Source organism: Aedes aegypti, chromosome 2, assembly GCF_002204515.2.
Source record: "Aedes aegypti strain LVP_AGWG chromosome 2, AaegL5.0 Primary Assembly, whole genome shotgun sequence".
NCBI lineage: Eukaryota > Metazoa > Arthropoda > Insecta > Diptera > Culicidae > Aedes > Aedes aegypti.
Genome location: NC_035108.1, coordinates 374,893,067 through 375,037,245, shown reverse-complemented (window position 1 = coordinate 375,037,245; position 144,179 = coordinate 374,893,067). Strand labels below are relative to the sequence as shown.

The 144,179-nt window shown below is 36.9% G+C and overlaps 1 protein-coding gene across 11 annotated transcripts; it reads right to left on the bottom strand.

The window, feature by feature from the left end:
- Window positions 1-78,207: 78,207 nt before the first annotated feature.
- LOC5572440 (probable nuclear hormone receptor HR38) lies at window positions 78,208-140,885 on the bottom strand. 11 transcript variants are annotated; one of them, XM_021846753.1, is made up of 8 exons: window positions 140,680-140,885; window positions 118,249-118,523; window positions 91,732-91,794; window positions 91,531-91,669; window positions 90,177-91,470; window positions 79,036-79,793; window positions 78,860-78,975; window positions 78,208-78,791 (listed from the first exon to the last, which is right to left on the bottom strand). In XM_021846753.1, exons 2-8 carry the CDS (start codon window positions 118,325-118,327, stop codon window positions 78,661-78,663), a joined length of 2,580 nt encoding a protein of 859 aa, XP_021702445.1. In that variant the 5' UTR covers window positions 118,328-118,523; window positions 140,680-140,885; the 3' UTR covers window positions 78,208-78,660. The 11 variants fall into 11 exon arrangements, with proteins under 11 accessions (XP_021702445.1, XP_021702446.1, XP_021702437.1 ...); XM_021846754.1 differs by lacking the exon at window positions 140,680-140,885 and adding an exon at window positions 140,577-140,643; XM_021846745.1 differs by lacking the exon at window positions 140,680-140,885 and adding an exon at window positions 118,868-119,421.
- Between the last annotated feature and the right edge of the window lie 3,294 nt (window positions 140,886-144,179).

The following is a 144,179-nucleotide window of genomic DNA, read 5'->3' as shown; positions in this document are numbered from 1 at the left end:
AATACAAATCCTATAGTAATCTCTGAATAATTTACTTCTGAACTATTGCGAGGATTTTAGAAAAACTTCCTTACTGCAAAGAAAGTTTTTTTCTCGTCGAATTGCTAAGATAATTAAAGAAATTGAATCCCACGATAAAATTATTCAGGATTTTCTGGAGGCATTTCTTGAAAAACATTGAACTGAACCTTTGAAAAAATTTGTGTTGAAAGTATCAGAATAATTGCTATATATTTTGGTGTGAAATCTCAAATTAAACTTTGAAGAATCCGTTACGATTTTATTTGTAGTTGGAAAACTACAAGAGTTGGAGTGATTTCTAGCTCGATTGAATTTTATTGAGGAACTCCTAGAAGAGCTAATAGAGGTCTTAGAAAAATCCCTTGAATAATTGTACAGTAATTCCCAATTTAAACCATATATTAAATCACGAAGAAACTCAAAAGAAAATGGATGGAGATACGAATGTAAAAATCGGCAAATGAACCTTGAGCAATACTGTTAGGCATTCCTGAAAAACCTTTTACAAATTTCTTCAAAATCTTTTGAATAAACTTTTAAAGATTTTCTTGGAAGAACTTATATATTTGAATGTTTGAAAGTTCTGTTAGAGTAACTACTGGAAAAGCGGTAAAAAGTGGTGGTAAAACCACTGAAGGAATACTGCAGTAGTCACTACTCATTTTTATAGTTTGCACTAACGTAAGAACTACACGACATTCACGAGACGCGACGGAGACAAGACATAACACTTATCGTTCTTACAAATCGTCAAAAAGTTTTAAAAATTACCTTTTCGTCGACCGGTTTCGGGCACGATATAGCCCATCTTCGGGACAATGTCCGACTCGAAGATGGGCTATATCGTGCCCGAAACCGGTCGACGAAAAGGTAATTTTTAAAACTTTTTGACGATTTGTAAGAACGATAAGTGTTATGTCTTGTCTCCGTCGCGTCTCGTGACTGCAGTAGTATTTAAGAAAATTATCAGCGCAATCCCTGTGCCAGCTTCTGATTAAGTATTTCGAATCAGAATGCAATGCAAGGAGAAGGGAAATAGAGACTTAAGAGACCATTTTGGTTGAAAAAAAAAAAAAAACTGAAGACGTTCTATCGAATTCGATATTATTTAGAGTCTTGCATTAAATGAAAACCTAGTTTCTAAAAATAGACATGCCTCGTAAAGATTTACCCCAAAAATTTTTTTTCGCGGTTTCTACAATAAACTCCACCGAAATATTTGAATAAGTTTCTGGGCGATGAAGAATCTTTAATTTCTTCTGAAAACTTTTGCGATCAGCCGGGTCACTTCAGTGTAAATAAAAAAAATACACAAATTCACAGTTGGACCAAAAAACAGATTTTTAAGAAAATCTACTTTCAACAGCAATTTTTCAGACGGTCTAATGGCTACCACTTTTGCTTCATAAGCAGAAGGTCATATTCACTTCCACTCTTAATATTATCTATCACAGTTCATAGCATTTGCTAGAACACGAGACGGACAAAAAACCGTTCCCTACGCATGCATTCTTCCATCATTATAGCACGCCTTTCCTTACGCCTGATACATAGGCAGTTTGCTAACCAATAACCGCCCCTCTCACACCCTTCCCGCACGAAGTGGCGTAGACGCAGTGGTATATACAGACTACTGTGGGAGCCAGTTTAATGCATCATCAATTCCTCCCTCTTCCTCTCATTGGTCTGCATTATGATGTGGCAGGCGCCATTATCGCCTACAAATTGATGTTCACCAGCACTTATACACTGAGGGTGTCTGTTAGTCCCAAGCAGTCATCTGGTTGGTTCCTTGTGTAAAAGCAGCTGATCTGGCGATACTGGAGTAGCAACCACGGGCGGCCAATCAAGCTTAAGCTCAAGCTAAACTTTTTTCAGAAATTTTTCATTCTATGCAAATGGTATGGGAGTCAGAGAGAACAATCCAGTTTTCTAAGAATTATATTATATTTTTCTGTTTAAAATGTCGTTGGAAATCTTGGAAAAAGTAGAATTTTTAATATACTCAACTCAAAAACGACCAAAATGTCACTTACACCCCTTTGCGTTTGAGCATCTCAAATATAGTCACTTTATAATTCCGGCCCACGATTTTGAACACGAAAATTGTCTGCGCTTCACTGTGCACAAAATAATTGCCAACGTTTGTCCTACCCATGATTTTGGACGTAGACGCGTCTCTGGTTCCAATAAATTGTTCACATGAAGTGGAGTATCTACATGCTAGATAAAAACATATTTTTCAAAAAGCATATTGAGGACATACAAATCAAATATAACTATTTAGCTAGAATGTATGTATCCATTTATTAGCAGTTAATCTTTGACTTGAGCGAACTTCATTTACGATCCCTCATACATTCCAACTTCCTACTCAGAATCCGTTCCTGGTCAACAAAATCGAAAAATTTGATCCTATGGGAATCGTCGTCATTCGGTCGGACGAAATTCGATAAAAATTCGTCTGCGAATTTCGCACCGATTCATGCAAAAAATACACCAAATAAAACAAACGATGTTCATATACATGCCTTGCTCACTGCAAACACGCATCGATAGATACGCCACTGCCAGCGTGATGGGAAAAGGGGCCATGAGGTTCGGTTGCATGGAATTCTCGTCGCATCGTCGCCACTGGGACCGCTTTGGATCAGACCCCATCGGAAAAGCAAAATCGCACCACTTACCCTGACTGTACACTGCCGAGCAGAAGTTTGGAGTCACCCCCTAATAACATACAAAAGTGTTTTGTCCATGTCTGAAATTACACGTTTGACTGAAACTCTCTATGGCTCAATTCGAATGAGGTAATCTAACTTCGAATGTACAAAATCCGTTCAGATACATTCTTAACCAGGTTTCCTAAATTGGCCAGTCAAGTTGATCTTATGAGAGCTGCCAAATTAGGAACACCATGGCCAATTAAGGTCTATTGATGACACACTTATAATCGATTCGGACGAATCATTGATTGTAGTTCTTACATGTGAATGTGCTCTACTAAACTTGATATGCTTCATGCTTATTTGCCATGTAAAGAGGTGTACAATCAAATTGGCTACATCTGGTGCAATGGAAAAAAAATCGCTTCTGCATTACCATACTGAGAGGTGATTCTAAACTTTTGCACAATGATTTGAATGACTGTTCTAAGGATTTTGATTGGTTTTCAGATTTGTACAAGTGCTCTTCAAAGATTATGTTCTTACGGTTCGATTGCCATACTGGTTTCAGATTTTGGTCGAAAAATGAGGAAACTAATAATGTTTTCAATGTGTAATTTTTCAGAATAAATGTTCTTCAAGAAAACTTTAAGCAAGCTTAGATAAAATGTAAACAAAGTAAGTTTAACTTATTACCTTTCGAATGAGTCACAGAGAATTTCGATTAGTATATTTACAGAGATATGAGCAGAATACTTTGTATGTTTCGGGGCCTTCTTTAACCAAGTGGTTAGAGTCCGCGGCTACAAAGCAAAGCCATGCTGAAGGTGTCTGTGTTCGATTCTCGGTCGGTCCAGGATCATTTCGAAATGAAAATTTTCTTGACTTCCCTGGGCATAGAATATCATCGTTCCTGCCACACGATATACGAATGCGAAAATGGCAACTTTGTCAAAGAAAGCTCTCAGCTAATAAGCGTGGAAGTGCTCATAAGAACACTAAGCTGAGAAGCAGGCTCTGTCCCAGTGAGGACGCAATGCCAAGAGATGTTTTCGGGGGTGATCCAAAACTTTTTGCACGGGAGTGTATGTATGTGCAATATACATACCCCATAGTCGCTGTACAGTTCCACCTACCGGCGCGCCGGTGGGTTGATGGTGTTAAATTTTCATTCATGGCTCGTGTTCCGCCTGAGCTCGACGCTGCTGATGACGACTACGATGCAATGCAACCGATTCGGTCGAGCGGGCAACATCAACCAAACGAGTAACGAGTGAACGAGTGTGGAAATATTACCATAGGTCAGTTGTACGACGACAACGATATGAAGACGGGGGCACGGTGAGACCCGGTGATGGATGGATGGATGGATGGCTGGATTGGGGTGAATGATGGTGAACATAGCACGTAATTTCACCCAACTTTTCACCGCCACCCGCTTGCATTGGCAAGTTCCGGCATTATATGCTGTTCTTATTGTATCTATAACAAAGAAATTCGACTAAGATTAGTGGCGTGGCATGCGGAAGTGTCTGCTACATTTATGTGTTCCATTCAAGTTTATTGGACAAATGGTTACAAATTCTGTATTTGCTGTTCGGATACAGTTGAATGTTACCGTAATCCGGGGTAACATTGATCAGCGGGGTAACATTGATCGGGATGACTCATCTTGTTAAACGTTCAAATAAACATCTATTGATGAAACATTTTCGAACCATGAATGGTGCCTCTCTTTCGTATATTCATAAGCTAATGATAATTAAGGTTTTGCCAAAATTACGTTTAGTTCATGCGCAAATTTGTCAACTTTTTGAAACAATGATTTCTATCATTTTCACTGACACTACCGAAAATTCATGTCTCACATGAGTTCTGCAGACGATGTGATCAAGGAAAATGCGGGTGTTACTAAAAATGGCATCGCCGAAAACGATTCCGTTGTCAAATCTTTCATAAGTTTATTCAAATAGGCAACATTAACTAATTACTATTACGAATGTAGAATTTCCTGAGGAAATTGCCTACTTTTAGGCGTATTCCGCGGTTCAAGGTGTTTTTAATTTTGAAATAACTCAAAAAGTAAATGACTTGTAAGAGTTTGGTCTTCATTTTCGGCTTCAGGGGCCATGATTTTAGTAAGTAACGACATTTCCAATATTAGCGAACGTTGTTTACTTGGGTGATCAATGTTACCCCATATCAGCTGAATCAAAAAATCACTTAAAACATTTATTTAAACATGTTTAAATCTTTCGAAAAACAAAATAAAGTACATAGTTATGAGCGGTGGGTGCCAGTACTTGTTTTAAAAATATGAAACTTGTAACATTTGTATTGTGAAATGAAAAATTTAAGAAAAACTAAAAAAAAATGATCAATGTTACCCCGGATTACGGTACTTAAAATTCTGGACACTCTATAGAGAATAAGCCCGATGCGCAGTGTTGCATCGGACAAAACCTCAGAGTTGTTCAAATTTTTTAGTAATAATAACCCAGATTGAAATTTTATGTCCAATCCAAAAAATGGTGTTATTACATAACACTTTGATGTAATGAAATAGTAGTTTACTCAACAAGGTTGTACGCAACTCGGTGCAGAACTCGATTTTTACAGCACTCGTCGTAGTTATCCTACTCGGCAAGCCTCGTTGGATAACCGTACGACTCGTGCTGTAAAAATGTTCATTCCGCACCGAGTTGCGTACAACATTTTTTGCAATTTCATGAAAGGTTACTTAAAAAATAAATTTTAGACTATTTTTCATTAATCTGCACATGACCGTCCGTAGCCATGTTTGAAAAATTTTGATCATAGTAGGTTGTACACCCGAATCTGTTTTTGCACGGATTTTTTTTTACACGGCCGTGCAAAAAAAGTTTCCATACAAAATTTTTCACCAAAACCTTATTTTTGCATGAAACGTCGAGAATTGGTGTTACTTTTTTTGCACGGTTTTTGAAATTTTGAACTGAAAACTTTTTTTGCACGGTACGCATCTCCCGTGCAAAAACAGAATCGGGTGTATTAAGCAATTGTCACAATTTTTCAAACACTCAACAACAAACAATTTTTCAAATCATCAAACCATATTCGAAACAATGAGCGATTCCGATTCTGGTGTTTCGATTGTTATTGAGTCGGAATCGGAAGTGGCCCTGGCTGGTCTCCTACCGCAGAACTCTAATATGAAGTTACTGAAGCTACTACCGGCAGCACCAGATTACACAGAACACTGCTCTCGTCAATCGTTTGCACCTCTACTGCCAGATTCTGGGGTAGATATTTCTGTTCTGAAGAGGCATGGAGGATGCCCAGTACCTCGACTGCAATATCGTCTGTTCCAAGTTCAGTGCAAAAAACGGTGTTTACTGAAAGCGTTGCGTAATGAACCATTACGTAACTGAAATACATTGCGTAATGAGTCATTACCAAACGATTTTTAGGTAGGTAATAGACTCATATGACAATGCGTGGAAGAAGGCCATTCCATGACGGGTTGGCATGATGAAAAACAGCCTATTACGATGAACATTACAAAATCACTTTTTTGCAATTTCTAATCGTAATAGGCTGTTTTTCATCACGCCAATCTGTCATGAAACGGCCTACTTTCCTGCACTGAAGTATGCAGTGCGGGAATATTCATTATGCAACTGTTTTGAGTTGCGTAATGAATCATTACACAACAAATTTTCATAAATGGTTAAATGATGGTGAATGCATTCCGATATAATTTCTGATATCCACAAGTGGTCTTCAACGAAATAGCAAAAAATGTTGTACGTAACTCGTTGCAGAACTCGATTTTTACAGCCCTCGTCGTAATTATCCTTGTCGTAATTTACGACTTGTGCTGTAAAAATCATCATTCTGCAACTTGTTCCGTTAACTACTATTACAGAAACCTAAACTATTAAAATCAAAAAACAAACATATTCAACTTCATTCTGTAATTAAAGTTGAATTTCAAATGATTTTTTTTTCAAACAAGATACAGTTTTGAATAAGGAACTACCGTTCTGATTCATTTTACCGACACTGAAGTATATCATTCTTCTTGCTTATTTAAAAGCATGTTGAATAATTCACGCTTCCTCAGTTCTGCATTAATTTCGGAAAATTTATGAACAGCTGATGATAATTATAATTATGAAACTAAAACCATTGATTGAACACAGCAGGCCATCAGGGAGCCACCTAAGACTAAAATTTTATGCATACTATGGAAAATGTTTATTTAAATGAGCCTTCAAAGTGGAAGCTTTTAACCGGCAAATATTGAAACATTTCCCATTCACAGTATATAGTGTCCGGAATACAAAACTGGCCGTAATTTGGATCGGTACAGTAGCTAAATTATAAAGAAACATGGAAATGAAATTTAACCTCTAGGCAGTGCCGGATTTGGGCTTCAAGGGGCTTTGCTCGTACCTCATAAAGGGGCCCCTAACTACAAAATGATCTAATAATTATTTTCTTTATGCTTATGAACAACGAAAGCTGTTTTGCTCCTTCATTTTTCAAACGTAAATTTGTAGGTCTTGATACTGAATAATTTTATTTTGGATCAAAGGTATTGCAGGCAGTGTTGATAGACTCACACTCAAAATCTCAATCAATACGCTCTCCCGTGAGAGCAAACTCATTAGAGATCTGCTTCACAAATCTCACGCTTGAGATTTTGATGCAAAATCAACTCAATCAACTCAACCCGTAAAAAATGGTTCAGTCGCAAAACCCGGCAAAAACTCGTGAAACACGAATGTTGTTGTTTACGTTAGAAAGGATTAACAAAACTTTAGCAGACTAACAAGAAATTATTGCCGTGTGTGAGTAAACTGTGCAAATACGAGACAATGAGTTAAAAAGGTGAGCCAACTCATCCATGATATTTTGACTGCTGAGTTGCATGATTGACAACTCACGCATGAAAAATCTCAAGCATGAGTTGTGAGAAATTGAGTTTTTCACAACACTGATTGCAGGTTTTGGAGTGTACAACTATTATTCGGAATATTTTTTCAAAACTCCAATCACCTTTCTACCTACCTGTTTTCGTAGCCTTGTATTTCACGTGTACTTTGATTAAACCATTTTAGAAAATTTCACAGATTTGCTTCTGATGAATCCCGAGAAGCAAAATGACTGCTGGTCGTTATAAACACAGCTACCAAATCGAGTTAAAAATGTACTTTTTCTTATAAAAGCAATTTACACTATTGAGTAAAGTTTCTGTTTTCTGGATTACAACCAAAAATGCTACTGTATTGAAAATTCAGCGGAATATGGCCCAAATTATGTCTCTTAAAGCTTTTAGTAAATATCTCAATATTCCAATCAAAGTTCAAATTTCTACCATCTGAAAAAATGCTCAAAAAGTGTGTTATAAAAGAAACTTACTGAAACTTTAGGATTCCTGTTAAGTTTCAGATAAAGATGAAATGAAAAAGCATGCAATTCAAATACAATATTGTACCTTAATTTCGACAGCACAAATCTGCCAAGGAGGCTACAGGAGGAACTGCAGTGCAATTTCTATTTTAGCTTTGTGAACTATTAGAAAGCTTAAAATAAGAAAACCGGGGTTGGTGGTCTAATGGCTACCAATTCTGCTTTATAGGCAGAGATCATGAGTTCAATCTCAGGCCTGTTTCTTTCCTCGTACTTTGTAGTTGTAGTTTTCACTTGCTTTTTCCTACCACTCTTAATATATCACAGTTCATAGCATTTGCAAGAACCCTAGACGAACGGAAATAAACCGTTTCCCTAGGCTTTCATTCTTTCATCATTACAGCACGCCTTTCCTTACGCCTGATACATAGGCAGTCTGCTAACCAAACCAGCAAGCCTCTTTGCCATAGAAATTGCCCCACCCCTTCACCCTTTCCGCATGAGCTGGCGTAGATGCAGTGGTATATACGGTCTACCTTGGGAGCCAGTTGAATGCATCATCAACTCCTTCCCCTTCCCTTCATTAGTCTGCATTCTGACGTAGCATGCACCATTGCTGCCTTCAAATAGAAGCAAGGCGGTGTAACTCTAGGGTAACTGGGGGTAAAACGGGCCGTCTAAGGAAGGCAACGTTTTTAGCTATGAAGTACATTATTATAAGCTCTTTTTTGATTATTATCTCATAGACAAACATGTTTCTATCAAAAAGTAGAAACAGCCATCCATTTTCTTTTTTTATACTGGTGTTAATAAACCATTTAAAAAAAAATGCTTGCATTTTTATTTTTTGCGGGATAAAACGTGCCACCTAAGCTCATACGCATGCGCAATCATGCTTGCATATACGTTGCAAACATAAGGGCGTTTGATCAGCTGTTATTGTGAAAAATGTGCATTTGTAAGATTCAAATTGGCACGTAACTACAGCGTGACATGACGTTTGCTGGAATTTGAATTCAAACGACTGTTTGGTGTTATGAAATAGGCCGTATTGCCCCACGAGCCGATTAAAGTTTAATTTCTTCAGTACGCTTTTTAAAGATAAATTCACCATTTTATTCGCATGGAATACAAACTATGGGAGTGCACAAGGCGATTCTCGTTGAAAGTTTCAACAGTTTTGATGTTCATCGACCTGAAAAATGACGTAGAAAATAATACAAAATTACAAAAAAAAAAACAGCAAAAAACGTTTTTTTTTAGTTTTTCACGATTTTTGCCAGGAAAACACTTAAACATATATAGAGAGAAGCATTTAAATACATTTTCTATTATTTCGGGTGAAAAACAGCGTTCCAAAGCATGTCGTTTGTTCAAAACGAGGGTGGCGCGTTTTACCTCAATTGTGCATTTTACACCCATTTCACCTACACTGAGGGTGTCTGTTAATCCCAAGCATTCAGCTGGTTGGTTCCTTGTGTAAGTTTAGCTGATCTGGCGATACTGGAGTAGCAACCCCGGGCGGCCAATCTAGCTCAAGCTCATGCTATTAGATAGCTTAAAGTAAGAAGATCTAGTTCGTAAGTTCATTATTACTCCAGTTTAATGCCTTTGAAATCGTGAGTAGGTGTTCAAGTCAGTCATTGTAACAGTCATCTTTGCATTCCGAGATGTTTCATCTTAAAAACATGTTGAACAATTCTGGATAAGAAAACCAAGATTATTTAAAACATTTAGTACACTGGGTCATATATTTCACTGTCAGCCTAACAACATTTGTTTGACACTAGAAACAATCTGAGTATACCCATCAAATATTTGACTGTTAACAGATCCAAACAAAATATTTGCACTATTTGCTTCGAAAGGATGCAAAGCTTTATGTATTTGCAACAGAATCGTGGAAATACCGTCTAACAAAGCACATTGAATTGATTTTAATTTATTTCGTAATATATTTTGATATAAACTCCTTGATTTTATAAACACACTGATGGTTAACAATTAAGAAACTCGAAAAAAAAGTGTTCGATCTTCAATGACTCAAGAATAGATTTTTAACATGGCTAATGAATTTTTGCAATCTATTTGAAAAAAGTCCAGGAAATGTTAATTTCACAGGAATAGAAATAGTCTTCTTTGGAGAAGTCAACAATAACCATTTCGAATACAAGAAAAAATATGCACTGGAAAAATATCTAATTTTTTTATTATAAAAATTTAAAATAGAACTTAAATTTTAAATAACACAAAAACCCCATTTATTATTTTTTTTTGATAGGAAACATATATATTTTGATAGGAAACATATATTTCGGGACATGTTTCAAGATGGACAAATGATGAATAAAAAAGATTTTCTATGAACAACTTTCAATCGATTTTGAAATTTAGTTTTGCTGACGAAATAAACACGTTTCGATGATGAAGAGTTCTGTTTGATCTTTCGACCTTGACACTTGCTTTTCCCGGGGCAAGCGACGAGGGCAGGATCAAACATGTCGCGCGTCGGTCTCGTAAGTGAAAAAGTGGCGTGATCGGTGAGTTCGGTTGAAGAAAGTGAAAAAGTGCCGCGATCGGTTAGTTCTGTTTGATCTTTCGACCTTGACACTTGCTTTCCCGGGGCGAGCGACGAGGGCAGGATCAAACATGTCGCGCGTTGGTCTAGTAAGTGAAAAAGTGGCGTGATCGGTGAGTTCGGTTGGAGTAACTGAAAAAGTGCCGCGATCGGTTAGTTCTGTTTGATCCTTCGACCTTGACGCTTGCTCCTGGGCAGTGCGTCAAGAAAGCCCGAACAGTTTTTTTTATTCTTTTTGGGTCGCGCGCTTATTTTTTTTTTCCTGAGTGCTTTTTTATAGCCGAGCAAACGAGTGAAGCCGAAAGTGGATTGTGGCTGCTCAGTCAAGGATAACGGATCAATTGGTGAGCTCGTTTCATGCTACTATTTCTAATCTATAAAATATGTATGACTGCACATTCAATCGTTACAATGGTGGGATGTAAATATGATTTTTCAACAAACTATGGATGGTTCGTCACTGTGAGTGTCGACACAAACTCTGATTCATGATTTATTTATGTTTAACATTTTTTTTCAGAACACCTCTTATATACCTTTATTTTTGTAATTAAAAAAACTTTGAATGGTTCGACACTACAAGTGTAGACTTGCGAAAGGTTCACTTTATTCAACAAACTTTAGATGGTTCGCCACTGTAAGTGTCGGCATAAGAATAAGAGTGTTCTATGATGTCCCAACCAATCGAGTTTTTTGTTTCTTTTCAAATGAGTAAAATATAATAACACATGCTTTCGTCCTGACAGCTGTAGGAATGTTACATTTAGGTATTTGTTCAACAAACTTTGAATGGTTCGTCACCTCAAGTGTCGGCATAATTTTCCTCTACATAGAAATTGTTCATATCAAATGAAAATATTATATTTACGTATAAGCATGTATATATCTCACAAATCATTGTTTATCATGGTCTAATCGCTTATCAAAGTGAATCCTATGACCCAACGATCCTCCCCATTAACAAACATCCCTCCCAGTAACCTTTGTGGAGATGCAGAGGCAAACACGGTCTCCAAAAAGCAAAGGTTACACACTAACATTCCTTCCCCCAATCCCACCTGACTACAAGGACGTGGCCGGCGCCGTTATTGACCCTGTATAAATAGAGGCACTGAATTATGCACACTGAAGAAGATTATGGCCAATCCCAGCCGAACTTCTAGTTGATTCTTTGTGCATTTTCACTGACTTCGGTCAATCACGGAATAGCAACCATTGATATGTGTAGTCAGTCTAAGCTAAGCTAAGCTAAGAAATAAACACGTTTCGATGATGAAATAAGAATTTAGAAATTATTCTAAATCAGAATAATTATCAAAATAAACTCTCTTGCCCGAAACATTTGTTTCCTATCAAGATTCTATAGTGAACATTTTGAAAATGAGGTTTTTGTGTAATTTAAAATGTAAGCTCTATTTTTGATTTTTTTAAATATTTTTTCAGTGTACTTATATTTTTCTTAAAGTTCAAACGGTTCACTATATCTTATACATAGAACATTTTTCTTCACAATCAACTTTTTCGGAACTAGAATTAGGCCATTTTTAAAGTTATTCATGAGTCAAAATGAACGATTTATTTATGGAAAACACTTATACCATACTGGTCACGGTCTGACACGAATGCCATATGTTTGGTAAAGTGTCATTAATAAATAAAAATAATAATAATACTGGTCACGTGTGTAAAGTTTAATTCAAATCGAAGACTATCGAGCACGATTTTCATTTTTTTTTGACTCATTTTGTATGCTGTTTGAGGTACTGAAATGTGTTCATTACGTTTGTGTTCCCTTGATCAGGAGGCCCGGGGCAAATGTCCTTTTTGCACCACACAAATCCGGGCCTGACCAAAACAAAAAATTGAGACTGCGTTTTGAAATGAAGCCTATCAAGCCTGTGTTGATAGACTCACACTTAAAATATCAATCAATACGCTTTCCCGTGAGAGCAAACTCATTAGAGATTAGGCATAGAGGCAAAAACTCGTGAAACCCTAATGTTGTAGTTTACGTTAGAAAGGATTAACAAAATTTTACCAGACTAACAAGAAATTATTGCCGTGTGTGAGTAAACTGGAAATACGAGACAATGAGTAAAAAAGTGAGCCAACTCATCAATGATATTTCGATTGCTGAGTTGCATGATTGACAACTCACGCATGAAAAATCTCAAGCGTGAGTTGTGAGAAATTGAGTTTTTCACAACACTGTATCAAGCTGATATTGATTATAACTTTGCTGAAATACCGTTTTTTAGTTTCTTTTGTGATCCTTAGTTGATGCATTTCAAGCAGTCAAATTTTGCATGTCTTCTCCACATCCAAGATGCTGCCAAAAACGAAAAAAAATCGATTAATCTAAAAAAAAATTAATAAACGACACAAAGTCGAAAAACGAAAATGAGAACTGTGGTTTACATGTTTGTGCATCAGAAATGTCGGTTTTAACTCTTCAAAATGTTAGTGATAGTAGCGAAAAGGTCTATAGGTTGGGTATAGTTTCGATGGTTGGTCAGAAAAACCGAAATTTATGTGGCTACGAAGAGTACATTTTTTTGCGTAAGAGGTGGCAATTTGTATAAAGCAGATTGAATAAAGTAAAATAATTACAATACATCGATGATTTTTTAATAATCAAACATACATACAGTCGAAGCTTGTTATAACGCAATCGCAAGGGACCGTCGTAATAGAGAAATGTCACCATAGAGAAAAGTTATAACATCAAAATAATATTCAAGGGACTGAAAAATGTCGCTATAGAGAGCTTTTGTCGCTATAAAAGTTGTCGTTATAACGAGCTTCGACTTCACATTACAAACACACATGGACCACACTTCCAAAAGTTCGTGGAAGCTAAGGAGACGACATTGTAGTGCGGAGTGGTCACTCTGGACGTAAAGAATGCCTTCAACAGTGCCAGTTGGGCTGCGATCGCCGAATCGCTACACAGATTGGAGTATCTTGGTAAGTTTTTGAGGAGCTACTTTAAAATCGTACACTGATGTACAAAACAGACACTGGGAAAAGGTGCACAACAATCTATTTCTATTCTTGGCCCGACTCCCTGGAACGCTATGTATGACGAGGTGCTCAAGCTGAGCTTTTTCCCCGGGGTGTGATCGTCGGCTTCGCGGATGACGTCACTAGGGGAAGTAGAGATGCTTGCTACTGAGACAGTAAACGCCGTGGAAGAATGAATGCGAGGGAGGAAGCTTGTGTTAGCCCATCACAAAACCGAAGTAGTGGTGATAAGCAACCGAAAGGCAGTGCAGCACGCGAGAATTTCTGTTGGACAGTGTAACATCGACTCGAAGCGGGAAGTCACAGACACCTGGGAGTGATGATCGATGATCGGCTGAGCTTCAACAGTCATGTCGATCATGCATGTGAGATGGCCGTGAAGGTGATATCAGCTCTATCGCGGATCATGCCCAACAATTCAGCGATCAGCAGCAGCGATTACTGGCAAGCGTGTCTACATCGATACTTAGAAACGCTGGCCCCGTGTGGCTAACAGCACTGCAGACGAAGAGAAACCGCTCCCGGCTGATGGCCATGCGTGTGTTGAGTGCGTATCGTACGATATCATCGGAGACAGTCTATGTGATTTCAGGATTGATCCATATAAGCCTTCAACTCGAAGAGGACAGCGAGTGCTACAGGGACCGAGAGGCACGCGATGAGATGAAACCATAAGGAAATGGCATCAGCAGTGGGATAGCGATTAGAACGGTAGATGGACCCACCGACTCATTCCGTGCCTGTCGATGTGGGTGAACAGAAAACACGGAGAAGTGTATTTCTACTTGACGTAGTTATTGTCTGGTCATGGCTACTTCAAGAATTACCTGAATAGGTTTGGACACGCAAGGTCGCCGTTATGCACCGGGTGCGGTAATGTTGAGGAAACCCCTGAGTACGTGGTCTTCGAATGTCCGCGCAAGCATGAGCGAGCCAAGATGATATCCGTCGTCAGCAATGACGTTAATGTGCACAATATTGCGCAACAAATGTGTTCTGACGAAGAAAATTGGGACGTGGTAAACAGGACAATCGTCCAGCTGATGTTTCTGTAACAACGAAGATGGCGCGAGGAGAAACGGCACTTAATGCAGCGTACAGCACATGGCTTTGAGTCGTTGGGGCAGCCAACATAAAACTGGAGTACAAAAAGTGGGAAGCCCATCTTGGAAGACTCCAGTTGCCCAACCTATTCATGAACCATTGTCCCTTTGATTTTCGTAATCATTTATATATATTATTATTATATATATGGTAGTACTATAATTTATGCACAAATGTGTATATCTTATGAAAATAGAAAAATAGTACTACCAATTAGTCACATGCAATACATGTTTGCCTGTCATTCAAGAGATGTAAAATATCGAGGTAGTCCAATCTACAGACCAGTTCCCTAAATTTAAAGTTCTATAGATGACAAACAGTCGTCTCTCAACTGAACACAACGTTATAACTCCCGAATGAGCTACAGAGATTCATGATGAAGAAGAATATTATAATAGCCATAAGAAGAAGATTAAAAGCTTTCCACAGTGGAGAATTATTTCTTTAACCAAGATCTGACCAATTAGCGTGACAATGTGATCCACATAGGATAATCGAATGCGTAATCGTGTCTACTGGATAGTCAATCTTCTCCTGAACCAAATATTGAGGGAATCCTTGAAAAATGTGCTCTTAATCCAAGGAAATGTTCTCGGAAGGTTTCTTGAAATGAATACGAAAATACCTGGAAAATCTTTGCTGGAATATTTGAAATCTGCCAAGCTTCACTGAATGATTTAATTGAGGAAAAGCTGGAGAAATTTTTGGAGATATTTTACAGTACTTCCAAGAAATATCTTGGAATCTTGGAGAATCTTTGCAAGAATGTTTGAAGAAATTGTTGATAAAAAAAGACGAGAATAATCATAAAATGGAATACATAGAGGGAAAACCCCTATTGTGGTTCTCTGAAAAAAAAAACTTTTAGAGAAATTCTTGGATAAAACCATGGACAACCCTTGAAATCATTAGTCAGGATAAAACCTATGGAGCCCTGGGATTTAACGAATATCTCAGAGGAAAAGTTACGGAATTGTAATTTTTGGAACAATTTCATAGAACGCTTGGGGAAATCTCTGGAAGAATTTCTTTAGTAATCCCTTACTAAGTGTGTTGACATATCATTTTCCAATGAGCGATTATTGGTTAGATTTTTGAATAATTCTGTGGATAGGATTCCTTCAAAACATCCTTCCTGCAGGAATACTTGATGGAATACCTATATGAGAGCTACCTACGCTACGAGGTACAGAATAATAATAGAAGTGAGTTTTCATGACTACTTCATTGATCCCTTCAACCGCATGTACACTGATTTTGCATTCCATATATATATTAGACAGTTTCACAAAAATAAAAATTTCTGGGATTCAACCAGTCACCCCCTAGTCCTAGTTGCAATACTAAAATAAACTACCAGACAAATTTTCATCCAATTTGGAGAAGATTAGGAGGTGCCTCAAGTCGATTTTGTGTTTTTTGGCTATTTTTTACATTCAAAAAATTCTAATGAGAATTTGGAAACACGAAAATCACAATAAATACCACTAGTTGAACGTATTATTAGTACTTTACAACTTTTGAGAACACTGTGTGCCGATTAGAGATGGTTTTGACCTCATAAAATTGATTTCTGTGCATTAAAGTACCTGTAAACATTCATTTCTCTACAGTTTTTGTTCTACAAGATTCTTAACCTCATGCCTAATCATAAAAGTTCAACCGTAGTATCATTCCTTTGTCATTTCTGAACATTATTGTAGTACATCATTTTTGTAACCGAGTTACAGATAAATTGTAAAAAATCGTCGGAAATACGACATTCCTCATTCCGTTGCATTTAGAGCTGCTGCTAAATGGCGCAATTGCTGACATGCTACAAAATTGAACATAGTAGCTTTGTTTTTTCAATGATAGATGATGATTGCAGAAAACAGCTATCAAATGTCATCAACGCAGTCGTGTTTCAAACAACATTCGCATTTGATGCCAAGCAATCACATATGTGGTATAGCCCCGAGGTCAAGCTTCTCGACTACCGATCTTGAGGATCGGAGTTCAATTATGATTCTTTTTTCGAGTGAAACCAATGTTTATTATATGCAGCATAGAAAAAGGACTAAAGGTGCAAATCACTTTCTCTTCATTCACTTAGGAGTGGGAGATTTTTGTGAGTCCTATTGATTAAGACTCAGACACAAGATGCACTTTTGAACAATGAATCGTGATGAAATTTTATGGCCTCAAGTCATTTGTTCCATTAGAAAAAAAACACTCTAAATGAACTCGCGTAATCAAACTCTGATCCTCAAGATCAGTAGTCGAGAAGCTTGACCTCGGGGCTATATCACATATGTGATTGCTTGGCATCAAATGCGAATGTTGTTTGAAACACGACTGCGTTGATGACATTTGATAGCTGTTTTCTGCAATCATCATCTATCATTGAAAAAGCAAAGCTACTATGTTCAATTTTGTAGCAGTCAGCAATTGCGCCATTTAGCAGCAGCTCTAAATGCAGGGGAATGAGGAATGTCGTATTTCCGACGATTTTTTACAATTTATCTGTAACTCGGTTACAAAAATGATGTACTACAATAATGTTCAGAAATGACAAAGGAATGATACTACGGTTGAACTTTTATGATTAGGCATGAGGTTAAGAATCTTGTAGAACAAAAACTGTAGAGAAATGTATGTTTTACAGGTACTTTAATGCACAGAAATCAATTTTATGAGGTCAAAACCATCTCTAATCGGCACACAGTGTTCTCAAAAGTTGTAAAGTACTAATAATACGTTCAACTAGTGGTATTTATTTTGATTTTCCTTTTTCCAAATTCTCATTAGAATTTTTTGAATGTAAAAAATAGCCAAAAAACACAAAATCGACTTGAGGCACCTCCTAATCTTCTCCAAATTGGATGAAAATTTGTCTGGTAGTTTATTTTAGTATTGCAACTAGGACTAGGGGGTGACTGGTTGAATCCCAGAAATTTTTATTTTTGTGAAACTGTCTAATATATATCTATTTCAATATCGAGATATGATCAGTTAAATAAGTTTTTCGAAACAGTTGAATTTGTACGTACCTACTAATTAACGTCATGTATCCATCCAACGAGCCAAGCATCTGAAAAGAGCATAAAAAAGAGAACTTCGTTAATCATTCAACTCAAACTTGCAAATCACCAGGTATATGGTCCGACGAGCTGCAGAACCCATCTTCATAAAATTTGCATTCGATGACGAAAGTGCAACCACCGAAAGGCCACACTAAGCCCACTGCTCCCCTCCCCCCTTGGGCTCATTCTCGCTTTCGTAGTTTATCGTGTGCTCCAATATCTGCATCACCATCACCATTATCGTTCCACGATAGGTTTTCAGGCCTAGCCTTCCACAGATACCCACCGAATAGACGGCGGATGACGACTAGGGTGGTTTAAAATGCAAAAAGTTTCAAAATCTACCTTGCATACCTTCTGTTTCGGTGTTCTGTGCAATTTATAGCAATTTTGGATTGCTATTCAAGGACTGCGACGAACTAAACTTCGAAAATTCAAACGATGATTACTCTTGAACCAATTCATGTATACACTTCAAGTTTAATTCGTTTAACAAGCAATAATCTCAAAAAAACATGTCAAATGTGTAAATATAGCTTCCTAAGCTTTGCATATTTTTGCCAACAGAACAAAACGAGCGTTTAAATATGTATTTCGCCAAATGAAACCAATTTCTCGTTTCAATGAGAAAAAATGGCCATAAGTGTAATTTTGTAATTTAATTTTTTTTATATCAACCAGAGCTGGAAATGGTAATAGTAGTAGGCTTGAGTTTTTGCGAAAGTCACGTGATTCTTCTAATACAGTAGTTCAAAATTGTAAATCTCATCAAGTAGCCTATGTTGGGTACATGAATTTTCTAAATCAGTAGTATCATTGAAGGGTATAAATGCGAGAAATGCAGCGGGAAATAGAACATTTTTCTACAGTTGTTTTGGGTTGCCCTTAGCAACGGGAGTTTTGCTATTTTCAAGACATATTGCCTACAGCAGTGATACGCGTGAGTTTCACTGGCTCCGCTGACTGTGATTTGCTACGCTTGCCTACTGTAGTGTGAATTTCAGAACTTTTCCCAGCTCTGATATCAACCAATAATCTGGTATAGATGATTATATGATTAAATCGATCATGCAATGGGTTTGATGCGATCATAGGTATTAATAACCCATACTTCTAGCCTCATTCAGCTGATTAAAATATAGGTTATTTGTTGATTCGCCAATCAAGAACAAGCTCAAAGACATCCCAGTTTAATTGCTGACAATAAGACTCAAAACAAGTATTAAACTTTTTGTGCATATTTCATCTCATGACAAACGACTACTGTTTGAAATTTGTTCTTCTACACCAAAGGTTAAGAAAATCTTTGAAAGAAGATGTTTAAGTAAATTAATGATTTAGATTCAATAAACCCTAAACTATTTTAAAAGACAAATGTAAGATACTAGATTTCATGATTGATGGTATGGTTGATTGATTGCTTGAAATTTTAATATTTGTTTTTATTTTTCTCTTTGGACTAGCATGGGCTTTTGTCCTCCAAGTTGTCCACGTGGTATATGGACAGCCCCTAATTTCATTTGGGGTGTTTGCATAAGTTTACTAGACTATAATCCCACGAGGAGCTAAATAATTGCATACAAAATGATGGGTATATCTTCAATCATCCGTCAGGTTTTATTTCTCTTTTCAACAACGTTTTCTAATGGTTTGAAGGATGAGTTTTCACTTTGAGAAAGATTTTTTTTTGTAATTCCAACCACCCTAATGACAACGTCTGTGTGTACATATTCAAATGAACGCGAAAGGTACCCGGGCGTCTAATATATACTTTTCAGATAAATAGCCGCTCAGTTGCAGCCTGCAGCGATAATGAATCGCGGATTTCGCTATAGCGCTGTGTGCAGGTAGGTAACTGCACTAGCCTCTGCAGTGGAGGAGATGCTTGCATATGTGCAGTTTTCTTTGATCTTTTCAACGGTGACGACCAACCGACGGCGACGTGTGCACTATTATCATGGGTTGTCGGCTTTTGCTAGAGGTAGGTTACTAGTTGCCGGCAAAACAATCGACGTTCGGTATGGACGAGTGCTGCAGAGCTTGATCTCTCTCTATGGTTGCACCCTGCCACTAAATATTGTCGGCACGATATAACACTTCTACACTTCATTAGACTGTCAATCAGATTGTACTAGTTTTAGGTTGGTAAAGGTTTTGAAAAAATGAGAGTGAGATATTTGTATTTTTTTCTGGCGTTACGTTCCTACTGGGACAGAGCCTGCTTCTCAGCTTGTGTTTTATGAGCAATTTCACAGTTATTAACTGAGAGATAAAAGATCAAGAATTAATTACTTAAAATAACTTCCAGAATACCATTTGTATATCGTACTAAACTTTTTAAAGGTCTAATCAATAGAAGCAAACAACAAATATTGCTATCGTTCAGAAGTGTCATGATATTTATAAAATTATTTGTAGATCTTCTATATTTCCTGTCAATCAAGTCATTATTACGTTTTGGTTTTTGGTTGTCCATCATTTTGAATATGGACGTCATCTTTTGAATTTCGTTAGTTAAATCATTTGTGAACCATAAGTACACCACTCTTTTTGAATATTTAGAAATCATTGAGAAGCTGTAAAAAAAAGAATAGGAACAGCTCTAAAACTAGTCAAACAGTTTCAAGACTTTTTAGCACTTTCCCAAACGCCATTTGCCCGAATGCCATAGCTTTGACTAACTCTAATCCGAACTTCATAACTCCGAACAAGGTAGGGTGCAGAGCTACTTGGGCACTTGTAAGGATCACTTTGGCATGGGGGGTTTTTTTATCAGCCAAATTTTCTGAAACTTTGCAATAAGAAGCGCTTTAGTATGGCGCACATAGTGGCAAAATATGAGCTCAGTAGCTTCCGAAAAACCTCACTGCCGAAGTGAATCAAAAGTGTCAAAAATAGGATCCGGCTCCCTATTTCAGATTCGTTCTCATTTGATTTGGTAGCACGATCAAAGCAATCGAAGAAAAACATCGCATCTGTATCGGTATATGATCGGCAATGTTTTGCAAGTTGTAACAACCATGGAAAACAAGAGCCCCAAAGAGAGAGAGAGAGAGCAATGCAACAACCTTTTTCTCTCGCTTATAAACCATTGGGAGTGTTTTATTTTTTTCTGTTTCTGTTTTATTTTTTTTTTCTTATTTTTCTGCTAAACAATCCCCGAACATCAGATAGCAATGCTGTTTCCCAGGTTTGGAGCTTGTTAAGATGGGTTTTATCATGCACTGTTATTTCTCCGATCTAATCAGTTATAGCATGCTTTCATGATGTGTTGCTGATTACGACCGTTACAGAGAGCAAGATTTGAGAGAAACTCTCAATTCTCTCAGGATTCTGTCTCTGCTTCGGACGAATCAGTATCCAACGGTACTAGCTCGATGCAATACGGTATTTTTTCCTTTATTTTTGTATAAGCTGTAGTGTTTGAACCTACTCCCTCTCGCCTCTCATAGCGTTACATAATTTGTGGAGTGCGCCAATGTTTTTGTTCACTGATTGTCTGCTAGAGTCAACGCAGTGGTGGAAAAGTTCGCATCACAAAGCAGCTCACGAGTGAATACCAACACATAACAAACATGACAGACTCTCGAACAGGCTAGATGTGAGTAAGTTCACATCCATCTTCTCTGGATAACATGCCAAAAGAAGTAGTAACAAGCTCGGGAACGTTTACTCGTGAGTAACCGAGCAAGATGTGATTTATTATGGTTTCAACAGACACATTAAATGTATAACCATCAAATCGACAGTAATCTATCATTTGGTCGGCGTTAAGTCAGAGTGGACCAAGTGACATTTTTGATATTTTGAGTAAAATGGGTTTGAAGTCTAACGCTCTGTAATTTTCGAACTCGTTTAAATTTAGGTTCAATATTTCTACACGCCTATATGTTACTTTCAAACAATATAATGTGAAGTGATAATCATGAAAAATCATAATCCAAACCTCTAATAGAACGATTTTTTGGTGGACTATGTGTACTTGGTCCACTCTGACTGAACTAAAGACCACCGATCAGTGAGTTGGTTCACTCTGACTGAACAATTTCTAGGAAAATAACAATAATTTAATGCTTGCATGGTCAAATTGGGTGCATATCTCTAAGATAAACAGATTATCGAGATCCTTTGACACGAGTATGGTGAATTCCTTAATAATGCATATAGTAAATACCAAAATCAGTAACATCACGATAGCTTGAAAATGAAGGTTTCCCAGGGTCAGGGCATTGAAAACCAGAAATTTTCAAATATGTGTTCAGTCAGAGTGGACCAAGTGAATATATTGAGTACCGACCAAAATATGCTGGCCCAATAAGCGGGTCCTAGGACATGCCATACAAACACTATAGGACTACCGTAAACTTCTATCGGACTCTGAAATTGACTCAAAAATGCAGTAATCTATCATTTTATTGCTTTTCTACACTTGGTCCGCTCTGTCTGCATAGAATTTGTTGCAATTTCTGACCACCCATCCGAATATGGTAAATGGTCAAAAATAAAATTCAAATGCATCGAATTAAGCAATACTTATAAATTTCTATTGATGGATAAGTAGAAGAATGATTCGATGTCGAAAAATCAGATAAATCTGATGAAATATTTTTCATTTCCTCGCATTCCTAAGCGCGCTGATCATTTTCGCTGTTATGGTAATAAGCACTTGTTCCATTCTGACTGCACACTTTATCGATTTTTGTTGATCATCAAGTAAATTTATTACATATCTCTCGCAGTTTACAGCATTCTTAAAATCTGATCAAAGTGTAACAAAGGTAAGTTAATTTCGCATCTAATGAGAGAATAATCCAATTTTTCCAAGTTTTGTACTTGGTCCCCTCTGACTTAACGCCGACCATTTTGTAGTCAAAAACCCTAGAAAACTACTTGTTTTTAATTATGAATCGTGGTTTACGGCTAACCAGCCGAGTGGAGTTTAACAACTACCGAAAGCTAAACATTACAAATATTTTGCAATTGGATTAAATGGACAAATTGATGTGAAGTTTTGCGAAAAAGTTACACGTCTTCCCAGTGAGAATCGAACTCACGACTCCCTGATCTCTAATTAGGGCGCGTTACCCCTACGCCATGAGAAGACTCATGAACGCAGAAGTTAACCTGAATTCGATTGCAGCTCAATAATCACCTGGTCCTTTTTCGCAAAGTGCACCTCTTTCGGAAGAATTAGATGCCCATCCAAACACAACGTTTTCTATATATATATATATATATATATATATATATATATATATATATATATATATATATATATATATATATATATATATATATATATATATATATATATATATATATATATATATATATATATATATATATATATATATATATATATATATATATATATATATATATCCAATGCCTAGCCCGAGAGCGCATTTTTTTTTAGGTATGGGATAGCACACTACACTAGCACAATTGACTCTGAACAGCTTCGAACACGATCATGAATCACTTTAGGCTTCAATTACTCGGGAGCACGACAGTTGCGAGTAAAGCAGAGCTCTGACACTCTAGAACATTTGGTTTTGTTGTTGTTCCAGTTCAGCAGACATGTTCGCCACTTTCCATCAATGGAGTCTAAAATTTTTCGTATTTAGTCTCTTAGTGGCGTATCCGCAGTAATAGATTTTAGTTGAATATTTTACACAAAAAATATAAGAATTTCTTACTAAAACACGTAGAAATGTTTTAGTAAGAAATTCTTATCTTTTTTTTTGTACTGCGTTTGATGGTAAGGACTTTTTGACCGGGATTTGTTTTTGAAGAGTAACTAGAGGTATTCCTAGATTTTTTTTGTTCCATTAATTCTCAATAGAATTTGTTCACAATTAATCCAATGCATCTTCGATGAATTTGTCGAAATCCTGGACAATATTCTACAAGATTTTCTGGAGGTATGCTTTGGAAACCTTAAGCATAACCTCTGGAGAAAACATGAAGAGATACACGAAGGAATTGTTGACATGCTTTCTGTAATATTTGCAGATAGTAGAAACAAGTAGAAAAAGTTGATGATAAAATCAGCGTAGCTTCTGGAGCAACTCTGGTAGAATTGTTAGGAAAATATGTTAATAAATTGCTACTGCAAAAACACTGGAATAAATATTTGTGAATTCTCCTGGAGGAAATCCTTTGGAAATTTATGAGAGATTTTCTGGAGTAACAACTGGAGCCATCAATATAAGAACTTTTCAAAAAATCTCCGGATGAAATTCTAGGAGAGTTTTCATTGTTCTGAATTTTGCCCTGAGATAAAAAGGTCCTAAAGCCCTGTCCCAGTTTTGGTACCGAACGCTTAAGTTTAGGCCAAAAACACATATATACTAAAGTTTTAAATAGTTTTAGTTGGTTTAAGTCAATGAACCGTTTTTTATGGTTTTTGGGATTTGCCACACCCTTTGGTTTCAATTCAAATTTTGGGTATATTTTGTTTTCCGTGTCCCTTCCGAAATTTCAAGATACGAACAACCCCAGTGTTAACACTTAAAGCCCTTTGGTATTTTTGTCGACAAAGTGAACGTCAAACGTGATCAAAAGTGTCAAGGATCATATTTGGAATCTTTCGTATTATTGAATAAAAACAAGTACCGTCAAACGGGGTAACTTGCAACAGGGGTGAAACATGCAACACAACGACATGTAACTGAATTGACGATTTTTAAAAGCATTAAGTTTTTTTTTCTTATTTGTTACACCGGTTAATGACCGTAGGTATAAAAAGAGAGGTTTTGGTGAAGATTTAAGTATTATTTTTATTTTGGTTGGTTTGCTGGAGGAGAAAATCATATCACACGTTTGATCGCATGAAAACAAGACTGAAAATCGTTCCCAGTACCACACAAACGGGATATAAATGTTATTCTAGGTATTTTCTATCCGTTACAGTATTTAATAGTTTACAAAAGGACAATGTAAAAGTTTTGTTGTTTTCACGTTTAAATACTGAAAATAATGAAAAACGTTTTTGACTACCCTTGTGGGGTAACTTGCAACAGCAATTTCAATCTCAATGGCAAGATGTTTTCTGCCATTTGTCATCGAAAACACATGAGAAGGCAGGATTGACCATTTATTTGTATAATTATATTAAAATTATTGTACCTCAACCGACATATTACACGTTTGGTTTAAAATACTATAAAAGTTACATTGATTGTATTATTATTGAAATTTATTATTTTTTCTTCGTGAAATCTAAGATTAATTTGAAAAATCTGTTCCAAATGTAACTTGCAGATGTGTCATTGTGAACTTGTTGCATTAAATATAAAGATAGCTATTTTCAATCACCAACAGACGCCATTTCAAGACATGCTATCAATATATGATACGTTGCTTTGGTTAAAATATGAATACAAAATAAGATATGTGAGGCAAAACCTAAAAACCATTGCATTTGAATAAAAAAGTTGCACTAAATCTCTTGAATGGCTTTTCACTAGCCGTCAAGAATTGCTATTTGCTAGAATTTCCACTTGCTGAACCAATAAAATATAAAATCAATTGATTTATTATTTGGATAGAGCAAATACTCATAATTTAATTAATAATAATAATTTTTCAAAAGTATGTTACCTAGTTTATGTTTATTGTCATGATTTTACTGCAGTTAATTATTCAATGATAAAAACACGGTATTGATAAAATTTTTGATAGTAAACTTTAGTCAGCATTGTGTGTTGCATGTTACCCCACATCAGGGGTAGCATGAAAATTGCATATTTTCAGCCTCTCCTGATCCCAGGAAACCAAATTATATTAAAATAAATACCACATGGTATTTTTTACATGGCGATTAGGATACCAGATTGTATTTGGTTCCTCTGAGTCCTTAAAATTTTCAACCAAATAGATTTGAAGTTGAAAAGTGTTGCAAGTTACCCCGTTTGACGGTATTCATTAAACAATTTAGGGGCCAATTACTGAAAGTACAGAATTGTTATGCTGGAGGATTCTGGAAGAATTCCTTCAAATACACCAATTTAAATTTTTGATAGAATACATACCTGCAAGAATATATCCATAGAGGAATTTATGGAGGAATCTCTTGATGAGTCCCTGAATGTATTTTTGGAGGATGTTTTAGAAGAATTCCTGTAGCTGCTTTTCGCATGTAAATTGCTATAAACATAGGCTTACCAGAAAGATATTTCAGAAAGGAGGACATTTTGCTTTACTGGTCTTCAAAAAAGGAGGACATTTCAAAGTTTTGCCATGCCCGAAAAAAATCAAGTTTTATCAAGTAAACAAGATTTTTTAAGGTACTGATATTTGAATCATTTCGACATTGATTTCTCATGATGGCTTGCAATATTCGACTTTTATTTATCGTTCCACTATTTGCATTATCATAGAAAACCGACTCACTTTCCAAAGCATGTGCATCAAATCTTGTTCCAAAAGCCAAAAACACATTGCGGACTCAATTATTTTGTTGAAGTTTTATCAAAATAGACGATTGATGAAGAGAGATCGATCATTTCAGATTAGCCTTTGCGACAGAACAGTGTCATTTTGTTAAAAAACCTATATAAATCAATGAGGAAAGTTTAGGGAAAGCAACAAAAAACATTGTTATTATACCAAAAAATCTCGATAGTGAACGACAAAAAGCCACTTTAATAAAGATAATAATAATAATAATAATAATAATAAAAAAGTTATCTTTGACAAAGGTTAAAAGCAACCATAGATGCTTCAGGATATTTTCCTATTCACTGGTTCGTATTGAAATGGGTTGTTCTTAGAAGTTCAAAGAATTTTGATCTACGGTATCTTGAACGAACGAAAAAAAAATCATACAAGTTATTTTTGATCTATACTTTTCTGAAAGAAAGTAAAATTGATTCAACAAGTTTTTTTTTCATATTTGTTTAAAGTTTTCTCATCTTGATGAATAAATAGACTCATGTCGTTTAGGAAAATAATCTCAATTATATTGTTCGTTTGAATATTTTCTCAAGATAATATAAAGGGTGTTAGTTTGGTTGATAAATTTGTCTTAATACAGACCCAGAAATACAGTTCGATATATATAATTTGAGAGATAAAATTATTTATTGAAAAACCCAAAAGCAATTCAACCCTTATATGTTCTTAGACATAATGCAAAAAGTCGTTGTCTCAGCATGGTGACGAAACCGAGGCCATGAAGGTATTCTCTATCTTATTTAGGGCTTATCGAACATTATCTAGAAAAGAAACCAATTATACTGTTCATTATTGGCTCAAAAGTTTAAACAAATGTGCAAACCGAATGTCTGAAAATTTCAAAACTGAAAACTCGCAAACACGTATTAAAAAATGTATTACACTTGCGAAAACTAACGTTAGTTTGAAGCAAAACTACTTCATCATCATTAGAGAGTCTAACGAATAAGTAGATAGGAAATTCAGTATTCGATAAATTTGGAAAAGGAGGACATTTTCTGTTCAAAGGAGGACGGGAGGACACATGTTAAAAAAAGAGGACATGTCCTCCCGAAGGATACCATCTGGTAAGCCTACACATGAACCTCTCAGCAAAAAATGATTGCGTTTGCATCACACCGAATCATAAATAGCCTTTTGAGTGAAATTTCATGCCAAAAAACGTAGCAGACATTAGAAATAACTTATCTTGTGTTTAGGTTTATCAATAAGTTTGGAAAAAACTGCTCCGCCGACTAATGTTTTTAATAACAGTTTATTTTCACTTTTGCAGCTATAAAAACGGCGGGCTGCATTTGACGTTTCGTGACGTTGATATTTTTCCTCTTCGCGAGTCTCTCTCAGGTTACAACTTGCGATACATTGAGAATTGTGGACCGCAACAGATGGGATGTTTTTCTTTGCTTGCTTTAATCGTGCTTCATACTCAAACGAGAGCGAATTCTGCAATGCCTGTACGCATCAATAAGACCACGTAAAACGTTCCTTCAACAACTTTAACAGTTGATAGTTTTTGTATCACATAGAGCGTGATGAGGTAATGACTACACAATCCTAGGCATACTCAGATCATTTTGATGAAATTTTGGGCTTGACAGCAGCCTGGCCAGTTCGCACCATCTAGATAAAACCGTGCTAAAATCGAGAGTGATATAATGGAGCGATATTTAAAAAAGCTGTGATAAAATCGAGAAATTACTGTAAATCCATTTTCAGCAATTTAATTTTGTAATTTTCATCTGCGCCATCTTTGGCAATGAATAAAAATAGAATAAACAAATTCTAGCATTCCGATACTCTAACTGAAGAATGAATGATTTAGTAGGTTAAAACTAAACATCACTTTGTTGAATAAATACTTTAGCTGTTTCAAATCAGAACACTTTCTATATCTCCATATCTTTAAAATAATTTTCGACAAAAAACTCACGTCATACATCTATCTTCCAAATCATAATAAAACATAACCATCTTAAGATTAAATCGCTGATGACTGATCACTTAAGATCAAATAATTGGGATTGATAAAGCATTCTAGTTAACCAATAGCAGTCCTTTGTTTGATGGAAATCTTCACTGTGTGATTTTATATATGTAGTTGCAAGTTTTCATTGAAAATAAACTAAAGTTGCTTTGGAAAAACTCAAATTCCATAGAAATACATGTCGAATTAAACAAATTAAAATGCAAAATTTAGAAAAAAAATCGATCGAAGTCCAGATTGTTCAAAACATCCGAAACAATAATTGAAACCGTAGTTTACAAATTTTCTCTCCAAAATAGTTAAAAGTTTGAATTTGAATTTAGGATCAAATGCTTCTGGTACATCAGCTATATTTTTTAAGCTTTAAGTAGCAGGCCTATTCTATATTTTGCTGAACAGATCGAGTTGCACTTCTCTTAAGAGATAGTTTACATTTACGTTGAAAAATTTATCATTCTTTTTTTGTAGGAATGGTTTCTTTCACCAATTTGCTTTTGTAAATATCAATCTTAATGTTGGTTTGAAATTTCAAACAAATCTGCCTCCGAAGCATGCTTCTAATGAATTCAGCAAAACCAAATTAACTTATTAGGAACACCAAGATGTTCAGTTTTGATTAGAATAATGATGATCCCTTAAACGTTACATGCTCTGGTTTGTTCATTTATTACTTCCAGTAAGAGTTTCAGTGATGATTCGCGTTTCTTCAGGGCAGCGAGAGCTGAAGAAAAGCAAATCCAACGAATAAAGAAAAGGCAGCACGAAGAAAGTGTGTTAGCTGAAGCTCAAGATAGCATGAACTGGAATGATATGCGCAATTTTTTTTGCAGCGGTCAACGGCGTGCGGCACAATACCGTAACGGTATCCGCCATGTGATCGAGAGGCGAATTTGCTGACCGATAAAACGGCGGAAGCTGCCAGGTGGAAAGAGCGCTTCAACAGTTGTTGAATAGCAAAATTGGAAATGTATCTAGAAACAAAGTGAACATTTATGAAGACGGTCAAGCTGTGGACTCACACACCATAGGAGAAGTTGTAAAGGCTATCAGCGAGCTAAAGAACTGTAAGGCTGCTGGGAAGGACGAAGTCCCGGTCGAGCTTCTCAAGCACGGAAGTGAGCAGCTTGACTAGTCGATCCACGAGTACTTCTGAAGGTATGAAAGGACGAAGAAAGGACTACGGCTGGTTGATGGTCTCATACGCCTAATCTACAAAAAAGGACACAGACTGGAGTGTGCCAATTACAGAGAAATTACCCTGCTGAATTCGGCAAATAACAAGCTGTTTTTGTGAGGGTCGCTCGACAACGGACCAGATGTTTATCTTGCAAATAATGCTAGGTAAATTCCGGGAGTATAACTTGCAGACCCACCATCTGTTTATTGATTTCAAGGCAGCGTACGATTCAGTAAAAAGAAATGAGCTGTGGCAGATAATGTCTGAATATGGTTTTCCGGCGAAACTAATTAGGCTGATACGTGCAACGCTGGATGGTTGGAAATCAAGTGTTCGAATTGCAGACGAGGCGTTAACCTCGTTTGTGACGTTAGACGGATTGAAGCAGGGAGACGCACTTTCAAATTTACAGTTCATCATTTCACTCGAGGATGCTATTAGGAGATCTGGCGTGCAGAAAAACAGCACTATCATCCCACGGTCACACATGCTCCTTGGCTTTACGGACGATATCGGCCTTATTGGAATCGCAGGTCAGTGTAGGAGGCCTTCGTGCCTCTGAAAAGGGAGACAGCAAGGATAGGCCTGATTATTAATTCTACCAAAACAAAGTACATGGTTGCGGATAGAAATAGAGGTAGATCAAGTGGTGTTGGTGTTGAAGTAGTGTTTGAAGTTGTTGAAAAGACGTGTTGCGGCTGCAAATTGGGCCTTTTAGGACTACGTAACCAGCTTAGGTCTCGCAATTTTCAAACGGAAACAAAATTCGCCCTGTATAAAACATTCATTCTTGCGGTGGCTCTATACGAACACGACGCGTGGTCGTTGAAAGAGGCAGACTGGAAAGCTTTCGGTGTATTAAATGTAAAATGCTGCGGACAATACTCGGTGGGAAACTAGAAAAAAGTGTGCATGTCACCATGTCGCATGAATCACGAGTTGTATCAAGTGTATATAGATGCGAATGCTGTTGAGTCTGTGAAATACGACAAACTTTAGCGAGCTGGTCACTTAGTGCGAATGTCAGAAGAAAGAATTGAGAAATTAATATTCAACAGAAATTTCGACGCTGCTGTATGCAGTACATGAGACCTGACGACGTTTAGGACAATTCCTATTGTGAGGCCATGACAAAACTAAACATATATTTTAGGACCGTTTTACAGACCTGGAATCTACATGTTGAAGAGCCTGACATATATGTGCGTCAATAAAAACTAAGTATTACAAAATCACAATTGATCTGCTTTCCATGCTAAAATAAGAACAGTCAAGCTAATGCATTACTAGTCGCCACTCTGGCGCGCATCGTAGTGCAACTAGAAATGATTTGAAAATTCCAACCAATTTTCCAATGACCAAGCTGTTACTCACTCACTACAATAGTTCCACAACGGTAGTACATCGAGCGCATGCGCTCTTCAGTACTTTTCAAGGCAAAAGGCTTCATATAGCTGTGGAGTACGTCGTCGACTATGTACTATCACGCCAAGGTAAGACCAGTTCGAGAGTAGAACTTTTAATCCTCTGCATGAAATGCTTCCGGTTGGAGTTGTGGAGGGGCATGTTCTCAAAAATGCTTTTGACATTTATTTTGGTAGATTTCGTTAATGAAATGTAAAAGCAAATCGGTGATCCAGAGATATAATATAATAACCTCATTTTGTAATACTTAATTTAATCAAAATTCAGTTGCAGTTTTCAAATCATATCCCTAATATTGAAGCCAAAAATTATGTTCATTGTTATCTGAACAATTCTAAATTCTTGGTGAAACACACTAGGTAATGCAAATGTGGAGACCCATTTTGTTGGTTTGTTGTTGAGGTTGCATTGGGTTTTCTCTAGAGACGACGTATTCGACTAAAGATATGAGAGAGGGGTGAGCAAAATCGATAATTGTATTGCAACTGCAGTTTCATTCCGCTATCAGTTGATGATGGTGGGAAAACAACGAAATTAGGTCATCCAAACAATGAAGAAATACATACGGAAGTGAGAGACGGTGATGCCAGATTAATCCGGATTTGTAGCAGGCCAAAAATATCCTCTAGTGTTTAACATTCTAGATTGTGAAGTATAATTATTCAAACGGCGGATTTGTCACTGTTTCCAAATAAACCAAATTTACTCAAATAAGTTCCACTATGCCATCACATGTTGCCGGAATCAGAGTCAATAGATAATAATCTAATCCCTCGCCCAAGCATACAATCTCGGAGGTGGTAAAACATGGCCTCGGGAGTGAATGCTCGCCCAGACATCGGCGAATGGCAATAATGACATCAACACTCTAAAACAACGAACGAATTGACTAGGAAGACGTCAATAACATCAACAACGAAACCCCTTGCGATAACCCATTTCGTGACTAGAAGACATAACATCACACAAAATGAAGCGCTCGTAGTTTGCTCCTTCCTCTCCTCTCGCCAGCTAGCCAACAACTGGTCGACCGAAAACCTCTCCAGTTCGTGATTTGGGCAGACAGCGCGCGCCTATCCAATCCAACCCAAGAAGAGGACAGCGACGGTTCCGAAGAGATACAGTGTGCACCAGAAAACAGCTCTTGACAAGAACAGCCGTATTGTACTCTGAATACATAGAAGGACAAAAAAATCATTGTGGTGAGAATCTGATGCTCTTATCAAAATTATTTGAATTTTTAGTTCCATAACACAAAACTCGTTAACGAATGCAGGAAGCAACATTTCAGCAATCTTTCATCAAAGTTGAATACAAACTTACATGACCTATATGACAATACAAGTCATTTTATTTTATGATATTCAATCACCAACGGAAAATACTCGGAATGTACCTATTTCTGGTAACATATCTGCCTCTGATTGCATTCGATGTGAACCAGCCAAGAGCTAAAAACCTCGTTCTTATCTTAACATTGGTTGAATTATTTAAAAAAGGCCGCAGCTATGTTTGAAGCAGTCCACATTGGGGTTAAATTCACTTAAGAAAATACAGTTGGATAATGCATCTCTGATGGATACAAATAAATGTTTGAACATTTCGAATTGGAATGTTCGTTCCTTGAATGGTGATAAAGACGGATTGTTTAATTTTCTAACAACTACCTAAATCCAAACTCAAAAGACATCTATAATTTTTTGTTATTCGAAAAAATCGCCTGATTAGGCCATGTAGTAGAGTTACTATCATCATTCAATAGCGAGTTAAAAATCAACCCAATCGTCATTTTAAACCAAAGTATTTGAAAATTCGAGTGTTTCTATTGGAACATAACGTAGTACACAGTTAAAAATAATGAAGATTACACGTCATGTAAACTTCATTTATGTGATGTAAACATAACGTCATGTAAATTTAACTCTGAAATCATGTAAAAATGTGTTATATGTCATGTAACCACACAGAATCCTGTTGGATTACATGAAATATAATTGAAGTTTGCATTACATATCATGTAAATATCAATGATATTCCACGCTCCAATTATGTGCATTATATGTCTCAGAAATTTACACGTTTCGTTCGAACTGTGTAACTATACTTTCACAGCTGCTTCTTTACCTCTTTAAATGCATTGGAATGTGAGTAATCCAATTCAATTTAACTTGTGTAAATCAACTTGAAATACGCCTTTTTCACCCTTCTATGATTGAGTTGGCCTCAAGCGATTTTAGTCAGCTTTGAAGCCAATTTGCATAGCATAGCATAGCATAGACTGACTGTACATGTCAATGGTTGCTACTCCGTGATTGATCGGAACTGGTAAGAATTGCACTACGATCCAAATGAATAAGGGATGGGAGTTTCCGCTTACTCTCGAAGTCCTTACAGTCAGTTGGGATGGGGAAGGAATGTTAGGGTGTAATGATTGTTGCTTCTAGAGACCGAGAATACCTCTGCATCTCCACAATCACCACGGGAAGGGTGTTATTAGTGAGGGAGGAAAAGATCTGGGAGTCACCTCTGGTCGGTGATGCGATCCATGGACAAGGGGGAAATATACGACTTGTATTTAAAGCTAGTTTTGTATTTTTGTCTCGAGAAGTTTTTGGAAAAAATACGTCAACATCTATAATGTCGAACAATTCAAAAGACGTTTTAATGAATGACGAAAACTGAAAATTGCATGTATATATTTTAACTTATATGAAACAGGAATAATGCCGACACTTGTAGTGACGAACCATATATAGTTTGTTTGAAAATTACATATGAGTATTACTGTGCATTTTGTCTCGATATGGTAGAAGTTTTAGAAAATACGTCAACATTCACAATGTCGAACAATTCAAAAGATAATTTTTAATAATGTCAAAAAGAGAAAAATATATGTATATTGAAATTGTATAAGAAAAAAGCATAATGCCGACACCTTTAGTGACAAACCATACAAAGTTTGTTTTAATATTACATAAAAGTTACGCTTTCAAGTAAATATGTGTTATCACAAGCATGAAACGAACTCACCAGTTGGTAATCCATTCTCGACTGAACACAAAACTGACACTGACAGCAAAACTTCTTGGCGTCCCGAAAATAATCCGTCTTGCTTGGGCCTTCCCAAATACGTACCCAGCAAGACGCTCCAAAACAGGGGAAAAAAAATCTCCGGCGACAAAAACACGCGCGAAACCGTCAGCAAACTCTATCGGACGACGCAAAACCGAACTGTCCTGCTTGGGCTTCACAAAGCACTACCTCAGATTTTAGTCAGCTTTGAAGCCAATTTGTTACTCAAACTGGTTTTAATTCTGTTAATGCCCCTGTTACAATTCAAACTGAAGCGATTCTCAATTCTACCAGTACCACTTTCAATCACATAATAACTGACTAGAACATACGCTGATAATAATCTTAATGTTCACATTTTTTAAATTTTATTTTGACAATACTCAATGCAATGCAAAATATGAAGTAAAATTCGAATCTGTTATTATAGATGACGATATTGAACTCTTAATCCGTTTCAAAAATGTTACGATAAGGCAATTTCTACGTGCTTGCAGTCCTGTTTTGAAAATTATATGACTGGATCTGGAAATATCTCACAATTAGACCCTGGCTCTGAGCCTTTGGAAACTAGTTTTTGAACCGAACAATAATCCTGCTTCTAGCTATCGAGCAATCAGCTTGCTTTCTTCAATCAGTGAACTTTTTGAAAAAGTAATTTCAAGAAGAATTATGGTTTACATCAACGAATATTCGGTTTAAAACATAGGCGCGTCCACATTCGAAACGAAGTATAAAACGTTGGCAAATATTTTGTGTTCAGTGAAAGCAAGTAAAATTTAAAGGTTTCAAAGAATTCAATGCACGCAGAATATGTAAAAAAGATACTTTAGAGATCATTTTGATTAGAATAGATTCTTTACAGACTTTCCATTAAAAATAAAGACTTTTTTGAACTTGCGTTAAATATGAGACCAAGTCTCTAAAAAGAAACCAGCTACCAGTGCTGTCCTAAGGATTATTTGGATCAACTTCTGTTGTCATTCATATTAAAAATATTTCTATTTCTGGATAACAAACAGCAAAAAATCTGTGAATTGGAGATTAAACTTGGAAAAAATGTGCACTCTGTTTTGGGGTGTGACTTATTTTCGCGTAGGTAAACATTAATAAAATTTTGGGTAATACCAGTTTAGAGTGCTATGTTTATGTGTTAGAGTGTTATCGGCAAAAGACCCACCATTTTACCGAGTCCCGCGTTGTGAAGATGTTCCAGGAGACGAAGACCATTAAGCGGCGCGCTGGAAGCGGCCGAAAGCCGAAAACGGAAGATAAGGCAGTACTTTAAGAATAACCCAAACCTTTCCATCAACCAAAAAGGTTAATTCGTCGAAGTGGTTTGTCCAGCAGACCATGAAGCGGACTGGGCTACGTTTTTAAACGTCAGGAAGGCGCCAAACTGAACTGACAAGCAAATCACGGTGGCCCAATTGCGTGCGCGGAAGCTGTGAGTGGCTGGTCAAGCCAGGCTGTCTTGTCATGGACAACGAGACATACATCAAGGCGGACACTAAACAAATCCCCGGCCTTGAGTTGTTTGTCGGTGCGTCCCGCATGGAGGTTTCGGAAAAGATCCGACTTTCTCTTCCGGATGGATAAATTCATGAAGAAGTGGCAGGTGATCTGCGAGTGCTGACGATACAGCAACCCGTTCGTTACAAGTGGCACCATAAACGGGCAGATTTATCGAGAGGAATGCTTGCAGAAGCGCTGTTCTGGCCGGTTCTCGCTTTGTGCCATTACACTAGGCCTGTAATGGATTGGTACGAAGCGAAGGGCGTTAACATGGTCCCGGATGAGACAAACCCGCCAATACACTAGAACTTCGTCCGATCGAAAATTTTTGGTTGGTTGGATGGTTTGACTTTATTAACGATATTTTTAGCCCTAGGCTAGTTCATCTCGGGGAAAATTTTTGGGTGATAATGAAGAAGAAGTGGAAGAAACGTGGAAAGCATTAAAAACCGATGAAGATTTGAAAAAAAAAACTATGAGAAATTGTGTAAGAAAGATGGGAAAAGCCTCGCCCAAGATTTCATGAGCAGTGTTAAGAGTAATGTACGAGCATTCAGCTTGGGCGAGGAAATTCAATAAATAAATGATGCCAAAACATTGCTAATATATTGTTATTTATTCCCTAAAAATTTGAGAAGTATCCGATTTTAAATGATTTTTTTTGCAATTTCTCATCGTAATAGGCTGTTTTTTATCACGCCAATCTGTCATGGAACGGCCTACTTTCCTGCACTGAAGTATGCAGTGCGGGAATAGTCATTACGTAATTTAAACCAGTGCTGTAATTATTCATTACACAACGCTTCTCATTACATCATTACACAACAATTTTTCAGAAATTGTAAAATAATGGTGAATAAATTTCGATATAATTTCTGATACCCTCAAGTGGTCTTCTACGAAATTGCAAAAAATGTTGTTAAAAAAAAACGTCTTGATCAGGAATAGAAATTGCAAAAGTGTTAGGTTTTTCAATAAACACTGTGTGGCTCGTACTGAATAAGTACGAAGTATCTATTTTGACAGATCGCAAGCCACAAAGGAAGCGTCGGGCAGTTACTGTGCACCGTCAGCTGTGAATTAACATCAGGACTATGGGGCTCTGCACTCTTTTGATTTTGCATTGGATATTGACGTTTACTGGCCTTGTTGGTTACTAATTTCATGGGAGAGTGAAAGAGAGCGAATGATTTTTATGCAGAGCCCTATTGATTCAAATCCAAACATTTTAGACCACGATTTGGCCTAAAAGTTCGGTGCTGCCGTGCAGTACCGTGCAATGGATTCGACTTCGGATATTGAAGCCTCCGATCATACCGTGTCAGCAGACAACCAAAAAGGGAACAAAATTAGAGAAATGTTTTCAAATTCCGTACCATGAAGTTGTTTGATCAAGTGTTGACGAAATTTAAGGATTTTTCTATGATAGGTGATGCCCACCAAATTGACTCCAACTCAGCCCAGTTAAGACATTTTGGGCTATTATGAAGCGGAAACTAAGAGCGAATGGAACTATCGCCAAAACATCGACGAACTGTAAACTAAATGGGATGAACTTGTCAAAAATATGGATGAGAATAGTGTGCGCAAATTATTTAACCGTATTCCGGGAAAAGTCCGACAATATCTTGTAAAAGGGTATGAATTTTTTTTTTCCTAATTTTTCCTTTGAAGCTTACAAGCAATGCAACATGTGAGTTAAAACAGAATTCATTTTGGTTGAATTATATTCAAATTCTAAATTATTCCAATTTGTGTATGTTCCAATTCTAAATGAGCCACACCTTAAGTGCTTACCGGCTATTGAGGTTAGGTTAGGTTAAGCATATTACAACAGGTTATTTTGTATTGTAAGCAGATGAACTTATTCAACGCATAACTATTCTGAACTTTTATGGCAAATTGCAATGAACACCAATATATGAGAAAAAAATTACAGTCAACTCTACCTAACTTTAAATTGAAGGGACCATCGAGTTAGGGAGGTATCGAGTTACAGAACACAAAACCAGTGCAACTGCGATCTCAGAAATCATTGAGTCAGACATGGAGACCAACTTTTACTATGGTTCTCTTACTCGATGTCGAGATACAGAATATCGAGGAAGGGAGAATTAACATTAGGAATCTCGATATCGAGTTAGAGAGCCATAGTAAAAGTTGATTTTCATGGCTACCTCAATGGTCCCTTGAATCCCATTTGCACTGGTTTTGTGTTCTATAACTCTATATCTCCCTAACTCGATGATCCCTTCAATATTGAGTTATGGAGATTTGACTAAGAGAGTATACTAGCAAAACAAACAAATCAAAAAAATATTAACGAGAAAATCATTATTCACAGAATATTAGAATTACTTCGTGAACACTCTCATAAGAAACGCACCTCTGGAGTGCCCACTGTAGCCAGCTGCAATGGAACCCCGAGCCTGCTTTGGATGTTTGCAGCGGGATCAGATGGACGGAAAAACATCGCTTGTCAAAATGTCAGCCATTTTAGGTATCTACGATCGCGCTTGGCTGTGACTGTGGCGGCGGTAGATGGCGGCAACAAACATTTTTTAGTCTAGTCAGGCGGTACTTCACCAACCTACCAATCTCCTACTACATTGCACACCGACCGACCGACGACCATCGATAGGTACCGCCTTTCCTTGCCTATTCTCCACAGTGGTTCCATTGGTTGTATGGAGCGGTCATAAAGCATTTCATACAATATCTGATGAATAATATTATCTGAAATTGCTTAAATCAATCATGTTTTGACTATCAATAACAGTTTAGCATCAATGACCTTCTTCTTCTTCTTTCCGGCGTTACGTCCCAACTGAAACAGAGCCTCTACAGCGAGATGTATACAATTTTTGTTTCAACCATCTAGAGATGATAGTTTATCCATGAAAATGTAAGGGCATGAAAGACAAGACAACTTACTTTCTAATTTTTGTCCTATGGGCGGTACCACTGTGCGGTGAGGTAGAAGACGACGTTCGAAGAAGGCAAAAGGCATGGTGGCACATCGCGCGGCTTGGTGATTCGATTTCTCAGAAGGTACTTTTGCCTAACTCCTCCTATTCCATGTTTCTCGCCTCTAGGAATCGGAAGAAATAGAAATCGATCCGAAGGAGAACCGGCGCGGATTGGTGGGCTAGAGGTAATGGTGCCGGCTGAACTGGAAGGCATCACTATATTGCATTGCGCCGCGAGATCCAATCAAGTCGTGTTCTATTTTAACGTCACGATGTGACGATCCATGTGCCCGAAAGCCGGAGTTGTTGGTTTTGCTTCAGTTGCGTGGAGTGTCAGAGCAAAAAGTGGCCGATTTTCTTGTAATAAAGAGGATTACAAGTGCACTTCCGAGGAAATATTGATGTTGCGAGCGGTTGCATGAATTTAATGGGATTCAATCAACGGATTGGTATCCTTCGTTTCAGAAGGTTCAGAAGCTTCATGGTAGCTTTCAAGTTGTCAGAAATTTTAAATTCTTAGTAGCCTATAGGAAATTCTAAAATCGGCAGCTCTAATTTACTGGTAACAAATTCATTTGAATCGACTTTCAAAAAACTATGTACTTTGCAATTGGATTAATTGGACAAATTGTTGTGAAATTTTCGCAAAAGTTACACGTCTTCTCGGTGAGAATCGAACTCACGACTCTCTTTTCACTGGATAGGGCGCGTTATCCCTACATTACGAGAGAACTCATGGACGCAGAGGTTAACCGGAATTCGATTTCAGCTCAACTATCCCGATAAAAGACCACGTGGGGCATTTCTAAGATTTCTTGCTCAATTCAGAACAAATGTTATAAATGTTATGGTGGTTCGAATGCTTTTTAAGTAAAGAAATAGGAAAAGTAAAATTTCAAATTGATTCCGGCCTAAAAAAGCATTGAAGCCGTTTTTGGAACTATTTGGTAAATCCATATAGAATTCACTTGAAAATTTTCTGGCAGATTTTATGAAAACCTTCATACACTCATGAAGGTTCTCAAAAGGTACCAAATAAATCATCCAGAGAAGTTTTCGAAAAAAATAAAATTTTCAGAAGGGTTTTCCAATAAAATTTTTGGGAGAAATTTCAGTATGAACCTTTGATAGGATTTTGTGAGATAAGTATTTAGAGTTCTAAAGGTCTTTTTAGTATTATTTCTTCAAGTTTTCTGGAAAATATACCTCGCATAATTTCTGAAGGAAACCTTAGGATAATTCTAAGAGTATTTACAGGGGTATCCCTAGAAAAAGTCGAAGAAATCGTACAACTCAAGAAATGACATCCGTTTCTTGGAGTAATGCTTCACACAAATTTTAGGCAGACATTTGACGAAAACTCTAAGCTTTGTTCCGAGATTAACAGCCTAGAACAGAAAATATCATTCAAACTGACAAAAAACAGTTTTTCCGTAGAATTTTTAAAAGACCACACGTCCAAATCCTGAACGTAAACACGCTGTTATTCAGCAAGACCTAGCTGAACCTGGGTAGTGGGATTGAATCCCACCGTTCGAGGATCTTTTCTCGACCTCCCAAGGCATAGAGAATCATCGTACCTGCAACACATGCAAACATTTGCAAAGAAAGCTCTCAGTTTATTACTGGGCAAGTGCTTATAAGAACACCAAGCTGAGAAGCAGGTGACATACAAACACCATTCTATTTTTATTTATATAGAGATTGATTCGAGACTTCATGTTTGTTACTGGTTCATACTATCTCTACTCATTTTAATTGAGTAGAGCTTTATTCTATTGGAAAATAATTCCAAGAAAAAGAAGAACATCTACAAACGAATGACACTAATATGCAAAGATATGATAAAAGTTAAAATCACCCAATCAGTTCAGTCTATGTTGAACCTATCCGGCTCAACTGGAATCACACTTATCCGAACGCTTCCAGCCCAAACAATCCGCCTACTCAAGGACACCCGAGTAGAAAGCACTGCAACCTTCCTCGTAATGTTTACTACACACACAATTACTCTTTTAATGTTCATTTATCGTTTCACTTTATGTATGATTCTCCCCCTCCTCCTTGGCCGGCTCTCCCTCAAGGCCCACCCTGTCGGCCACATACGCATAGTGTAGTAACAGTCGACAGCCGGCTTCTCATTGCACAGCAGGGTGCGACTTAGCTTTTGAAAGTTCAGAAAACCACATCACATGGAAAGAGAGTCCTCAAAGTTTGAGCCAAATATATTAAAAGTTGGAGGTGGCACAACTGATTTGAAGGTTTTGTAATATGAGCTTCAGTATGGTTTTCATTACTTCGCTGTTTGAAGAACACCAAATTTACTACAGTTACCATTAAAAAAAGTAACTTTCTTCAAACATTTATTCATGTTATTCAAAAAAATGAACTTTGCTTGTTCTAACTTCATGGATGTTCAACGAAAGCCGAATAGTTTTGTATGCTATTGAAGATAATTTGATTGTATGCAAACAGTAAAAATAAAACTTTTATTTAAAACATCGTTTAACACATGATTTAAAGGTTTTGTGAACTTTCAAAATATAATAAGCCGCACCCTATTGCCCAGGCGGTTGCGCTGGCGGCGACTGGCTGCTGGTGACTGGTTTACCCTGATGCTCTGCGGCAACGACGACTAACTCCGACCAGGCGGAGAAGGTTTGAGTTTTTGCTTGCGAAAAATAAGAAACTTGAAAGTTGAAACCGCCTGGTTGGTGTTGCATTACCCACACCCCCTGACTGGGCTTGTTTCTTCCTTCAACTTTAGTCGCTCTCATTGCGTCGCATACTAGTAGTGGGACGAAATGGCGATGACGACGCAACCGTACGGCTGTGTGCGATCGAACATGCTTTCAAATTACTACGTCTCATGGGCGTAGTTAGGTATTCGGGATGGGAAAGGACATCAATCTAATCAAATAATCTAATCTAATCTAAGTGCTTGCACAGCCAATATTAAAAAGCATCCTGGAAATACTGAAATTGCGTCCAGTATTTTCTTGTCAGCATTAATATTTGCAGCATATCCTTCGAAAAAAGATTTTCGACCTTTTGTCCCTTCAGTTTTGTTCTTCGACCTTTTGTCTTTCGACCTTTTGTTCTTTAGACCTTTTGTCCTTTCGACTTTTTGTCTTTCGACCTTTTTTCATAGATTCTGCCTGAATGAAGTAAAGCTGCGCGTTTACTGCTACGGCTATCTGGGCCCCTGATCGTTAAATGTATTACTGTAGAAAAAATCTAAAGTAGGTAACAAATGACGAAGCTCTGAAAACATTTAAAATATATCTTGAAAACAGGAAAAAAGCGCACTGATATTTCTTGGTAAAATCTTGAGTCAAATATTAAATATCTGAAGGAATCCTTCGACTCCTTTTCGATGAAATCTTTGAACGGCCCCTGACTACGACGACGATGATGATGACAAAACCATAATACTACACGAAGGTTGCGTGCACTATTAAAAGTTGCACCGCACTGCACACACTCTCTGAAAGTGGCTGGTTCACATACTAAAAGAGTTGAGCACTGTATGGCGGTTCAATAACGTTTTCCCATGTGCATCTTACTGACATCTCAAGAAGACGCGAGACACATAAAATAAACTGCTTTCGAGTCAGCGATTCGACTGGCCATATCTCTTCGTCGTCGCCGTCGTGGACGTTGTCGTAGGAAAGGTCATGATAATCAACTACCCTGCATGATCGCGGAAAAAGTAGAAGTACCCCTCCCCGGGTCCTCTCGGGGTAGGTATCGGTTATTGGACGGGCAGTTGGCTTGGCGTGGTACCGTGAAAAGATCATCGTCAGCTCGGTGCATTCCGCAGTACATGACTTGGGATCATCGCCAGAGCCGTCGTTGTTGCCGGGACGTGAAGGGAACCTTGTTTGCCTTGTTGGGAGCTATCTCAGTCGTGTCTAGCGGAGATATATGACGGGCTGTGTGTATGTACGTTTATTGTTGCTTTCTTCATCGGGATTGGGAGATATTTGCAGTGTGATATTGGATGCCGCGGATGCACTCTAGCTAGAACGTGCGAGAAAAACAACGTTCTCGATGGAGGTCGTCTGCTTACAACCGGCAGTGAATCTCCTTCTATAAGTCATAGGGAGAGCTATACAGAGGAATCAGGATATGACAACCCACAATATAGGAAGCATGCCGCTTACTCTAAGCCTCTGCCTGGCTCCAAGCCCTTTTGGAAATTATCTAAAATTTTTAAAATGCCTCAAATGCCCATTGCGACATGGAAAGAGGGAAACAAATAATTATCAAATACTAAGCAGTTTGAGTGCGTTTGATTTCCGAATCAATAAGCTTTTCGAAAAAGTTATTTGGAACTGAATGATTGTCCACATCAACGAAAATTAAATTTTTGCCAATGAACACTTCAGGTTCTGACATAGTCACCCATTAACTTTTAAGGTTTTTTTTTCAACAAATATGAAGCCTATTCAAATAGTATTTCTCTTTTAGGCTTAGAAAAAGTAAGTTTAGCATGAAGGTTTGATTGTAACATTCAGAAACTTTAATGCTCTAATATGCATTGTTAGAATAATCCAAGGTCAAATCGTACACTTCAGTCAATTATCGATACTCCAAGTCTGAAAGACTTCCTGTAAGAGCGGTTGTTTTAAAGGCAGAATTTTGCGAACAAATATTGTGCAATATTTTCATATATGACTTACCTGAGTTACCTCAGGGATGTTAAAAATCTTTGTTTGCGGATGATACGGACCTCTTCGCCATAGGGCGAAGCATATGTGTCATCTGCAGAAGAATGCAACAAAGTATGGATATGTGAATGAAGGAATGGCACGATAAATGACTGGGCATGGCGTTCGATTGGAACCTCGCGTACCTGCAGGAATAAAATAGATCCCTCTGTGTGGTCCTTAGCCTCCTGCCAAGCAACTCCTATCCCTACCTCCTCGTGGTACTGGCCGGGGAATGAGTACCCTGAGGGAAGATCGGCTAACCTATACCGGTGAGAACTTTGGTCGCTTTGGTTTGCTGACAGGGAATAGAGGGTTTGCTTTAGCTTTTGCTTCTGCAAACCAGGAGCGTCTATACTCCATGTTAGGAGCGGCTCACAACAGCGTCTGCTCCCCATGTCAGGAGCGGCTGATCATCGTCCAAGTGCTAGAGAAGGACTATAAGCTAAACTGCGCACTATGACCCTCCAAACATTAAGGGGGAATGGTCCTCCGGAAATCTAAGGGATTGGAACAGGCCCTGAAAGCCAGTGGTAAAAATACACCAGCACAGAAACGTCAACGATAGAATACGGACCAGAATAATCGTCAAAGACCACAGCGACGGAAGTGGACTAGCGGTTGGAAACTCGGTACAAGGACCTGAAAATCTCTCAACTTCATCGGAAGCCCACGCATAATTTATGATGTACTGAAGATCCACGGTTTGAATATCGTAGCGCCACAGAAGGTGGTGCGAACGTTTAGAGGTAACCATACCATCTACCAGAGCTGCGCATCACAGCTGGGACCAGCTTCAATAGTGATGGGTGATATGCAAAGGCGCGCAATGTGCAAGTTGAGGATCAAAGGCCGGTTCTTCAACTTCAGCATCATAAACGTGCATAGCCCTCACTCCGGACGCATTTAACGCGCACTCTAACGCGAGTACGACCGCTGCCCAAGCCACGACGTCAAGATCATCATAGGAGATTTGAACGCTCAGGTTGGCCACGAGGCAGATTTCAGACCGACGAATGGAAACTTTAGCGCCCACCGGCTGACGAACGAGAACGGCCTACGACTGATAGATTTTGCCGCCTCCAAGAACATGGCCACTCGCAGCACCTACTTTCAGCACAGCCTCCCGTATCGTTACACCTGGAGATCACAACAGCAGACGGAATCACAAATCGACCACATTGATTCTGATCACTATCTAGTGATGGTGAAACTGCGCCCAATACTATCCGTCATAAACAATGTACGGTATTGACGCCCGCTGCGGTATAATCTAGCGCGATTGATCCAACCGAACGTCGCCGCCGCATACGCGCAGCATCTCGAGGTAGCGTTGCCGGAAGAAGGCGAACTTGAGGACTGCTGGAGCACCATAAAAGCAGTCTTCAACAACGCAGCCGAGAGCATCATCGTTCACAATAAGCATGTTGACGGACGGACGTGAGGCGGTTGAAAGATTGAGGCAGCACTACAATGAACACCTGAATGGCACGAAGAGCACAGGCGCAGAGGGTCACGGCAGCGGAGGATGTGACTACGTCAGCACGGCGGATGAAGGAAACCAACCTGTTCCCACATTGAGGGAAGTTAAGGATGCTATTAATCAGCTCAAGAACAACAAGGCAGCTGGTAAGGATGGTATGGGAACTGAGCTCATCAAAATGGGCCCGGAGAGGTTGAACGCCTGTCTGCACCGGGTGATTGTCAGAATCTCGGAAACGGAACAGCTGCCGGAGCAGTGGAAGCAAGGGGTCACATGCTCCATCTTTAAGAAGGTCGACAAACTGGAATGTGACAACTATCGTTTGCAACAAAATTTCTACTCTATGTTTGCAACACAATTTTTATGATAGCCTAATTAGACTTTACCAAATATCTTGTTGTCAGACGCAGAACACTATGATAACGACTTACATTCATCATTATTGAAATTTTTAAACTGACACTTACAGAGAAATTAAAATAGAACAGGATGATTTAAAATCTAATAAGCTCAGTAGGCTCAACACGTTTTTACAGTATTCTTAATATGAATTTTTGTTTAGATAAAGTTTAACCTTGCTTTTTCAAACAGTTTTATATTTTGTGTGACGTAAATTTAGTTTCTCAAAAACAAACTTTTAATGTCGTTACAGATTGAATATCATTAAAGGTTTCTAAGTAATGAAAGAAATCGTTAACTTCTTAGTTGCATTTAATTGAGAACAGTGTTGGTAGACTCACACCTAAATCTCAATCATTAAGTTATTCTACGAGGGCAAACGCATCTGCACAAAATTCACATATGAGATTTAGATGCAAAATCTTTTGTTCATGCTCATGTCGTCAAAAATGATGGAATCAAAAGCACATCAGATATCTGTCAGAACCCAATGTAATTGTTTACATAAGAAAGGTTTGTTAGCAGAAAACAAATAAGTTCATTGCGTGAAAAACCTGTGTAAATTCAAGCCAATGAGTCAAACGAGCATGAGCAAGCTTATGCATGATGTTGAGTTGCGCCAGTTACAACTCTAACGAAAAAAATCTCAAGCATGAGAAATGAGAATTTGAGATTTTCACAATGCTGGCTCTTCATAGTAAACAGAAATAATATCTATTTTAACTTAGGGAAATATCAACTGAAATGGCTGTTTGAGAGTAAGTTGAGTAAAATTACCAAAGAAGCACCCGTATTAGGTTAAATATTTCAACATTATACGTTAATTTAATATTTTTACGAATTTATTCGACAGAAAATTCAATAATAAATTTATATTTTCAAAAAAAGTAGGTGCGCCTAAGGGTGAGGCAGTTCTTACTCGTTATCATTGATGTTACTGTTCTGAGGACCCAAAATGATCATTGATTCTTCTTCATCGATTCCATTTTAAAGACCTAATGTATTGTACCTAGGTAAATGCACAGGACCCAAAATAGTCTATAATCTTGACTTATAAAGAAGTTTATCAATTTAACAGGTCCTTATGTTTCCTCAACGTTCTCGTAGCTGTATATAGCTAATAAATAGTGTTTCTTTCATTTCAATTTGAATTCATAAACGAGACATTCATGTTTAGAAATATAGGACGGATAACTGAGAAATTTACTTAAATCATGATGTTTTTCAGTTCCGAGGTTATATCACAATTTTTCTGATGTTTTTACATGCCAGTGAGCAGTAGGGCGATTCAAATTTAAAAAAATGTTTGAAAATTCAATTTCCCATTCTTACCATAAAAATAGTGTTCAGTTTCTAGGTGGTGATTTAAAGGTGGCCAAAGACAATGTAGGTTTATATGGAAATTACTATGGAGAAATTTTGAGGAATGATCCAAACACGCTAGTACTGTAATGTAAGTACCGTAATCCGGGGTATCATTGATCGGAATAACTCATCTCGTAAAAAGTTCGTATCATCTTTTATTGATGGAGCATTTCCGAAATCATGAATGGTGCTTCTCTTTCTTATATTCATGAGCTAATGAAAGTGAAGATTTTTGCGAAAATTGCATTTACCTTATGCGTAAAGTTGTCTGCTTTTCGAAACAATGATTTCAATGGGTAAGGATGACACTACCGAAGTCTCATGTCTCACATATGTTCTGCGAACGATACGAGCAAGGAAAATGCAATTCTTACTATAAATGGCATCGCCGAAAACGATTCCGTTGTCAAAACTTTCATAAGTATGCTCAATTAAGCAGCACTGACGAATTACTGTAAAGAAAATAGAATTCCCTTAGGAAATTGCCTACCTTTAGGCGTATTCCGTGGTTCGAAGTGTTTTAAATTTTAAAATAACTCAAAAATTAAATGACTTGTAAGCGTTTGGCCTTCATATTCGGCTTCAGGAGCAATGATTTAGTGATTAACGATATTTTCGATATTACCGAACGTTGTTTACAAAGGTGATCAATGTTACCCCATATCAGCTAAATCAAAAAATCACTTATAACATTTTTTTAACCATGCCTAAATCTTTCAAAAAACAAAATGCTGTATACAGTAACGAGCTATGGGTGGCAGTACTTGTTTTAAAAATACAAAATTTGCAACATTTGCATTATCAAACGAAATATTTAAGAAATATTCAAAAAAATGATCAACTTTACCCCGGATTACGGTACCAACTTATCATCCCATATTGAAAACTCATTCTTCAAATCTTAATGAAGGATATTGCTGAAGAAACAAATCCCTTTTGAGCTAATTTTGTCTAGGATTTTTGAACATGTTTGCAGGGCTATAATCCCATATTAAGCTAAATAATATCAAACAAACTCATGAATATCTCTTCTGCAGTCCATCGGATTGAGTTTCCCTCTTCAGCAAACTTTTTTATTATGGTTTGAAGAATGTTTTTTTACTATGGGATCATAAGTTTGTAATTCTATTACAGTACTAGCGTGTTTGGAACATTTTACGAAATTTATCCATAGTAATTTCCATATAAACCTACATTGGCTTTGGGCCACCTTTAAATCACCACCTATAGAAAGCTGATAATTTCACAGAACACTATTTTTGAGGTAAGGATGGTAAGGAATCCATGGGAGATTGGATTCTCAAACATTTTTAAATTTTGAATCGCCCTAGTGAGCAGCTTTGTCCGATGTTTGAGGTAGAGATTTTTAATTTTCAATGTTTGGTGAAATGTTTTTGGTCATTTTTGTACGATGAAGCGAAAATCTCTGAAGAATCCAAAGACTGTCATTAGATGAAGTGTTTATAAAAAGGGTGTTTTCAGAGCCTCTAATGTTGTTGCTGTTTGGAGCCCTCTACTTGCTCATAGAGCACTCCAAAGACGATTAATCTGAGTACCACTGATTTGGGGCATAAAAAGGAAACTCAATTATCACAATCCCATTATTTTTAAGATTAGCACAATGAAATGAAGGAAGGTTTATCAATTTTTCCCCGCCGATCGAGATGACTTCTTTTTTGTCAGTATCGTAAACCGGCGTCAAACTGTTAACTAGACGAATTCGATCAGGTCAGTACCGAATGAAATTTCATTTCATTTCGTTGGCATCACAGGCATTCCATGCTGTCTAGCTTGTAAATGATAATTTTAAACCTTCTTTTTTTCTAATAAGGGTAATTTAGCACATAAATATTCATTATTTTTTAATCAATGCTGTTGAAAAAATCAGTCATTACCCTACCCATCTGCTAGACCTATATGCAAACTTTCTATGTTCAAGCTCAATTTCGCAATATCATAGTAAAAAACATGTATTGTAACAATTTTGACACCATTTTCAGAATCAGGAAACTGATTAGATGGATACCACAGAGCGGTGTAAAATTGATAACTATTTTGTTCAGAATACAGATATTATCAAATTATTTTTTATTAAATTGGTACTTCTTTGATTTCTATCTGTATACGTTATTCATCTTTTGTGATAGTACATTTAACATTTTATAAAATTATCTTCAATATTATAAATTTCAAATTGATACGCTTAGGCGAAATCGATCACCATAGAACAAAACAGGTTTGAGAATAATAGTAGTTTACGCAACAAGTTGCAGACAAATGATTTTTAAAGCACGAGTCGTACATTGGATAGCTACGACGAGTGCTGTAAAAATAAAGTTCAAACCTGTTTTGTAATATGATGATCAATTTCGCCTAAGTACCGTAAATTCGGGTGAAATTGATCAGTAGGGTGAAATTGATCACCGTGTCACTCGATTTTATTTCTTCCTAATGGAGCACAAATATCAATGTAACCTGCAGTGAATAAATGTTGTTTGTCGTAATTATTGTTGAATTGTGTGTTGTTAAGTGTTTTGCGTTAAAGAATGTTTATTTCTATGAAAATAATGTAAAATTTCAATATCATGTGCGGTGCAATATTGACGAACATCCATAAACTTCTAGTTCTAAACAAGGATTTGAACATGGTATAAACCTGAAAGTTTGTGATGATGCTTGAGATATATCCCCAAACCAGATTTCATAACCAAAACTCGTACCAATTTGGTCATTCGGTGGAAACAATTGAATTTCTGTTAGATATCGAGATATTCCATAGGAAATTGCATACATTTAGGCGTTTTACGAGTAATTCTTGAAATTTAACTATTCAATTTTTTTATGATTATTGTATTGTTAAGAATTTAGCAAGCATATTCGGATTCAGGGACCTCAAATTTATTATATAGAGTTGGTTTGAAAACTAACAATAATCGCATTGACAAGTGATCAATTTCACCCCGAAATAAGATTTCCAGATTATTTATTTTAGAGATATTTCTTAGCACTAAAATGATATTTGTTAGAAAATTTCGGTACATGAGCGAATGAGACTCACCTTCGTACTTGTTTTCCTGCATTCAATTGTTTGGCATTGTCAACATTATAGTAAACGGACAAGAAAAACCGTGAAAAATGATCAATTTCACCCGAAATTACGGTATATTGTTTTCAATTGTTTATATTTAAGATAATTTTATAAAATGTTAAATAAAATTTCACAAAACATGAATTACTTATACAGATAGAAATCAATGAAGTATCAATTTTATAAATTTGATGATATCTGAACAAAATGTCATATTTTTGATAAATTCTGAACAAAATGTCGTAAAACTTTTATCAATTTCCACCGCTTTACAATACCCATATTTTTTAATCAAGTTCAAATTGAGCACCTTCAATAAAAAAACGGGACATTTTTCATGCATTACAAACGGCACTGTTACGTTAAATACGATACGAAAGATCACGTGCTCATAGAAACAATAATAATCTTTTCTGAAATCTAAGAAAATACAAATTTATAAATATATAAGTTATAACTTACCCATTCCTTTGAGAACCAATTACTAACGGTTTCTGCGATTCCTGCAGCTGCATGTTTTGTTCTATTCAGAAACAAATATGCTTATTCACCTGAAGCAAATGACAAACAGTATGTCGGGCTCATCGAAAAAATCAACTTTAAACCAAAAGTGCAGTGAAATCAATCGCTGTTATTTCGGTCGAAAATCCGTTCTTCGTACATTCTTGAAAAGGTTCACATCAGTAATAGCGGAACACTGTGTCGATACTTTTTTTCCATTTTGAGCTGACAATCCATTTGATATTCCGTTATAGGTAAACACACAAATTAAAAATGTTGCTGATAGAACACATTTTTCACACTTCCAGTGTAAGGAGGATAGCTGACGGTCTTTAAAAAGTGACTGAAAAGGCTGCTTTCGATGCCGTTGCTTTCGATATTGTAGCTTATTATGGAATGTTCAAAGACCGATTATGTTTCACGAAAACTTTCCATTCATTTATCGAGTTTTTAATTGAGTTCAGAACGCTTTTTCCTTCCGGAAATGTCTTCCGACTAGATTTTTGAATTACCCGCGAATAGAAATTAAATATGTCTTTCATAACAAAAGGTCTAATACATAAGCATAGCCGTGGTCGGTCCTAGTCTGCGTCCTGTTGGTTTAAAAACGCTAACCACGAGGAAAGCAGTAAACACCAGTCTGTGGTATAGGCTCGAAAATGGGGAGGGTTAAGACGTTCCTCAGCGCGAAACTAGGGTGACTTCTTTTATGCCCCGCCTCCGGCCTCCACGAAATGAATGCGCTACATAGTATGTAGTGGCAAACGCCATTCAGCAGGGTAATTTTCGGTGAGTGTTGGTTGTTTATTATTCTTTATTCGGTTCCTTCGCTTTGGTGGTGCTTTCTGTCTAGTTTCCTACCATTGAGAGGGGAAGACAGTATCGAACGCACTCGCAAAGCGAGGACTCTATGAGATAAAACTATTGATATCTAGAGCGAATTTAAGTTTTGCATACAATTCCAATGATGTTATAATCATTTGAAAAATCAACGTTATGATGTTCTTGCATGAATATTAATGCACGCAAATCACTTTAGAAATGGCAAATATAAAGTAATTTTAATTTATCTAGTTCATCATAACTCTAATATTATGTGTAAATTGTGGCCTTTATACAAGAAATAGAAGGGCATGAATAGTAATATTTTATTTTATAAAAGGCTTTCCCTCATTAGCAACTTTGTATTTAATATAAAATATCCGAGTATCATCACCTTTTTTTAGCCTACTATGCACATATATTTTTGCGAAATTCAAACATCAGGCGTAGTGGTAACATCGGCGGCTAGTAAAACCATCCTGGAAGTATCTGAGTTCAATTCCCGGTTGATTCAAAATCTTATCTAATGAAAATTTCTTTGATTTCCCTGGGCAGAAAGTATCATCGTGCTTGCCACACGACATTCGAATGCGAAAATGGCAGCATTTGTACTTTTGGAGATATAATTTCAAGAAGAAGAAAACGATTGACGATATTCACATGGATTTGATTGTTTAATTCTTCAAACTTTCAAATTTGCAATCTTTCATTGAAAAAAAAATTGCGTACATAAAATGCTTGCATCAACACTCTCAATATAGAATCTACAGGTTTGTAATGTGATCTTTTTTATAAGATGGTCCATATATTGAAAATCAGTTAAAAAATAATTTTGAGTTGCTCAGTATCTTCTTCTTCTGTTTGGCATTACGTCCTCACTGGGACAAAGCCTGCTTCTCAGCTTAGTGTTCTTTTGAGTTTTCAAACTTTCTTTGTCAAAGTTGCCATTTTCCCATTCGTATATCGTGTGACAGGTACGATGATACTCTATGCCCGTGAAAGTCAAGGAAATTTCCATTACGAAAAGATCCTGGACCGACCAGGAATCGAACCCAGACACCTTCAGCATGGCTTTGCTTTGTAGCCGCAGACTCTAACCACTCGGCTAAGGAAGACCCCATTTCTTCATCTATACTTTTAATTTCATCAAGTTCTTAAGCGTGTAAAATCTTAATAACTATATCATCATTTGATACTTCAATGCATATATGCTTTCTAATTATTTATATCATTTTCAACTAGACCATAGACTACCAGGAAATACCAAGTATAAACACAATTCCCTTTCAAGGACCCAATGAGAGCAGCCCATCTTTTAGTGATGATCTAATAGTCTCTGCACGCGAATAGTCCACACTTTGTTACCCCCTCAACCCCCAGGCGTTTTGGGGGTTTGGATGGTTCCATGTCTGGTTCCTGTGCCCTTCTCTATGCCTCTCGCGATGCATACACTAGAAAACTATTTCAGATTTTCTAGTGCATAGGTATACGTAGGATAGTGGATATGGACGGACGATGATGATGACACAACCACGAATCGAGTGATGACGGTAATCGACAATGAAGGTACAGCTAGAACAGCGCTTCTAGTAGACAGAACCCACAAGGAAGTGAGGCAACGCGCAGAATATTGCTCCCCCGGTTCCCACACTAGCGTGGAACAGGAAGAGCTCTTTCTCTCGTGGTGTGTGCCGTTTGCAAGTATAGTGGGTACATACAAGTAGTTAGCAGGTAGTGTTTTTTTTATATGATTCATGCGCAATTTCAGCCTGCACTATTATACACATATCTAGCGCACGAAGCTGGCCCGATTTCATCGTGAACAAAGAGATGGAAATTGAAAAATTCTTCCTCGTAGACGACATAGACAGTTATCGCCAGAATAAAGTGCCCACTTGCTTGTAATAACTTCTAGAAAGTTATCTTTCAACTATAATGATACGGAATGTATTTGATACAAAAATATTGTTATTTTCATTACCATGTGCTCCATGTAATAGTTGTCAGTTGAGTGCCATTTTTAACTCGCATGATGAATTGTGACACGTTTTACGTCTTGCAATAGCTCGCGATGAAGTTATTGTGTTATAAGTCGAATTACCATCAGTGAGCTACACTTTCAACTATTTTTACTAGCTGCTTACGATAAACAGGAATTTTGTTTTAATTTCATATGAAGATTTGTATAGTTTAAATTGCACCGAAATATTTTTATTTTTAAATAGGACCTAGCGAAACAAGCACCAGAAACAACACTTTTCCGTTTGTTTTGTTTTATAGTCATTTTATTTATAAAATTTCTGCACATGCTGTCAATTTACATGTTTTGCATAATCATAAATTACATGATTGTCTATAACATTCTGTAAAGCTATTTGAAATTTCGTTTTTGGCTTGTATTTTGGAGCTTTTGGAAATATTTGGTGACGTTTGATTGCTTTTTCAATACACGTAGCAATTGCTTTCAAGGATGTTAAATGTCTCGATTGCATCACATAAACTTTATGAATTCTAGGTTTAGATGTCCAGTGTTGATTTGAAGTAATTTTATTTTTTTATGAATTTAGTTTTGCACAGAGCTATTTACTGGTGAAAGTGGGCCTTGTGGACGAGCGGTTAGTGCCGTCAGGCATTTCAGCACATCGTGTTATGAGGTGTGGGTTTGATTCCCGCTTCAGCCATTGAAAGTTTTCGTCAGGATTTTTTTCTCGGCTACGCCACTGGGGCAAGCTTGTCCATTGTCTAGTATGAAGTTACAGTCTGTGCAGCTAAATGGCTGAAGACGGTGTCCGTGTATTTTAAAAGAAATTAATCTTGTTTGAAAAGTTAGTACACAACAATCCACTAGTGATAAGCTTATATTTGCACTTTGAGTGTATGAATTGTATTGTTAGCTCAAGTGTGAACTTCTTTACTTGTTTTCGAAATTAAACAGCATAACAAGCATAGTTTTTCAATAAAAATAAATAAAATAAATAAAAATAAAACTGTTCATTCTCGAAAGACGTGATTATTTCAAGAGAATTCGTCTACGTTTAAATACGCTTAAACGCTAGTTTTTCAAGTTCTACTTCGCAATAAAATGGTTAAACAAACTGGTTGTAAGAATTTTGACGACATTCTCTAAAACAGGGTAACCAAATTGGGTAGATTATGATTTTTTTAAATTCTTGAACTTGTTTTGTTATATTTTATTAATAACTAATATAATATTCAAGCTACTTTCATGATATATTATTTGTTATTTCATTGAAAACAAACATCCGGATACTGATAGAGATCAACGAAGGTTTTGTAGAGATTAAATTGACAATATCTTTATTCCTTAGGATAACAAAACGTTGTAAAATAGTGATCAAATTGCCCCCGGTCTACGGCACAGGAAAGACTTTTGTATTCCGAAAAATGTATAAGGTTTTTTTTTTGATTTGATGTTATTGAAACCTCAAATAAAATGCGCCTGTTTTAAAATGTTAGATTTCACAATTCTTCAAGTAAACAATGTTCTATGGAATTGGAGAGGCTTGATCCTTCTGTTTAGCCATTTGCATTGCAATCAAACTAAGAAATTATTAATAACATTTTTATAGCCCGGGTCCAGCAAATAATAATTTAGCGCGTTTGACTTTAATTATACAAATAACTCCTTCCAAAATATTATCCGTTATTATATTTAATGTATTTCTGGCTCTGACATTGTTTTACAAAGAAACAAAATATTTTTCAAAATAACTTGGAATAAAATTGTTTTAGATTGCGAGAAAATAGGGAGGAACCATGTCTCTCCGGAGAACACCCAGCTTCCCCTACATAATTCCGTTTTCGCGAAATTTAAAATTTTATTCAAAATTAAGATTTTATTTGCTGTGTATGACAAAGATTTGAGCTTAACCTATGAAGTACAAACATTTCAAAGAAATCACTGTTTTGACACAGGATTTTCGCCAATTTGCGTGATTAGTGGGCCCTTTATTGGGCCCTTTATTGTGGCGATGACTGTACATGGTCTTTGTTGACCGGAATCATTGGGACCAATTACTTATCCTAATGAAATTAGATTAAATGAGTGAGGCATGCTTACAGTCAATGTGTTGCGGCCGGGGTTAGATCATCCTGATGGTTTGGAAATGTGGAATTTACTGGAAGAGCTGGGAAAGTTCCTTGGAACACGTCTGATTCATGGCAATAAATCTGTTCGCGCTGTGATTGTCGTTTCAATTGTATCACTTGGGGACAATTTCTTCTTACTGGATTTATACTAAGCCACAAATCTGTTTTACTAGAGTGGATTGGTCTTCTGGGTTCAAACTTTGTGTCGAAAGCACAGTTTTCACATTCCACGGGGAGTATTCTAAAACCTACCGCGTGTCGCGCACCACATCTGTATCTTCGCGTTCCACAGATTTTTTCCAACCGTTGATTTTCTGAAAAAAAAATCGCGTGATCATGCATCTTAAGGAATTCGAACTCGCGAGTAGAGACACATGGTGTTAAAATTAACCGTTTGAAATAACAAAAACTGTCACTAAAGTACGAACGACCTGGAGCATTAGTGTACGTAGGGTACCAACCATCATTCTTTCGTTTTTATTGCTCCATTTTGGTATTTCTTCAACCGAACGCACTGCACATTGCACTCGCAATTATTCACACTCTGGGGCACTTCTCCGTTAACTGTCGACGGTTTCGAACACGGCACATGAACAAAAAAACGACAACTGTGGCGACGACTACGACTTCGGAGACGACGGCGACCAGGTTTGCAATGTACATTGCAGTTCTTCCTATCTCGAACCTCTCCGTAGAAAACCCGGTGCATAGGACGGCCGTTGCGCTGCACTTTCCAAGTCGCTGCATTCTCTGAGTTGCCTTGCTCTCAGTTCCAGCACCAGCCCCAGCACAGAGATTTGCTCCAGGCTCTCGATGCATCCCGAGGCGAGATGAAATTCGATAATGTATTCGGGAAGCATTTCAGTATGCGACCGTCTACGACCATGGGCTAGATACCTGAAACCAGAGCCACCGCCTAGAGAAGCAGAAGCAGGGCCCTAGAACACCTAGACAGCCTAGAACAACCGTAGACCAAATCGCCCAGTCGTCCCAGGAGCCACTGCACCAAAGCGCAACGACGACGTCGGCGGCTCAGAGAAAACTATGGATCGCACAAAAAACGTACAATAAATTGCACCGCGATGCATTATGTTTGAAAATTTTTGCAGTCTTCCCCTCTCAGTCTTGCTGGTGGTAAAAAACCCCGATTATATTCGCTCTTTTCATCCGCTGCCGCTGCGCTTGTCGTCATCGTCGTCGTCGTTGTCGTCGTTGGTCCTGTTGCAATGTCTGTGTCTCCGCGTGCCGAGCGGTCCCGTCTTTGGACACAGTCCACTCCAGTTCGCATACACATGCACATCCGGTCCCGCACGTTGATACCCCCGAACTGACCCCGCCGCGGCTTCGGCCGCTGAGGGTATGCGATATTTCGAATGGATGCGTAGAATACCGCGGAAATGAAATCCGTGAAATACCCAGCGCTGAATCCAAAGAGGCGATTTTTTTAAATTTCGTTCCGTTAAAAATAAAAAATAAAAAAAATGTAAATGAAAAATAATTTAGGCTAGAATCAATATAGGAGTTTTTATGTTGCAACTGTAGAAAATCATATCAAATTAAAAATTAATCTCGGGTGTCGATCTTGAATAATGGCTTTGTAAGCCATGAAGGAACATTTAACCATTCACGAAGTTCTCTATGTTATCGAAAAGCAGAAAAAAGCAGAACGTTTTGAGTTGTCTATCTGTCAACGTAGCGAAATTCATAAATTCGTATATCTAATGCATGAGATTTCTCACACTTGAGTTGTATCTTACGCAACTCAAAAGTAGAAAAAATAATACAAGAGTCAACTCTTCCGTTTGACTCAATGACTTTTAGGTGTTTCGACAGATTTTTAACGTAAAGCACTTTTTCTTTGGTTTTCTGCTATAAATATAACATTCCATTATGATGTAAACAACAATATTAGGTTTTGACAGATTTCAGATGGGTTATATTATTGAATCGTTGATGATGGCATGAACGTGAGCAAGTGATTTTCTATCAAAATCTCGTGCGTGAGTTTTGCGATGCAGATCTCAATTGAGATGGCTTTCGCCGGGGAACTAAATAATTGAGATTTAAGTGTGAGTCTTCCAACACAGCTATCTGCAGAGTACATGGGTTCCCAAACTGATGTTTGCGACCCTAGAAGTCGCAAAAACAATATTATTTTGTATTGTTTTTTGTTTAACCTACGTTCTCGACGTTATACTAACTGAGTATAAGACTGTAAGTTTTGTAAAACTACACAGAGAGTATTTTTTGTGAAGCGAAAAAAGGGAATGTTTTCATTCCTGCGCCATGATACAGATGTTTGCTCATTCATCTCTCTACCATATACCATCTCTATTACTTACCTTGTTCCTTTTTTATATCTTTTTACTTAATCGTTTATTTCTCCGGCTTAAGCGCCATTAGGCATAACGAAGCCGAATTCATTTGATTTTTTACCAAATTACATTTGTTTTTTAACGACTTATGTTAGTTTTGGGGAAACGTAAAGCTCACGTTGTAGTGTTTCGTGTTGTTGCTGCAGGTCATGTAGAGTGGACCTGTAACCTGTAACGGTACAAACAGACGTATTCCGAGAAGACGAACTCGAGGAACGACAAGGTGGACTTACAGAACAATCAAAGTAGGAAATCAAACAAGGACATCAATTTTCTTAAAAATTGGTATATTAGCATCCTGAATTCTAGGTTCAGCCTACATCTCTAATGTCTTCTTTATCTGTTTTTTTCCGGGCCCTGAGGGATTCACATAAATCGGATCTGGCAATGCCGTATTCGGGGGTGACCCATTTCGCATAAAGACGTTTCGCATAAGGACGTTTCGCATAAGGACGTTTCGCAAACGGACGTTTGGCATAATGGACGTTTCGCATAAAGCAGTTTCATATAAGAACAGGTAGCATTTTAAAGAAGGCATATAATTCTCTTTATGCCAAACGTCCATTATGCGAAACGTCCACCCATAAAATTATGCGAAACGTCCATATGCGAAACGTCTTTATGCGAAACGTCACTCCCCCGCCGTATTCGGAACAGTACCACACCACATGATTGTATCTGTATCCTGCACCACAACCGCAACGGTTACTGTCTGAGAGCCCTATCCAATAGAGGAACAATCGGTCTCGAAGAGTAGTGGTTGGACAACAGTCGACACATTACCTTGATAAAATCTCGACTCATGTGCAACTTTTTATACTTCATGGACACCTGTGGGAGAATGGAATGTAACCACCAACTCAAATCACTATTGTTTCATATTTTATGCCTACTGAGGCCATTTTCTTGTTTACCGCCGAGTATTGTTCGCAGCACTTTACGCTCAAAAACTCCAAACGCTTTCCGGTCGACCTCTTTTAACGTCCAGGATTCATGGCCGTATAGAGCAACCGGAAGGATAAGAGTCTTATATAGCGCGAATTTTGTTTTCGTCTGCAGGCTACGGGACTTAAGCTGGTTACGGAGCCCGTTAAAAGCCCTATTCGCAGCTGCAAGACGCCTTTTCACCTCGCGGGTAACATCATTATCGCAAGTCACTAAAGTACCAAGATACACACATTCTTCCACTACTTCAAATTTTTCACCACTTCACTACCAACGTCACGATTGGAACCACGCTGTCTACCAGCGATCATGTACTTAGTTTTGCTGGTGTTGACGGTAAGTCCAATCCTCGCTGTCTCCCTTTGAAAAGGCACGAATGCCTCTTCTACGGCTCGACGATCAATTCCGATTATATCGATATCGTCCGCAAAACCCAGGATTTGCTGACGAATAATTGCTAAATGAATTATTGTTGGCGATTTAACAGTCATAAATATCGCCTTTTAGTGAGTGAGCCTGCTTTCTCATTACCTGGTGTCAGGCAACGAGAAGATGAACGTCATTGTCACATGCCACAAGTGTTCGAAAACAAGCTCTTCGACAACTTCAAACACATGACAATCAGCACCTACACTACATACCTGAATTAATGGTGAGTCATATTCTCGTTGTATCCCTATTCAGAGGAACTAATACCCCCTTCACTCACCTACGATCGATTCAAATAAGGTCGATTTCGTCCGCAAAGCCTAAAAGCATGTTCGATCGTGTGATGCTAGTGCCGTTTCTTTGAACATCGGATCTCCTAATTATCTAATAGAACCCTGGTGGTTAGAGTCCGCGGCCACAAAGCAAAGCCATGCTGAAGGTATCTGGGTTCGAATCCCGGTCGGTCCAGGATCTTTCCGTAATGGAAATTTCCTTGACTTCCCTGGGCATAGAGTATCATCGTACCTGCCACACAATACACAAATGCTAAAATGGTAATTTAGGCAAAGAAAGCTCTCAGTCAATAACTGTGGAAGTGCTCATAAGAACACTAAGCTGAGAAGCCGGCTCTGTCCCAGTGGGGACGCAATGTCAAGAAGAATAAGAAGAACCCTCGAGTTCATTGTTGAACAATAAGTTCGAAAGTGCGTCCAGACACTTGATTTTGAACCATCCAGCGTTGCACGAAACCTACTTTGTTTAGCCGGAAACCATGTTCAGACATTATTCGTCACAGCTAGGGTTACCATATTTGCTCTCATCGGAAAGAGTATATTTTTTAACTCTTTTAAAGAGTACAAAACAGTACAATTCGTCTTACTTAAAAAATGAAAAAATGCAATTTTATCAATGTGTTTGGCTTTATTTTCATGTGTCGGCCATTTTATTATATTTTTTTTTTGAATTCTAAGGTCGTTGGTCGCATTAAACTTATTGACACACTTGAACAATTTTTAGCTTAAAATCAATAGTTTGTTAATTGATTACCAAAAGTATTACCATTTGGTCACTTATTTCTGTGCTGTTTGAGATAAATTAGCGTATAAATTCTTTCAACGCATTTTAACGCAAGCTTATCGTATCAACTCGATTTAGCCAGTATTTGTCGAAAATCTGTGGAAGTTGATCTGGTTTCTTTTGAATGAGTAGATATTTTAATTGTTTGAAAAGAGGAAAGAAGTCAGTTGGAAGGTGAATGCTTTGAAGACTCGGTAATTGTTCACTAGAATGCAAGTAATTATAGGATTGAATGAAATAATTGGAAATAGTAATAAACGCTTTTAACAGCATTGAAGCTGCTCAACAATGACTGCAGTCAATAATATCCCCATCCCGACAGGATGCGTACAGTATATTGTACGTTGAGTTAAGCAGGGTAACCCCCTGCAATTGAGTCTGAGCCCTTTATTGTTAATTGGGTGTATGAGGTCATCCAACCAGCCGATGGGTATTTTTTCGCCCTCGCATACCTTCCGAAGTATCTATTGGTCCAGCTCACTTCTATGCTTGAAAAAATCGACCGGGATCCCTGCAGCCTTACAGTTCTTTAGCTCGCTGACAACCTTCTCAACCTCTTCAATGTCCGGTGGATCCACAGCTCGATCTTTATCATCATTGCTTACCCTGTTTCTCACTACATATCAATTTACACAAACTACTGAATGTGCTCTTTCTACCTGCAGCCACCGCCGTTATATCGTTAATCGAATTCCCTTCTCAACCATTGCACATGACGAGCACTGGTACGGTATTGTGTAGCGCATCATTGACCGTTGTATAAAATCTACGCATATCGTTTCAGTTCATGCTATCTTGAGCATCAGCTACCAAACTTTCTTCGTGCTGCTTTTTTTTCTGCAGTGGAATCGCTTTTCTTCGGCTCTCGCTGCCCTGTACCGCTCTCTGTTCCGCCGGGTTATGTCTACAAGCATATGGCTTCTGGCGAAATTTTCCAGGTCCGTCACTCTCTGGCATTCTTTATCGAACCAGTCGTTTCTTCTTCGTCATTGACCAGAGCCAATCACTTACCGCGCCGTTGATGGCACAACTTCATGGATAGGGTCCCACAAGCTATTGACATCTATAGAAACGTTGATTCTTCCCAACTGCTCGTCTAGCTGCTGGTGGTACTGCACAGTCGACAAACGTTGGATGTTCAATCCTATCTTAATGCAACAAGATAGAGATCCGAATAGATATTAGGGCCTCGAAATGTCCTGACATCGATGACATCTGAGAAATATCCTCCATCAACCAGCACGTGCTCTATTTGGGAGCAGGCATCGCCACTCGTGTGTCGTTAGGTATGTTCACGGATATTCTGTTGCCTTAGTACTGCTGATTGCAATCCCTTTAGCAGCAGCAAATGTTACAAGCCACAGGTCTTTATCATTGGTAGCGAAATGGAGGCTTTCCGTTCCAATGAAGGGTTGAGAGATGTTGTCTTTCCCGATTTACACATGTTGCCGATAACTATCTTTTTGGGCACACTTCACAGGCCTTACCTAGACTCTTATAGAACTTATCCTTCATGTCATCGAGCTTATTGTTCAGGCTGCAATTAGAGAACCTGCGCTTCATTCTCAATACGCAGATTCGGACGCTTCCCGGTTTCCACCGAATAACTCGCTTCATCTGCTTTCCAATAACTATAAAGCCCACTCCACGTTCTGCTCTGTTACCGATCCAGTAGTAGAAGTGGGACTTCAACGAAATGTTGGCGGTGGGATCCACCGGGAATTAACGTTATCCGGTTTTGGGCCAGCGTGTTCCCTGGATAGCTGTCACGTTCACGCCAACATTCCGCAATTCACGAGCCATTACTACTACTGAGAAACAAAGTCTTTTGAAGAAGAAGACATTTATTGTAAACTCATCCAAATTAACATATAGCAAACTCCAGTGAAAGGATTTTGATAACTAATCATAAATATTGCAGTTTTCATCGTAAACAATAATTTTTCAGCATCAAATTCGGAACGGTCAAGAAATTTCTCATCGATTTCTTACAAAAGTTTGCTACAGCGACTTCCGTTTGAACTGAAAACTCTATTCAAGTTCGTAATGCGATTAGAGAAAAGGTTTTTCTTGACCGTTTAATCGCCTGATTTTCCCATGCATCACGATAGAATACCTAAATACTTTTCGGCAGCCATCTGTTGTTAATTTTGAAAATTTGGGTTGGTATAATTTTAACAAAGTTGAAATAGACCGATTCTCTGCAGTTGCAGTAAAAACTAGTGAGGGGAAGTGACGAACATTGCTGCTGAACTGGAACAAAAACAAAACTAAATGCTACCGAGCGCCAGAGCGTTGATTTACACCTGGGAGGGAGAAACCGATACTTAATTTATGTACGTCAAGGTGAGCCGAGATTCTGCTGTCACGAACTGTCACTGTGAGCCCAGATCTTAAACAATGAACAAACATGATAAAAGCGCGTAATTGATCAAAACACATTTTTGCATTTTTTCAATTGTGACAAAAAATCGATTAAAAAGCTATTCATGCTAATTCAGAAATAATGTCACGCTAGCACCTTTTATTCTGATTGAATATAAAGTATTCAAATAGGCATCATTTTACTTTTTCCAATGAAAACAAAAATTAAATGCATAGAAAACATTGGCCCTATTTACATGTTTGTCCAGAACGATCAAAGGTACACAACAAAAGAAAACTAGCGATTTTTGTCAAGTCTGCCTTGATTATCGTTGGCAAGCTGGATTTTTCTTGCAGTTTAAAATAACTTTGTGTCATATTTCGTGTGTATTATCGGTGCCTCCCTCCCAGGTATACACTAGTGAGCTGCTTCGTCATGCGTACGTTTTCCCCACTGGCAAAAACTTAATAACGACATGGTAGCCGGGCTCAGAAGGAGTATTACTTCGAGTATTGCTGTTTGCATTTGACGTGCAAATCCAGCCTTACTGCGCTTCAAACGCGGTAACACAAAGTAACCAAAGGATACTAAGCAACCATGATTCATATCACCGCCAACCTAGCAAAGAAAACCAATCTTTGACATCGCCTTCCTTGTTAAAAATCTTACCGCATTTGGCGTTCCCGCATTTGATATTTGCATTTCAAATGCACACAGCAATACTACATTCGATCCCTTGGTACTACCCTCTAAACCCATGTTTGACAGATCGCAATGCATTTTTCTCAGCATTCTAGATCTTAATCTATTACATCGCACAACACAAAGTTTTGAACAATCGCAAAGGATATTAACGTATGTATTTGGTTGCAACTTGTGCTACAATCTCCAATATTAAAATATTGATCTCTCAAGTGAAGTTCATGACTTATACTGAAGACAATCCAGCTACCAGGATGACTTGGAAAGGCATATGACATTACAGTGGGGATTCGCTCGTTGGGGCTCCGCTACATGGAATGACTCGATAGTTGGATGTTCGCTGGTTGGCAAAAATTCCAAATAAAAAGTGTTCGAATGGTCCACAACAACTGTACTGGGGAAGTGTATAGATGGATGATAGGCAAACAGTTTCAACACAAAATTGATTGCACTCGCTCTACGCGTTTGTGTAGTATAAATGAGATGGATGGATGTGGGTTATGAAAGGGATTTGCGTGATCTGTAGGGATTTGAATTCGAAACTTGTAATCAACTGAGTTATTTAGTCACCAAGTGGCTTGGTAGCTAAGTTGGTAGCGCTCGTCTAGCATACAAGACTTATGGGTTCGAATCCCAGCCGAGCACGTGGATTTTTTTTTTCATAATTTATCCATCTTTACCACGCGTAATGAGTTAATTATTTCAATAACCATGCGGATTGGATTACCGAAAAGCTCAATATATGTGTTAATATATCAAACATCATATCGTATTTTTAGATATCTCCAAGAATACTTTAATGATTTGAACGATTTTTTTTTTTCAGAATAGCTCCTTATTACCTGGCATTGTATAGTACACATTGGATATTTTTGATAAATTGACCAAAAACAAAATGGCCGCCAAAGACATTCCATATGGAGAATGTCGGTCCCTAAGGAACATCGGAATATATTTAAAACTAGATCACCAATGATTAATATCTATATAGATTCTTAAACAAGGAGAGTTTTTTGAGAACTTGTGAAAAAAATGTGCAAAAATATGGAGAAACAAAAAAGTTAACGCGATTTGATTTTTTTGTGGTGTTTATTGATAGAGGAGTTGATAATCGTGGAAATGCTGAGAAGTTAGTTCTGTCCCGGTTGAGACCGGATATTTAACCCGTATAGGCCTGAGTGACAGCAAAAATACTGAAACCCTCACCGCTCAGAGAATTCTTAACGGATTCAAATGAATTTTTGTCAGTTCACTGGCCCACATATCTAGTTTCTAGAAGTAGCCAAAGGAACTCGGAAATATTCCTGTGGCCTGAGTTATTCCGGTGGGTCACCGGGTCAAGTCGGGTTAAAAAGTACTATTTTTTGGGACATGCCAAGTTACGCTTATTTATTTGCAATGACAATCATTTTAATTTGCATAAATCATTAAGATTTAATATTCAACATTATAAATGAAGAGTTTTAAACCGTTTAAAATATACCGGAAGTGACCATTCGGACGTAATGTCCGGAAGAACCGGCTATAGAATTGTTGGATACTAAACCGTTTCAATTCTCAAAAAGTAAAAATCAAACATAATTGCGCACCAAAATGCGTTCCCATAAGCTTGCCACAGATGTTCAGATACAAATTGGACACTTTATCGTAAGTTTGAGGCGTCCCGGGACCCGAAAATGGTGATTTATAGGATTGATCAAATGCAAAACTCATAGTTATCCCATTCAATCGTTTTTCATAAGGTTTACACTGACGCGATTTAATTTAAATTCCGTCATGTAGTGGCACCATTATAACCGATTCCGGAAATAATCTGTGACTTGAAATTTGTCTACCTCCAGGGGCACCAATGCACAGTACCCTTCTCTCCCGACCTGACCCAGTGATCCACCCGAATATCTCCGACCACAGTAATATTTCCTAGATATGTTTGCCATTACAAAAAATCATTTGAATCCATTAAGAATTCGCTGAGCGGTGAGGATTTTAGAATTTTTGCTTTCACTCAGGCCTATACAGGTTAATATATTTCTTTGTAGCCTACTGTCCTCACAAATTTTCAATTTTCTTTCAGACCCTTCTCCCTACTCCTCCTCAAGCTCTCGTGGTTCATGAACAGAAAAGTTTGGAAGCTGTAAAGAAGAAAAGAAAAAGTTTGGAACAAATGCATAATTTCGTTTCGTTTCAAAAAGTTCAGCGCGTTATCGGATTTTGTATCGGACTATATGAAATATTAAATGTATATTTCTTTCAACTTCCGTGTATTGTTTCCATATCGCATACCTTGACTTGCAACTGCACACACATATGCAATCCGGCTCCGAAAAGTGCAAAAGTGCATCATCGTGGGCATATCGGTGTGCTGCAAATGCAAACCTGTCCCAAGCGCAGCTCTTCTATCTCGGATCGGTGGTTGCCTTTGCTCATTCTCTTCCGAATCCATCCGAAGCCGAGTGAGTGCAAAATGCAGTGCGGGGCCCGGTCAAGACGACGACAACGGCAACGATGCGACGACGACGACGACGGTCGATATCGGACGATGCGATGGTGCAGCGCAGACCGCCGCGCCGCCACCTCCTCACCGGGCTCAACCAGAAACCAGCAGTACGACAGAGCGAGCGGTGGTGCAGTTTTCACTTTATATTGCATTAATATTCACATGCATGCATATTCGCTGCACGCCGGCGGCCGAACGACCGAGGAAGCGCAATGCATGTGTGCGTGGTCGGTGGCTTGCGTACCCGTGTGCGAGGGAGATGCCATCCGCTAGGAAAGGGTTAACTACATAGGGGTGCTTGAAAGTATTATTTATTAGTTATTTGGAATATTTTAAGGTGAAGATGAATCGAAGCCAAACTTCAAATTTTCACGAGCAGAAATCTGGAGAACCAAACATACGTTCAAGCTGAAAACTTAATCGATTGGTCACTAGCTGGTGGTGACCAATCGATTAAGTTTTCAGCTCAAACGGATGTTCGGTTCTCCAGATTTGTGCTCTTGAAAATTTGAAGTTTGGCTTCGATTCATTTTCACCTTAATAACTAGTTCAAGAATAATAGAATAATGAAATCTATGGTATACAACAAAGCTTTTTTATTCAGAATGTTGCAGCAAAGCTGAAACAGTTATATTCAGAACTAGTGGTCCCGGCAAACTTCGTCTTGTCATCAAGTAGACTGTTATAACACACGGCGTGTATATGGGAAAGGTTTATCACAAAAAAATAGGCATCGCTAAATCTTTCACCATTCGAAAATAGGTTGTTAGCTTTCATTTGAAGTGTTCCCCAAAAAAATCCACCGAGGGATCCCGAACATTTTTTTTTATTTAAAATTTTTGTTCTTTAGAGTACATTATTTTAAATGTAATCATTGTAAAAAACAGCTTCGTTGGTCTTAAGTTCGATAAAAGTTTTATTTCCATATAAAAGTTCATAAAATACATATACATACATATCTATTAAGTTTCATTTTGTAAAAAACAAAACTGCCCTATGTGATTTTGAGGATTTATTGAGCTATAGGACACTTATTCGATTAGATATGTTGTAAGTTCGACTGTTCACTTATTCCACAGTGTGGAAGTATATCTAACCGAGCACTGTTTCTTTTCATGGTTAGAATACATTAAATTTATTTTTCTTCTGTCTGGCATTACACCTCTGCTGGGGCATAGCCTGCATCCCAGCTTAGAGTTCGTTGAGTACTTAGTTATTATTTGAGAATTTTCTTTGCCAATCAACCGTTAAAGATTAAAAATACAATGGATCAATATTACAACAGCTTACGAAATTAAATGGAATATGCTTAAACGCCCTGTTATCCAAGCCTTAGCACAAAGCTTAAAAAATCCTCATTAAGTATATTATTGAGGCACCTGGAGTAAGTGACACTCCACAGACTTTTTTAATGTTTTTAGCTTGCAATTTAAAAATTTAATAAGAATGTAGTGGAAGATATTTCCTGTTAAATCAAATCATAAAAATAATTCCACCGTGAAAGTGGTTTTCTGACAAGCAGAACAACAATAATACAATTTTCACAATTACTGCAGTTATTAAATCACGTAAGCAGCTTACAAACAAGAAAGTTTTACCATTTTATACTCCTTTTAGATTGATATCATATTCATATAATATATGTTTTCAACATGAAATATGGTTAATTATGTGATTATTGGAAACGGTAAGTATTATGAGGTAGAATAACAAGTTAAATTTCATGTGTCCACTTGCCCCGTAGAGTTGAGTAACTGCAATTTAGAGTAGGTTTTAATGACTTTATTCTAAGGGTTTCAATATCTCTTTTGCAATTTTTTGGGCTTTTTCATGAAAGCAACATCAATCGAGTGGCTGCATTTATTGGTCGTAGCTAAATGAGCTCCATACAGTATGCATTTTACATTACCTTTTGGAGCTTTTTGGGGGGTTTTGCGATGATAGCGACTCAAAAGTCTGCCTTGAGCTCTGCCTCTGTTTTTACAGTAGCTTCATAAACTTAAGTCAGGAGGAGTCAAATTAGTATCTCCAAAATCAAATCATGTGTCCCTTTTTTATGTCAGATGTCCATGGAATTTCCGTTGCAGAGACATAATGAACAAACTTCCAAAGATATCGAATTTTATCGATTGTTTCGTACTGTTTGAAAAAAAAAAAAATTAACTCAATGATTCTTTTGGCCTGGTCCAAACTGTTAGTACCTACTAAATCATGGAAAGGCGTTTCTTGAATCTTGCATAGATTTTCTGTTCCACAAATGTGGCATTTTTGCTTATTTATGAAGCCAGATTGTGGCTGTTGACCACGATACTTTCAAGGATATAACAGTTGAGTTAACACAACTGCAAGACTATTTTCAATTCAAAGAGTCACTGTTTTGGCATGTTGTTGTTTTATATCATATTAATTGTGGAAAATATGAAAATATTAACCCAGCAGCAAGTGATATTGATTTGTAAAAATGGTTCAAAACAGCTCTATTTCGTATCAATCGTTTGGCAGCGTCCATTTATTACGTAGCGCTAGAATCGGAAATTTTTGACTACCTCACCCCATCCCCCTCCGTAACGTTTTTTGTATGTAAAAATTAAACGCTCGAGCCTATTCCCCCTTCCCCTAGAGCGTTATGTAGTTTGTGGAATTTTCAGGATGGTTGATTAGATCTCATTGGTCGAGTATATTTTTCCCACACACAGAGCCGTAGCGTAGCCTCATTGCGCCATTGGCAAACCTTTATTTGAGCGCTCCTTAGTCAACGAATAATTTTGTATTCATACAAGTTTGTATGTGATAAAAGTTTTCTAAGAAAATACTAGACAAGCTATTCTACTATTCAAAATTTCCCAACTTGCAACGAATCAAATAGTAGATTCTATTCCAGGCTTGCCTTACCTCTCGAAATGTTAGTTTAAACTCAGAAACGATATTGTAAGGTAGTCTAAAATAATTTAGTATCCAGTAAGATCTACTATACTGAACATTTTCGTAAAATAAAAAAAAAGTTTAATCAATGTGAAATATTTTGATCAATTCTTGAAAGAAATCTACTCAAAACCAACGTTGCATTATGTTAAAGGCCAGGAACTCCTGTGAAAATTCTGTCTAGTTCTCTCTGTAAATCCTGTAAAGATATCTGTGAGTACACTATCCAAAAATCCTACTCGAAATTATGCAAAAATTTGGCCTATGGTTTTGGGAGACTTATGTCCAATTTTTATTAAATTCATGTTCAGAACTTTATATATTGAGCCTTTTTTATTGTGTAAGATTAATGCTTAGCCGGTAGTTGAGTAAGATTGAGTTTGACAAATTCATCTGTTCTGTTACGCAATAGTTTTCGTTAGAGCTTCATTGATCACGATCACGATCTGAAAACTCCAAAACATATTTAAGCTCGTTGTAGTTACTTCAAATTGTTATGACGTTTTCTGCGGGATTGTTCCTGATTATCCGAGGAATGATCGCACAGAAGACAGCAAAACGATTTGAAGTAGCTGCGGTAATCTACAAGCGTTTTAAGATCGCCGGCGCTAGATTTAATTTTTCGCAATGCATAATAATAGATTTTTTGTTAGTTCAAACTATCAAGTTTTTAATGATTATTTTAAACTTGTTGTAGGCAATTCAGTATTTTTGTTTCAAATTTCATATTAAGTTAAGGATTTTTGAGTGACGTCCTTATTTAACAAATTTGTTACAAAATTTGCAAGTATTTGGCGCCCCCTAAGGGCTGGCGCCCTTGGCGAGTGCCAACCTGGCCAACCGCACGCTACGGCACTGCCCACACACAATATAAAAAAAAACATTAATGATAGGCGAATCAAATTCTCAGTTAATGAGTAACCGAAGAACTCTTATCTGGCTTTGTCTCAATAGGGGTGTAATTCCAGACAGAAGGAAAAGAAAATTCATCTTTTCTAATTATGAACAGAAACAGTTATACACTAGAATCAAATACACATTTAAATCCGAATGCCGATCTCAGCTGTGAAACTCTCGGTAAAAGGTCGTTTGTTGACATCTTAGTAAAATTGACGTTTGGTAACGGCACCCAAAGGTGCTGTTTTAAGTAAACTTGATGTTAGGCTGACATATCAGTTAAAATTAATTTGCTGACCGCTCAGCTGTGCGGATACCAGTAAAAGAATGAAAATTAGTTGAAATCAACTGAGTGTGTCCTCCACTGTACGAGTAAGTGTCCTATCCACAAGATCACATAGAACAGTTATGTCTTTTACAATATGTAATCTTATATATCTTTGTTATATCAATTTTCATTTGAAATTTGGGCTACCATCAAGCTTGAGAGAAAAAAAAACTGTCTTTTACCATGATTATATTTGAAAATATTGTACTTCAAGGAACAAAAATTTAAAATAAAAAAAAAAATGTTCGGGATCCCTCGGTAGATTTTTTGTGGGGAACCCGTCAAATGAAAGCTAAAAACCTATATTTTCGAATGCTGAAAGATTTAGCGATGCCTATTTTTTTGTGATAATATTGTTCTACCAGACACGCCGTGAACACCTTGTGTTATTCCCCATACATAATGACACATTAGTCTTCTTCCGTTTCCCCGATTACTCCGGAGACTTTCGCGAACTTTTTCCTCGCACGAACACGTCGCATACCTTGTCGAGTACAACAGTGAAAATCTTACGTCAATCCGTTGATCCGTTCTCAAGCCATTTCGTGACATACAAACACCACTCAATTTTTATTTATATAGATAGATTCACAACTGTTTTAATTGTATGTGTAAATGCTATTATGGATCTACTGTTTTCCAGAACTTTTTATTGTTGGGTGGAAATGCAATGAAATTTCAATTTTATCTTGTTATTGGTACTCTGGAATGATACCTTCATTCTTATTAAGCTTCTTCTTAATTCCAGGAAGTTATTTCAAGAAAGAAAAAAACTTTTTGAAAATAAGTGGGATATTTACGGATTATTCCTTTTGCTTTTTCTAATTAGCTTAGCTCATTCGGTATTTGCCGTTATACATTTCAATACACTTTTAACTTAATCCGTGAAGTAAAGTTTTCAATATTATGTCTGTTTTATGAGTTATGTTTTTTTAGCATAACGTCAAATTTTACAATATTAGATTATTCGAAAATGGTTTTCAAAATGATATTTTTTGCATAGCAAGGCATCTCATATCAAAGGATTGACTACAGTCAAATGAAACTACTCAAATCAATTGTGTGGTAGAGTAAACCTGGGAAGAGAAAATGATTAATAAACGTTAATTAATCATTTTCTCTTCCCAGGTTTACTCTACCACAAATTGCTGCACAAAAAAACATGATATTTTTCTTAACAAAATTTTGGCTTAGCCTTCAATACGATTTTCACTAGATATATGAATGTAAAATTTCTCGAGAAATATTTACAAAATGGCATAGAACAGTGGTGCTCAGCCAATGTGATGGATTTTACTAAGGTGGCGCAGATCATTGAAGCGTGCCACTAGTTCTCTCTTTCATTCTCCCGCTGTTCTTATGCAGCGCAAATAGTGACGTCACTATTTGCGCTGCATAAAAACAGCGGGAGAGTGAAAGAGAGAACTAGTGGCACGCATCATTGATCTGCGCCACCTTGGTAAAATCCATCACATTGGGGCCCAGATAGCCGTAGCGGTAAACGCGCAGCTATTCAGCATGACCATGCTGAGGGTCGTGGGTTCGAATCCCGCTGGTCGAGGATCTTTTCGTGAAGGAAATTTTCTCGATTCCCAGGGCATAGAGTATCCTCGTACCTGCCACACGATATACACATGCAAAAATGGTCAATCGGCAAAGAAAGCTCTCAGTTAATAACTGTGGAAGTGCTCATAAGAACACTTATCTGAGAAGCAGGCTTTGCCCCAGTTGAGACGTAACGCCAGAAAGAAGATGGTGCTCAGCGTTCGGCCCACTAGTCGTTTGAGCACCCCAAGATCCAAGATTGTGGCCAGCGATTTTGGATAATAATGGATGAAAAAGCTTCTTATTCCTTCAATTTGAAACGATTTTCAATTATGTTTTATATGTTGAGCTTGTATGCTATAAATCAATCATACAAAATCAACAGAAATTCGCAAGATACCGCTATGACACTCCATGAGTCAGTAAAGTGCTAGTCAATAATCCACACCCAAAACCAGCTTGAACTGCGAAGTTGCTAGCTAGGGTTTCACAGGATCTTGCTTAGAATTCTCAAGATTATGCTTAGAAGTCAGATAGGAGAAGCCTGCTAAAAATTTGAGAATATCACTTAGAATTTCGAAACTCCACTTCGATATTGCTGAAAGTGTTCAAGTCTTCGGTCGATATTCTCAAAAGTACTTAAGGATTCCCTTAAATACCACTAGAAATTTACAAATTCCGCTGGAAATCTATTCAGAGTTTTCAAGATTTTGCCAGTTATACTCAATATACACACTGCCCATACTCGCATAACAGTTCCATATAAATGGGAAACCCCATATAATATGGGACTGTTATGCGAATATTGTCAGCACAGTACTTCACTAGAAATTCATAAGGACACCTTATAAATCTTAGAAGAAAGGAATCTCCTAATTTCGCACAGTATCTCCAATATCTTATTATTCCCGCAAGACACCTCTAATGTCCGATACTCACAAGGGAAGGTCGCGATGGTGTTATACGGGGTTTTCAACCGGACTATTTTTGTTAGATTCTACATGTCGAAATATGAAAAACCCCAAAGCCTTTCGGGAGATGGACCAGTGGTGTAGCCAGGAGCAGTGAAGCGTATAATACATTTTTTATGCTATTGACTGTTTAACGATAAACTTGCGACGATCGACGCGCCACCATATCCCATATAACGGAGTGTATTAGAACCAACTTGAAGGTGATGATTTGGAGGTTATTTGGCAATTTGGAGGTTTAAATCCCCTCCAAACACTAGCGATTTTGCGGTGGGATGTTGACGTTTGATGACGAATTGTCGCATCGCTGTTACATTCACATGCAGGAGGTATCTAAACATTCATGTGTGATATTCAGGTTGCTACTGATACATTCCTACTGCAGCCATGAATGTATTACCTGGCATGGATAAGAGTAGCGTGCCATTCTTTTCAGCCTACCATGAACGTTATGCTGTCGGGAATGCAAAATGAATGTAAAAACAATCACGATGCAGCTATTCGTATCAAGCACTCTTCTCCCGTTTGCTTCTGATCCAAGTTGCCACTAAGTGTCAAGTCTTGATCACAGCTCTGAACTATCAAACGCTGCCTTAAGGGATTGTTTAAATATTACAGGGGGAGGGAGAAGTGTTCCATAGTGTTACGGTCCGTGCAAAATTTTCCGTACAAAAGCTATTCCGTGGGGAGGTTGGAGGTTTAAAATCGGCAATTTTTGCGTTGCGTAATATTGAATCATTCCTTATGACGTTTTCTTGCAGTGTTTTCTTCAGCATGCGGTTTCATTACTGCGTTAGATAGGGTCTATAAATGACGTAGCAATTTTGAGCAAATTGACACCCGCTCCCCCATCGTAGCCTATAGGCCAGGAGAAGTGGATGAACTTGTCATTCATTTTCCTGTCAATTTTCATACAAAATCTACTTTTGCTCTGCTATAAATTCACTCTGGGTGAACCACTTCCCCTGGCCTATTTTCTCATACCTAATATATCCTCTCTCCCCCCTAAAATGCTACGTCATTTAGGGGCGATTCCTTATTTGAATTCACTCGTTGCCATGGTCACGTAAATAACACGGCACCGCTCAAACGTCAAATAGTGAACTCAAGCATCGGTCTAGGCACCAATGCAAGAGTTCACTCGCTGAAGTTTTAGCGGTGCCGTATTATTTATGTAACCATGGTAACAAGAGAATTTGGTACTGCTTAAACGTCAAATTAGAAAACCCATGCATGGACCAATGCACGAGTTCACTATTTGACGTTTGAGCGATGCCGAATTCACTGGTTTCCATGGTCACATAAATAACACGGCACCGCTAAAACATCAAATAATGAACGCGTGCATCGGTCCATTAGTCCATAATTCCAATAAGGGATCGCCCCTAAATGACGTAGCACGTGTCCATCAATGGTGGAGAGAGGGATTTGTCTGGCCGAAGATCATGATTGACACATTTTTTCTATAGACAAAAGACCAAGGAAGAAGGTTGAGGGTCTAAAAACAAAAAAAAACCGTGGGTTATGGACAACCCTCAAGCTAGTGCGGCTGGTTGACATAAGGATAAAAAGAAACAAATATTTCAATCGGTGCTCATTGTGAGTGGCAGAATATGACAATACAGGTTACCGTCTACTACAGTAATTCAATACAACACAACCATGGAACATTTATAGCTGAGCAAAAAAAAGTCACAGTCGCGCGTGACTTTTATTTTCAGTATCGCTTGAATGTTTTTGATGCATGAAGGTAGTGGTAGTCAATGCGTGATGGTCACGCTCACTACAGTTTTTAACGGTACATTCTCGTTCACTGGCCAGGAGGGGCTCTGAAAGGGTTAATTTTGTACGAATATAGTATTATTGAGACAATTGAAAATTTATCAAAAAGATTTTTTGCAGTATTTATAGTAATGAACAGAATTGACATTAATGTATGTTTATAATGGGATATGGATACCAAAACAAATTTGGTTTTATTAGAATAGTATACTAACAAGAAACCCATCCCAATTGCGTCTATGGCATGGAAAAATTACATTTTAAACATACATTAATGTCAATTAGGTTCTCTACCATCACAATAAGTACTAAAAAATATTGTTGTCGAATTTCCAATAAGCCTAATAATATAATATACGTACAAAACTGCCTCTTTAAGAGCCCCTCCTGGCTACACCACTGGTCCATCACCCGGAAGGCTTTGGAGTTTTTCATATTTTGACATGTAGAATCTAACAAAAATAGTCCGGTTGAAAACCCCGTGTAACACCATCGTGACCTTCCCTTGTCAGGATCTAGATTCCACTCAGTTTCCTCCTCGTAAGGAATCTCCATAATTTAGTTAGAAAACTCCTAGACCCAGCAAGGGATCACCAGGATCTCGTAAGGAATATTCTGATTGTTCATGTGGTCTGCATCTTTGATTAAAAGCTTGATATGGCACGTAGTATACTGCAACATGAGCTGAACACCACTGGTACAGATGGTTGAAAAAATGCATGTTATTCCTCAATAAGAAGAACAGTGTGCTGAAAAATATCGATGATAATTGAACTCTGAAATGCGGTAAGCGTGAAGTTGGTCAGCTGTTCAAATAACTAAAACATACAGCACAATGATATTCACATAAGTTTACAAATGTTGATGGAGATGTTGCCAAGTGGGATCCATTATGTTGCCAAAATCGGGATGCCAAAAACGGATTTCACTGTAATCCATATCCAAAAGTATTCTAAACCAAAGTTATACTTTAGATGGATTTGAAAATTTAAAGCAATTTAAAACTGTTTTTTGGTAACTTACCCTAAACATTGAAAATGGGCATCAAAAATAATATCTTTTAGTTAATTTTATTTTCTTAAAAAGTTTTCTGAGAAAAAAGTCCTTGGGCTCCTTCATTTGTGAAACCAGGTTTAACCCATAACTCATAACAACTCAAGCACAAGGGACAGTTGGATATGATTTGAAACGTCTCATAAATGCCTCATACACTATTGAACCACGATTTAAACGCGTAACGTTATGATAGCAAGTAGAAAAACACACCGGGACATGATAAGTGGTGACGCACACCAGCCGTTCCATATAATCGTCCAACTTGCATACAAGCAATCAATGGAGCGTATTGAATACAATACAAAGCATGCAACGCTAGGGTGGTTCTTTTCAATTCATAACAATACTTGTGTGTCCCCTTGATGATGGTAAATAACGTATTATTTGTATTGACATCGTTTTTGTACACGCAAATAATTATTGTTATATAACTTACCGAATCTATGGTAGAACTAATAACTGCATCATATTTTTTGATCAGTGGTAAATTTCGGTGATGATAACCAGAGGCGCGTCCACGTTCAAAATCATGGGTAGGACAAACGTTGGCAAATATTTTGTGCTCAGTGAAGATGAGAAAAAATAATCCCTGGATACTATATTTGAGGGATTCAAACGCAGAGGCGTGTAAGGGACATTTTTAGCGATTCTGAATTCAATTGAATTGAGGAAATTCTACTGTTTTCAAGCGTTCTAACTATATTTCCAGATGATTATTCCGCTCAACAGTAAAAAATGACATAATTTTCAGAAGACTGGCTTCATTTTGTGATGTTTCAGAAATCATCTAAATTCCTCCAAAAATTCTTTGAGAAATTTTCCAATAAAGCCCTAGATTTTATCCAGTGATTCATCCATCGATTTCCCTGGAACAGCCTCCAAGATTCCCGATCACGTCTTCTGAAATTCAATCAAAAATTAATCCAGAAATTACTAGGGATTCCCTACTACAGAATATTTCTACAGAAATTCCTCCAGATTTTTTTTTTCATGAAATCTTCAAGGAAATGCATGGAAATGTTAAGGAAATATTTCTGAAAAATAGATCCGTGAGGTATTTCTACAGAAAATCATAGACAAACCTCTTCAATTTTAGGTAAGTTTCAAAGTAACCTTCAATAAACCAAAATCTCTAAAATAACTCCTGGATTCTGGAGAAAGTTTAAAAAGACTTCCTATATAATTAGCTTAATCATCGAAAAAAAACCAAGCTCGGGATAGTTTTCTGCAAAAATTTCTCGAAAAAAACATTGGACTGAACTACTATAGAAATTTGTGTAGGGAAGACAGGAGAATTATTGGAAAAATTGCCGTAGTATAAACTGGTATGAAAATTTAAATAAACATTTGAAGATTGTATGGCAATTTTTTGAGAATTTTTTTTAAGAAATGTTTGGTAAAACTGCAGGAGTAGTACTTGGATGAAATGAGTTTGTTCGAAGAACCCTCAAGGAATTTTGGGTTTCTTGGAAGTAACGTGGATAAACTTTTAAAGGAACCCCCATGAATAGAAGAAGGAATGCTTGTAGGGTTTTTCGAAAAAAAAAAAATACCTGAAGTTATTTTCTTCAAACACTCTGTAATAACCTTTGTAGATGTCCTCGGAAGAAATTTTTGGAAGATTGTCTAGAGTCAGTTGTTACTCCGTAGAATTTGGTTATTAGTTTAGGATTAGTGAAAAAATATATGGAGGAAATGCTAGAATAGTTTTGGGAAAAGAAAATCAAAGTAATACCTGAGGAAATTACTGGAGGAAGAAGCTTTGAAATTGTCAAGGACTTCCTGAAGTAAATTTTGGAGAAATTCTTATAAGGATCACTTGAAAAGTTGTTGGAAGAATTACTGGGAGAATTGGTAGAGAAATTTCTGGAGAGATTCGTGTAGGAGACCCTGAAACTATTCTTTATAAATTCACTATGATAATTACTCAAGCCTTTCCTCGGGGAATTTGATGTGGAATTCTTGAGGAGCCTATTGAACATATTATAGTCTTTGAATGTCATCCTTCTCAAGAGCCAGAACTTTTGGGGGCCATGCACAAACCATGCCACGCTTTACTATGCATGATAATACCCTGAAAAACCTTATCGTGTAATCCATCCTTCATAAGAATAAGTACGACGTTGATCGAGTTTGTACGGGTATTGAACAGATGATAAATTGTTTAATGTATTTTTCAAACTTTCTGCTGATCTAGTTCTTCTATTTTTGTTGGATCGTGGGTAGGACAACCCTTTGACTGTCCTACCCAGGTGATTTTATGCGTAGTACATGTCCTACCTGTCCTACCCACTTTCCGCGCCACTGATGATAACACACACTAGATTACGATTTTACATGACGTTTCGGTGTACTAATATTCGGTCATCATCAGATTTTTATGTAAACCGATCGTTCACCACCAATTTACTTCTCTTTTTTGCGATATAATTATTAGCTTGGTATACGTACTATTTTATATTTCTTATTTCAGTCGAAAAAAAATTAGTAGTTTATTAAATACATGAACTCCAAAAAACAAATTCGTGATGAAATTTCTGATAAAATTCCTGTTCATGAGGAGCTGGTCTCAATTTGTTGAAGAAAACATTCTGACAGTATCCAAAATTTCAGAAATTCAAAAAGAAGAAACTGGCAGAATTTCTGCAACTTAAAACCTTTTTTTCTTCTATGAATTTTGACGAACTCGAGACAACCCGAATTAGATGAATGTCGTGCATAAACTCATAGAATCATTTTCTAATTATTCTATGAGTACTTGGTATATCTACATCTCAACTGAACGTTGGAATAAGCGAATTACTTAATACAGTCATATCACTCAGTGACGACTCGACATCACATTTTATCTGATCTCCGACCCTGAATGACTAATTTTACATAATAAACTTATTCAACAAACAGTGAAAGATTGAAATCGTTGTTTTTATGAAATCTCTTTTAATCAAATGCATATTTGTTGCTCAAATTCGTGAACAGATGGAATTGAAGCTAGGAAATCGCCACAAATTCACTATTGTGTACTTATAATTCTTCGACAATGTTCAAGCATCTTCATTTTCTTCTTCTTCTTTTTCTTCTTCTTGGCATTAAAGTCCTCACTGGGACAGAGCCTGCTTCTCAGCTTAGTGTTCTTATGAGCACTTCCACAGTAGACTGGCCCTTAAACAAAAAAGTTGTAAATCTCAACGGGGCACCCCCTAGATATGTGCCTTAGGGTAAGAAAAAAGCTCTCTCAAAATTTTAACTTATTTGGTTGCTCCCCCAGCTGGCGCATTGAATTCGAAGTTTCAAAGGATTCAAAAATCGAACTATTAGCCGTTAATTGGTCAGTCTTCTCCATGTGGTGTGTCATCATTTTCAAAGCCAATTTTTAAAATAAATAAAATGCATTTTATTTCACAAAAATACATAAATAATTGTACAAAATGTAGATACAAATGAACTCATCATAATCAAGCAGCACAGAATTACAAGTTTATTCCTGCCTCTGCCCCAACCGAGAGTTATCTCGATTCTCATCTTTGATGATTTCACTATGGAGGAGTATATTCCTAGTTTCGTATCAATATGCTTAATCATAATAACGTAATAAATATCGACGATTTGCAGCTTCTCCCGTAAGCTGCCTGCAGTTTTCGTTTTCAAGAAGGTTATTGTCCCATAGACACTTATATAACAATCCGGTTTTAAATGTACTCAAAAGATTCCCTATCGAGTATAACTAGAATATCGCAGTGAAGCAATTTGTGCGTAGATTATCGTACGTGCACTTAAGTAACAATAAACGGTACAAATAGAAAACTCTCTCGCATTGCATTTCCTTGCGTTCCTACTGTTGAGCACAACGTTCTTTTGATTTTCGTTTCTTATTGTCGGCTGAGGTGTTGCGCCGCGTTCCTTGTATCGGCATGTACGGTGGCACTGGACTAGATGAGCCGGGATCGGAGAACTCCAAGATATCTGGATTTGTATGAGAAAAACGAATAAATTATTTTAAACTTGACCACAAATACGGCGCAAATAATAACCTGGAGGTGAGGAAAGCGTCGACGCAGTCATCGAGCTGGTGTTCATTGGGCTGGTACCGGATGTGTTGAACGTCGGATCGATTTTGGTAGCAATGTTTTCGTCAGTGTATTGATTTCTGAGAAAAATTTAAGAATATTTTTTTCTTTCGAACGCATTATTAAAAAAATCAAATTACCTCGATCCAGAAGATGACCGATTTGTGATTCCTCTCACATCCAGATGGCCCGGTCGCTGAGGGCTTCGATTCTCACCGCCACCATCGGAGATCGGCAACACATAGATGTCGTCCTCCTTCCGACCGTTTTCCACTAGCCTCTGTACATTGGCGGAAAGCTTCAAGTTCGGTGTAGATTTCTGCTGCCGAATCATGTCGATGGGGTTCGAGTAGCTATCGTCATTTGGTGAAACATGTGAGTTTACATAGTGACTCCCTGATCCGGACCCATGCGATGAAATGCTGCCCTGCGCTTTGTGAACTGCACCACCGCCATGTTCTGGTGAATGAGCTGGGGCTCCATAGTACCGCTTAGCACTTCCGATGCTTCCCCCGGAGTTTCCGGTTGCACTAGCCACCTGTGATTGTTGTAGCATATCAATTGGATTAGAATAAGAATCGCCATCATCCGGATCGCCACCGTCCGCCTCTAGAGATTCGGGTTGTTGCTGATCGCCGATCGGTAGATGCGACGAAGAACTCGGCTCGCCAGCGGGGTCATCCCCGTCACCGGAATGTGGTTCTTGAAGTTGCTGCTGTTGGCGTTGCATTTCCTTTTTGAGCCGAGCCTTTTCCCGTGCTCGTTTTGCTTTGGCTCTTTCTCGTTCCTGGAGCATCTTGGCCAATTCTTTGTCTTGGGCTTCCATCGCAACGCGACGATCAATCACCTCCTGGTCCAGTTCATCCGCTTCCTGTTCTTGGAGCTTTCGGGCGAGTTCCTGCAGAAGGGAATGATTTTGGGAGATCGATTAGATTGAAGGAAGGCCAGACGTACGGTATTAAATGAACAGTGCCATTTTTACGACCTTGACCCATCTTTTCATTGTAAATGTTCAATTTTTTACCAGATGTATGAGAAGGATTAGTAAAAGACATGGGGAAGTTTTGCAACACGGTGAACATCGAGTAACTTTGAGTTACTCTCATATCGCTCAATTTTTCTTACAAGCGTCAATAAGAATGTCGAGCATCTGAAACCATGTATGCAACTACGGCAACTACAGACATGTATGCAAGTACAGACACGTAAGTGCTGTTACATTTATTAGAGTAATTATTATTATTAGTAATTGCGCGTATGTGTCACCCACCTCCCGTAATACTTTTTGCATGATTTTTTTTTTAAATTTGGTATAAGGTGTAACATCTTAAGGACACTCACTCACTCCCTTGAGCGTTGTAAAATTTAGTATTTGACCCTTCTATTGCGTATAACAAAAGGAAACGTAAATGAAGTAAAAGTAAAGATATGTGAAATACGTATAATCATGTAATTTATTTTAATTTTAAATAACTTAAAGGGATTACAATATTTTTTTTTGTAGTCCTTTCTCTTATTTGTTACCTATTTATATTCTTACTGCGCTAATCGACGCAACGTATAATTCGACAAAGGATGTTTTCAGATATTAACATAACATTAACATTAACAAAAATATAGATTTCTTGACATTCTACAAGTTCCCTTTGAAGTGGCGTATTTTAAAGCAATACTTAGGGTCATCATTTCGACGGCATTGTTGAAGAAAATTCGAGAGTGCGTTTTTGTTTGTTCGCTATATTTATCTATATGGTTGATGAAAGTAGAAGGGTGTTAAATGGTGAAAAGTGACCAGGTATACCTATAGGTATACTAGACAGTTTCACAAAAATAAAAATTTCTGGGATTCAACCAGTCACCCCCTAGTCCTAGTTGCAATACTAAAATAAACTACCAGACAAATTTTCATCCAATTTGGAGAAGATTAGGAGGTGCCTCAAGTCGATTTTGTGTTTTTTGGCTATTTTTTACATTCAAAAAATTCTAATGAGAATTTGGAAAAAGGAAAATCAAAATAAATACCACTAGTTGAACGTATTATTAGTACTTTACAACTTTTGAGAACACTGTGTGCCGATTAGAGATGGTTTTGACCTCATAAAATTGATTTCTGTGCATTAAAGTACCTGTAAACATTCATTTCTCTACAGTTTTTGTTCTACAAGATTCTTAACCTCATGCCTAATCATAAAAGTTCAACCGTAGTATCATTCCTTTGTCATTTCTGAACATTATTGTAGTACATCATTTTTGTAACCGAGTTACAGATAAATTGTAAAAAATCGTCGGAAATACGACATTCCTCATTCCGTTGCATTTAGAGCTGCTGCTAAATGGCGCAATTGCTGACATGCTACAAAATTGAACATAGTAGCTTTGTTTTTTCAATGATAGATGATGATTGCAGAAAACAGCTATCAAATGTCATCAACGCAGTCGTGTTTCAAACAACATTCGCATTTGATGCCAAGCAATCACATATGTGGTATAGCCCCGAGGTCAAGCTTCTCGACTACCGATCTTGAGGATCGGAGTTCAATTATGATTCTTTTTTCGAGTGAAACCAATGTTTATTATATGCAGCATAGAAAAAGGACTAAAGGTGCAAATCACTTTCTCTTCATTCACTTAGGAGTGGGAGATTTTTGTGAGTCCTATTGATTAAGACTCAGACACAAGATGCACTTTTGAACAATGAATCGTGATGAAATTTTATGGCCTCAAGTCATTTGTTCCATTAGAAAAAAAAACACTCTAAATGAACTCGCGTAATCAAACTCTGATCCTCAAGATCAGTAGTCGAGAAGCTTGACCTCGGGGCTATATCACATATGTGATTGCTTGGCATCAAATGCGAATGTTGTTTGAAACACGACTGCGTTGATGACATTTGATAGCTGTTTTCTGCAATCATCATCTATCATTGAAAAAGCAAAGCTACTATGTTCAATTTTGTAGCAGTCAGCAATTGCGCCATTTAGCAGCAGCTCTAAATGCAGGGGAATGAGGAATGTCGTATTTCCGACGATTTTTTACAATTTATCTGTAACTCGGTTACAAAAATGATGTACTACAATAATGTTCAGAAATGACAAAGGAATGATACTACGGTTGAACTTTTATGATTAGGCATGAGGTTAAGAATCTTGTAGAACAAAAACTGTAGAGAAATGTATGTTTTACAGGTACTTTAATGCACAGAAATCAATTTTATGAGGTCAAAACCATCTCTAATCGGCACACAGTGTTCTCAAAAGTTGTAAAGTACTAATAATACGTTCAACTAGTGGTATTTATTTTGATTTTCCTTTTTCCAAATTCTCATTAGAATTTTTTGAATGTAAAAAATAGCCAAAAAACACAAAATCGACTTGAGGCACCTCCTAATCTTCTCCAAATTGGATGAAAATTTGTCTGGTAGTTTATTTTAGTATTGCAACTAGGACTAGGGGGTGACTGGTTGAATCCCAGAAATTTTTATTTTTGTGAAACTGTCTAAGGTATACTATAGTGGCTTCCCTAACATTGGTTTGCTTTTTTTTCTAGCGTGCCGAGCAGGTAATCAGCCCAAGCCCCCGGATCAATTCTGAATTTTGTGTTCATTGATCTTATAAACCTTAATGTATCCTGCAGCTTAATGACATTATTTATGCTGTACTAATCGATAAATAAATTATTGAGATAAAACAAGGGTTAATTCACAAATATCATGACGCCAAATATGGCCAACACCCACCCACTCCCTCATAACGCATTTTGTAAGTATATTTTTCGAATTTCGTATGACCTGTAACATCTTACATCTCTCCCCTTTCAGCGTTATGAAATATGTGAATGGGCCCCAATGAAAGAAATATCTTTGCAGAAAATGCCTCAAAAGACGGAAAATGAGTGAGGCATAATTCTATTGGTTGAAAGTTTTTTTTTCCTAATAGGTGTCGGAAATCTCGGCTGATAGATACTTTTGCAACCCGTTTTTGCTTACTACAGCTGCTAAAGTCTGAAGCACTCGAAAAGCAGCTGAGCAATTCTGGCTGCCTCACGTAATCGACGTATTTAGTCCTCCAATGACTTGAAAGCATTATTTGCCACAATCCGTCGATCTCGTTCTACTCTGAAACGAATTTTATTTTGCATAGCCACGGTGTTTTCACTGTTAAGCTTCCCCAGCGCTTTATTACCTGTAAATCCTTCAAGCTTTATTTTTGATATGTGCAAGCATGCTCATCAATTGAATTATTACAACGGATAACACGAAACATACATTAGCCCTGTGATGGAAGTCCACTAGAAATCTTTGGAAGATCAACCAGAGTATCAACTGGAAAATTCAAAGTAAAAATTAGTGGAAACATATCTGTAAGAAATCCTGAGATAGATTCCGAGAAAAAAAAATCAGAGTAATATCTTTGGAAATTTCTGAAGATACTAGCGTTAGAGTGCTCAAAGATTTCCTGACGCGAATACAGGAGAAATTCATCTGAGCATTCTAGAAAAATCACTGATATAAACTCGGGGAGAATGGGGGGAGAGGAATCTTTAGCGGAATTTATAGAATAATCCCTAATGAAATCCAAAAGTATTGCGCAAGAAATCTCTGGAGAAATTACTAAAAGAATTCCTGAAGTTTATCCTCGAGAATATTAGAAAAAATTCTTCAAGAGCTTGTGAAATACTCTCTAAATGTTACTTTGGAGTCTATAGACACCAGGATTCACTGGAAATAGAATAAAATAGAAACTCAAGGGATCTTTCATTAAAAATAGAAGCTTGCATTGAATTAGTGACCAAGTTTCTGAAAAAAAGACCTTGTATGACATACAAATATCATTCCATTTTTATTTATATAGATATGTATACAGATTTGAAAAGGCGATCAAATTAAGTGTAGTTCTTTTTTAATTGCCGATTATACGGCGATGAATACGGAATATTTGACAAATTATTCTAAAAATCAAAATTACCGCAAAAGTTTCGAATCGAATAAACAATGGTTACTAATATCTTTAGTCATGTTACAAATTACTCCGTATCGACAGGACTAGTAATTGAACTTCTACAGAAAATCTAACAACATTTCATCTCATTATTTTGTATTGTTTATAGATAAAATAAAATTGCTTTTTAAATTGTCTATAGAATATCTACTTAAACTGAACAAGGATAGCAGGAGCTGAACTATAAAAAATATTTGAAGCAACATCCGGAGGTATTCCTCATGATTTTTCCTAATAGGTTTGGTAACAAAGGAATGTGATAAGAAAATTATAGATAATTTTCTAGATTCAATTTAAACATATGAAGATTTCCAGTAAGAATATCCAGATATTCTACGGATAGATCTGCGGCAAATTTTTCTATCAAAATATCCTAACAGATTTTTTAAATTTAATCCTAATTTTTTGAATTTTCTCAAAGAATTATCGAAAAGAATACTTAAGGGAAATTGCGGTAGAATCTATTAAAAAATTGGAGAAGAACCTGGATACTTCCTCTTTTTCTTCAGGAAACATGGGTATTTTTTCTGGTTTTGATGATCTTTTGAGAAAGTAATGCATTAATCTACCAGCAGCTTCATTTTTCCACCACAAAATAAAAATATTAAAATTCCAATATTCCAATATTTTTGCATCATTTTTTCACAAGTTCTCCAAAACTCTTTAATTTTCAGAATCTTTGTAAATATTGACCATCAGTGATCTGGTTTTAATGATATTCAAGTATTCTTTGGGGAACCGACACTTCTCATTTAAAAGCTCTTTGGCCATCATTTTGTTTTTAGTCAATTTAAAAAATAAAATAAATTGTGGGATATATAATGTAAGATAATGAGGAGCTCCTCTGAAAAAAATCATACAAATCGGTATTCTTAGAGAAGTCTGAAAATTACGGTATGATGTTTTTTGAAGATTTCAAGATCTTTGTTTGACTAGGTACCAGAGATTAAGGTTACCTAAAGAATGCTTTCAGATTCGTCCTGCATTATCCCAGAATTTGTTCCAGATATTTTTCGAGGGATTCTTCAAGAATTTTCTCCTGGGCTCTTTTAAGATTTTTCCTAAAGATTTCTCCCGGAATTTCACCTGGGATTCCATAAAATACCTCTTGGAAATAAGAAACCATCAGGAAGTTCCTTACCAAGTTTCATGAGATTCCTCTATTGAGACATCAAAGGATTCTTTCTGCAATCCCTCCAGAGATCCCTGCATGCATTCTTCAATAGCTTCCTTTTGGAAAAGTTCCAATGATTCATCCAGAGTTTACTTCAGATTTTTTTTTTTCAGATAGTTTTCGAGGAATTTCTCAGCAGTTTTTTTTTCTCTTATTTTTCTCTCAGCGGACGTTACTTCTTCAGTAATTTCTCAGGAACTCTTCCAATGATTCCACAGAATTTCTATCCTAGTTTTTCTTATGAATTACTTTCAGGATTCCTCTTTAAATTCCTAGAAAAAATCCAAGCATTCCTTCGGAGATTCCCTAATAAATTCCTCCAGTAATACTTAAAGTTGATACTTATGACTTCCTTCTAAAATTTATGTTGGGGAGGCTGTAGGTATTCTGCCCAAAATTCCTCCTGGGATTCCTTCAAGATATTTTCTACAAATCCGTCCAAGGATACGACATACTATTCCTACACATGTAACACAAGAGGTTTTGCCAAAATTTGTTCTAAAAATCCCTTCAAAACTACTTCCTGAAACAAGTTAGCTCTCAACTGCTTTGTGGGATTTGTATAGAACTTAAACGAATATGTTGCTGCTACTCACTTACACAAATTATTGATTTATTGTTCATTTAATAATTCCTTAGTAAGATCTGTGCTTTATTTTTTATTTATTTCTTACTTCTTCAACTAGTGTTGCACAGATATTTAATTAGGCTAGATATTTAATTCTATGCTTATACGCAGACTTACTCAAATTAAAATTAAAGACGTCACATGTTTCGTTGAACAAACGGCAGCACATGGTCTAAGGCTCGTTGTATCCATAGTCTGTGCGATGAGCTGGTTGCCACAGAAGACTGTAGTTGCGAAGGGGTCTTAACTCCACATAATTGTAACTAAAAATGTTCCTCATACTTGTATTGTTAACTTATGCGATTAAGGAGCCATCGTTTAAATAAGCACGGGTGCTACTTCTCTTGTTAGAGGCATTATTTGATTCTTGCCAGGTGAACTTTAACATTCCACAACATCAACCTATAAGAGGTCGTAGATTTATCTGCATCTTTCTTAAGTAGGTGTTCAATTAATCATTCCTTCCCATTCCTCAGCATTTGCAAGGATGTGGCCAGGACAGCTCTCAACTGTTGGAGGGTGCGTCAATCTTGTCTAACAGTTAAGGGTTAGTCCCAAATCTTTGACTTTGGTAACAGACGGGGAGTAGGCTACCCTCATACAACGGTCTAGGACTGTACCACCTACAAATTTGTGCGAATTGCTTAATGCTAATGCTAATGCTAAATATAAATATATAAATAAATAAGTTAATAAATAATAAGAATTGTTTCAGAAATCAAGGGATTATACAAAAAAAAATTGCTAGTAATTTCTTCAAGAATCGTTCAGAATATTTTCATATTTTTTTAGGATTTCCTTCTTTTATTTTTACAGGATTTCCATGATGTCTCCCGATAGTATTTTGAAGGATTCGTCTTTCTTCAAGGGTTTCTCTAGTAATAATAACAGGAATGAAACCTAAGATTAATTGAGAGATTACTGTAGAAATTCTTCAAGAAATTGCTTCAGCAATTGGTACAAAGTTACAACTGGAAATATCTCCTGAAATTCTGTCAGGACTTTTTTCTTTCTTCTGGGTTAACCCACCCGAGGAGGAACAAATAACTCCCCAATAACTTATGCATACCATATTTTGGTATCATACCATAATTAGGTATTATTCAGTTGTCAATACCTCATTTTGGTATTATAATGGTATTTGATAAACAATCAAAAATACTTCTTTTTGGTATTCGATAGCTATTGAGGACTGCTGGAGGTATTTAAAAATTTCACTTTTATATGAAAATCCATCAAGTATTATTTAGGTATTACAATACCTGATCTAGTTATCAGCTTGGTATGTGTAGAATATGCATAAGGTATTATTTGAGGTATTTTACCTCTTATGCAGGGCTAATTCATACCTCATTCAGGTTGTAAGTATTGGAAATTGTCTGGTATGGAATACCTCAATTTGGTATTCAGTAGTTATTTTCTTCTGCTCGGGCAGTTATTTCTTCTGGAATTTCTTCAAGGATTTTTCCGGAGATTTCTCCAGGCAGAAAATAATTCAGAAATTTCTTCAAACTATCCCATAAAAAGATTATACACCCTGGAAAATTCTAGCAGAAATTTCTTAGGAATGCATGGGAGAATTCCTAAAGGAATTCGAAGAGGAATTTTTGGAAAAATTCCAAGAAAAATTCAAGAAGAATCCATAGTGAATTCCTGGTGGATTTTCTGGAGTATCCTTTGTGAGGATTCTTGAGGCAAATTTCGGAATTACAAACGGAGGATTCCGCGATGAAGTTAGACTGTGAGAGTAACAATACATGTGGATTTTCTTGTAGATTTTGTAGAGGGATCTTAGGAGAAAATGATAGAAGAATCTTTTGAAGAATTCTTTGAAAAATCCTTCTATTTGACTTTTTTTTTTGAAAATATTTGAAGGAGACCTAGAAGAATTAATTAAGATCACATTGAGGCATTTTATCTAAGCGGTATTTCTGTTGGATCTCCTAGAGGAATCCTTTTAGAAATTCCTCTTAGATTGCATGAAATGAATTTTGGGGCAATGTTCCCGGATGAAGAAAATGCTAATAGAATCACGTAAGAATTTCAGGATTAATCCATGAGGGAATTCCTGAAGCAATATATAAAGAACAACATGACATCTCATTTTAAGGGTTCTCATGGAATACCTAGAGACGTTTACAAGGATTATTCAACTATATCTATTCATGAGGAAAATCTCTCAGAACAATTCCTGGAGCAATTTTTTGATTATGCTGTGGAGAAAATCATGCGAATATATTAATTTAGGAATTCCTGTCGGAAGGATTTTTTTTTTTTGTAGGTTCACATACGTCTTTTCTAATTATTACAATTACTTATAAATAACTTTTGAATAGTTCGACAGTAAAAAAAAAATCGACGCACTCCCAAGCTACATGTGCTAGTTCCCTGTGCAATTTCGATTATTCTAGTCAACCACGGTGCAGAAACCATTTTTGTACGATCATCAATGCTCATGCTCATGAAATTTGAGCCATATAAAATGAAATCCTGAGTATACTGTGTACCAGTTCGCTCTGAAATAGTATTCATATTTTTGTTTGTCAATCTCGGGAATATTTTGTCCCGGGATGGACATTCTAGGTATGTTTAATATACGCGTTCCAACATTCCAACATTCAGTTGTCAGAAAACTGGCTGTGTGATGTCGGTTCTAGCTCATATTTTGTTCTCACGTGTTTTTTTTCCCGCTCGTTTTCTTTTTTGTCGCTTGTCTTAAGAAATGAAAATGTTACTCGGTTTGCACGTTCCGGTCGATTTATTGTTAGACAGTTGATAACGCGTTCTGTTTGCACGACAGTTACCCGCGTACATATTGAGAACGTGTTTTTTTATTTTTGGTTTTTATTTTAACAATTATCCGATGACCCTAGAGGGATCGGTTCTGCTTCGTATTTTACTGAGCAGAAAACTAATTATCACCACAGTTAATTAGGCATTGTTTTCTCTTTTGATTGCCAGCTTTCAAAAGATTAAATTGAAAAAAAAAAACACTTTAACAACAAACGCCCTGGGTTTATTGCCAGCTTTTCAGGCGAACCATGACCTATCAACGTACCAACCAATACCTTTCCCAACCTCCTCCTCCGTAGCATTTATGAGGGTGTCGCTGAATCGGTGGCCTCTCATTAACTAAGTGCTACATCAACATTTCCTTCCCCTATCCCAAGTTACGGTAAAGATGGGCGTGGCCGGGAATAGCAATACTCATGCGCTTGGTAATATTGTCCAAGATTGGGTCAAGGTTTTTTCCCCAGCCTTGTCCCTGAAAGCAGTCTGGATAAAATTATCAAACGAAATATTAATGATGCTAGTATCCAATCTACGAAGTATACCGTAACTACGCTAACGTTTGTATGAAACAGCTTTATGGGAAACGTCCATCATGCCGAACAAGACTCAAATCGCCTGTCTTAAACCGGACAGGTGTAAAAAAATGACAACATGTTTTTGCGAAACTTCCTTATGTTTATGATAAACGATTTTATGTGGAATGGGGCACTCCCATACACAAACATAATCTTTCAGTAAAGTTCAACGAGATATTCGTATTAATAGTCTTACATCTTACAATAAAGATTTAATTATTGAGTTCACCCGCGAGAGCAAACTCATTTAAGCTACGATTAGAAACATAAACCTTCCGTTCCAATTTACAAACCTGTAAATTGGCAGATATACAGTTTATAGTAAACGTAGACTAAGGGATGATTTAAATAAGACGTTTTTTTTCGGGATTTCTAGATCCTCCTCCCACTCTGTAACGCTTTTTCCAATACATGTGCATGTACTGTCAGAAGACCCTCCTTCCCCAAATGACTGACGTCATTTTTAATGACCCTTAATCTGCATCGCATCGAACTTGGCATAGGGAAAATTCAGCTCGTTAGTAACCGCTGCGAAGTTCAATGTTGAACTTGAAATATTTTTAGCATGCTTCTCAGAATATAATCCGAGAAAGTTTCACTCAAGAAATTGTTTGAACATATTTGTGAAGAAACCATGAATCAAATAATTGAACTCAAAATTGATACTAGCAAAAGGATTTTATTTATGTCACAGAAGGAAAAGACGGTCAGGGACTGTCCATTAACCACGTGGTCATTTTTTCCCAAATTTTAGACACCCACCCCCTCCTCCTCGTGGTCATTTGTCCATACACAAATTTAAAAAAAATGTATGGACCGTGGTCATTGGACAGACCCTCCTCCCCGCACGTGTTTTATGGACGACCCCTCAAGTAACTCAAGTACTCACTTTTAGGAACAAAAATTAACCGATTTGTTAAAATAAATTCAGCTCAAATGAAGCACCATAAGCAAACTGAAGACAACGATCCCAGACCTAAACGAGTCTGCCTCTAGTCATGATATTCGAATACAGCACATGACACTAGAAACGGACCCGCTCAGATCAGAAAATCATAATAAAACGAAACTGAAACCTGTCCAAAAGAAACCTTAACAGTTATCATCAACTCACCTCATCCTTCAGTTCCTGTTCTAGCCTCTTATCGATCTCCTGTATCTCATCCGGTGGCAGTCCAATCTCCTTGAGCGCTCGTATCCTGTCAGCCTTTTCGTAGCTTCCGCTTTTGGAGTGCGAAGGCGATGAACCATGACCCTGACTATGGTGCGCTGCAGATTGTAGTTGTTGTTGCTGCTGCTGCTGCTGAAGCTGTTGCGCGTGATGCGGATGGTGGTTCTGATAAAGGTGCGGATTTTGGTGGTGATGATGGTGCGAATGACTTCCGTTGCTGTGGTACTTCGGACTAGCACCGGAACTGGACGCCATGCCCAGTTCTGCACCCATGGACGGTAGTCCAATTTGATTGAGCTGGGCGGAGTGATTGGATGGTAGTGGTTGAGCGAGTGCTTCATCGATGTCGTCGTCGTCGTACACGTTGTAGTTGATGGCCGACGCTCGAGAACTCCGACTGGGTCCTCCGAAGGCGCCACCTATCGCCAGAGATGGAGGAGTAACGATTTTTTCCGGGGATATTTTGTTGAAGTTGGAGTTGTTGCGGAAGTCATCCTCGGTGTGAACATTATTGTTGTATTTGTATGGTTCGGATGGTTGAGCGGGTCTTTGATTGGGAAACCGTTGACTGTGACCTGTGATGTCGTTCAACGACGGTGGTGGTGGCAGTTGATAATTGTAGTCTCCATCGTATGGCAGATCATATTGTCGAATGCTGTCCACGATATCAACGGATGTAGAGCCGTTTCGGTTGTTGTTTGGAAATGCAGGTTGCTTCTTCTCCGGAGTATGTGAGTGGAGATTTATGTTAGTGTAGCCGTCCTCATCTTCCTCATAGCGATTGTATTTTGAAGATGGGTTGTGTGCAATTTCCTGGTAAATGTTCGCTGAAGGATTTCGTCCATCCTGGAACATTGAATGCGGAGGAGGTCGCTTTGGTGAGTTGAGTTCGAGTGATGCATAATGAAGGTCTGGAGGCTCGATTGCGGATGAAGTTGAAGGACCCGGTGGTGAGTGAGCTATGTACGGTGAGGCATGATGCAGGGAGGAAGGTCTCGCAGGCACTTGATGTTGCTGTTGATGCGATACAGGTTTCGGGTGGTTTCTTGGTGGCAGTGGAAAAGCGAGTTCAGGTTCGACGGGGCGATGGGACTTTCTACCGCCTCCAATCAATGCCTGTTCCTGGAGCTTTCGGGCCAACAGTTCACCTTTCTCCGCTTCTAGTCTGCGTCTCAATTCAGATTCACGCTTCAACTGTTGAGCAATATCTCGCGCTACTTTGGCATCCATTTCTTCCCTGAAAGAAGAATAAGTATTGTATTAGGATTGGTAAAGCACTGATTTAAAGGATGCATACTGCTCATTGATCATTTGATGGTACAAAGCAGCCTGTCGTTCGGCATCCTCTTTTTCCCGGATTTGCTCCGAAAGGGCTGTTGGAAAGTCTTGCCGGACGATTTGGTTTCGATGTTTGTTACCCTTGTAGTGTTCGGAGACTGAAAATGCAAAAAACTGTTTAGTATTATGAACGTTTTCAGACAAAGCTAGTATTACTTACTTTCTTTATTCTGAAGTTGGTATGCTAAAGCGCTATCCTCTCGAACAAGCCACTCCTTACAAACTGAAAAAAATAGAGAAACATACAGTTTAGTATTTCATGATTTTATATAATTATGATACATAAAAGAAAAAAAAACCTTTGAACAAAAAATTCAAAATTTTACTGAAACTGCTGCACAATTGCATCCCACATTACTTCTCTCAAGCATAAATCAAATCAAATGCAATATTTCATAGCCTGTCTAATTAAAGCCTATCTTCTTTCGCTTCATAATCAAATAACAACTTTTTCCTTGTCTTGGCAGCAGTCAGTCGGCTTAAAACTGGATTAATCCCTCATACCTACACATGATTCTTCGCGTATACTCTACGCACAACAACCCAAACCGAAACCTCGACCATATGTTGTTGTGTTATTTCATCTCTAACGGGCAAAACCGGCATCGGGCCGGGGACATCATTCATCTTGTAAGGGACTTGAATGCGATGATGTGTTTCTGTTTTTGCTAGTTCACAACATAAACCGCGCCAGTCTGTTGGTGTGACCCATTTTTGTATGAGAAGTCTCAAACTGTAAAAATCTTAAGTTAAATCCCTCAAATTTGATCACCTTCAAAATAATAATGAGAGAAATATTCAGCTACTACAGCGCCATCTATGCTCAAAAATATAATTAAAATAGTTTTTCACAAAAAATTGGTCGATTTTCTTCATATAAACTTCAAGCACATTTAGCCCCTCTTCAGAGTTGACGGATTTCCCTAAAATTTTCACAGTTGCTTCTGGAGATCCATTCGAACGAATTTGAGGGGTATAGCTTGAGCATTGTAGTTTGACTATCATGGGTCACCCTAGTGCACAGGCTCAAGTGCACATAACAGACAGTTACTGACTGCTGCTTTTGCGCCGCGCCAGTTTCCTTTCTATGGGCTAGAGAGTGACGGGACGGCAATGAACTTAGATGGATAGGAAAGTCATAATAACATCACGTCATCGTTAGCGCTTATCCGAACATATCGGTAAACACAGATGCAGCCGAGTGCAAGTGTGCAGTGTGGAATGCATTAATCGGGTTGGTTGGGAAACAACTGCGCCTGTGCACATTTCCAGCTTTGGCTATGGGACGATTATGGGTTTTATTTTTAGAATGCACTGCTGGAGTGTTTCATGAGGAAGTAATTATTGGCGTTTACAGGCAAGATCAACGTTAAGTAACAACGGCAACCCAGTTTGGTATGGTCATCAGTTTAGCTTTCGATGGGTCATATTTAAGCTAGGTGCGCAGAAGTTTGCAGTACAACTGCTTCTGACAATACAAATCCCGAATGGATGAATATCTTATTATTTTTTTACGTTATCCATTTTATTCAGGCAAACGAAAAACTTTGGACGCCGACAACACTGCTCAAACGAAGTGGATGTCCCAAATCTAACACAAGACAACCAATTTGAATATTCAGATTAGTTCAAATAGGTGTCTTCAAGTGTCATATAATCTGACAGATAACAATGGAAAGTTCTTCATGTAACGTACAACACTGTTATTTGAATAAGAAGAATGACCAAACAATAAAGATGATTATAGAACGAAGCCACACCTCGAATTTTCAAATGCACAAGTCTTGAGAATCAAAGAGAACATCATTAGCAAGCAAGCAATTTGATCGATTTTCAACGTAAACTGTTGTCAAATTCTTCATACTTAGGCACTTGAAAATTCAAAGTTTGCCTTCGTTTTATAATCACCTTAAAGCTATAGCAATTTAGATGCATGCACCTCTAAACGTAATTTGGTGAATGCTTTCGACTGTGATGACTAATTTCTTTCTAAAGTTTTATCGGCTCTATCAGTCTTAAGGCAGCTAAAACGACTTTTGCTTCTACTTCTCCGACGTTTCGGCGTAAATTTCGCCTTCTTCAAGGGTTTAGAGACTGCGATTTGTTGTGTGTATTGCACTATGGGCCAGGGACGCAATCTGGCGGGGCAAAATTAATAACTCGGTAACGAAGCGTTTCCGGTTGTTGGTGTCTTCGGCAAAGTTGTTTGTAACAACGAGGACCATCTACTGACATAAACGGATAGTTCGTAAATCATCCGCATAGGTGGCGCCAGAATCTAACTTTTAACTGTGACGTTCTAGAGACTTGGCATGTTCGGCAAAGTTGTTCATATTAATAAAACAAACAACTCTCTCGAAGACGTCAAACCTCCACAGCCTACTGTTTTTGAGTTATTGGCAAAATTAGAGAAAATAAGTGAAAAAACGATATTTTTCACCGAATTTGACATTTTTCCAAAGAATCATGTCATATAATATTTATTGCTAAAGTATTAGGAGTGACCTTTGACAGGCACCTAAACTTTCGACAGCATTTTGACCTTGTCAAAGAAAACTGTAGAAACCGGGTGAACCTGGTGAAAAGTATTGCGAATAAACGTACAAAGAGCGATAGAAAAGCACAGTTGCGAGTAGCTAACGCAGTAGTCTGTAGTAAATTGTTCCACAAGCCGCGCGTACGAAGATATGCTATTGAAATTAGGACCCGTATATAACAATACAATCCGGGCAATATCAGGCCTGCTACCGTCTACTCCTGCCTCTTCAGCATGCGTAGAAGCCGGAGTGCCGCCTTTCAAGTTCAAAGCTGTCACTGCCATCAGTATGAAAGCTGTTAGCTTCCTAGAACATACAAAAAACAGAAGATCGGAAACTTTTATCACCAATCAAACAAACCGAATTCTCAACTCTGTGGTCAACATTAAGCTTCCCTTGGTGGCCAAACGGCAACGGAATGGAGCCCAAAGCTGGCAAGCTAAGGAGCCCAGCATTGACTCTCATATTAAAAACCATTTCAGTCGGAACTGCCTTCCTGAAGAAGTTCGAGCGCATTTCAAGGAATGGGTAAGGACCAAATACCCTTTCACTGAAATTCGATACACAGATGGATCGAAGGTGCCTGGAATAAACAACACAAACGTCGGAATTGGAATCCACTCCAGTTCATACGAAGAAGCACATGGTCTTTCTAAGCTCTGTTCCGTTTTCTCGGCGGAAGCTGCCGCTATCTTCCAAGCTGCTTCTCGTCATAGTGAAGGTCCATTGCTGATAGTCACGGATTCGGCCAGTGCACTGTCAGCTCTCCAAGCAACAGAGAATCCACATCCATGGATTCAAGCGACACAGGAAATAGTAGCAGGACAAGGGAATCACATAACCTTCATGTGGATCCCAGGACATAAAGGGATTTCAGGAAATGAAGAGGCAGACCGCCTAGCAAATCTTGGGCGCAGTAAAAGGCCATTAACGCGGAATATTCCAGGGGCAGATATCAAAATGTGGTTGAAAAACAAGACAACAGATGCCTGGGCTACCGTATGGCAGCAAGACAGAACGAATTTCACCGGGAAAATCAAGAATTACGTTGGCACTTGGAAGGACCTACCAAACCGTAGGGACCAACGAGTTCTCTCGCGACTCAGAACTGGGCACACAAGAATTTCACACAACTTTAACGGTGGAGTAGGTTTCCGGAAGCAGTGTGATATATGTAGAGTCCACAACACCGTGGAACATTTTATCTGTAGCTGTCCGTCAACGGAACATCTGAGGCAGCAGTATGGCATATCAAGTATTAGAATGGCATTACAGAACGAACGTAATAGTGAAACTGCGATCCTAAGTTTCCTTAAAGACGCGGGAATGTATGAAGCAATATAAAACTAACATCTTCCTTCGGACACGAAAACTGGCTCCACGAATGAAGGGAGAATCTAAATAGACATGATAATGTTGATGTACAAGAAAATACTGATAAATGGTGTTTAAAACATTGTTACGCATATATGAACGAGATTGAGTGGCGAACTCGCCCAGGGCGAAAAGCCACTATAATAAAGATAAAAAAAAAAAAATTTATTGCTGATAAATATATAACAAACACAAGCTCTGGTGGAAAATTGTCAATAATACGGCGCATAAAAATTGAGAAATAATGAAAAACCTTGAAAAATAGAGCAATTTTTGAACCTTAATATCTCCAAAAGCGCAAAAAATCGCAAGCTCAAATTTTCAAGCAACATAGAACAATACTTGATGGAACAAATGTCAAAATTTCAGAGAGGTATATTTTGGTATTATTGAGATTTTTTATTTTTTTACAATTTTCTTTTCATTGCGCGATTAATATTTTCGTGGCAAATATTTAAGTGTATTTTAAAATTAGCGGAAAAATATATTTTATTATTTCATGAAATTATTATATCTGCTCACGGTACAAGCTGGCTTTAGATTTCATCTCGGATTCGTTGTTACAGTTTTCCGGAAGCTCAAAATTTAAGCAAATTCGGTGATTAAACACATGTTTAAGGTAAAACAACCTAACAGTTCTCAAAATCGAAGGATAATCTTTAAATTGATACCTTCGATCTCTGCTTCGAAACATCCAAATATCAACGCTCTTCCGGCTTTAAAACAATTCTACATGCTTCGGACAAGAGAAAGTGCGCTCTGAAATTTTAGTATTCAGAGATATCGACATGAATATGCTTTAAAATTTGATTTTCCGTATTGAAAGTAACACATTCACAAAATAAATTGCTCACCTCGAACCATGATGATAACAATTAACTGACACATGATCAAGTTTTTCATGGCATACTATGTTATTTGAATTATTGAAGAAAAGCAAATATGTACCCAGTTTTAATCTACACTTTCATCCACATTACTCGATATCAACTCAAGGAACTGCTCCTAAACTGAATTTGATGGCTACTATGATGGCTTTTTTAAATAGTTTTCTGAAAGTTTTTGTTCCACGACTCGTTATTTCTAAAAGTCGATCGTCTCTTCAGATTGACTCATGGAAATTTAACTGTATTGGAGTAATATGATCATTGTAAAAAATTCAAATATCTCAAAAACACCAAAATATACCTCTCTAGAATGTTGACATCCGTTTCATCAAGTATTGTTCTATGTTGCTTGAAAATTTGAGCTTGCGATTTTTTGCACTTTTTGAGATATTAAGGTTCAAAAATTGCTCTATTTTTCAAAAATTTTCATAATTTCTTAATTTTTATGCGTCGTGTTATTAATTTTTTTCCACCAGAGCTTGCGTTTGTTATATATTTATCAGCAAAAAATATTACATGACATGGTTCTTTGAAAAAATGTCAAATTCGGTGAAAAAAATCGTTTTTTCACTTATTTCCTCTAATTTTGCCAATAACTTGAAAACAGTAGGCTGTGGAGGTTTGACGTCTTCGAGAGAATTGTTTATTTTATCAAAATGAACAACTTTGCCGAACATGCCAAGTCTCTAGAACGTCACAGTAAAAAGTTAGATTGTGACGCCACCTATGCGGACGATTTACGAACTATTCGTTTATGTCAGTAGATGGTCTTCGTTATTACAAAAAACTTTGCCGAAGACACCAAATACCGGAAACGCTTCGTTACTGAGTTATTAATTTTGTCCCGCCAGATTGCGTCCCTGGTGTATTGGTGTCTTGTCCGACTTGTGACCGTCTAAAATTTCTAATGGCTTCCCGCGATGATCTGTGCGTATTATACTTCGGGGCTCTCACTGTATTGCAAAATTATTCACTGGGCTTTTTAAACTAGCTTTCGCCTGCATCTACGCGTTTCGATAAAAGCTCTACGCGATAATCGCCCGCGCACAGTTGCTTTTGCCTTTCCTAACTGATACTCTAAACGTAGTATTTTCTTATTTTAACTCTTTGTAGATTTCGACTACGATAGAATATAGCGTGAAGATGGCTTATAAGTCTTGACAAAATGTGAACACATTTAAACCTGCATATGTCGATAATCCGTTTCAGTATCCACTCATGTAGGGTTGACTGTACTACTATTTAGTTTTGTGCAACGTTTTCATCACATACAAAACCTTCTTTAAGGACTAAATTTTCACTGATTTTTCGTCTAGTTTCGTTGTGTTGAACGCCTATTGTCATGTGGCCAGAGCTTTCCCTCGCTAATGCTAACGGTTCAGAATTAGTAACCGCATGAGAGCTCTTCCAAAGTTTGCTCCGCTGATTTTTATATCTACATAGATGAAATTTCTGATATTTTCACCTATCGTAAATGTAAGAACGTGGTAACTTACTTATATGACCTTCAACCCATTATCAAATGGATCCTGGGCATATACTTATAAAAATTTCAACAAACTTGGGAATAATTTGTCTAAATAACAACCACTGAGGGTTCAACAAGATTCACTTGGAGGTTTCTCACAGATTTCCAATGGGAATCTAACAGGATTCCTACAATACTCCTACATTATTCTCAAAAATGTCCACGAGATTCCCACAGGATTTCCCAGGCTGCTCATAAAAAACACACGGGATTTCCATAAGATTCTCTCAATTATCGCAGTATTTCTATATAATTTCCACAGAATTCCTAAAGGTTTAGCACAAAATGCGCAGACAGCTCTCACCTGGACATTACTGTTATGGGATTTTTACCTGACTCCCAAAGTATTTACACGGAATTTTCTAAGGAATGCTAATTCCTATCCGAGTTATATGTAACAACATTACAGGATTTCCTAAACGCATTGCAGACTTTCTTAGAAATTCCACAGAATGGATTCTTGTGAATGAACTTTCCCATAAGATTCCCATTGTATTTTCAAAACCATTTGTTCCCTATTTCCGCAGTATTTCCTTAACATTTGTACAGTATTTAAAAAAAAAAATCTCACAGGATTACCACAGTATTGTTTCTGATAGCCCAGAATGCTACAGGAAACCTAGGACTCCCATTTTACTATTCCCACTGGAACGCCAGAATCATCATTGCAATACCAGCATTCACACTGGAGCTCCAGGATCCACACTGGAACCCCAAAATTTACATTAAGTATTCTGGAACCATATTAAAATCCCAGGATCCACACTGGAAACACAAAATTCTCACTGGTATGAAAATACCTATACTGAAATCCTAGGATCCACACCGGCAATTGTAGGATTCACACTTGAATCCCAGGATTCTCCTTGGAAACCAAGTATTCATGTTCCAACCTCAGAATCCCCACTTAAATCGCAAGACTACGCTGGAATTCCTAGATCTACACTGAAATCTTAGGTTTCACGTTGGTATTCCACGCTCTACGCTACAATCCTAAGATTCAAACTAGAATACACTGTAACCTAAATTTACGAACTCGATCGGGGTCCGTAAATTGAGTTGGTGCGTAAAACGAGGGAACATAGTTCGCCAAACGAGATTTAGCCTTTTGGAGTTTACTTGTATGAAATTAATTTATATTATTTACTCATTTAGCATCAATAACATATTATTGATATACTGGGTTCTTAATCAGGCTAGAATGTGTACAAGTTAAGGTCTTTCAAGAACTCTTTGGAGTTTGGGCATATGATTTTACATGAGTTAACGGAGATCAATTTCTATTGCAGAAGAACGTCTCACAATACTAGACCCTAGAAGATTGTTGTATTTTGAAAAAGAGTTTGTATTCTTAGATCGGAGTTTGGTAACTATGCGAGTACAACAGGAGTTCTAGTTCGTCCAAAAACTTCCTGGAATACATACCTGCAATTTACTGGCTGAAATGCGCCGAAAAACGAGGTAACCCATAGTATGAAAAACAACTGAAAAAAAGTAAAAAATCAAAATTTCCCCCATTGAATACTTGAAAACCTTCCGATTATGAAAATATGGATCAAATACTGATCTCTAGCGAGAAAAAATCTGATGTACATTCGATTTTTATAATCGTCTGGTTCAGATATAGCGTGCTCCATTGAATATAGCCCTTTGGATCTACGACCGTAATAAGTGATTAGAGGTTGGTTTTCAAATACTGCAAAGGCCCCCAAAGGAATGAATACACCGTTTATATTGTAATAATATGTGCGGATATCCTAGGTCCTTCAAGATCTATATCGAATATAGGCCTTAGGATCTACAAGCGTAACCAATTATCAATGGATGATTTTTTGATATGATTTATATCGATATCCTAGGTCCTCCTATGACTGCATCGAATATAGGCTTTTGAATCTACAAACGTGATCAATGGTCTATCGATAATTTTTTTTAATATGGCAAGTCTCCATTCATTTAAATCATCGGAATATTTTATTGGTTTGTACTGATGGTTTTGCTTCTCCGAGGACTCCATTGAATATAGGCCTTGGGATCTACGAGCATATTGAGTGATTAGAAGTTAGTTTTCAAATACTCGAAGGGCCCCTAACCATTCCTGTTAGTAAATGTGTTATTGTATTTATGTGTGCGGATGTTCTTGGTCCTCTAAGATCTCTATCGAATATAGGCATTGAGATCTACAAGCGTAACCAATCATCAATAGATAGTTTTCAAGGCCCCTTAGTTACCATATTAGCAAACGAAGTAATGTTTTGAGTTGTCTCGATGTTTTTGGACTTTCAAGGACTTCACGAAATATAGGCATGAGTATCTACAAACGCATCTATAAGCAAATGGATGAATGTACTAATCTGTACTGATGTTTTTGAGATTATTTCGTAAAAACGTGACGTCAAATAAATGTGCGTAAAACAGTTAATTGTTAATTGATTAATTGAGGTTTTAGTGAATTAGATTTAAAAATGGCGTCGGTTATCGATTTTCGTCATCCCTTTGTCGTGCCCGTTCCGAAAATACCCATATTGCATCGGTTTCCAAGGGTTTTTCCCAAACCAGAGGTCACCATCATCTTGGATTCCAAAATGGCGTCGGCCATCAATTTTCGTCATCCCCTCGTCGTGCCCGTTCCGAAAATACCCATATTGCATGGGCTTCCAGCGATTTTCCCAAATCAGAAGTGGCCATCATGGATTCCAAAATTGCGTCGGACACCGATTCTCGTCATCCCCTCAACGTGCTCGTTCCGAAAATACCAATATTACATGGGTTTCCAACGGTTTTACCGAACCGGAGGTCAATCCATTACATAATTTTCCACATAATTGTTCAAACTTAATTTACGCACTGTGTAAAAAAGTGACGCAAATTGAGTGTAATTCGTAAAAAAGTGACTTGAATTGAGGTAGCGTAAAATAGACTTCGTAATTTGAGGTTTTAGTGTACTAGATAGGGGCCCAGATAGCCGTGGCGATAAACGCGCAGCTATTCAGCAAGACCAAGCTGAGGGTCGTGGGTTCGAATCCCACCGGTCGAGGATCTTTTCGGGTTGGAAATTTTCTCGACTTCCCAGGGCATAGAGTATCATCGTATCTGCCACACGATATACGCATGTAAAAATGGTCATTGGCATAGTAAGCTCTCAGTTAATAACTGTGGAAGTGCTCATAAGAACACTAAGCTGAGAAGGAGGCTCTGTCCCAGTGGGGACGTAACGCCAGAAAAGAAAGAAGAAGTGTACCAGGAATCACAATTGAATTCAAATAGCCACACTGGAATCCTAGGATCCACACAGGAATCCTAGGATTCACACTGGAATCCCAAGATCCACACTGACAAACTACGAACCACAAAACAGTCCCAGGATCCACAATGAACTACAACAAACCACATTGGAATCCGAATATCCACATTAAAAGCCTTAGAACCATAATGCAGTAAGACAATCTATACTAGAATCTCAAGACTGAAACGCCTAGAATCCAGACTGAAACACCTGGATCCACACTGCAATCCCAGAATCTACACTAGATTCCCAGCATTCACATTCCCAGAATGCAAACTGGAATCCCAGGATCCAGACTGAAATTCCCGGATCCCCAAAGTAATCCAAAGATCCACACCGGAATCCCAGAATCCACACTGGAAACCCAGGATCCAGACTGAAATCTAAGGATCCACACTGGTATCCCAGGATCTACACAGAAATACCAGAATACACTCTGCAAACTTAGGATCCACACTGGAATACCATAATCCACACTGTATTCCCAATATTCGCACTCGATACTGTAATCCCAATATTCGCAAGGATACCAAGATCCACACTGAAATTTCAGGTTTCACGTTAGAATTCCACGTCCCACGTTACAATCCCAAGACCCAAACTTAAATACCAGGATTCACAATTGAATCTGAATATCCATATTAAGGTCCTAGGATCCACCCACACTGGAATCCAAAGATCCACACTGACACTCTACGAACCACACAACAGTCCCAGGTTCCACACTGAACTACAACATACCACACTGGAATCTCAATATCGATATCAGAAGCCTAAGATCCACCATGCAGTAAAACAATCTACACTATAATCCAAGGATCTAAACAGAAACATCTTGATCCACTGTGCAATCCCAGGATACACACTGGATTCCCAGCAATCACGCTGGAATCTCAGAATCCATGCATGGTTCCGAGAATCCATACTTCCATACTGGATTCCCAGGATCCATACTAAAATCCCAGAATGCTTAATGTAATTCAAGGATCCACACTGGAATCCTAGAAGCCACAATGAAAAACCGAGGATCCACACTGGAATCACATTATCCACATTGGAATCCCAGTCGAAATACCAGAATTTAAACTGAAAACTCAGGATCCATACTGGAATCCCATGATCCACACTGGAATCCAATCCATACTTGCAACCCAGGACCAATCCATACTTGCAACCCAGGACCAATCCATACTTGCAACCCAGGACTCACATTAATGTACCAAATTCCACATTATAATCCCTGGATTGAAACTGAAATCTTCGGATTCACATTGGAACCCAGCACTGCAGTCCCAGGATCCACAGTGGAGTTCCAGGATTCACAATGGATTTTCAGGATCGACACTTGAGACCCAGTATCCACATTACAATCCCAGGATCCACTCCGGACACCCAGAATACATACTGAAATCCTAGGCTCTACACCGGAAATCCAAGGATCCACACTGGAATCACGGGATACACCTTTAAAATCAAAGACCTATGTTCCAACCTTAGAATCACCATTGATATCGCAACACTGGAATTCTAAGATCTACACTAGAATCCCAAGGTCCACACTGGAGTCCCAGCATCCATACTGGAATCCCAAGGTACTCCATGATTGTTCAGTATCCACATTGGAATCTAATTAAACACACTGCAATCCCAGGACCCACAGTGGAAACCCAGGATCCATATTGTAATTCAAGGATTCACACTGGAATCTCAGAATCCAAACAATAATCCAATGATCTACGCTACAATCTTGAAATCCACACTGAAACACCAGGATCCATACTGTAACACCCGGATTCTCACTGGAAGCCCAGAATCCACATTGGCTTCTCTGGATTTATTTTTAAATTCTGATATCCATATTAGAATCCCAGAATTCACACTGGGCTGGAGCATGCTTCAATTTGTTCAAATTTTCTAATTGATTGCTCTTTGTGATAGAATACACATCTTTAGAGAGATGTGCGCATGTATAAAAAAGCTTTTTCTAATATTTTTATTATATTTGGTGACAGTTTTCAAACCCAGTTTGAAAACAAGTGTGATTCTAGAAAATATTCATAGAAGTGACCTATTTACTTAAGAGAGAATCCAAGAAGGTTTACTAACGCAAACCATTTTACATCTAAAAACTTCGTAGTTCTATTAAAAAGTATGAAGATTATTGGAATACGTTATAGTTTACGATTACCATTGTTAAGCTGCACCCTTACAATAATTTTCCGGTAACCCTGTATGAGTTGAAAATTATTAAGATTTAACATAGTCGGCCTAAACTGGTCGAAATATCAAAATTCAAAAATAGAATTTCCTTACTAAGAATGCTATTAGGATTATCACATTTAAATATAACTTATGGTGTTATAGGGTAGCTTAAAACCGATTATTTTGGAATGCAAGTTTTGAGTTAATTGACAAAATCGAAGGACATTGCACATCAGTCAACATCATCCACCAAAATACAAATCTTCAAATTTATCTACGTTGTTCGTGATTGAAACTCAAGACAGTGAACACTTTTTATCGCCCCCCTTACGTCACCCGTCATCTCGCTGACTTACAGCTCATTAAATCTGTCTGATGGAGAATTACTCAACCAAAGATCTTTTTTCAGCAATTTTCCCAGCAAGATTTACATCTACCCCAGCCCCAAATGGAATTCCCCGCCCAAATTATCTCACTCGATTCGATTTGGGCAATCGTTTTTCTCTACCAACCACCAAACCCACCCTTTAACGATTCTTTGTAGGCTAATCGAAACTGGAACATCTCGATCTGATTTCTCCATTACAACAACGGGGCGTATGTGCGATTAAACTGCCAACATCTAAGTTGTTTGCTCCCAAAAAGGTACCTCCAATAGGGTAAACAAACCGTTCATCGCTGATATCTTCGTGGAGCCGTGGAGATTGGCGAAAAAGGTGAATTTTCTCACACTACCACTCGGAGTCGTGCAACCATTCCGATGAGTCACGGAACCAGTTACGTCTTCGCTACGTGAGTTTATACTTATTTATAATTTCTGCTGCAGTCAATGGCTTCGGGACGGAAGATCTGCCTCTTTTGAAAAGCGACTGCAAGAGGAAATGGAATTCCAAACGGATCATCTTTTGGCCCAGGTATGGACGACAGTGTGAATTGCAGCGCATTCACCAGACTAAAGGCGAAAGTAAAATTGGATGCTGGCATGGACGTGTGGAGTGCATCGCCTCCCGCTGAATGGTGGTGGGGGTAAGTCGTGTCGACGGTAAAGTGGAAGAAAGGACTTAAAATTTGTTTTCGTTATTATCTACCTTTCGGAAATTGAGAAAAAAAAACAATGTTGTGAGTTGAGGAATGACTATGAAAAGGCAAACGGCCAAACCATTGACCAAGCGAATTCTCGTCGCACATTTTACTTTAGGCAGTTGTTGTTATTCGCATTAGGTTTTTTTCGCTCAGTTAAGTTCTGAACTAGGTTCTGAAGTGTCCTAAAATATGTCGAGTGTGTGCTAGAATAAGGGCGTAAGTTGCATGATCGACTTCTTTGAACAAAGATGACAAGATGCGGATTAAATAGCAATTTTTCACCTCAGGACGCAAGATTGCATCGCTGCTTAGCGTCCTGAACTGAAAAAATGCTACCAAACCCGCATCCTGCACAGCTAAAAATATGTTGTAAATTTCAGTTTATTTTCATGCACATATTTGAATCATCAAAATGAACTGAAATGTCAACGACAAATCGCTTATTTTTCAATCGAATGCCTTTTAAATTTACACAATCATGTAACATTCAAGCATCTTTAGTTGAATATTTAACGTGATGATGTAACAACAGATGAATTTGGTTTACTTTTATTATATTCTTCTGTTTACACTACATTGAAATTTAATTATTTTTATCTGTGTGTCAAATAGAGGTAATAAACTATAGAGGAAGAATGTCGCTGGCGTCGCTGCAGGAACATCTTTTGCTGGCGGAGATAGGCGGGGCTATAAATGTCAACGCGAAATAGTATGCAGTTTGACACTTATGTACCCGACATGTTTCTGAGCGAGAACAAAGGGAACAGCAGCGACATTCGTCCTCTATAGTTTTCTATCTCTATTGTTTGTAACCTTTTTTCACAGAAATGAGGATCAATGGAGAAATTGCAGCACAAATCCCTGGAAAACTCTTGCGAGCATTACTCAAAGTAAAAACTAAAGGTGTCCTGGAACGACCCCCAAAAGCATACCGTGGAAATGCTGGAGTTTTTTTGGAATAATTTCTGAAGAACGCAGGAACTAATCTTTGGAAGCTAGTCTCAAATGTATTTTTGGGTGAATTTCAGGTTATTTTGGGTGGTCGCTGACAAAACCCTCGAGAAACCCCTCGATGCAATCTTTGAAAGTATACTTGGAGAACTTCCATAGGAATAAGTAGAGCAGCTCTTTCATGCATCATTGGAATAAATTATGAGCAGTTATTTAAAGATGTAGAGATAGAGAAGACAATGTTTTATAATGAATTTCTCGCATTCAGTACCACTAAACCGTAACTGCAGTGATCGGTTTCTTTCCATAGAATTTTATCTACAGCTTATTTCTTGGCCAGGAGACTGCTTTAGACTGCTATTTTTATCTTATTAGAAAGTTCTTATCATCTTTTCGTTATGTTGCATCGCAGAACGCAACAAAAATCGATGAAATTTTGTGTATTAACCAAAAGAGAACTCGTTGACGGCAGGTACGAGAGATTTGCAAGATGGAAAGATCTTTAAAAAAAACTTCAAGAGTTTGTTACGGGAATTTTAGTAGGAAGCTCTGAAGAAAACCAAAAAAAAAAAAAACGATTGAAAATTTTCTGAAGCATTTTTTTGGAAAGCTCCTTTAGGATTTCTTTTCAAAAAATATCACTGAAAAAACGGCCAAACACTAACAGGAATATTGGAAGAAATCTTCGTTGAAGTCCGTGGAGGAATTTCTGTAAATACACTTGTAAAACTTTGGGAAGATTCATTGGAGATTCTTCTAAAGGATGCTATGGATGAATCATTTGAAGGTTTCTTAGAAAAAAATATGAAAGATCTGTGGAATAGAAATTCCCTAAAACAATTCCAAAGAAATCACCAGAGATTTTTTTTGAGAGCTTAGGATGCATCTCTTCAGAATTTCTCAAAACAATCTTTATAAAAGTATCGGGGTACATTTTTCAAGGGTCCGCTGAAAACAAAAACATGGAATAATTCATCAAGAAGTGTCTGAAAAGAAAGCTGCAACTTTTTTCAGGGTTGACCAACGTATGGCCCCCGTAGGGTTTGGAGATTATTCTCATATTTGGCCCGTTGATTATTCTATCAACTGTTTTCTTGTCTTGACAAAAAATGTAAACTATCAAGAATAAATGAACAATAGACAAAATTACCAACTTGATGCTAGAACCTACCAAGACTAAATGTTTAAGTCAGCTAGTATCTCAGCTAAGTAATTATTTTTTCGAATTTCCGTAAAAACTTAATTTAATGAATTATTTAAAGATCTAATTTCAAATTTGAAAGTTTGTTGAGCGTGTTTCAGCTAGATTTGAAGCGAAAGCTAGATTTGAAGAAGAAGTTTAAATAACTGATAAAATTGTTATACACATTATTCTGACTTAAAACGATCGACTTGACTTGATTCTTGATAGTATTACAACATCAATTGTTCTACCAGTGTTGTGAAAAACTCAATTTCTCACAAGTTATGTACGCTTGAGATGTTTCATGCGTGAGTTGTCAATCACGCAACTCAGCAGTCAAAAAATCATGGATGAGTTGGCTCACCTTTTTGGCTCATTGTCTCGTATTTCCACAGTTTACTTACACACGGCACTAATTTCTTGTTAGTCTGTTAAAATTATAGTAATCCTAAGGATTCTGAAATGAATATTGGTCGAGATTCTGACAGAATTCTTACTTAATTCTACAAGATTTGCGCAATAATTTCATCAGGATGTTCACACATTCCGTATCGATAGGTAAGATTTTGAATATGATCCTTATAAAATCCTGGACATAATTTATACAGAATCCAAAAATTCTGGAATAGATTCATCAACATATCATGAGCAGTATAATCGAGCTCTGCACAAAAATCATTCGCTCTCTTTCATTCCTCCATGGAATCAGTAAACAACAAGGCCAGTAAACGTCAAAATCCCATACAAAATCAAAACAGTGCAGAGGCCCATTGCATGATTTCGAAAGGGACTTTCTTGAATCTTTGGTCGAATAACATTTAATCGAATGACGTTTGATCGAATGGACATTTGGTCGATAAAAATGAATTGCTTTAAGAAGAAGATGACATTTGGCCGAAAAGGCTTTTGATAGAAAGAACGTTTGAGCGAATATTGATTTAAGATTATTGTACAAAGTGACATTTTGACGTTAATTTGCAGTGATTGGATCATTACCCCTTGAAGAAAGTGTATCTGGTAAGTGTTATTAGTGAAGGATGCATTTGCTACAACAGTATGATAGAGTGCGAGAATGTTCAATAGACTAGCAATATTTTGGAATACCAATTGTTCACTCAGACTCCTCCATAAAATCAATTGACCCCTTGCGTTGTTGACGTTCCTCGATGTCATTTTTATTATTTAGGCTTATTTTGCATGTCGGATGAATCGCGACGAGCTGAACTCAAATGAAGCAAGTCATCTTTTGGTAAAGATCAGCTGTTATAGGCGAAGAACGATGATATTTTGGAAGAATAATAAATTCAACAATGTTTAATATTTCAATGACTGAGCAACAAAAATATTTAGGAGGATTTTTTCCAACGTTTGATGATATTTTGAAAAAATAATAAATTCAACGGATAAATATATTTCTAACGCTGCACTTTAAATAGAAACAAATACTTTTGAACTGCCACCAAATTTGGAAGAATATATCAACTGTCTTTCAACCCATAAATAATAAGAACATTACAAGAATAACTCGTAAAGCGTAGGTAATAATTATCGTGTACATAGATTCTCTATTGAATTCCGATGAAAAGTATGTTTGTTAAAAATGAACTTAGAATCACCCATTGTGCAAAAATTCAAATTCGGTTTTATATCTGTTAAACACATGATTTCTTGATCAACCATTAATAAATAATCTTTCGACAAAATGTTCTAAAAGCATTCGATCAAACCACAATGGTCGTAAAAAATATGTTTGGCCAAAACTAGTTTTATTGCCTTAATCGATGATATATGTAAACCTAATATGGTCTTTGGCGTTTTTATTGTTTCAGAAGGGGTTATTCACATATTACGTAACTTTTTCGAAAAAAAAATTTTTCATTAAAAATGTTATCAAACTAGGCTGAAAGCACATTTTTTGCATTTATTTGAACTGGTTTGACCAAAATGTGTATGAACAGTGGTGAAATATAATTTAAATAAACTTTGTTTGAAAAATATCTTTAAAATTAAAATATATGAAATTATTGAATTATTCAAATAGCTCTAACTTGCAAATCAGCAAATTTCTGCAAAAAATTTAAACGTTTTTTGTAAGATCTAAGGATGCATTTTGATGTGCAATATTCGAAATGGCGGTGACATGACGCGACAAAATAAAAATCATCTAAATTACTAAAATGTAATATTGAATAGTATTAAAACTTCAACCAAATATTTTTTTCCATCCTCATGCTCGATAAAATTTTTGAACCATAAGTTTTCAGATAGTGCGTAACTTTGGGGAAATATTGCGTTCCTAAATAATAAATTTTGTACTTTATTTTATTGTAACATTTTTCAATTTTTTGACTTCAGCCAGTTTGCCGTTATAAAAGTCATAGAAATTTAAATTTTAGGTTAGTTTCAATTAAGGATCATAATAATATAATACATGAGGTATATCTTAAAATGATAAAAAACATAAAAATCTCAAAAAAAGATTTTGGTAGTTTTGGCCGACCCTTTATATGGAGCCCGACCATTGTGCAAACGTCCATTCGACCATATGTCCCTTCCACCAAATAAACTTTCGACTAAATATCATTTGACCAAACGTCATTCGACCAAATGTCCTGAAGCACATTTTGTCAGAATTCATGCTAATATTTGTGCATTAAAAGACCTAGCAAGCTTCCCGGAAGAAATGTGTATAGTTTCCCAAGAGAAGCTTTAGGAAATGTTTAGGATTGTTGAAGAATTTTGGAATGTTTTCTAGGAAATTGTTGAAAAATGTTGCATAAATGTCAGTCGTAGCTTGTGAATTTTCTTAGGAGAAACGTGGAAGGTTTTCTAGAACAAAATTGAAAGATTTTTCGGGAGAAGCTCGGGAAATATCTCAAGAGAAGCGTTGGATGAATTCCAGAGAAAGTGTTTAGTAAGCTTCTCATGTAAGTTTGGAAAGTTTCTCAGCAGAAGATTGAAAATCTTTTTAACAGAAGCTTGTTAAAAAGTTCTTCCAGTAAAGCTTGGAGAGCTAAATAGCAATATTTAAAAATCTTCCCATGGGGCTTTTGGACAGCTCCTCAGCTCACGCTAATATTATAGGCTAAGTGAAAGTATAGTAAAAATTTGAAAGCTCATAAAGCTTTCTTCAAGAAAATATGGAAGCTATCCACAATAAGATTTGGAATCTTCACATGAAAGGCATGTAAACGTTATTAGAAGATGTTTTGAGGTCGAGAAAAAATTGGACAGTGCCAAGCATATATAGTTTTGAGTGATTATTCTTTTGCACTTCAAATTAAGCTTGTAAAACTTTCCCCAAAACATTGAAGCTTTGCAGTAGAAATTTCAGAATTTACCTAGCAGTAGCTTGGCATGTTCGTATACCCTGCAATACAAAGAGCTATTGAAGCTTTTCCTAAAAAATATTCTTAGCTTATTCAGTTTTACTAGAGATTTTTAGAAATATCATCAAAGCTTTAACTTTGAAATTTCAATCCTGTTGTGGGGAGTTTTCTATATCATAATTCATTTCATTTCATTTCATTAGGAAGTTGTTAAATTCCTATGAGAAACTTACCAAACTTCTACATGTATAGATTTTTAACTCTGTTCTAGAGTTGTTGTTTGCATCATCTATTGTGAATCTTTATGAGCTTTTCTGAAAATTGTGTTGCTGCTGCTGTTGCCTTATCGACGGGAAGCTTTCCAAGTTTGTCATAAGAAGCTATTTAAGCTTCCTCACTTTTCTTGCAAAGCGTTAACAACTTATCCTTTAAACTTTTATAAATACTCTTTGTGAAGCTTCCAAGGCTACTCCTAAACACTAAAAAGCTTTTCAAACTTTTACCCCCTTGTAACCTTTGCTAAAATGTTTGGGAGGCTACTCAAATGAAACTAGGAACGCATCTCAGAAGGGCTTTGTAAAAGTACTCAAGAGAAAATATGTCTGAAGAAGCTTGAGGAAATTTTCAGGAGTAGCTTGAAAGTATTCTCACGAGAAACGGGACTTCCTAGCAGAAACTTGGAAAGTTATAAACTGCAAAAACTTGGGAAGTTTCCTGGAGCACTTTGGAGACTTTCGATGATAAGTTTTGAATGTGAGAGTCTTTGGAAGCATCCCAAAGAAAATTAAGGAAGTTATTCGGAAAGCTTCCTAGACGAAGTTTGGAAAAGAATCTCAGCACAAGGTTAAAAATCTTCTCAGTGAAAGCTTCAAAGTTTGAAAACCTTCCATCAAAGCCTAAAGAGCTATTCAGCAAAATTGGAAAGTTTCATAGGAGACTTTTGTAAAGCTTTGAAGCGCAAGTTGAGTTTTGAAGCTCAGTGAAGCTTTAAAGCTGAGCACAACTTGGAAGCTTAAGCTTTCTGGGGCTTGCAAATCTTCCTTTCAAAAAATGACCCTACCCACTAGCTGCTTTGAAAGCAAAGCATCCCATGAGAAGCATATAAAAGATAATAGGATGTGCTTTGAAGCTTTCTAAGAGCATAATGCCATAAGAGAAGCTCTTGAATCAAGTTACAAAGAACAGCCGTGTTAAGTTTTGAGTAAAAATCCTTGATGAAGTGCTTTGGAAATTTCTACCAAATTTTTGCCCCATGAAATGATTTACCTTTACAGTACTGGGTGCCGACATCGAAGATTCAAAATTCTGTATCTTCGCAATTATTCAATAGATTTTGATGACATTTTCAGAAAAATCAAAAATGAGTTATATTTTCGATTCATGCATTGAAAACGAATGTGGTTTTGGAGTTGGGTCCAAATTTTTTGGGGTACCTAGGGTGTTTTGAAATGGAAATTCAAGAAACCTTATCAATAACATTATAAAACTAGTGTTGAATTGATCTGCATGGTAGAATGTGTCACAAATATTAGTTTTGACTATATTGCATACATATACACTGCCTATAAAGGCATAACTGTCCCATATGGAAATAGTAGGCATTGAGAAAATTGCGCTCGAAGTTTGAGTTTTGTATTCTTATACAAATGTTCATAATTTTACATTTCTGCATGCCATATTTATTTAGCACCACTGCACAGATAACTCATTTATCTTCTAGGCATCAGCAAAAAATATAATCTTGAACACAACTCACGTTTTGCAATTTTTATTCGGATTGAAAGTTCATATAGAGACTGTTATGCCTTTATTTTTCAATATGGGACTGCACCAGCTCCATATTTTTCCGCAACTTTTCCGAACAATGTGTGCTAATTTTTAAATGCATAGTAAAGTACATATAAAAACATGAATGTTGTGACGAAAAAAGGTGTTGGTTAGAAAATCTATATGGGACAGTTATGCTTTTATGGGCAGTACAACAAATGGTGGGTTTGCAAAGAAAGCTCTGAGGTCATTAATGTGAATGAGCTCGTCAAACATCGAGTTGAGAAAGAAGCTCTATTGCGGTTGGGTCGTAAGACCAAACAGAAAATGAAGCATTTGAGAAGATTTATATTCAGTTTTCTACGAATAATCATGTTATTGAAGCCGTTACACGCCTGCTTCAAAAGAGATCCCAAAAGTAGGCATTTGAAGTCCCATAAGCATTTATTTACTCCTGGATAAAATAAATCGTGAATGTGAGTCATCGAGAGGTATTATTGCATGACATTTTGCAAATGTTTCTTTGGAATTCCTACCGAAACCGATATACGATGACTATGTTCCCGGAACGACCACAATAGTCTCCAAACTGACACAGGTGAAACCTTTTGTCAAGTAAACCAATGTTACATATATTTTTTATAAGTTTTCTACGAGATTTCTTGCACTTCCTCCATTAATTATCTTTCATATCCTAGGTACCCCAACAAATATAGACCTAAGTCCAAAACCTTCACCGAATCCTAAATTTCTAATGCATAAATAAAAAAATGTAACACAATAGTGATTTTTCCTGGAAATTTCTTAAAAATTGATTAAACCATTGAAACTTCGATGTCAACACCTAGTACTGTAGGGGGAGATCCCCCAGTACCGGACAGCACCCAATACCGGACAAAGTCGAAACATTGAGAAATCATGGTCCAATCAAGATGGTGTATTAGTAGTAAAGGAAGCTATTATGGAGACTGATGTTTGCGTAGAATAACACATCCTTGAAATATGCATGCCTTTTTAAAAAAGTACAAAAGATTGAAAATTTCAAAAAATTTGACGTATTGCCTTAATTTTGAGCCTATTTAGTAATTATTTTGAATATGAAAAAATACTTTCGATCACGCAAGCATATTCGAACATAATCCTAATTTGATAGTATGAATGTATTTTGTACCATAATTGGACTAAATATGGACAAATTACAATTTTGTTTAAGCACCTCCTGTCCCCCAGTTTCGGACAGCCTGATTTGTTATATGATATCTTTGTAATTATTGCACGAGTGTCTCAAAATGCATTCATTTTTCATGGATTTTTTCGATCATGGTATCAAACATGCAATAAAATTAAGAAAAATGAACATTCAGAACAACATCGTAAAATGTGCTATTTTTTCATCACATAAAAAAGAGGTTTTTGATGGACATCTTGCGCAAACTATGAAATACTCAAATTGTTCTTGTAAATGTTGCAAATGCATTGAAATGCCAATTATATACTATTCCTAAAGTAAACACATTCAATGATCTTCAAATTTACAGAATTCGAGGCATTTCCAGATTGTGTCCGGTATTGGGTGCCACCTTTCAAGATCGATCAATTTGGTACTAAAATACATCATCAAAATGCAATGTCAAAATTCATACTTATATTTTCAAATTTATTTTTGTACACTATAAAAATGATAATATTTATCATAAATGGGTAACACGAGCCCATCAAACCAATATTTTTCGAATTATGAATATAGTGGCTTAGGTATCCAGTACTGGGGGATCTCCCCCTAAAGGTTAAAGCCATCCCAAAAAAAGCATTTTAAACTTCTCTTAGAAATATAAGAAAACTTAGCAGTAAAAACATTGGATATTACTCCTTGATAGGAATATTTATGTCGAAATAAAATTTACACAAAATTCAAGTATTTTTGTGTATGTTGATCATATCTATTTAATACGATCACAATATTTTGGAACAAGTACCGTGCCTTGCCGTTAGGGTATCACCTTGCAATCACCTGCACTGCATCGATGAAAGTGCAACAATATATGAGTTACATGCAGCTTTAGCATCCCGCGTTGCTTTATTCCATAACCTTCATGTGTGCACCTTTTACGCCATTCGAATGTCATTAGTGCAGCAAGTGAAAATTTCCACTTTCTCAGCGCTGCCAAGCATACTTCCTTCTTACGACCAAATAGTACCTTAAGACCCTCACGTGTTTCTTTTTTTTTATTTTTGGGAGGAGGGGGCCTTTACGAATAATTGCACCATCTGAGCGCCCTCCTTCTGGGTCGGGTGAATCCATCTGATCGCAAGATCGGTCCACAGTGGCGCGCTTGCATACAGAAATGGGACAAAACCTCTAATGTGCCTAAAATCGATGAAAATGATAATCTAACTTCCATACTTGATATCATCCCGTTGCAATACGCAATCCTGGTTTAAACCAGAAAATGATTGTTATTGCATAAAATTGGATTGTGATGCAAAAAATTGTTATAAATTTAACTTCTTTCAAGTAATTTCACTTGAATTTCAAACGAATTATGAAACCGACTCAGATTTGAATGAGGAATCATCTAAATTATAATAAAACATGAACATTAAACATTCGAGGTGAATGTTGAATGTGAGCAAAAAGTGATAAGAAAAACTACGTCTGAAGATTGCTGCTTGATAGTAAGTGATTCATTTTTATCAAACACTTCACATAAAAAACATAGTTTTGGAAATTAGTTTGCGTTTTAGAAAATATAGTAAAACACATTTTTTGTTACAAATAATAACTTACCATGTTGAAAATAAAATTGGTACGGTTTCAAATTAATCCTATCGACCTCAAATCGGTCATGTTTTTTTTAAATACAACTGAAGTTTGCTAGATAAACTACAGATGATGAATTTGAAACAGTCAAATTTTGTTGGCATTTTAAACGTACTCAAAATGCTGCCAAAAATTGAAAACAAAACTGATGAATCTCATGTTTTCGAATATCTATTAAAAATGTGAAATAAGATTTTGAACACATAAATTTTGTCAAGCCATGCGCCACTATGCGCTCTGTTTGTGATACTAATTGATACAAAGAAGAAAAAACCTGCATCTAACTTTGTACGTATACTTTATTTTGCGTGAGTTGATATTGCATCCAATGAAGCTATGGCAATATTAAAAAAACGGCAGAGGGGTATCTTCGCCTCGTCAAGACGTTCAAGTGCTCCAATGGATCTCGTTAGAGTTTGTATACATCGCCGCAAGACTTTTTTTTGCTGCTATTGGTGTTCCACTGCCGCAAATACGGCGCTGCCTTTTAATTCAATTCAGTTCATGTTGCTTCTTTAATTGAAGACAATTTGCCGCTCCAGTGGTGAGAACGACCGGCAAATGGCATCGGAGTTCGATGAATTTAGTGCCACTTTTAGAGCAAACAATCGTCGGTCTCACCGCGCTAGGAAAAATGACGACAAAGCGAATTTCAAGTGGGCAAAGACATCGAGTTGCTTTGCTGACGCCTTGGATGGTGAAATGATGATGAGTGGTGAAGTGAGCCATAATTATTGTTTTCTTTTCGACATTATGTGCTGAGAATTCGGCTTAACAAGAATATAGTTCCAAATTACAAGACGTTCGACTATTGCATTCACTTTATAGCTCAGTGTTTTTAAGAGCACCTCCACAGTTGTTGATTGAGAGCTTCCTTTATCGATTGACTATTTTTGCAATCGTTTATCGTGGGGCCTTCCGTAGCCAAGAGGTTAGAGTCCGCAGCTACAAAGCAAAGCCATGCCTTAATGTATCTGAGTCCGATTTCCGGTCGGTCCAGGATCTTTTCGTAATGGAATTTTTTTTGACCTCCCTGGGCATAGAGTATCATCGTACCTGCCACACGATATTCGAATGCGAAAATGGCAAATTAGGCAAAGAAAGCTCTCAGTTAATAACTGTGGAAGTGCTCATAAGAACACTAAGCTGAGATGCCGGCTTAGTTCCAGTGAGGACGTTGATGCCGAGAAGAAGAAGAAGAAATTTGATCCGTTCCAACAAATCTGAAGGCTATTCTACTGGTCTTGCTCTTCTAGACATAGAAACAAGCGTTCGACAGTGTATGGCAATATTTTCACACCTGACTTTTCTGAGTTACCTCAGGGATGTCAAAAATCCTTGTTTGTGGATGACACAGGCATCTACGCCAAAGTACGCAGCCTGCATGTCATCTGTAGTCGATTGCAAAAAATTTTGGATATTTTTTCTTCATACTTACAAAAATGGAAGATTTCTCGTAATGCTTCCAGAACTCAACTTTTAAAAACCTCATTAAGGGAATTCAAGCCAAATGTAACAAATATGTAAATGTTTTTATTCCCTTATTAATAGATAATCAAAAATTTGTCTTAAGAAAAAGGTTTTGATATTCAAACAAATTTTCAGGCCAGCCATGTTGTATGCTGTACCAATATGGACTAGATATTGTAATACCAGGAAGGAAGCTCTGCAGAGGATTAAAAATAAAATTTTGAAAATGATTCTGAAGCTTCCTCCCTGATATAGTACCAATGAGTTACATAGAATACCCAATGTTGAAACATTGGAACAAATGTCAAATAAAATAATTAATAATTTCAGGCAAAAATCGTTACAATCTGACTCATCAAATTTCATGAATTAACAGTGTTGATTGGTAATCAAAGCAACTACATCTTTTCATATTTGATTCACCCGATCATGTTATGGATTCAATGCTCCCAGGAAAGGGGCCATTTGTCAACTTGGACCAAGCCCTAGCAAATGATCTATCAACTTCCATGAATTTTTAATGCCAATTAATGGGTAATCCCACTCCACAGTGGAAACGAGTAACTGACACTGAAGAAGACTGCAAGTGGTAGTCGAAATACGCGTATCTGTCAAAGATAAGCATTTAGGAGCGGAATTAAAAGGTACACGGTACTCCATCTACTTTTAAGAATTTATGACTAATTCACCGACTTGCGTATTTATGACCGCCTCCCTATGTAGCAGGAACCAGTAAAGTGTAAACTGTTTAAATGGCTAAGTGAACTCGAGGAAAAAATCCTAAATAATCGTTACTAGAATTATTTGCATTAGACAAAACTACGAATGATTATAGTTTTTGTGGGACTTTAATCAAGAGGCCATATTTTCTTTAAACTAAAGAGTCCAAAAGACGTCTTTCTCTGGAAAAAAAAAGTTGAGCTGATGGTTTTTATATTATCAAGCTAATAACTCATTATTTAGTATAGACTGTCACTAGTGCTGACGTTGAGTAAAATGTTTTATGGATGGATGTATTAAATAAAAGGTTGCCTTGGTCAGTGACATCTTATTTGTATTCTTAGGAAAAGCGTTCCCCCCTCCCTTTTTCTTTCACCAAACTGCTGGCTGCTGCTTCATCGCATGCAAGATGAGTACAAATTGAAAAGATTTTACAAATATTTTGATAGAAATGGCATGATACATGATTTAAATTAATAAATTTGAAATTTATTCAAGACCACACACTTTGTGTGTTCTTTTTACTTTTCAAGATTTCTTGGCGTATTTTCGGTCCTCGGGTTTCTTAATAAAACAATTGTTTTGATTAAAGCCGACGTTTCTACTAAAAAAAAATCGATAGAGTGCAAATAGTGTATGTCCAAAATTCAAATAATATCTATCACAATTAGCTATAAAACAGACTACGTTGTAAAATTAACTTGCTGTAATGCCACTTCTAAACATTTGTTTTTCTTAGTGATGTGTCTTAGTCACTCAGTGTGAACTGAGTTATTTATTTCAATTTTAAGTAAGCTAGAAAAATTTTGGCTGATGAACATCCAGCATATAGATTATGCCAACAGTTGGTAAAAATAGTAAATTGAACTCAATTTAATCAAATGCACTTCCCGCCCGTAGGGAATCTTTGTTATTATGTATAGAAGACGATGGCAGTTTCTTCGCAATTACTATATTGTATATCTAAATCGCTCAACCTACTTTATAGGTCATCAACAGAAAATTCTGCTGGATGTTCTTCTTTAGAAGCAGTTCACTTGATGGGGTCAAGAAGGTTCAACTACTGGTGCATCGCGAAAATCTATATTTTCAACCATACTTGCACCACGCCCTTCGGTGCTTGGTGTCGCTTTTAAGAATAAGACCAAGGTAATTATTTTATGCTATGTTTTTTTTTACTTCAAATCCATGTTAAATCTTCTATCCTTTTTTAATGCAATTAGTGTACTTTACCCAGAGGGCCATCCAGTTATCACAATCAGTCAATTTAGTTCACATCGCGTTTCAAATATGTTAGAATAGCACATGAAACCACAGTGTTTTTCTTTTACATTCATATGAATGCTCTTCCTTATCAAAATCAAGTCACATGCAACGTGTTTGCTTTCGACGTTCGTCCGGAATAATTTTTGTAGGACGCACGTGAAATTTGGATCGGGGAATGAGCCCAACGTACTATTCACACACAGACTGTTAGTAAAAGATAATGTTAGCACTGAACAAACAACACCCAGCACGACCAAGTTGTGTCCTACTAACCTTCGGTGACACGACCGCTCTTCGGGAACGTATCCGTCACTTTCACGTCCGGCATTTCCGAGATGGAGAAGTGAGCCATTTTCTGTCACCCGAATTGAAAACCCGAATCCGGGACTCTGGGGGGAGTTGTTCTCGACTTCGATCTCGGCACACTCACGGCGCTGGAAAACCCAGTGCACGTCGTCTATTCACTTTCTCTCGCAGCTCGGGAGCAGATCGGAGGCCACGAAAATCGAACGCGGGTAGGCCAACCATTGGACTCTCTCTCTCTTTATCTGCGCGAAATTTCAATTTTCAATTCAATTTTTCACCGAATCTGTGTTGCCCATCGCGACACAGACAGACAGACGTAACAGCCAAAACAAATATCAATTTAAAATTTTGTCACGTGAACATTGAGGCCCAATGCTAAAAATATTGTGATTGATGAATCGATAAATAAATGGCGGCAGTGCACAAACGTCAAACTCAAACAATAGCGATGCGAGTGCCACGGGTGAATCGTTAGACAACTACCGAATCTAAGAATTGTACGATGTACTGTGCAATGAAAGGAATTCGAGGGTTACGTCTGTTCTTCTGTGATCGCGAGGCAAACCGATTTCAAACATTAACACACTGCCGCACAGACTGTATTTCTGCTGTCGTTGCTGTTTTCAACTTTTGTTTTTTTTTTCATTGAATTATGTTCTGCTTTACTGGAGCCACGGCGACAAACAATAACGAGAAAACGTGAACAAAAATGAATGCCTTTGTGTCCGCCCGGGGTGCGCTCATTTGCAACTCTGCACACCATTAACTCATGTATCAGCACATTTCAGGTCCGTACTCACTGACACCGTGCGATTGCGACCGAATCCATAGATATTTTCACATTTCGAAAGTTGTCCTGCCCGGAAGCTGGAGTTCTGCAATTTCTCCATACAAAACCTCGATTGGCGCTGTTCATGTATCTGATGTAGCACCTCACATACACCTTCGCACACTTAGAACACAATTTGGAACTAGAACACAGCCGACTTCGCAGCGGTTGCTGGTCGTTGTAATCTTGTCCTCGCTCTATCTATCTGCAGCGGTAACTGCCCCGTAGGCCTGTCGTCTATCTATCTATCTGTCCATGGCCGTGTCCATTCGACCAGAGCCAACAACGCGCGAAGCGATACGAATGGTACGACGTACCGAGAGCAACAAAAAAGCAAACATTGACTCTTTCAAGCAAACGAGCGAGCGTGTTTTCAGTCATCGAAGTCGTTTCGAATGGGGGAAACTGCTCTCCCAACCGATCTACTAGTCTGCTGCAATAGGTAGACTTGATACGAATACAACCAGATGGTTGTATAGTTGGGAGAGAGCACTTCACTGAAAACATAGATGATGCTACGAACTTGGTTTAGCCAGATGAAAGCATAAACATATGTTGAGCTGCGGAATGCTATACAGTGTACAACAGTGTCCGAGTTATGTTGAAAGGATGAAGTGTTACGTTTTTTATGGCTTGGTCTTGAGTCAAGATGTGTGCTGTTTCGTTCATGGAATGGAAGAGTGCGTTCAAAGCTGTACGACTTGGTGCTGATACAATCTACGCTACACTATGAAATTAAAATAGCAAGAAAATCAAGTTTGACTTTTACAGTTCACAGCGTTTTTTGACGAGATATTCAAGTATTTATGAATTGAAAATCAATGCAGAAATAAAGATCAAAAATGTATAAATGGTTTACAATATTTTGACAGAATTGCCATAAACTAATGTGACCAGATATGTCCCGCTTGTCAGATCTCATTCCCACTGAAGCGCTGCTTATATTTGATGTGCAATTTACGTTCATATTCAACCTAAGACATGTGCTATATACTAAGTTAACTGAAATAACAAGTATTGACACAATAATGTCAAGATGAAAATTGCTCTGTCCCGGATAATCCGAGACGTCTGGTCACTTTACTATAAACTCTCGTGGCGATTTTCTATTACGTGACGACTTTTTATATAATCTCCTAAATCGTTCATATAGATTTCTCAGGTGTGACTAACTTTCTTCTTCTTGGCAAGTACCCTCTGGGAAGAAGCCGAGTTAAGTTTAAAAGTTTAGTGCTTAAAGAGTATTCCGCAGATATCTGAGATTTGAGATTGTATCTTCAGCTTTGCAAATATCCCAGGATCCTGTCTACTTAGAGAGATAACGCCTTTGGAAAACTTGTTCAGTAAATCAAGGTAATTGCTTGAGCCATGCAACTCAAAATTCTGCTTGGCACTAGTGAGTATGAAACTTCTATTATAAGGATATCTCAGGATCCTAAGCATTTTAAAATATGGTGTATCTGACGAAGTTGTTCAGTAGCTGGTGGTCATTATTTTGGCCATGAAATTTGAAATTTAGTATATGGCGGCGAAATTTTTATTAAGACGATTTCTCTGCATCCTAATCCCTTAGAAAGATTGCGTCTTTGGCGATGTTGTTCAGAAGGTCAGAAGCAATCTCTTTTTGAGCCAAAAGTTTAGAGAACTAGCTAACATTCAGCGCCAGTATGCAAATAATTTTTGTTTCACAGATATATTTGGATCAAGACTTTGTGAAAAAGTGTCATCTATGGTAGAGTTGTTCAGTTGATTATAAACTAAATCATACGACTCGAAGAATGACAGTCTTTGACTCCTGAAATATCCGAAAAACAAAAGTATCATGCACATTAGCGCTGCCTGCTGGCAAAATTTTTTAAATCTACTAAATTGAACAATGATAGGCTTTGACCTACAGTATCGGACATATAAAATGCATCAAAGCTGTTTTCCCATACAAAATGGTCAACTTCAGAGAGCTTTATTTCAGCCGTTTCTCAACCGATTTTTCTAATTTTTTCTGTGACGAACTAAAAATTACCTCAATTTTCGATAACTATTGAAAAATTTGTGTGAAAACTATTGATTCAAAAGTTACATATAGGTTGAATTTTGACATAAAAAATGCACCAAGACATAAAGTGATGTAGCAGAAAAACTACGCGTCGTAGCATCTTGGTGTCTTCAGAGCATTTGTTCATTGCGTGATAAGGACCAAATGCGCTGAAGACACCGAAAGGATACATTACTTTTTGTCTTGGTGCATTTTTTATGTCAAAATTCAACCTATCTGTAACTTTTGAACCAATAGTTTTCATACAACTTATTCAATAGTTATCAAAAATTGAGGTAATTTGTACTTCGTCACAGAAAAACTAGAAAAATTGGTTGAGAAACGGCGGATAGCTCTCTGAAGTTGACTATTTTGTATGGAAAAACGGCTTTGGTGCGTTTTATATGTCCGATACTGTAGTTAACAAGTTTACCAAAGACGCCATCTTTTCAGGGTTCTGAAATATTAATAAATAAAAGTTTAATGTAAACAGGCGCCATCTTATGGAAAAATCTTGAATTTCATGGGTCGAATAATGATAGTCCTTGAGCTATAGAATATCTTTACCCAAGACACCATCTTTCTGAGTGATCAGACTCGCTCAAGAAATGATAGCCTATAAGTTACTGAACAAGTTTGCCGAAGATATAAACTTTCTAAGTTGGCAGGATCCTGAGATATCGGTTAATCAAAAATTCCATACTCATAAGTGTTGCCTGGTGGTAAAGTCTCAAGTCCCTGGCATAAATAATGAGATTTCTTGAGCTACTGAACAAAATTGCCAAAATCGCCATCTTTCTAAGTGGTAAGGATCCGCAAAACTAGGATTTCATGCACACTAGCACTACCTGATGACGGTGGTAGGTCATTTGGCATAAAGTCGTTTGGCATAAAGTCGTATGGTATAATGGTCAATTGGCATAAATTCGTTTGGCATAATGGTCGTTTGGCATAATATAAACCTACCAAACCAAACCAATAAATACTTAAAAAATATAGCTCCTAAAAACAGCCTATGCATAAAAGAAAGAGAAATTTATTGAGATTTTAAATCAATTATGGTTACATCATATTTATAAAAAATACGACAATTAAAAGAAGGGTAAATTTGTGCTAAATATATAAAAATCAGTTCAAAAATTTGTTCCAATAGCGAAACTCAAAAGAAGAATTCATATTAGATTGAAGGGTCAATTCTGGATAAATAATAAAATACTATTGGCACTAACTTTCTTAATATGCTTAAATTTATTCAAGAGCGAATGATTGTTGAATAAAGTGTCATTTTGTATCAATTGATTCCAAAACAAGCCTGATATCATCAGAAAGATTCAATAGAAACGTAAAAATGGAAAATTGAGAAATTCTTGGTTTTAGACTCATTAACGGCTTTATGCCAAACGACCTTATGCCAAACGACTTTAGGCCAAACGGGGTACAATCCCTGGTGACGGAGTTCCGCGTCTCAAAGCGGTGGCATGTTAGCCCTTGAGCTATTGAACAATTCATCCCGAGACTCCAAGCTTCCAAATCATCAGGATCTAGAGATGTCATATGTTCCAAAGGTTATGTACATTTTCATACAATGACTGGCGCAAAAAAGATCATTTTACCGTTTTTCATACAAAATAATAATGTTTGAAAATTTGGATCTTAACGTCTAGAGCTCCGATTGATATGAAATTTCTACAGCCACTAGGAAATAACTTGAAATATGTGCAGTACAAAACTCACACCATTTTAATAGCAAATTAAATTAAATTTTTAAATTAAATTTATTTATTTATTTCGTCAATCAATAGTAGACTACACGTTTGCTTAAATTCTATGTTGTATTATATCTTAAGGAATTAAAATATTGTCTTAGCTTTGTTCGCGACATGGTCAGATCAATTTCTGTGCAATGCTGATTATAAGGAGACATCATTCGATTCATTGGGCCAAATTTTGCATAGTTAGTTCGATGATTATTTGATGCAAACAAATTCCTATTTCTTAACTGTCTAGCGGGCGTGTAGAAATTCAAACATGATAAAAGATTGGTGGAATCAATACGCTGCGATACAATATCATTGACAAATTAAATCATGGCTATTTCGCGACGCTCATTTGAATATCGATAAGCATGCATCGAGCCTCGTATGATGGCAGTGGAAACATTGTCCAGCCTAATTTGCGTAAGGCATATAAAAGAAATTGCTTCTGTACTGAATCGATTCTATCACCATGTGTTTTTATATGCAGAGACCACACAATACTACAATATTCTAGAACTGATCTTACAAGCAATGTACAAGGTTTTAATCGTATATTGATCCCGAAACTTGTAGCTTAAACGCTTACTAAAACTCAACATATTGGTTGCCTTATGGATAATCGTATTGTAATGATCAGAAGAGGTAAGTTAAGAATCTAATATGACACCTAAATCTCTAATCTTATCGCACTTTTGAACAATTTGATTTGCTAAAGAGACAGTAATCTGTGGTGTATTCCGTTTTCTGCTATATGTGATTAAATTACATTTTTTGACGTTTAATTGAAGTAAGCTACACCATTTATCAAATATACTTATTTCATTCAGATAAATGTCGCTACCTTTGTTGCTATTGATTTCCATATAAAGTTTCATATCGTCGGCATAAATCAGAATTTTAAGATGTTTAAGCATATATGAAATCATATATGAAGTATCATTAACAAATAATATAAATAACAATGGACCTAAATGCGAACCTTGGGGAACTCCTGATGTAACGTGAACAGGTTTAGCCATTTTTCCCTCAAATCTAACTAGGGTAGAAGCACCGGTTTTGGCCATACGCCAGTTGTAGCCATAGTGGATTATACACCGTTTTACATAGCCAATCAGCATGAAACCTTTTGTGTTCAGTAGATCACATTCATATGATAGAGCTACATTCAGTTACTCGTCCAAATTGATTCAAAACATAAGAAAAACAATTCATTTTCCTTATAATTTTAACTCCCATACACCTAAATTGGCCAGGGCACTCCTAATTTGGCCACTCTCATGAGAAATCAATGCAATTGGCCAATTAAGGAACCGAATTTAAATCTCTGGCCAAAACTGGTTTCGTTGGCCTATATTGACCAATGGGATTTTCAAAGCAAAAAAATGGTTTTAGCTCAGTTTAGATATTTTACACACATAATATGGATTAAAAGCTTGCATTTGACATATTTGCAGTATAAATACGGCTTCCCATTTAATTGTTATTGACATTTTCTCTTAGGCTGGCCAAAACCGGTGCTTTTACCCTATTTGTTGGCGATCTGTTAAATAAGATTCAATCCAGTTGAGGAGTTTCATCGCAATTCCCATTTTATTGAGCTCGAAAATCAACATAGGAATGTCTAGTCTGTCAAATGCCTTACTAAAATCGGTGTAAAGTGCTTCGACGTGGTTACCTCTATCCATTGCATACAAAGTTTAATTTACAAATTCCAAAAGGTTTGTTGTTGTAGAACGACCTTTATAGAAACCATGTTGTGTATTCGTTATTCTATGTTTTATTTGGCTGAACACATTTTTATTTATAATTGATTCAAATAGTTTTGGAATGGATGAAATAATAGCAATTCCACGACAATTTCGAACATCAGATTTTCTACCAGACTTGTAAGTGGGTATGAGATACGATCTTTTCCATTCTTTTGGAAAATAGGTGGGATTCCATCTGGCCCTGATCCTTTGGTGGAATCTAAATTCTTCAGTCCTGTTAAAATATCCTGTACCAGTATTTGACTAACACCGATATCGCTTTTGAAGTTATCGCACTTTGAAGTTATCGCAAATGTCCCATATTAAAAGAAAAGTCAACATTTTGAAATTAATTTCAAATTTCAATATATTTCCACTTCTTTCTTCAATATATTTCTTTTCTTTGGAGCCACCTTTTTAGATATATTTTGTTTCCATCTGATATAGGGCAAATGTTCCAATAATGGAGGTACTAAGCACGATTCAACTTAATTTAAATTCAAAAAGTGCTATAAATGATCAAATAATTTTTGTAATATGAAGTAACGTCCATTTCCTTAATAAGAAAAATAATTTCATCACAGTAACCAAGGGCACGTCAGTGAAAAATAATACCTCCACTATTGGTACAGTGTTCCTTTAGTTGTGGTATATTTGTACTTTATGTTGCTATAGTTGCAGTATCCGTTGTTTTTATATGAGATCCTCCATTATAGGAACACTTTACCGCATTTATTGGTACAAGTGGGAAAAGTTTTAGCAGTTGTGTTGGTATTCCATCAATTTTGAAGCAATTTGAATGTTTTCAACTATTTCGTGTATCAACAAGTCAATACGTCGATTGGCAGTGTCGATTCTGTAGTTAATTCAATCAAATTAGTATAAACGGAACTACCGCAACTATAGGGAAACCCACAACTAATGGATGACTTATCCTAAGAGCGAAAAACGATAACATTTATCTTTTCAAGTTTTCAGCGAAAAGAGAAATTGATTGCTGCAATTACTGTGATGATTCTTCACGCATCAATTGTTTTATTATGCCACAATATTTTTTGGTGTCCAATCTTCTATTGTTTTAATCATCCAGATTATGAGGCAAAAGTGAGGAAACAGCCGGAATAAGAATCGTGAAAAGGCCACACATAAGAGGCGGATCCTATTCTTGGCACTTTTGATTCACTTCAGCAGAGTGTTTTTTTGAAAGCTACTGAACTTATATTTGGCCACAATATGCGTCGTATTGAAGTGCTTCTTATTGCAAAGTTTGAGACAATTCGGCCGAGAAAAATCCCCCATGCCAAAGTGAATCATGGGAGTGCCCAAGTAACTCTGTATTATGCTGCAATAATAGATCTTTGGATTAGAGCTTTTAATATTTTGCAAATAAAGTTTCCCTTCTTTTACCAAGTAATTTTCATTAAGTGGTACTCAAAGATACTCTATGTTCTGGGATGTAGAGAAAATTATCATTCCGAAAAGATCTTCCATCAGACCCATCACGAGTTTTATTTATTTATGTTCTCTAATGTCACAACAAGTTTTGACATTTATAGCTTGGTAAATCTCTGAACGAATAACACGCTTGTTGAGTACCTATCAAAAAAAATGCTTTGGGCTTAAAGAAATGCCGATATTCATTTCAAATTACTTATTATGCCAAACAGTCAATTTGCCCAACAGTCATTATGCAAAACGACCATTATTCCAAATGACTTTATGCCTAATGGCTTTATGCCAAACGGCCTTATGCCAAACGGCCTTATGCCAAACGACTTTATGCCAAACGGGTTACAATCGACCATAATACCAATCAACCGTTATACCAAATGACTTCATGCAAAATGACCATTATGCCAATCGACTGTATGCCAAACGACTTTATGCCAAACAACTTAATGCGACATTTTTCTTATTTTGCGATGTGTAAAATAACCTAGATGCAATATCTTCTGACTACATTAGTTATATTCGGAAATACTGATCACGTTTAGCGGCACCCTTTGCTTCCTCGCTGGAATGAATGAAAAAAGCACGCACACCGAAGAAAAACTCCGTTTTTCACAATGTTCGTCATGATTGGTGACAGTTTAAAGCCCCACTTTTGTAGGTTGAAGTTGTAAATTTAGACAAGAGTGGATGCTTTGTTCGTTATGGCAATCATATTCAGTGAATATTTAGTAAATCTGAAATTATCTTGGTATTTGTTTTTCAAAGACGGTGTCCGAGAAGGATTATCTTTACTAATGGAATTTAACTATTGTCACACTTTCAAAAGAAATAATATCGAAGGTACGGCTCCTGGCAGAGATCGAAGTTGGATCAATAAGTATTAAGCAACACTGCAAAAACTACTTTTTGTTGCTTTTTTATTTATTTATCAATTTTCAAGGAGTAGGAAAACCCCTGATAGGTAAACTGTTATCAAGTTTATCCCTCCAAAAGGCACATTTTTCCATTCAATACATATTCAACAATTTCTCTCATTTAGTTCAAGAATGTATAAGAGTTGGTGGATAACTGCTTCAGGTTACATTAATACTTCCATCAGTAAAAAAAATGTGTTCACACAGCACGAGAATTCGGTGCGAACTGCATGCCAAATGTCGTCAAAATGAACACATTTACTTACTTTTGGAGTACCGTAAAACGGGGTATCTTTGAAATAATTCAGGTAACTTTGATAGTGCAGGACCCACCACATCTATATAAATAAAAATGGAGTGGTGTTTGTATGTCATGAAATGACTCGAGAACGGGTCAACAGATTGACGCAAGTTTTTCACTGTTATCCTCCACAAGGGATGCGACGTGTTCGTGCGAGGAAAAAGTTCAGGAAAGTCTCCGGAATAATGGGGAAAACGGGAGAAGACTAAGGTGTCATTTTGTATGGGAGATTTCTTGACGTTTTCCAACAGCCTACTTGATGGCAAGACGAAGTTTGCCGGGACCACTAGTACTAAATGAAATAAAATAATATCTGTTAATCAGTTTAGTGAAACGAATGCAAAGTAAAGAATATTAGTATGAAACTTCATGTCAGTGCTATTTTCATTTGAATATTAAAAAATATTATTTATTTATTACAAATTACGAATTATTACGATTATTAAAAATTGATGCATTTTTAGCCATTTCGAAACGTTTACGAACAATCTGTTCTACAATCACTTGAATATGGTCTCAAATTACTTAGCGAAACCCATTTTTACAAACTGGGTTAAGTAATGTTAAGTAATTCATTCAATTTTGTTCGATTTATACTTCATTATCGAAGTAACCCCATAACAGAAAACCGACTTTCGATTATATGAAAAAAAATATATCCATTGAAAATTAATCTTTTGGCTATCTATCAACTGCAATAGATAGCTAGGATGCCAGTACTTGTTCAAAAAATATAAATTGTAATTCATTAAAACAGCATGCATGAATATTTAAGTTTTCTTCGAAAAAAAAAAAACAAAAACTATCAAAAATACCCCGTTTTACGGTACCTAATAATGAAAGCTGATGACGACAGATTTTTTTAAGCTAAATCTAAAGAAATTGTCAAAAAGTTTCTGACGAAACCTACTGAAATGTGAAGGAATCCCTGTGATTCTATCAGAGTTTTTTCTTAAGTAGAAGACATTTATGTAATCTGGATGTTTCATCGGAATGTTGAAATTCGTTGTTTAATGTTGCAAAAGTGCAATAAATTAATGGTAAAGAATTAAAAACAGATGACTATTTGACTACTACAAACTACTTCTCAATAAACAAACTATTCGCAATGAATGTTATATATTCTATATTAACTTTATTAAGTTATTATTGAAAAATTGATTTGAAATGAAAATATCGAGGACGTCAAGTCAACAAAACAATAGTGGACCATCAAACCTCCAATCTAGTTTTTATACTAAAACATGATAGTATGAATGCTCTACACATATTATACATGCTAATTAAGCTCCATTGTTATATGGCTTTCCATCATGAAATACTACAGTAAGGATATAAAGTTAGATCAAATCTAATAATGAAATTTTGCGACTAGATAGAATTTTGGAAGAAATGAGAAGAAAGGTTGTGAAATAGGAGACCAGTACCATGCAATAAATAAGTGTGCATTACTTACGAGATTGTGGATAAAACATTGAAAATTCACTCACGGAGTGCGCTTGTAAGAAGCAAGTAGGAATTCCTTTTCATAAACTTTTCACTCGTCCCTCTGGCATGATAACCCAACTGAGATATGACAGCTTTGTTTCAAATGGGTACTTTCCAAAATTTTTCATATACTGTTGGCATCTTTTTTCCCGTTAATCATGGATCATGGAAAATTAAAATGAATTGTTTGGAACGTAAATTGTATTCAATGCAAGTCGAAAATATATATCACTTACACCAACTTCAGTGCGAGCCGAAAATATGTATAAGTTACTCTAAGTAGTGATATTTCGTGATATTTCTTGAATTTGGACAGAGTTCTATGTGTGATAAATGTGCTCTCATAGTCAGTAACTATCATCATAATAATTTCAATATTTCAAAACATTTGTTTCGTTTGATATTATTATTTATTTTATTTGTTTATTATTATATGTTCGAGATTTTTTTGTCAATTGACCTTTTTGCATTTGTATATCGTAGTAAAACTTGAAGATTAAACTTTTGCAAATTTAGAAATTTCGACTCCCCTATGTTTAAGCAATGCCATAAAAACATAATCGATTGGTCACTAGCTGGTGGTGATCAATCGAATATGTTTCCAGCTTAAACGGATGCTTGGTTCTCCAGATTTATGCTTTTGAAAATTTGAAGTTTGGCTTCGATTCATCTTCACCCTCAGCTTGGTATTGCCTGGCATCTACTGTTATTGCTTTCTGTGCCCAATTCATTATCGTTTTCAATTTAATTTAATTATCGAATTTAATATAAAAGGAGCATTATCTTCGAAAACATTTCGGTTTTATCACAATGCTCATTTTTAAGACAACTACCCAGAAAATGAAATTCATTCACCAGAATAGTGTTTCAATTTCTACACCGAAATTTAAATCATCGTCCAAGTCTACTGAAAGCCTCATTTGTATTCTCCATCTCATCATGGTTTGTTCACCATTAAAAAAAACAATCCATCGTAAGCGTTTCCTTCTGGAGCTTTCAACACAAACCTGACACAATCACCAACAAGGTTAGTTCAGCTCGTCGCCACTTATTGAAAGAAGTTACTTGCCCTACTACACATCCAATGCGTATGCCAACCTGCGCACCAGATAATCCACACAGGTTCTATCATCCATTCAACAGCGCTCCTCATTGCCGTAATACAAGGGTATAAACTGAAACTCTTCTTTTTTTATGCTCCCGTTCCAACTCCACTCCGTTAAGGTCAAATTCTTCGAGTACAGTCAAGCGCAAATATGCGCCGGAGAAAGAAGACCTCAACGTCACACGTATAGTACAACCTGCCCTGCCAAGAGACGACCATTGGCTGTGTTTTGACCAGTTGGTCGCTTGGAAGGTATCTGCTCTGCTCTGCGGTAGTACCTAATTACGGCAGCGGCAATGGCAGAATATCAACAACAGCCAAAGCAACAGATGAAACAAACAGACGCCCCAAAGCCGGTTTTGTGGGGGAATTAAATCGAAGGGATAAAGAAAACCACTGGCGGATTGAGGCAAGGGCGTACTTGTATGTATCGGATTTATGGCACAGCTATCTGATCTTCTCTTGCATTGCACAGGCTTCTGGGGTTACTCAATGAACGAAGTGGCAAATATTTAACTGTCAATTCAACAACAAATTTTCGTCAATTTGTCAATTTTAAATGTTTTAAAGCACAATTTAAAAAAAAACTATTACCTGTCATGTGTATTTAAAAAAAGCAAAATCTCAAAATAATGTGCAATAAATATTTCTATAAACTTTTATAATAATTTAATATTAATTTTATTAATTTATTAAAATATAATAATTTCAAATATATCATTTTCGGCGAAAAAATAGAGAGCAGTAATGAAATGAATGAGTACATTGCATCAAAGAAAGAATTATATATTCTTTTGAGCTTTGATATTCTTTAAAAATCATCAAATTCGACCATTAGGATAAGATGTTTGGATTTCAGGTAAAAGTGGAAAAATTTGACCAGCGGTTTTCCATTCCAAATACACGAATACTCGAAATTTTTCTTTTCCCAAATGAAAATCTTTGTCGCAATTTATGAACAGCTGTAATCGACACCCCAAGTGAATTCGCGAACAGATTGTGTCATGTCCCAATTAACATTTAGTGCAAATGTCAACACTTTATAAGCTCTCTTTATACGGCTTCAAGCTGAGTAAATGCGCTGTACATTCGAACAAAAGCTTCTATGTGATCCTTTTACCAACATATCTGGCGAATCTACTCAGCTATTTTTAAGCTGTGTTGGCAGCATGCATGAGTACCGGATCATTGCTTTGTCTCGACTCTTATAGGACAAGTAGCTGTATAACATCTCCGAAAGGCGCTTATTCGACCATTTTGCAGCCGTTGAATAATGTTTGTACAACTTCGCTGCTTTATCGATTAAATACTATTTTCAAGCTGTTTAAGGTGATTATAGAGCGGAGCCACACCTCAAATTTTTAAGAGCACAAGACTGGAGAACCAAACAGCGCTCCGCGTTGAAAATCTATCCCATTGGTCACCACCAGCAAGCAAGCAGTATGATTGGTTTTCAACGCGAACTGTTGTCAGATTCTCCAGTCTTGTGCAATTGAAAATTCGAGGTTTGGCTTGGTTTTATAATCACCTTAACTGCTTTCGGAATTCAGTTCATTAGTAGCAAAATGTTCCCAACGTTACACAATTAAAGTACCTGTCACCGCTTGCGATCGAACTGACGATCTCAATATCCAGAGGTCTCGACGCTGTCCTTTCTGCCACCACAGTATACATATATAAAAAGCAACGAAAACACACCGTTTTCTTCTACATTGGAAACGGTTCATATAATATTGTATAATGGGGTTATAAGATGTTATAGCCAAGCTTGCATCACTTCATCAAAGGGTGTGAGATGTCAAAAGCAATGTTTACACCCAACAAGCTGTGTAGATGCTCCACAAGTTGTTGTTTTACAGCTTACTGCTGTATGTTCGCTGTATAACAAACGACAAAGCGCTTCTAATTGTACATTGAGCAGCATAACAAATAATATTGTATAGAAGCAGCCAGATTAGTGATGATGACTTTTATTCCACGACATTAGGTTGCTACTTTTTACTGTGTTGAGTTAAAGTCTAGTGAAAGCAGCAAAAGCGATAAACTGCCGAAATTCATTCAGCTAAGATTTGTAGCTGTGAAACGTTTGCGTTACAGCTGTATTAACACTAATCGTTCTATTCCTGACAGCTTTCATTTCTTGCTGCGTTCGCTGATTCAATTTAACTGTTACACAGCAGAAAGCAAATAATCTTGGCTTATAGTGCTAAAATTGTTAGTTGGGGTGCGAGTAAATTCGCACCCGCCTGCTCGGGATAACACACCAAAAGAAATTGCAAACTCAATTGTATATCCATCAAATCGACAATAAATTACCAGATTTAAGTCAAAACTCATTGAAAACAAGACATTTCAGAGAGGAGATAGTATTTTTTCCCAAAAACGCAATTGACTCTGAACAGCTCAGAACGCGTTAACGAATCATTTTAGCTTCGTTTACTCGCGAGCACGACCAACGCTGTAAAAATTCGACACTTTGCGCCAGACATATCGGATCATTAATAATATGAATACTTTGATTTTGTGAGTTACAACGAATATAACACACATACAGTGAAAGCAGTACCTATTACAAAAAAATGACAGAAACGAACAAAACTGAAACGTTCCCTAGCGAAGCTATCGTGGCTAGTGGCTTTCAATTGACATTTTTCTTTCTGACATTCGTTTGATCGCTCGTGTTGTTAATGTTTAAAGAAGTCCTGCTAAATAACAGCGACAAAGGGACGACTACCATGATTTCGTACAACACTGAGCAAGACAGATGTGAGTAAATCAGCACACTGATGCTCGTGAACGTTTTGTTTTTGTCTCGTTCCATTGCTGCACATTTCGGACCCTTTTTTTATAAAATGTTGCAAGAGATATAACTATAAAGGACTGCCACACTTTATTTTCATTAACAGATAGTAAAGTGTGAATCAGTTCAATTTAACTATAAAGTAAAAATCCCTGTTAGTGGTTCGTACTCCCGATTGGAAAAGGTTTCTAAATTCTGTTGAATATAAATTTCCTGTCCCTGAAGGGTATTTTAAAAAATCTCCGGAATCGGATAACCTAGAATTATGCTTTTTAATCAACAAAACTATACTATAATCAATATTTGATAGTATAACTGGATAATTTCCATTTGATCTCTGAAACCAGCAATAAATATGGTGGTATAGAAATAGAACCGTTATTGAAACTTTTATAACAATTCTTAAAAAAACCAGGGAAGATTTTTGGGGTTTTTCAATATTTTTGAATAATTTCAGGATAAATCTCTTAAATGAATGGTGGAATTTATGGGAAAATAACTACAGTCAACTCTCCCTTACTCAATATTAGGTTAAAAACCATAGTAAAAGTTGGTTTTCACATTGATTTTGTACTCTATAACTCCATACCTGCATAACTCGATCATCCCTTACGGAGGGTATGTATGGAGGGATTTCCTGGCAAAACTTAGAAACCATTCTGGTAATACTCACAGGTGATTTTTTTCTGCTTGGTTGTAAAAACACGTTAAATAATATTTGTAGAAATTTCTTTCGATATTCCTGGTGTTATTCTTAGAATAATCACTAAGTACATTTCTTGAAGTAATGTCTGGAATAATTTATGAACGAAAACAGGAATACAATGTCTGGAAAATAAGGCTGCAGCTTTATTTTTTCTAATAACTGCTCCATGGAGCAATTATTAGAAATGTTCCTTAACAAACATGTTGAAAATACAAAGCAAATTACTGTGAGAATACTTTAAGGATTTAAATAAGGAATGGAAGGAATTATCAGTTATTTAATCAATCAACTTTCTGTAGAAGCTTCAGATCTTTGACAAATTCCAAGAATGACACCTATAAAGTTTTTGAAATTTGTAATGGAATTTAAAGGAGTTCCAGGAATTTCCAACTGGAATTCTGAATCATAAATTACTAGGAAAGATCTGTAAATTTAGATTTCTTGGACCTAACCTACGAACCTTTTCAAATACGTTAATTCCATGATGGGTCATACTTTTTCCTAAGCGGAGAAAACAACACATCCTAGAAGAATTATTAGGAGATTTTTTTTTAACCTTCTGCCTCTGTGAGAAAAAAGTTACGTTGTCTGTGTAATGGGTTTATATTGACCCCTCATTCAAATCGTGATAATTTTACCAAATTTGAACGGATTTTGATTTTTTTTGCAATTTAGTTGAGTTTCAATAAAAATATATAAGACAATTCAAAAATGGATGGTTCATCACGTTATTGGGTTATTGTAAAAAAAGGTTTAAAAACAGCGAGTTTTTAAAACTTTGAGCGCTTATATCGCAGAAGAAGTTCTATATGAAATAATCATCTCTTCTGTAAATATTTGAAACAGGGAAAAGGGTACTCTATTACGCATTAGTTAGGTGTGAATTTCACCGCATGATGGCGCTAACTAAAAAACATGGTTTATTGATTCCCCTAAGTGACAGTGACGTTATGTAACTAGATCTTACGATGGTTCTGAATTCTGATGATTTGAAATATTGATGTCTTCGGCAAAGTTGCTCATCAGTCTAATGGCTATTAACTACAAATTTCCTTAGTTCAACATTCTACAACTAAGAGGTGCTAATGAGCTACAAATATTTTAAACTCATATTTCTCACGATGTGGAACAGCTAGAAAATCGGCGATTCAGGCAAAGTTGTTCGGTAAATTTAGGTAAATTTTATAACTACACACTTAAATCAGAATGTCAGCTATGCAAATCTCAGCTAGAGTTCGTTTGCTTTCCAAAACTGCAGAAATATTGAAAATTCATTTGTATTTCGTGCAGTTACAATGATTTGAATTTGGGGTCAATATGACACTAAGGCACAGACAACGTACTGTTTTCATGAAAATTCCTCTAGAAAACTATTTTTCAACAAAACTGAAAAAAAAAAATTCGCAAATATAAAAAAAAATCGCGGAGAGTTACCAACATGTGAAAAAATGTTACAAATCGGTTCACTAACTTAAAAGTTACAAACCGTCAAAGTACTCTGGGGTCATATTGACCCCAAACACAGACAAAAGGTTAAAGCAGTATCATAAGGAATTACTAATAATATCTTCTGAGAACAAATTCTGAGAAGAATACTTGAAAGAGTTCTTGAAATATCGCTAGTTCCGTCGATGGGGGTGAAAATGTGATAGTGGGGTGGGCATGGGTCATAACATAATTTTAAATATCTCAGCAAACATTTGAAATACTGATGTACAATTTTTACGATGCATCTAGAAAGAAAGATACCATTTAAAAATTAGGCATCTAGGACATCATCTTAAAAACTTGTCAATAACGCCTTTCCTAATTATTCGTCTTAGAATGTCATAGCAAATGAAATTTTTAGAGAGTCTAACACTATTTTAATATTTCATATTATTGCACAGTGAGAAAATCGGGCTCCAAAACGCGACTAAATGCAATATCTCAGCTGGGTAATGGTTTCAGGAAATGATTTTGACCATTCTAGATCGCAAAAAGGCTGCTGAATCGATTGGTGGCGATCCCATTGACCGGAGACTTCGCCCTGGCCACATAGAGCCCTGGAACCAACCTGAGTTCCTTACGGCAAGTAGAATTATTGGAACTGATATAAACTGTCATGATTTCGTTTTGCTGTGGAACAGCACACGACAATATTCTTGCATGGCGGATTTAATGATATGAATTATTGACCATTATGGCCATTTCATGGTTCCAGAACTAACCCGGAACATCCGTAAAATTGGAAATATTGAAAAAAAAACATGTTTTATGGTTCCTTTGTCTCTTGTTGATAAGAAAGAAGTACTCTTACAATTCGTATTTAGTAATCTGAATGTTTGACCATTACGGCCATTTTATGGTTCCGGAACTAACCCGGAACATCCGTAAAATTGGAAATATTGAAGAGAAAACAAATGTTCTGATAGTTCCTTTATGTCTTGTTGATAAGAGAGAAGTATTCTTACATGGCGGATTTAGTAATCTGAATGTTTGACCATTATGGCCATTTTACGGTTCCGGAACAAACCCGGAACATCCGTAAAATTGTAAATAATAAAAAAATATGTTTCGACAGTTCCTTTATTTCTTGTTGGTTAGAAAGAAGTATTACATTTTGTATTTAGTAATATGTATGTTTGACCATTATGACCATTTTATGGTTCCGGAACAAACCCGGAACATCCGTAAAATTGTAAAAAATTTAAAAAAATATGTTCTGATAAGAAGTACTCTTACAATTCGTATTTAGTAATGAAATCGTAAAAGGTGTTCTGTACATCGTCCAACTAGTATTCGACGATGTTGTGGATAGTCGAGGACTTTGGTATAAGATCTAATTAGTTTTCTCTTAAACGTCAAAGTTAAACAAAGTTAAAGATTTTATTTCGCAAAACAAGCATCTTCAATTCTATAGTAAATCATATGTTGTTCTTCTTCCCCGTCCTGTAAAAGGTAGTTATTTAAAATTTTCAATGGTATTCCTTCAATCTCTTATATGATGCCCCTCTTGGGACATATTTATGATAAAAAAAATCTGATTTACCAATTCGTAAACTGGTTGTTCCAAAAATTCCGATTGGTACTCAAAGAATAACATATTATGTAAATGCTACATAGAAAAAAATATATGAAATGTGAGAATGGAAACAAAATATTTATCTTTTATCTCTTATTGTTATTTTTAAAAATTCTAGTCACATTTCTTATGCCTATAACATTAATCAAGTATGAACAATCAAACAATAAACGTTAATAAACAAAAGTACAAAAAAACTATAAAAATCAAATACTAACGAAGAAAAATCAACAATTTTTAACAAACATTGAAAAAAAAAAACAAAAATGACGCTCGTCATTCGTTATCAGACATTAAACTCTCTTCGCTAGACAATTCTTCAGAGCTTTCTATGTCAGAGCTTTCCTCATCCGTTTGTGCTGATTCCTTGTTTTCTATCTCCATTTGATGACCTTCATAATATTGCGCCAAATCAATATCATGGTCTTCATTAGCGTTGCAATTTCGTCGTTTTTCAAAACGTAGTATACGATATTTTGATGTCAGGCCACGCCATTATATCGTACATGTTATCTTCCGGAGTTGTTTTTCGGGCTAGGATAGGCCTCGAAAATTTATGCCGTTTGTGCATGCGTTCACCTGCCTGCTCATCAACAAAATTCATAGTGTAAGGCTAGAATAAAAAACCAGATAATATTTTATACACTTTAAGCTAACAGTACTATTACCAATTTGGTGATGTACTCCGATAAGTGTTTGTACTTATGCAAGCAAGGTGGCAACTTTTTTATAAAAGGGAATTCTGTCAGTATGTTTTTTTCTAACTCCTCGTATAAAATTTTAATTTTCTCGGGTTCGAACCTTTGCGATGAGAGTGCCAAATTGCTTATTATTCTTAAATTTTCCACCAATTTTCTATTTATTACCAAAATATCAGAAAACGCTGTAGGATCGGAGAGTAGAAGGTGAGCAAGATTTCCGTTATTCGACCTTCCACATCCACCTGGCTTTGGTCGGTTAACATGCGCTTTGAAACGATCTTCAAGTTTGTTTGAAATTCTTCTATGCTCTGACTGCATTTCCGGATGTTTCAATGCTGGATTATTGGGAATCCTCTTTTTGGCAGCGTTACGAATCAACCATTCCGTGGAGTTCAACCTGGAGTGAAAATATGATGGACCTATAACTACATCTGGTCCTGAAATACACACTGGGCAGGCGTGGGTATTTTTATTGCCGACGATAGCATTAGCAGCTTTAACAGCAGGTCTCAACAATTCGAGGGAGACATTTATTTTTTTGTGTATAAAATTTAGAACATCTTCTTGACATCGCCGACGAATATAAATTTTTGAAATATCACCGTTCTGGATCATGATGACATGCGGTCACTTCTTGAATATGCGAGAACTTCTGATTATCAGTCGAGTATTCACGCAAAGCTATGGAAATCGCTTGCTTATATCAAAACTATACCAGAAACTGGTAAAAGCACACCACAAATTTTTCACATGTTAAGCTAGGTATGCTGTTCCGCTCAAGAAAAGTAAAAATTTTTGCGGAAGAAATGGTCAATAATTTTTCTACAGTGAGCTCCACTTGAATGAACATTTTGACAAGATGGACAAGTTTGCTGTATGCAGTTATTGTGTAACAGTTTTGAATTTTCGTCTTTTGGAAAATGGCTATTACTTTTAAACTCGTGATTGTAAAACTTATTCAAAATTGCATGTTGGAATAACGATATGTTTGATGTTCTGTGAAAATTTTATTCAAACAGGTCCATAAATAACTGAGATCTAGCTTACCAAAGTTGATCATTTTTTTTCAATATTGCTAATTTTACGGATGTTCCGGGTTAATTACGGAATTATAAGATGATCAAAGTGATCAAACATTTAGGTTTTTTTTTTCAATATGGAAAATTTTACAGATGTTTCAGGTTCCAATATGTAACAATACTTAATTTCAAACAAAGAACATATGAACATAGAACATAGGTTTTTTTCAATATGGAAAATTTTACAGATGTTCCAGGTCAGTTCCGAAACCATAAAATGACCATAATGGTCAAACATTCAGATTACTAAATACGAAATGTAAGAATACTTCTTTCTAACAAACAAGAGACAAAGGAACTATCAGAACATTTTTTTTTCGATATTGTCAATTTTACTAATGTTCCGGGTTTGTTCCGGAACCATAAAATAACCGTAATGGTCAAACATTCAGATTACTAAATACGAAATGTAAGAATACTTCTTTCTAATCAACAAGAGACAAAAAAACTATCAAAACATATTTTTTTATTATTTACAATTTTACGGATGTTCCGGGTTTGTTCCGGAACCGTAAAATGGCCATAATGGTCAAACATTCAGATTACTAAATCCGCCATGTAAGAATACTTCTCTCTTATCAACAAGACATAAAGGAACTATCAGAACATTTGTTTTCTCTTCAATATTTCCAATTTTACGGATGTTCCGGGTTAGTTCCGGAACCATAAAATGGCCGTAATGGTCAAACATTCAGATTACTAAATACGAATTGTAAGAGTACTTCTTTCTTATCAACAAGAGACAAAGGAACCATAAAACATTTTTTTTTTTTTCAATATTTCCAATTTTACGGATGTTCCGGGTTAGTTCCGGAACCATGAAATGACCATAATGGTCAATAAATCATAGCATTAAATCCGCCATGCATGAATATTGTCGTATGCTGTTCCGCAGCAGAACGAAATCATGACAGTTTATATCAGTTCCAATAATTCTACTTGCCGTAAGGAACTCAGGTTGGTTCCAGGGCTCTAGGTGGCCAGGGCGAAGTCTCCGGTCAATGGGACCGCCACCAATCGATTCAGCAGCCTTTTTCCTATCTAGAATGGTCAAAATCATTTCCTGAAACCATTACCCAGCTGAGATATTGCATTTAGTCGCGTTTTGGAACCCGATTTTCTCGCTGTGTATTGTATCAAACATAAATATAGGAGGCTTCATCTTTCAACATTTGCAAATGTATTACCCATTAACATTTTCCCGTACTGGAAAGAATATTTCCAGTCAAATCACGAGACGAAAAATAATAGTGCAATTTTTTGAAGAATTGATTTCTCGAAAAGTAATGGAACATTTTCTTTGTGATTTGTTCTGCAGAAAATCTGTAAAAATAGTTGAGATGAAGGAACTGCGTGAAAATTCGGAGTACTTTCAGAAACTTTTTTGAATGAAATTTCTACAAAAATCCCTAAAGTACTTTTTAAGGAAAACTTGGAACAATCTAAATAAAAAAATGGAAGAATATCAAGAGAAATATTTGGTGGGATTCAATGAAAAATTTGTCAAAAAATGTAATGGCGACTTCTACCAAGAATGCTGAATCCTAAGTGATTATATAAGTTGAGTAAATGTTAGTTATGCTAGCAAGATTCTTGGTAGAGACTTGCATGGTTCCTTGTGGATTCCTAATGAAACCTTTGGGTAATGTCTGGTAAGATCTTTGGCAAATTCCTTGTTGGACGAATCCAAAATTTTTGAAGAATTCTCCACGTATTCTCTCATGACGCAATGTTTTATGATTATAAATGAGGAAAACAATCTTGAAAAAATCAAGCATAAGACTTTTTATCTTATCTCGGTAGCGGGTCTGAATGTGTTTTTCATCGACCAGGGAGGGAGAGGGCAACGGTCCTCTCTGCTCCTACATCCATGTTAAATTTAGCTTAAAATGAATGTACTCGATAAATGCTTTGCATCAGGCTCGAGTTTATATTTATTACAAAAACAACATGATTTAAAATAATGATTCAATGTCATAAAACAATACTCTATATTCTATGCAATCTCCAAATACGCCTATGGTTGCAGAATTCTTGCTCAAATGTACTGAAATAATGAATTGAAATTTTCATTATTGAAAGTAAAAAATAAAATGATAAGTAAAACATGAAATGTAGCCTATTCGTAAAAAAGCGAACTTCAAAAGAAAGCCCTTATTGGGCTTCGAGAGAAAATCTTTCACCTACAGAATTCCATTGAGCTCAAATCGTTCTAATGTTATTCAAATTCAACTTAATTAGGCATCCCTTTCTGTCGATTTGTTTATTGGTAGTGCCGTTATGGTTCATCGTGGTGACTCCAGTTTTGTTATTTCTAACCACTCTTGCTTGTCGTTCCAGTTACTTTTCTTTGTTACACAACATCGCCATCAACAAAATGTAACTAGCTTTTTCAATACGCGGAACACCCTACTTCACTCACATCTTCTAAAGCACCGTCATTCAACCGGGGTTCGTCACTTGCTGTTCACTGTGACAGGCGCATTCCTTTCACCAAACCGTAGAGGTCATTGAAATCGTTTGTTCACTAGACCAAAACACTCGGGATTGATCAATCCCAAACTATTGAAACAATATCACTCAAATCCGGGTGCACAATCCTTCTGCTGGCAGCTCACTTACGATAATGGCTATGGGATGGAACTTAGCGCTTAACGCGTTTCTACCAACACACAACCATCGGCAGCTTGCGGCCAGCCTCCGTTTCGCTTCTCTTGTTGCTTGCCCAAACTATCCGCACCACCCCAACAGAAAACAGGTAATTTCAAACCTGTAATAACAACTTCCTCTCGCACTGCTCGCGGAGATGTGAATGTGGAAACCCATACTTGTGCAACGGTGATCGTAGCCAGATACCTGACTCATCTACACTCAACATTGCGTTTTTATAGCAGATTTTCAAGATTATCCAAAATGTTCTGGAGTGCATGTGATATAGCCTACAGTTATAATTTATACTACACAACATTTTCTTCTTATGAAAATTTTGCGTAGGTTAATTTGACTTATTAGACATTACGCACCTTTTGGTGTTTTAGTATGATATGTACCAAATTTGTATTGGCATTTGGTAATTTGGTACTCTGGAACCTCAGGTTAATTATTTGAACACCAAATCTAAAAAACTTCCTGTCAGAGCTAGTATTCCTCAAGCCAGCATTTTGGAGCCAATATTATACAATATTTTTATATCTGACTTACCTTTGTTACCTCAAAGATGCCAAAAATCTTTGTTTGCGGATGTCATAGGCCTCTCCGTCACAGGACAAAACTTGCGTGTTAAAAAGCTTGGATATTTTTTTTCATACTTGCATAAATGGAAGTTTTCTCCTGATGCTTTCAAAACTCAAATTATAATATTCCCACATAAATCAAAAGCTCTTTATTTGAAACCTTCAAGTAGACATGTTGTCAAGATGAGAGGGGTTCCAATATATTGGTCAGATTTAGTTAAGTATATAGAGCTCACGCTAGATAAAAATTTAACTTACAAAAGCCACATGAGGGCTTTCACGTCAAATGTAAAAAATATATAAAATGTCTGTATCCACTTATCCACAGAAAATCGAAACTTTGTCCTAAGAACAAGTTTTTGATTTTCAAACAAATTTTCAGGCCAGCCATGTTGTATGCTGTACCAATATGGACTAGTTCTGCATAGAATTCAAAATAAAATTTTGAAGCTCTGGTAAGCATAGTACTAATGAGTTGCATAGAATATCCAATGCTGAAACATAGTAACGAATGTCGTATAAAATTATTATTATTTCTCGTTAAAACCCCTTGCAATCTTCTATTGCTACAATAAATGTGTTATATATTTAGTTTAAATTAGGTTAAGTAAATAGAAAGCGTTTTTTCTCTTAAAAGCACGTGAAATCAACACACCTGTAAATGTTCTGAAAATTTTATACATATTTTTTAATGTTGTTGCAACATCATGTGTGCACCAACTTTGTATAGACAACATTTGGATAATTGCTACCAGTGAGACATTATTGTGATTATGTCAAAAAATGTTGCATAAAAAGTCTGCAATCTCACAGTATGGGTGTTAAAACCATTCAGTGAAATGGAATGAAAAATCGAGAAAAAATAACCTCCGGCCACGATGAGAACCACCTCGAGAAAGCTGTCGAGGGTGATGGAGAAAGAAATGGTGTAATGGGCTTTAATTGCGGTTTGGTTGGAAACGATGCCAAAGAAGTGTAGAGCCAAGGAAAACGCTACCAATACACCTTTGAATGACAATCTTGAAGATCCATCATACGCAATGCTAGGATGGTTTGATGCGTACAATGACGATGTTGGTCAAAACAAGCAAATATTTTGAAGCGGACGATTCATGAATGGGATTCTTATAGGACTGTTAGTGGAATGATGCTAGCTCGACTTGAAACACAGTTGATCTGTACACGAAACGAATGAAGCCTGGCAAGTGTTGCTATGAGTTCATCGTGGATTGCTGGTATTAGATTGTGAAGATTGTTGAGCTGTATGTGATGAGTTGAAACGATATATACATATAATTGAATCCACAGGGTTGAATCCGATTCAGTACATACAGTAAAATTTCCATGCATGGAGTGTCAGCTCTATAAACTATGCAGTTCTGGAACTGAAATCTATTTGAAAGGACAATTTTTGTAAGGGGCCGTCGATTAACCACATGGTTATCGATGGGAAAGGATAGGGTTTGGCCATAGAACACAACATATTATTCGCAAAGTTTTGGACCTTACATACCCCATTATAAATGATGAGATGTACTGTTTTAGAGAGTGAATCGACTGATAGAATTCAGCAAGGGCTTTCTCAAGAATATGATTTAACTTGCTCTAGCAAAAGTGATCTAAATAATTTTGAAGCTTTAGAAAAAGTAACACTTCTGTTCGATGGCCATGTGACATGGGAACAATTCAAGAAACCTGGGAGACAGTGCTACTCAGTGCCGTCGGGGCCAAAAGTAGGGTCATGGTACCGAAAATGGCCGCTTGAATGCGGAGATTCTTATCACGAATCGTTGAGGCTCGTTTTAGGCAGATGAAAAACTACATTTTTCGTAGCTGTAATTCCCCACGCAGAATCTCCCACAATTCTCATTGTTCAGTTTTCGAATGCTTGATGCATAATCATACCAATAAGGCAGGGGTTTTCAGCCTTTTCACCTCACGGAGCACTTTTTGAAATAAAATTGTTGTGCGGAGCATCTGTACCTCAATACTAGTCCTTTTGAAATTCGGATTTTTTACACGCTTAAATCAACCCTAAAACTCCCAATCAAATCGTAAGGTAAGATTTGTGTTGGTCAATGTTTCAATAATTTTGATTTTTTGCGAACTTTCAATTCTAATCTAAAAATAAACTTTTTATTTGTTTGAGCATGTATTTTTTTCTTCAGGTTTAATATGTGACAATTGGGCAACTAAATGGAATTATGTTTCGTTCTTGGTCAAATATTTGATTATTCGTGGTATGAAAACGACAGTATTGCTAGGTTTAGAAATTGTTTGACTCCTGATTTGATTTCAAACAACTGAGCGAAATATTTTTTTAGCTTTTATTAATGTGTTTGAATCAACACTAGCGGAAATATGCATTGTTTAGATAAAACTAGGGAAATATTTCTTATTCCAAAATGAGGCGTCAAATTTTTATTATTATTTAGGTTGCATGTATCTCAGATTTGTTTCTGACTAGGATAAGCATCCAGACAAAACTTTCATAATCTGAAAATTTCAAAACATTATTTCCTCCACTTTAAGGGTTGTTTTCCATACTTAGTTCTAGAAAACAAAATTTTGCAGCTAATATTTCTCGCCGACGGAATATTAAGGTTAAAATATTCGATTGAAAAATCATCGCCCAAAAGCTGAACGTTTTTGTAAAAATATCTGGGCTTACTGATTTTGACAAAATGAG

Coding starts and splice junctions, on each gene's coding strand:
- LOC5572440 (XM_021846753.1), bottom strand. CDS start 118,327: ATGGCTCACTTCTCCATCTCGGAAATGCCGGACGTGAAAGTGACGGAT. Junction 91,795..118,248: donor GAGCGGTCGTGTCACCGAAG/GTTAGTAGGACA, acceptor TATTTTTTTCAG/TTTGTAAGGAGTGGCTTGTT. Junction 91,471..91,530: donor CATCAAATGATCAATGAGCA/GTATGCATCCTT, acceptor TTCTTCTTTCAG/GGAAGAAATGGATGCCAAAG.